This window comes from Homalodisca vitripennis, chromosome 6 (genome assembly GCF_021130785.1).
Source record: "Homalodisca vitripennis isolate AUS2020 chromosome 6, UT_GWSS_2.1, whole genome shotgun sequence".
Taxonomy (NCBI): domain Eukaryota; kingdom Metazoa; phylum Arthropoda; class Insecta; order Hemiptera; family Cicadellidae; genus Homalodisca; species Homalodisca vitripennis.
Window position 1 is genome coordinate 113,335,913 of NC_060212.1, and position 144,179 is coordinate 113,480,091.

A 144,179-nucleotide genomic window follows, 5' to 3' on the forward strand; every position below is an offset into this window, starting at 1 on the left:
GTAAGGTAAAAAAATGGGAATTTTTACTGTAAGTACGGTGAATATTGCGATTGTCAGGTAAATGTATCCTCTAACAGACTTTTATTACATGTTTTTATTTTCAAACTTTTTTGTATTGTATCAAGTTTATTTACTCTTCTATAGTATTATATAGCTTTTATATATGTATTTATTAGACACACACACACACACACACACACAGGCACTGACATATCTCTGGTTTACTACTTATTAGACCTACTTTATATTTATTACTAATATAAAGATTTCTGTAAAATCGGAAATTCACAATTTACATTATATCCATCTATAGGGTTCTAAAAATATACGACTTTTAAAATTACAAAAGATATTTTGTATTAGATATCAGACAAGATAACATTAATAATTAGCAGTTTGGTGTAATAGCTGGTTCAATATTGTGTTAATTTTATTATTATAGTGACTAGGAAATGTAATTTAGCCTTTAATAAAAAGTTATAAAAGTGGTATTTATCCTTAATTAATGATCATCCTACATTTGAAGTATCTAATAATAATGTACTTATTGACTTTGTTTAGAAGTTAGATAACAACGTAACGTGAAATGGCAACGAACAAAACTGGAAACACTTTTCTCTTTCTGTCAATAAAAAAGCCGATTGGAGATAGTTCGGGTTGTGACCGTCCGATAGCGTCAGCGTCGCGGAAACGCAAAAATCGGATGCTGAGTATTGCTGAGCCACAGACAGTTTCTGCTCGCTGACTGGTAGCCGATTACGGGGTTGCGGTGATTTCCCTCCCGCGGCGGCGGCGGACGTGGCTCACCCTTCCGCTCCCCTCTAATTATAATATCTACGGCGTACATTATTTCATTACGACATTAAACGTACGTGCCGCCAAATTAAATTGTCCCGTTTATTAGCCTTTATGTATGGATTTTCCGACCCCGTACTACTGCCAGCTGGGATTGCGTTCCGCCGTATTAATGAATTAAACGGGACACTTTTACATTTTATGGGGTGGGGGAGGGAATGCCGCCCTTCATATTCACTGGTTGTATACATGTGTTCATTTATAGACACATACTGTCCATATTTTCAATTAGAATATATCCTGAATCTAAATTAATATGTTCAAAAAATAATGTTTACTTTTTTTTTAATTCTTACGTTTGTCAACTACAGTCCCCACTTAGAGTGGTCCTATAATCACTTGAGTGTCTATATTATGGATAATTTAATTAATATTAAAAACAATAATAGTCCATCCAATATTATTTTACTTTTTAAAAAGTGTTACGTTTGTCAACTACAGTCCCCACGTAGAGTGGTCCTATAATTGGCTGAGCGTTAGCAAAGCCAATCACTTGAGGGTCTATATTATGGATAATTTAATTAATATTAAAAACAATAATAGTCCATCCAATATTATTTTACTTTTTTAAAAGTTCTTACGTTTGTCAACTACAGTCCCCACTTAGAGTGGTCCTATAATTGGCTGAGCGTTAGCAAAGCCAATCACTTGAGGGTCTATATTATGGATAATTTAATTAATATTTAAAAAAATAATAGTCCATCCAATATTATTTTACTTTTTAAAAAGTTTTACGTTTGTCAACTACAGTCCCCACGTAGAGTGGTCCTATAATTAATTGGCTGAGCGTTAGCGAAGCCAATCACTTGAAGGACTGGAGATATTTTATTTCTGTCTGTCTGTCTGTATGTCTACTCGATATTTTGAAAAGAAACTAACCGGTAGTCTTGAAAGTTTTCACTAAGCTTCATTTCTATACAGGCAACACTGAGTTGGATGATAGTGAATGTCATTCCTTCGGATTTCGGTTAGTCAGTATTTTTAAAGTTTTCTTTTGGGTAAGCGTGATAACAACGGAAAGGTTATTGAATAAATATATCCGTAAACAAACATAGTACAGACATTGTAAAATGTATAATCTAACACGTACTATACTCGTACACATAGACTTTTACTATTCAATTCTATGAATCCCAACTTATTGAACAAAAAAGTACCTTTACTATCATGTGACAAAATACTTCGAAAAAAGTTTCAATCTGTTGACACTTTTGCAAGCAACTTTACTTCTACATATTCAAGAATGGGTTCTATGCTGCATGTTCAATCATGTGATTAGTCTGTACATAATCGAAGCCTTTAACTCAAAATTTGTATGCTATCACAAATATCCTTTAATATATTTCTGTACAACTGTCTGTCCGCAGAACATATCGAGACTGGAATGAGCTACTGCTATTCCGTAAGCAAAGGTCTGAGAAATTATTTTTGTAAACTCCTCTAAAACAAAACCATGGCTGAGGAAACAGGTGGACAGTATAACGGAGTATTTCTAAAATCTTAGCAAATCCTAACAATATTAAGTGCGAAAGTTCTTGTTTACTTTGATTTTACGCATAAACTATTAAACCGATTGTACTGAAATTGTATATGGACATTCTTAGGACTTACGAGATAAATATAGTGATATTCTTATTTCGAAAATCCTCTCTGGCAACGTCCACTGGTCTATAAAGCAGTAAAATTACCATCTTGGTCTCTGAAGTTGAGAAATATTAATTGAAAAAGCCTGTTAAATGTAATTAAGTGTTCTGTGTAAAGATTGTAGTATTATAACAGCACGAAAACATGTTTCAATAATTTTAAATATTTTTATTTGTTTACATTTTATGGAGTGAAAACATAACAAAAGTAACAACACTTATTATTTCAACATCGTAGCTACAAAGCGAACTAATTAATTTATTCTGGGTTTTACTTCATGAACTAATTTGTGAATATGAATATGCACGGTATTGCATTTTGTTTCCTTAGACATTGTTGGACGGCATATTTACAGTAGCTAAAAAAACAAAAACGAGATTGAGTTTATTCAACAAACCATTCGCTCCGTGATTATAATTCGAGGAAAGGAGACTGTGGTCATAGCAAGTGGAATCACAAAGCAATACACGAAGCACTAAAATTATCCTGCTGGATAGTTGATGTGAGCTAGGATATATTTAAGTTCAGTACTCAAACATGACACTAATATTGTTCATATTGTAAAATATTTTCAACATGCGTAGAAAGGCCTTCGAAGAGTGGAAGAAAATAAATTGTAAAACAGTTAAAACTGTATTCAAAGATAAAATATATTTATGACTTTATTACAAAAGTAATAGTCACATCCTTCATGTATGTTTAAAGCACGACATTCGATACGAAGCACTTACTCGGTTACGCATGTAAAGGAAGTGTCGTCTCATAATGTGTCTTGTCTCATAACTCGCATTGTATTGTAATATGAGATGCGATCAGCTCGGAGACAGCTATGACAGACGCATATTATTGAAGCCGTCAGCATCCTGCAGCCATCCTGCGAGATAGGATCAGTTACATTCATCATATCGTACAGCAGACTGAGATCTGATCCTGGTCCTGACTATGTAAGTAGTCGCTCCTGCGGTATCCGCTAAGGACCTGCACTGGCGTCCACGTTGTTTCTGATTCGGGGAAATAAAGATAACAACTTCCTGAAAGTTTTCTATGGACAAAACTAAAATGATTCGTCTCGTTTATTTCATACTCTATGTGAGTGCTGAATCAAACTGTTTTGTGAAAAATGACACTACGATGATCGAAGTTGAATTAGTATTTTTTCTTTACGTAGAGGTAGATTTGCTGCAATTTTAGTAAAAATATTTAAATACCATCCATATGTTACTTACATGTCATGTCACTAAATATAAACAAAATATAAAGTTGCCTTCAATATTCAATGTCCAGTAGTCTCTTACTTTCAAAATGTTGCACATTTTAACTCACTATGCATCATAAACCAGTACTTAAAGTTTATCTCGCTGGGTTCTAATAATAGAGTTCACAAAAACCTTTGGTGCTCTAACTAGAACAGGAACAATTAATCAGACTACTAAAATACTCTGATTGCTAGGGTTGAAAATGAGAAAGGTGATTGAAAATTTGTCTTGTCACACTGCAAAATTCTTATCAGTACCGTACCTTTGTAGAAAATTACGAAAAAATGTTCATATTCAAATCTTAAACCCTAAAATATGAATAAATTAAAAGAAGTAGGCAATATATAGTAATTTGTATTAATATATCCGCTGAACTTACTTCAGTTTCAATTATTGGCTTACAAAATGCATCGTCAAAATTTTGGATACGGAAACTTTTTCATCGAATTGCGAGAGATCAACTCAACAAAAAAAAAAAAAAAAAAAAAAAAAAAAAAAACGAGAGCACAAACAGTAATTTTTTCCTGGCGTTTTGTGTACACGACACACCTAACACCATTTCAAGTTTCTATAAACAATGTTGAACAACTCGATTTCCCTGAGGAAACTCAAAAACTCGATCTGGCTTTAAATTCTTTACCTATGCAAATTAAATTAGTCAAACTTTCACAAGGATTAAGTTAAATAGGACTTAAAGTCAACGCTTAATTCTGACTAGGGTGGCCGACGCCACGTTTCTGCAGGGAGGACAGTGAGTCCACGCCGACACTACCGATGCTACCGGTGGACTATCGACCCTACTGTCCAAAACTGACCTGATTGGGTATTAGTTGTTTTTTTTTAAGATTGTAATTGACGATGGAAAGTTTGAAAGGATAACAGGATTTCGGACATTTGCCATCGGGGGATTTGCCATTCGGGGGAGGTATTAATACATTTGGTGTATGACCAATGAGGTATATGTATTAATAAATCCCCCAACTGACGAAGAGGATGGATTCCAATCCTCGAAACGTTGCGTTATACCTTTTATAACCTGTAACAATAGGTATTAGAGTTCCTACCTGAACAATTTTCACTGTAGTGATGCTAACATTCCATTCGTATAGTGTACTACTAAGGCACTAAATAATATCATCTATTTACTCACAAACAATGTTTTAGATACTAAACATGAAATCCTAGTGTGGTCTTTGAACATGAAATTGTACATATTAAAACACAAATATTTGTCTGTGTCAACGACCTATAAACGAAAATTTTAAAAAGTGGGCTTAGATGCTAGATATATTTAGAAATTCTAAGTGATACCAAATTCATGTTCCATACATACATCGTCCCTAAGAACTTCACAAATTAAAAACTTGATGTAATTGCTTGGGTTTGACTCTAGTAATTTGAAAGGTTGATAGGATTTCGGACATTTTCCATCGTAATATGTTACAAAAATTATAACACGTTTCAAGGATTGGAATCTAACGTATTCTTCAGGTGAGGGCACAATTAATAGCGTACAGCTGTTATTAAAAAATATTGGCACGATAAATCATAAATATCATAATGGGTTTCTTTTTTGACGCAGTTGTAGAATTCGGTTTTTAAAGATTGCTGGTTTTAAACTATGACATGGATTTCATGTAAAGATTATTTTAAACGACAAATATATGAAGTTAGCCGCGTTTCTTACATTAAGCACAAGGGTCGTGCATTCCCGCAGTTACAACGCCTGGACTAGACTCCAAGCATTTTTTCGGTACGTTTGAACCCTTTTCTTTCCCTTTTTTACTTCTTTCTGGCCTTTATTTGTGTATGTACTAATACCTCCCCCTCCTGACGAAGAGGATAGATTCCAATCCTCGAAACGTTGTGTCATACCTTTTGTAACCATAACGATGGCAAATGTCTGAAATCCTGTCAATGTGAATGTTGAGTTTAGCTCCAGTTCACCTTCCTCTTAGAGCAGCGTCCGGAATCTGACGCTGTCACAGACTTGACTTCTGGGATCTAGAGTCATATTCGTCCGACGAGATAAAAAAAAAAAAAAAAAAAAAAAAAAAAAAAAAAAAAAAAAAAAAAACACTGAATCAAATGAACACTCACTGCATTGCAATACATATCGTACTTAATTGTAAGACAGCAATAACATAATTTGATTGAATTTAATTTTATACGCTATCCTCGATCAAATCAACTAGAAGTCACATATCCGCTGCTGATATTCCTCACGCTTTTTAACATCCGGTAAATATCGTAAACCGGATCTGTTATTCCTCTAAATGCCGATGGATGATACTTTCAAAAAGTGCTATTGCGTTTGGCACTCAACAGAGCATTAATAATGGACATGGAGCTATTTGAAAGCTCCAATCATAGATTTTATAACGGTAAATGTTCGATGAACAAACTAAACAGTTTCCTGTGTTTTGTGGAGATGAGCCGAGTGTGGTGAGGGGGGATGGGGGGGGGGGTGTTATCGAGCGCCAACGGTAGGTTTAAAAACCTCACAGTGGCCACAGAGCAGCCACTAAACCAGCGCGATACTTCAACTATCAACTATGCTACACCATTACAAAAGTGCTTTTGCCCCAGTCCTCTACAACACGGTTTCAGCACGTCATTAAACATTTGTTCATGGAATAAGCGGCTCTGGGTATAGCGGCATTCTTGTCGATTCTAATGGCCCATTAACACGTAGCTAATCATTTTTTATACAGTTATAATACACACAGATTCAATGTTACTCGGCAATTTTCCTCTATTGTATAGAAAATCTCCTGTTTAAAGTAAAGTAAACGGTATAATAAAGTAGAGATGTCTTATTTTACTAGGCGAAGTTAAGGTTAAGAAGCCCTCTCTAACACATAACGTGGGGACCAACCGCTTAAAGGTGACTTCCGAACCACAACCAATGACCGGGCAGGCGGGCTGCTTGCAAGGACAGGATCGCTTAGCGGCCACCCATCCAAGCAGCAGCCACGCTCGACGTTGCTTGATCCGGTTATCTTGGTTATAATGTTTATTTACATTATAGTAAATACACCTTTTAATCACCATAATAAAAAATATCGTTCACCATAGTGGAAGAAATATGCCTTTACTTTTCCCCACAACTGAACTGGCCTTTCGTCTTCAGATACCTATAATTAACAGTTTGTTTCTACTTTTCCCTTAGCTAAGAAAGGTAACTGAGTAGTACAGTGACAATAATAAGTTAAGATACCCGGATTTGATTTGATGAGGTACTCTAATTAGTATCAGTTATGAACAAATTATTTATTACAAAGAATCTGTATTTATGTTCTTCGCAGTTCCTGTAACTGAATTGCCAGTAACGAATTGCTACGTTTGTGTTGATTTGTATTAAAAACCATGCGTTTATGCTCCAATCTACTCAGCTTAAACCAAAGGCATTGTGATAAACTAAAGTGATTAATAAATGTACCAGACCAACCCAGTTGAAGATTTCATAGCAGAAAAATGTTAGTGGTAACTTCGACGAGAGCAATAACTACTGATACATTTTATTTCATAATTACCAGTAACACACATGGGGACAAAGAAGGAAAAAGGACACAAACAGGAAAGAAAGGTCATAGGAATGATGTAAGGATTATATCAGCCCGAAGATCCGGTAGTCATTGTATTCTGTGGAGTTTATAATGCAGCCTACGAGTAGCTAAGTTATGATTTCTCCAAAAAGATATTTAACGGTCTTATCAATAAATTTGAACTGTACGAGAGCAAGCCTTTTGTAATGCACTCACAGACGACCCCATCCGACACCAAGATGAATACTTTAAGGCAACCATCTCTATCGCTAAGTTATTGTGCACTCTGAGATAATGAAATCTGTTTTCAAGTTGTCGAGCATAGTGAGACAACCATATAAGCCACCAAGTCGTCGTGCAGTCTGAGACGACCATATTAGTTACCAAATCGTCGTCTGCAGTATGAGGCGACCATATTAGTTACCAAGTCTTGCAGTCTGAGAAGACTTGAACTTAATTTCGCTATTAGGTATATGGTACTAGTTATAGTTACTATATAGTACAGTATGAGATGACCAGATTAGTTACCAAGTCGTCGTGCAGTATGAGACGACCATATTAGTTACTAAGTCGTCGTGCAATATGAGACGACCATATTAGTTACTAAGTGGTCGTGCAGTCTGAGCTGACCATATTAGTTACCAAATCGTCGTGCAATATGAGGCGACCATATTAGTTACCAAGTCTTGCAGTCTGAGAAGACTTGAGCTTAATTTCGCTATTAGGTATATGGTACTACTAGTTATAGATAATATATAGCTAATACTCGAATTAAAACATTACCATTTGCATAAAACATACCTTTCTATAATAGCTATACATACACATGCTATATATAATAAACTGGGAATTTAGTTATGTACTATGTTTAAACAGATAGTCATTATTTACGAGTATATTAAGATGTAGGCTACTCTGATTTAAAATAACGGAAAGATAAAAAAGAAAAAGAAATAATATCGGTTTATAACATGAAAGTTGAATAATGTATAAGTAAAATACTGTAGATTTGTAAATTGATATATAATCGGCTTGCTACGAAGCTGTAACACAATATGGACAAAGCTAGGTATGTGCTCGTATGTTTGTACTCATGTGTGTCCTGCGTGGTGGTGCCGTCCCTCTAATGTCGTCTTGTGGTTCGGCATAACTCCATAAAACCATTCCAAAGTAATACTTCAGCAAGAATATACTCATTTCGAAAGCGAACATTCTGAAAAGCAGGTCTCCCAAAATCAAAAATAGGACTGTGATCACTGCCAAAACTATACCTTCAGTAATCACCAAACAGGATGCGGCAACCTTTACACATGTCCGTCTTCCCATTAGCATCGTGCCCAGGATAACAAATCCCACAGCCCCATCAACAAATCCGTATTTTATCAAAAGGTATTCTACAAGGTCTACTTCTTTGAGGCTGAGGTAGAAGATAGCAATAGAAAACCCGGCGATAGCCAAATATGAACCGATCGCTATGGACCCCGCACGAAGCGAGAAGCAGTAGCAACAGCGATTCACTAAAGGGAACATTTTATACAAAAAATTTGTGTTGTAGAACTTAACCTCACAGTATTCACGGTTACCAATTTTGTATTGTTAGAGGCTGTCACAATCAGCTGTATAAAGCTTTGTAAATCTGGAATATCCTTTCGGCATAGTTGGAAGAAAGGTAGAGGATCCATGGGTGAAGGGTAATTTGTATTAGGCTGTTAGTATAACGATTGGTTAGCGTTTAAGATATTAATTTACTATTAATAATATTTATAAATTTGAAATATGTAAAAACTCCATTACTCAAAACTTTAAATCTATAAGTGTGGATTGGTTTGATTGAAATCATTATAAATTAATGAGGCAAACGTGTTCACTTGTATTGATAAGAATATTTCGTAGGTCTCCAACTATTTTACAGTAGCTATTTTATATCAATGCTTTTGGTACCTGTACAAATAACGTATTCTGTAGTTAGGTTTTAATAATTGACGTTGTGGTTTTTTATTGCGTCCATGTTTTATAGTTACTGAAGTTCACACAACATGGTGGTTGTGATTCCTGTCAAAACGCTCTGGAATGATTTCTTTATTTTAACCTAGTTTGTAATTACATGTTAGATTAGTTATTTACCTGAAGAAGAGATCAGATTGCAGATCTCGAGACGTAGTGTTACTGCTTTTTGCATCACTAAACGATGGCAAATGACCGGAAATTACTGTTTTCTTCACAAATAACTTTGTTATAAATTACATGATAAATCTGTGTGTGTAAAGTTGTGTTCGATTTTTGTATACTATGCCTACCAGCTGAAGTAATAAATGCATTCAAAGTTATTTACGATTTTTAAAATTGTTGCTAAACGCAGTTAACGTATTTACAGTTTTAATGGATGAAAATGTTTAGTGACCTTATCTGAGGCGTGTGTAAGTACTTATCTTGGAACTAAATTCGCTTCAAATCAATTAAAATTTGCAGAATTTATTGAGATAAAAAAATCCGCCTTATATAGCACCACCACATTGATAATTTGAATAGTCTTTCCTCCCTTAGCATTTAATTGCTTCGTCGATCGAGGCTTGATTGATATAGTATGGAATATATAATTAAAATATATCCATCTTTTTTTAAAAAGGGCATTGGGGGAAACCCCAATATTTCTTAAGGAAAACCTTATATTATGGAAAGTGACTTCATATTAAAGGTAGTAGTAAGAATATGAATGGTAATACTAGGAGTCCCTATCATTTTTTAGAAGGAAATACAAATTCTTAAAAAACATGTTAACGTTTAAAATAGGCATTGTTTCCCAGAGAGCTTGCCATCAAAATATTGGGGTTACCCCGAAATTCTCCGTTTTGGAAAAAATTTAATTTGGAAAAGACACAAATAAGTAAATTTTCATACGCTATTAAGATTTCCTGAGTTTAGTTTTAGTGCTCAAAACAGTCAAAAAGCTGTAAGGGCGTTTGCCTAACTATAAGGATAATAAGGTGTTTACTTATATGCGCACCCTACTTTATAGTCTTGGTGTTTGAGAGTCAAAAATTGCATTGTTTAAGCTATTAACCTAGTTTTTCATAATATCGATAATTCTAGTAATTTTCTCTAAGTTTAGAGACAGTGAGTTTATCTTCATTTCACCTACCGCACAGTACAGCGGCTGAAATCTGGCACTGTTACGGATTGCCTCCTGGAATCTGAAGTCCACGTCTGTCTGAAGTGATCCATAAAAAGCCTGTGACGAAGACGTTCAAAACGAACTCCTTGCGTCGTTTCTACATCAGAGATAATTCGGATACGAAGAAGCTCAAACGGACCCAAGTAGTCTTGATGGAGAGGTATTATAATTGTCTCATCAGGTGCATAACTGAGTGCAAACCTATAATCTGCACCGATGATGGACTATCACCATGAAAACCCAGTGAACCCTGAAGACCAACGATGACACAGCACAAAGCACAGAGACGCTTAGGATACGAAGAAGCTCAGTCGGTTACCCAAGTAGTCTTGATGAAGAGGTATTCTAATCGTTGATCAGGTGCAAGGTGAAGTGTGAGCAGTCTGAGGTGACTAGATTAGGCAAAAAGTGCTCGTGCAGTCCGAGGTAACCAGATCAGTTACCAGGTGATCGTGCAGTCTGAGGTAACCAGATTAGTTACCAGGTGCTCGTGCAGTCCGAGGTAACCAGATTAGTTACCAGGTGCTCGTGCAGTCCGAGGTAACCAGATTAGTTACCAGGTGATCGTGCAGTCTGAGGTAACCAGATTAGCCATCAAGTGCTCGTGAAGTTTTGAGATGATCAGATTAGTTTACCAAGTGGTGGAGCAGTCTGATGTGACCAGATTAGTCAACAAGTGCTCGTGTAGTCCTGAGGTAACCAGATTAGTTACCAGGTGATCGTGCAGTCTGAGGTAACCAGATTAGCCATCAAGTACTCGTGAAGTTTGAGATGATCAGATTAGTTACCAAGTGGTGGAGCAGTCCGATGTGACCAGATTATTTACCAAGTGGTAGAGCAGTCTGAGGTGACCAGATTAGCCATCACGTGCTCGTGAAGATGAGATGATCAGATTAGTTACCATGTGGTGGCGCAGGCTGAGATGATCAGATTATTTACCAAGTAGTAGAGCAGTCTGAAGTGACTGGATTAGTTACCAAGTGCTTGTGCAGTCTGAGGTAATCAGATAAGTCAACAAATGCTCGTGCAGTCTGAGGTGGCCAGATTAGGCAGCAAGTGCTCGTACAGTCTGAGGTAACCAGATTAGTTACCAGGTGATCGTGCAGTCTGAGGTGACCAGATTAGCCATCAAGTGCTCGTGAAGTTTGAGATGATCAGATTAGTTACCAAGTGGTGGAGCAGTCCGATGTGACCAGATTAGTCAACAAGTGCTCGAGCAGTCTGAGGTAACCAGACTAGGTACTAAGTGAACGTGCTGCCTGAGGCGACTAGATTAGTTACCAAGAGGTCTTGCAATCTAAGGTGACCAGATTAGTCATCAAGTGCTTGTGAAGTTTATATGATCAGATTAGTTACCAAGTAGTGGAGCAGTCTGAGGCGACCAGATTAGCTACCAAGTAGTCGTGCACAATGAAACGATGACATCAGACACCAAAGTGTAGTCCGCTTTAAGAAGACTAGAACTTAAAACTTTCGCTGTTAGTTGTATGGTACTAGTTATAGTTACTATATAACTAATACTCGGATTAAAACATTACCATTCGTACAAACATTACCATTCCCTTTATTTAGTAGTAGCAAAACGTACACATGCTCTATATAATATACTGGGAATTTAGTTTTATGCTATGTTTAAACAGATAATCAATATTTACGAGTATATTGGAATGTAGCCTGAATTAAACTAACGGAAAAATAGAATAGAGAAAGATAATATTGATTTATAATATCATAGTTAAATAATGTATAATTAAAATACTGTAGACCTGTAAATTAATATATAATCGGCTTGCTACGAAGTTTGTGCTCGTATGTTTGTACTTATATGGGTCCTCCGTGGTGGCGCCGTCCTTCGGATGTCGTCTTGTGGTTCAGCGTAACTCCATAAAACCATTCCAAAGTAATACTTCAGCAAGAATATACTCATTTCGAGAGTGAAAATGCTGAAAAACATGTCTCCTAAATCCAAAAATAGTATCACCGCCAAAACTATACCTTCAGTAATCACCAAACAGGATGCGGCAATTTTTACACATGTCCGTTTATCCACTAGCAGCGTGCCCAGGATAACAAATCCCACAGTCCCATCAACGAATAAGGATTTTAGCAAAATATATTTTACAAGGTTTACTTCATCGCTAAGGTAGGAGATAGCAATAAAAAACCCGGCGATAGCCAGAAAGAAACCAACCGCTATGGACCCCGCACGAAGCGAGAAGCAGTAGCAGCAGCGATTCACTAAAGGGAACATTTTACACAAAATTTTGAGTTTCAAAATTTAACTTTACAGAGTTTACGGTTAATTATTTTGTGTTCTCAGGAAGTGTCACAATCAGCTGTGTAAATCTGGAACATCCCTTCGGCATAGTTGGAAGAAATGTAAAATATACAAGGTCGAAGGATAATTTAAACTACGCTGTCCGTATGACGATTGAGTAGTTTAAAAAAATTTAAAATGTTTTAAAACTCTATTAATCTAAACTTTAAATCTAAAAGTGTGGATTGGTTTGATTAAAATCATTATAAATTATGTTACAAACGTGTTCACTTGTATTGATAGACAGATTTTATAGGTCTCAAACCATTGTAGCGTTGTGTTTTTTTTTATATTTTTTATTAAGTGCAAGTTTTAGAGTTATTGAAATTAACACACAACATAGTGGTTGTGATTCCTAACGTACGCGTGCCACAACGCTCTGGTATGATTTATTTATTTTAACCTAGTTTGTAATTACGCGTTAGATTATAGTTACCTGAAGAAGAGATCAGATTTTAGATCTCGAAACGTAGTGTTACTGATTTTATGCATCACTAAAATGACCGGAAAATACTGTTTTCTTCACAAATAACGTAGTTATAAATATTACCTGATACATCTGTGTATGTAAAGTTGTGTTCGAATTTTGTATCCTATGCCATTCGTTATATCGATAATTCTAGTAAAGTTTAGAGACAGTGATTTCAGCTTCATTTCACCTACCAAATAGTACAGTGCCTCCTGGAATCAAACTCCACGTCTGTCTGAAGTGATCCATAAAATATCTTTGACGAAGACGTTCAAAACGATCTCCTTGCATCGTTTCGTCATCAGAGACGCTTAGGATATGAAGAAGCTCAGTCGATTACCCAAGTAGATGGAGAGGTAATGCAATGTCTCATCAGATGCACAAATTAGTGCAAACCTCTGGTTTGCGCCGATGATGGACTATCTCCCCGTAAACCCAGTGAACCCTGCAGACTAACGATGACACAGCATAAAGCACAGAGACGCTTAGGATACAAAGAAGGTCAGTCGATTACCCAAGTAGATTGAGAGGTATTCTAATTGTCTCATCTAGTGCACAAATGAGTGCAAAACTATAGTCTGCACCGATGATGGACTATCGCCATGAAAGCCCAGTGAACCCTGCAGACCAACGATGACACAGCACAAAGCACAGAGACGCACCCAGTTATACAGTACATACCGCATTGTGTCCTCTTAATTTCACCGTATTGAAGTGTTAAGTTGGTTGCATTGTTCCACTTCCGTGTCCGGCATAGAGGCGCGCCCGACCGTATAACATGAATATCGTTATTACTGTAGCCTTCGTGTGATTGCCTTGTTGAAATTATAATGTGTGGATCGCCCACGGAATTCCGGTTATAGAGGGATATCCGGTGGTCTATGCAATATGCTGGGCGTCGTCATGTCAGTGCCTTTTCAATCTGCAGCCCGTATTGTGGAACATACAGATTGCCTAATCCCGTTGTTGTTGTTGTATACATGCTCACTGCTTCTCTCCACATAAGGGTTCTCACACTCGCGATAGACGCATCGACAGCGTATTGGCTGAGCGTAAGCGAAGCCTATTACTCGAGCTCCTGGAGAATTTATGAATGTTTGACTGTCTGCCCATAAGTTAAGTCGAGAACAAACTGACCTATGAGCTTGAAATTTTGTATTAAGCCTCATTTATATATATATATATATATATATATATATATATATATAATATACTGTATATTATAACTGTTTTGTATATTAATTGTTGTGACAATAATAAATACTGAGACATTCGATTATCATTATTAATAATTTTATTTTTCTCTAATATCAATTTATATTTTCATTCTTCTAAGTGAAATATTAATATCTGAAAGAATCTCCATAGAAAATTCTTTGACGATGGAAGGATTGTGAAGGAAACATAATTTTGCCGAGCATGAGCCATTGTTCAGTGATATAAAAATCAGTACTGAAATGTGATCTCTTCCTCAGGTGAATAACTTATCTAACACATTACTACAATCTAGGTGGGAAAAATCATACCAGAGTCTGTGTCCCGCGTAAGTCTCAACAAACAAGTTGTGTATAGTTTTCAGTGGTTGGTTGTTCGGTTAAGACCTTTTAAGACCTGTATTCTTTAGTTTGGTGGATTTTTATTAAGTTTTAGAAATTTAGTGCAAGGAGTTGACACACAACATTTTACTGATATCTTGTACCACTGAATGATGGCAAATGTCCGGAATATCCTGTAGAAAAGCTGCATTTGTATTATATGAATCTTATCATTAGCCTACAAACAAAATCCCTTTAGGTATGATAATTAATTATGGTTCAATAAATATTTGTAACCAAGAACATAGTTAAGAAAAATATTGGGGGGTCCAAACAACTGGTGTTTTTCCGTAGTGGACAAAGGGTAAAAAGTTCTTGCCCCGTTTCTTTGTTGAGAACGATCTTTCAGCAGTACATGTCAGTCAGTAATACTGAATTATTTAAATAATAATAACCGTTTACTAAGAACATTTGAAAATTTGGAGGGGGTCCGGACTGCTTGTATCCCCTCACTGGCTACGTCCTTCTTTGTAACAAAAGGTTTTGCAGGGAATAATTGTTAGCTATCATTGGCATTCTTTTGTTCTGAAAGAAAGCAGAGGCCCAAAATATATTATAAAAAGGTCTTATATTAATAATAACTGACCCCCATAATATGTTCTCGAGAAGGTCTGTATAGGTTAAGGAATACCATAGTAAACTATGAGGTACGCTATTATGTCTGTACAAGGCAGCTTTCCTTGTGTATCCTAAGTTCCGTATCACGTTCTAGCTAACTAGCTAAGAATATTCAAGAATATTAGCAAAAAACAATTGTTTGATTTCTCCTATATTTATCGTTGCTTCTATTCTTGATTCTGCCCCATGAATCCTTTTAAAACCATTTACTTAATTCACAACCACTACCTAACCGTCACTGTACTCATATTTACAGTGATTGCTGAATTTGAACATCCTAGCTGGTACGAGATGAAGTGTGAGTACATTGCTGAGAGAAAAATAATTTTTTGGACAATACGAATTGTCACGATTGGTTATTACATAATAATATTTTTTTACTCAACAAATAAAAACGTCAGATCTTAAAGTCTTATGTGATTGTATTCTGTTTTATTTATTCTATTATTTTCTCGTTGCCATTATTGTTACACATAACACTAATGTAAAAATGTTCGCTAACGCTCAGTCAAATCAAACTCGATGTTGTGTGTATAGAAATCATGTTTTATGGAAAATTTCAAGCCTATAGTTAAGTTCGTTCTTGTGATCATCCGGACAGACAGGCATAACTTTTTCAGTCCTTCGCCCGAGGACTTCGCTAACGCTCAGTTAACTAATTATTTAATCACCAAAACTGAAATCCTCTAAATAACGAACCCACTTCCCTCAAAAGAAATATTAGTCCCAAAAGAATATTCCTTCTAGTTTACCTCTTTCGGGCATCCATGTGATAGTAGTACACACAATCATTATTCGTTAGTAATATCCTGTACATTGTTTTGTTTACGTCACATTCTAAATCATAAAACTCTATCCAGATAAATACCAGAAAATCTTCGGATACTCCTTAAGGATAAAGGTTGTCTGACTCAGCTAGTCGACATAAATCCGGCATTTATGGCCAACATTCCTGATGTCGTCATAGTGACTTGTTAATTAGCGGTTTCCTGTTAAACAGTCTCACTGATGGTTCCATGGTGGCTCCTGCAACATTCTTGCAGCAAACCAGATTGACGCTTGACGCCTGTTATTCAGTCAGACTCTATTATGTATCCCATCACTGTGTAGGCAGATGTTATTGCATTGAGTGAACATTCCAACTGTTCCAACCGAGGAAGAAAGTAAAAGTGCTGGTAGTAGAAAAGTCTAACCATGTCTGGGTTGTTCATGGAAGTTGAAAGCTTGAATGGTACCGTATTTTTTATCTATCGTAAAATGGAAATTTTTTTATTTTTTTACGCTACCTGTTACATTTCATTCAGAAAACATGATTTAAATTCTACACATATTGTAGCTATGGTGGGAAGTGTTGATTCAATGTGAATGTTGTTTCGATCTTTCCAAGAGAAAACCCTCCTTCCTTACTCAGAAATGATCCTTCGTCCTTGTAAGAAGCCCAGCTTAAAATTTCAGATCAACTGGAGCTAAACTCAACATTTACATTGAATCAACTCTTCCCACCATAGATACGTTACGTGTGAAAACCTCGGTTGCTCCACCGTGCTCAGAGATCGTGTCTAAAACTCAATTGTGCACCTGATGAAACAATGAGAATACCTCTTTACCTATATGACACTATATTTTGTAGTCTAAGTGTCTCTGATATCGAAACCATGTTAAAAGTTAATTTTCAACTTCCTTAATTTTTGAACCTCTTCAGACGAACATGACTCCAAATTCCAGGAGCCTGTGACATCGTCGGATTTCAGACGCTGCACTAAGAGGAAGGTGAACTGGAGATAAGCTCAACCATCACATAATTTTAATTGCTCTTTATTTTAACTGTTAAAAGAATTGTTGAAATTCTGGATTGTTTCATTTACACTGAGTATCAGTAGTTCATAAAATAAGGCAATGTCCCTTCTTTAGGATTACTTTACCTTTTTGGAACTGTGGAAATTTTCGTAAAACGCTACACTAACTTTATCTAGTGCAACCTAATTATTTCTAAGTTTAGTTTGTGCTTGGGAAATTATAAAAAACATGATTAGTATGAATACAAAACTCGAAAATCAATGCAGTGCTGAGTCGGTTGCTGCACGAACTAAGGAACAGGACTTGAGGTAAGTTAGAGATATTGCAGGTTCAATTCCTGTCAGTAAGACAGCACATTTTGCTCATTTTTGGTCAATAACGCAGTGTACCTGGTACAACGGTTATTGCAAGATAGCCAGATCGAGCAACGTCGAGCGTGGCTGCTGCTTGGATGGGTGACCGCTGAGCGATCCTGTCCTTGCAAGCAGCCCGGCCGATGGTGGTGGTTCGGAAGTCACCGTTTAGCCGTTGGTCCCCAGGTTATGTTTCAGAGAGGGCTTCTTAGCCCTAACTTCGCCTGGTTAAATAAGACACCTTAAATATTGGTTTTATGTTTTTCATGTGAGTTAACAGTGACCAATATAAGCTCCATCTACAGCATTTGAACATGACCCTCAAGTCTGCAGAGCTTAACAAACTTCACACTATATCACAAAAAAACCTAAAACTATTAAAACAACGCTCCAAGATATTTAAACGCATGGGAGTCATATTACATTAACCAAACAAATACAGAAGATCTATTAAATCAAGATGATGGACCAATACAAAATTCAATATTACTTAAACGAAGATTACAAAAATAACATTCAAAATTTATATAGTATAATACCAGTAATAATTTAATTGTATTTACACACTACGCCACACAGGACAAATTAATATTAAATCACATATGTTAACTATTATTAATAATCAAATTTACTTTTTGTATTTACTTTTGTGATGTGTCTGAAGAAGATAGCCTCGCTATGGAAAGGCCTCACAAAACAATAAAAGTCTTAAATATTGGTTTTATATGATTTCATGTAAGTTAAGACACCTTTACTTTAATTTTTTACTTTTACATTTTAACAATATTACCATCCTTGTACTGCACCGACTCTCCACCCTTTTTTGCCTACAAGTCAGTGTCGATCAAAGGGGACGCACAAAATAAGTCAGGAGTACCTTAAAAATTGAGTAAAAATGAGTAAATGTAATACAATCCGAGAAAGTTAAAACTTGGTACAGTAGCAATAAATTTGTACGCTGTATATATTTTAAATATTTACCCCTTCTACAATAATTATGATTAATTTAAGCAGGCTTTTGTGCTTTTAATGTATAAATTTTGATTACAACCGGCAAAAATTTTAAAATCTGTAGAATAGATCAGAGATATGTGGACTTCCTGATGTGAAGCTGAAACTCAAAATGTGCTGCAGGGAATATGAGCAGATGCCGCGTGACCTCAGGAACAGCTCTTGAGGTTAACCAGGACACAATGTGCTCATCAGCTGATCACACTCCAGGACTCATGAAGGACCCCCAGCCTCGGGGGGTCTGCCACTTCGCGCCCTCTGCGGTCAATCCATCATCGTTTAATAGAGCTCCCGTGACTTACTTCACGTCTAAAGCAATCATTGGGGCTTTGATAATTCCAATGGTCAACAACTGATTGTGCAGTTCAATCTAGTTTAATACATATTACCGAACAGTATAAAAATTAATAGTCCCTTACAATATTTTATTACATTTGCTCCATTAGTGACATTGAAGTATTTTATTAAACAATTTTTTTCTTGCATTCCCTATTAAATTCTATTGAGTATTCACGAATTAACTTATATAGTACATGATTTGTACAGGATATTTATATTTTAGTTTCGTAAAAAAATGTAAAGCTACTAACACTTTAATTAGATCAAACTACATTTACTACTGTTTATATAATGCAAAACTTAAAATATAATATCCAAAATTATAGATCCAGAGTGAAAATATTACTATTAATTTATCTTGTTAATAATCATGCGTAATATAAAATATTGCAAATTGTTACAACGGACTATCGAAGGACATTTGAAACGTATCAACCAGTCTTAACACAATAAAATCATCACATTTAGGCCTATGTTATTATTTTATTAAAAATCTTATCATCCATTAGCCTTATTTTCACTACACTATACACTATATTCCGTTGACTAATTACGTTATATTGTTTTTTTCGTTGTCACTATGGTTACCAATAAGGTTCATGTCATTTTAGAATTCAATATGATCTGTATTTCTATTTGCCCAATTGACCCCAAAATCATTAGAGCTTTTTCCTGGACCAAGTAAAGTTCAAGTCTATGAATTTTCTATCAAGGCTTATCACAGAAACAGAGAGACATACAACGACATTATGGACCTTTCGGATCCTTAATAAATTTATGCATGTCTATAAAGATTCAGGAATAACATGGAATAGCTCCATCATATCTAAATATGGGTTAGAGAAACAATAGTAATCTTTACACCACAGATAACTTTGTCCATTAATGACTCATTTTCACGTACATTACGGTTGACCAGACGGTCAATTTCCTTTCAAACTATTTAGTAATCCTTAAACTGGTCTATGAGTCAATATCCTAATTTGATGTACGAAACGTAATCGCCCCGTCAATTTTTGAACGGCCTCTCTTGCCTGACAAGAATGCTAATCTTTACACCACAGCGCTCTTACATTTTGTCCATCAATTATTTGTTTTCTCAAACGTATTTAAAGAGATAGTATGGGATCGGAAGGTCAAGTAATTATTTAATGACTAGTTTTAACGTAAAAAAGTGTCAAGGTTTAGGGCAGTCTATCTGATTTTTATTTCTGTCTATCTGAATATGTGACTCCTCAGAAGATGTCTCAAGTACGAAAAGATATATGAACTTGAAATTTTACATGGAGCTACATTTCTATATAAGCACATCGAGTTCGATGATGGTGCATGTCACTCCATAGAATGTAGGATTAATTTAATTTAGTTTAAAGACAATTAGGCATAGCCCGGAGAAATTTTTGAAATAATAATAAGCCTATATTCATCTCGGAAACCGTAAAAATTTCCATGTAAAATTGCAATACAATCGGTTGAAAAGTTAACGCGTGGAAAAAGAAACAAAGGCACTTTTCGCATTTATAATATTATTAGTATGCAGTTATTTCATCATCACACTGACTCAAATGTTTGAATCGTATTGTCCAAATAAATTAAGTACCCTGTTGCCGAGTGGCCGGCCCCTCCCAGAACGGTGAGGGCCCTCTAGCCCCGGGCACCCCCCAACATCACACCCCTGACGATGTCAAAGCCACTCAACACTCTCCACCCCTGCACACTGCACGCCTGCACGCGTCGCATTATTATTTTGACAAATTGAAATCACTTTAGTCAATTATTTTATTGATGGTTCCACATCTGCACTGATCCGCACACCGATTATCACCACTTCGTGCTTTAGCAGGCTGTTCTGTGCTCGAATTCCACTTTGTATGTAAGCAGGAATATGCTCACATTTTGGAAGTTGGTTAGACCACATATTGACAATTCTGAATGTGACCAGTTGCGTTATAAAGTAAAGTAAAGATGTTTTATTTTACCAGACTAAGAAGCCCTCTCTAATACTTAACCTGGGGACCAACGGCTTAAAGGTGACTTCCGAACCACCAAAAATGGCCGGGCTGGCGGGCTGCTTGCAAGGACAGGATCTCTCAGTGGTCACCCATCCAAGCAGCAGCCACGCTCGACGTCGCTTGACCCAGTTATCTTGCGATAACCGTTGTACCCGCTACACTGCGCCATTTGCCAGATGTTGTGACATGTTGTGAAAGCTTTAGGTAATTAGTTAAAGTGCTTGTACAGTAGTAACTGTTGCTGGTATTTTTTACATTGTGATTGGGACCCATGAAACAAGCATTATGAACGAATCTAACAATATGATTGAAAAAGAGTTTGTCTGTGTATTTGTGTGTGTGTGTGTGTTTTTTGGCAGTCCAATAGGAATAAACGAATATGGTCTCAAAATCCCAAAGTGGTCCTTAACCACTAATGCTGTGACAGCCTACCCTGAGGTTGTATATCAGATTTAGTCTATAGCTCATTTGATTAGGCTATCGTTTTGCAATATAATACATAATACAATAAAATATAAATATATAATCTTATAAATAAAAATGAATCGCAAAATGTATTGGTAAGCGCAAATATCGAGAACGGCTGGAACAATTCGGTTAATTATTTTGTAAATGTCCACTGAAATTCGAGGAAGGCTTTTATGAAGAAAGAGGAAAAGTTACCTGGAATATTTTGGAATTCAGAAAAAATGTAGTTTTTACGTTTCATAATTCAAATTAAACTGGCACTAAACAGCTGTTGACAGCTATATAGTTCGACAAACTTTCTGAAACATCTGTTTATATTTAAATTTTATCAATAATAAGTAAACAGTGCTTGATCGGTAGTGTAATGCAGATAGTAAATAAAACTTTATATATAAATTTTACTCCAGATTGCGCCAGTGACTAATTAAAATTATCTAATGCATTAAATTCTGTTATAAAACTAACCTTCATGAACAAAGTTATGAATGTTTTCATATAAGTTACTTTAAACTGGTGGGCTTCCTTGACATTATGATATTACATTTTAACAATGGCTTATGGAAAAACATAGAAATGAATACTAACATGCCTCGACGATTCATTCTTTCCCTGGCTACAGTCCAAAACACAAGTGTAACGCAAAAATTTATTAACGGTTATTTTGGAATGTTGCATAACCTTAATAAGGATGTTCCTCTTATACAGAAAGTACATAAGAAGTAGGTAGGACTCCCCCGTAGGTCGTAATAGGCTTTTCAGTCCTACTTATATGTGTATTTTCTTCATCAGGACAAGGCAAACTAAACTATGCCAACACGATTTTGACCAAAATAGATTTCCGAGAACTAGATAATCGAACGTATATAGAATTTTGATCGAGGCAATATGGCAAGCTAAACTGTGACATAGTAGGTAAGTGAATTTAAACGGTCTTAAGTAGGCACTTTTTAACCGAAGTAGGCATCTCGGTCCTACGTAAGTATATACATGTTTTCTTCGTCAGAACAACAAGGCAAACTCTACTATGGTACTGGAAATGTCTTAGACCTGTAATATATGATAAGGACTGGAAATATATGCTTTTTGACCGAAGTAAGTTTCCGAGACCTGTGTGATCCGAGATTTGTGTTTTCTTGATCGGGATGACAAGGCAGATTCAGCTGTGACGTTATGTATATAATTAATTAGAACCAGGAATGCTCCTACACATGCCAAACATGGTATAATAATTACGTTAAACTCTGATACTATTTACCATGACCTTAAATAATATCTACCTGATGTATGCCTACTTACGTTTTAACATTTTTATAGGACTCCCATTATATTAATTGCTTTTACTAAGTAATAGAAGGACTTCGGTTCTAAAGATTCCGTGCGAAGCTGCGGGTAACAGCTAGTACAATATAATATCATGCTAGGCTCATGTTTTACAATATCAGATTTTTAAATGTCATATGTTTGTGATCTAATTTACAAATTCATTTGTTATGCGGTTCTCTCGTTTCCTTTACGGTTAACCATAAGACCAATGTAAAACATGGTCGCTATTGCTCATACAATTCATATGAAGTGACAATCACCATCATCGAACTCGATATAGGTTATTGAGAAATGAAGCTTCATGCAAAGATTCAAGTCTAGAAATAAATAAGGTATTTATTCTTGAGCGTATTTCAGTTTACAATTAACTGTTTTAAAAACCAGATTTATAGCCCAGTTCATTCTCTAGATATTATGCGGACAGACAGACAGACAGACAGACAGAAAAACAGGAAGAAATGAATTTGTTCAGCCCGTTGAGTGAGAGGCTGTGTTTAGCACAGTATGAGTTATTCAAATTTATGATTCAAGTTCAGATAAACATCAATCCTATGCAAATGGGCTTCTGTTAAAATACGATATCAATAAAAGTATATTTTAATATTATCTGGTATAAAGTTCAAGTACGTAAAATAACAATGTTTTACTTTGTATGTAACCAGTAGGTTTTGTTTGTGCTTAGTGGTTTTAAAAACTGTGTCAAGTAACAATATTTGTCATTTGGAAATTAGTTCAACCATTTATTTAATTTTAGTTCCAACTCAATTGTTGACAAATAAGTACAGAAAATAAAACATACAGACAGGCAGAAAACCAAGCAATTAAAAACAGTCCTTTTTCCGGTAAATTTTAATAATTTAGACGTAAGTAATCACGTCTTGAAGTTTGGTGGATCGTCCTGAAAACACGATGTCCCTACTAACAATAAAGAGGCTTCATTAACAGTCAGTATATTTTAAGAAGGAGTAGAAATCATAAACAAAAATACAGTCCATACATATAAGGATAGGGTAACTTAAGGAAGTGTACTGAACAGCACCTAAGCCTGATGGTTTAGAGGGTGTTTTAGAAGAAGTAATTTTGGCAGAATCTGTTTCCCATGGTTAAGGTCGGAGTTGTATTTCCTAATCCTTGTTACTAGTTTGTTGGGTCATAAATCTGGAATTGTTTGAAACATTATAGTTCAAACTTTCCATATTCAATCTCTCTACATCTGTAGGTCATATCATGATAATCAGGATGTAAATCTGAGGGTCTCAATCGGCGAATAATTAAATGTGTGTTCCGGAAATGATGACACGTGAGAGAAAGAAATAAGATTCCCATATTCTACCTCTCCCAATCTGTGAGTTTCGAATTGAATACATGTTCCGGAAGTGATGACAGTTGAGAGATAATAATAACTTACATATTCCCATATTCTACCTCTCCCAATCTGAGAGCTTCGAATTGAATACATGTTCCGGAAGTGATGACAGTTGAGAGGGTAACAATAACTTACATATTCCCATATTCTACATCTCTAATCTGAGAGTTTCGAATTGAATACATGTTCCGGAAGTGATGATACGCAAAAAGATAGCAATAAGATAACTTCCACATTTTTATATTCTACCTCTCCCAATCTGAGAGTCTCGAATTGAATACGTGTTCCGGAAGTGACGACATTTGAGATATAACAATAAGATAACTTCCATATTCCCATATTCTACCTCTCCAATCTGAGAGTCTCGAATTGAATGCGTGTTCTGGAAGTGATGGAATTCGAGAGATAGCAATAAGATAACTTCCATATTCCCATATTCTATTTCTGCCAATAAACAGTTATTAGGGATGGTCAGATTTGAGTAACAGAAGCAAGGCGAGTGAAAAGTGGTGGGGGGTAGGTGGTGACCTCCTGGGGCAAGTGAATAATTTGACACGTCCGCTAGTTAAGATGGGCGTCTTGCTGGCTGTAACCGAATCTGACGGCTCTAATGAGCCAGCGACGACAGCAAGTGGTAAGTGATGGCCGGGCCTCACACAGGGATATGTTAGTGTTGCCCCCGTATGATCGCCGATCCCGTGATAACAGTTATGGATGTCGCCACAACACCTGGTCCCACAATATAATATCTCGGGTGCCGCATTTTTCACGGGTATGCGGGCTCGTTTTATCTCAAAGTGGTCTGAGCCGGCCGTGCGGTGGGAAGGTGTGCTGATGAATGTCGGCCGCTGAATACTAAACGGTAAGCTTCCGAACTGGCAGGCCAGATGTCCGCCTGGGTCTGCTGACGCATTAGAATCTGCACAGTGACGATATGTCTCAGTCCAGGGTGGTGATTATTCATCTACGACACCATCTAATGTCAGCTCAACGAATGGTAGAGATGATACTGTTGATAGCTCTCCCGCGTCTGTGACCTTATTCAATAGTGGAATGATAACCTATAGAGGAATGTCGAATTTTCGTACATTGTACCAAAACTCCCTTAGTGGGAGGATTTGCCAAATTTAACAATGGTCCTATGAAATGCTCTAATCGCAGAACTTTTTGCAGTGATAGTTAGGATCTATGCATATTTTACACTCAATTCGACGAGGTTTTACATCAAATCTGTATTGAACAAAACCAACCAATTAGTGAAATCGTAGTGAAAAATAAATAAAATATTTTTTCTGTTGGAATATCAATGACTTAAACACTTACTTCTACGGGGTATCAAAAAGTAAACATGTAAGCTTGTACTTTTTGAATTTTGGATACGGCATATTAATATAACTCTTGATATTGAATGTCAAGAAGTTCATTACTTGAATAAATTTAATTTAGCACAGTTACGTTAGACAAATTTAGAACATTGCTGAATATTTTATACCATACTTTCCAGGGATACTTTATCAAGATAACATTTATCAACTTTCGCTTTAAACGGTACTTTTAGTCTTGAATTTGCAAGGAACACGCGTATTTTATACACTGGGAGAGGAAAGTGGAACGCCATTAACTAAAAGAAATCTTTATGGACGATCAAGGAGTTCTGGGAACTAGGTAATCGAAAGCAATCCAAATCTCAAATCAACAAATATCTCGTAAATCCAGTTCAAGAACACTAACACCAACAATACCAGTGTTGCAACTGCGCAGTCTACTGTATTGCGTCATCGACGCTTGCTCTATGTTCTGTGGAGTATTTAGTTATACCTTTGTCCGGTGTATTTGTGGGCTAAATATTTGAGCGTAGCGGGTTGGTCAGCCTCGGTGTCGGCACGGAGCTATCAACTTGTCAAGAGAGACAACAAACACACTGGAGTTACCGCTCATGCATCACCAACCCTCCGAGCTGTGTCTGCGATCTTCACGATCTTCACGCGGTTTACCGAATCTGGGTAATTTAAATGATTATCTTTTATTGGGTGTTGGTTCTCAACTACTTCATTGCATTTGAAGCTCTAGTCGTCGATGTTTCAAATTTGGTAAGATATTTTTTTTACTTTAGGACTGCACTGCAAGCAAAGGCAGTATGGGGGTATAATAAAAAAAACTGTAATGTTTTGTGTATTTTTTTTGAATCGATAGTACTACTACAATCCTGCGCTTGCCCTGTCCCACTCCGATTATTCTAATCATGTACGTAGATGTTTCAGGAATGATTTACCATATTTTATATTATATTATTTTTTATTTTAACTGAAATTATGAACATAATTGAATTAAAATATAATTAAAATGATAAACTATAGAGAAACTGTGTAGGCCACAGCAAAATTTTATTTACTAAAAAATAATTACTGTTTAAAATATATTATAAATTGTTAACGAAATGTGTTATAGTTTTCGGTAAATGGGATGGTTTTAGTTCTGTACCTATTACTGATCCACACTGTTTTTTTTTCTTGAAAGTTTTCTGCAGGATTTCATTCGTAGAATTTGAAATTAAACCGTGCACTCTTTTTTAATATTAAAAAAATACTATGATTTTGGTCATGATGAAGAAGACTTTCCTCCTACTATTCATGGTAAAATAAAAATCTAATAGTTATTAGACAATTGATATTCAAGAAGTTTCCAACCAAAAGAAACGTCAATTTATTTAATTGTTATAAATATCAAATCTTGTTACTAAGGCCAGAAAAGACCTTCCTGCATTTTGTACACTTACATATAATCGCTTTTGGGGGAAATGCCCATTGCTGTAACCATCCAGTCTGGAAGTGAAACCTGGATATCATTTAATCTAAAGACCCACTTTCAGAATGACAAGGCCTTACTATACACTCTTGATTTCTACTGAAATATTTAACGACAGTCCATACCGTCAAAGGTAAATAGGTCTTTTTCTTATCTTATCTTATCTCTTATCTTCGTTCTTTATTAAAAATTGTTGCATTCGTTCCGGATTTCCAGTAGGACATTCATAAAGCATTTAAGGTTGGATTGAGTTATGAGGTGTAATGGGGAAATCTCGATGAATCCGCGTATTCTTAGCTAAGGACTTAAGATGGAAATCCAATTATTGCAATTCACTTCGAATCATTGCACCAAGGTCATTCAAGATTGTAGAATTCAATAATGGTAATACCAAACACCATTACCAGTAAGTTTCCTTTATAGAGATTTATTATTTAAGTAAACATTATTGGGAGTACAATTCGAAGCCATATACATCGCATCAGATCTACATGTACGATTGTATCTTTATCTAGCATTCCTGAGCTAATTAAGGATTTTGAGAGGAATCTTCCTTTCTTATGTGACCCTGTAACGCTGCACGATGATTGAAATCCCTAACCTTGGTAACATGTTCACACGTTTTTGCGGAGCATCGTGCTAACTTAAATGACAGTCCAAGTTTCATATTTTTAAATAGGCGACAGTACAGACTTACATACGTACTCAGCAATGACAAGCTAAATACCTAGTTCAGGCGAAAATGGTGAAAAAGGTAGGTCTACTGCAAAGTTCGAGAAATTACAGATTTGTTTTTCATTAGATTATAGACAAGGGAAAAGACGAAAACCACGTTTTTTCATTCGGGACGCGGACAAATTTAGCTACAAATTAGACACAGGATCAACAGATAACAGATGGACTGACAGAGACTTGCCATTATGATTTCCAGGGAAATGAAAATAATCTTTCGGGCTCGTTCGGAAGAAGTAGGTAAATTTTATGAAAGCTGAAATGTTATAAATTTAAATGTCTTGACATTAGCATGTACTTATTAGCTCGCAATCCATTTCGGTCCAAAAAGGCCTGTTTATAAAAGTTGTTCAATGTTTTCAAGCATTCCAGTATATTTTAGTTTTTTTCTCTAGGTCCATAAATAACGGAGTTCTTAGTTTTTAAGTTTGAACTACCGCTATATTGAAGCGAAATGCAGTACCACTCTGACAAAAAAACTTAATTCAGATATATCACTTACTTTCAAAATATCAGTACTTGATCCAAGTAGCAACTCTTTTGTGCTTTTTGGGACATTAATCATCTCCATACAAACTTGGGGGAGGGGGTTATTTTAGGCAGAGGGGGGCATGCTCGTTAATTTTATGCTACATTTTTGGTAGGTGCTACCATGAGGACGACTGTAATAGGCTGTTTTTGTACATAAAAAGTCTACCTAATAATCATAACAATTATTTCAATGTTTGGCTCTCTGTTGCAAAAATTGGAAATTATGTTTCAACGAATATAGCCTATTTCCAATAAATTTTTTTATTATTCCGTAATAGTTATAACCCTATTCAATACAATGTTCTGTTGTTTTCTCTGAACATCTCAAGTAGAACACCCTCATGGTGGGAAATGATAGCAATGGTACTTAAGAACCGTTCACGTTAACTGCGGCAAATTATCCCCGGCACTCGGTATATAAAAGCAAGCTAAGGTACCGTTCCCTGGGGCCTGTGATTGGCAGACGCAGGGTCTCCCAGTCCGGTAATGGCTTGTCCTACCTTTGTACATATCAAAACGTAATTACTCTAATTACAGCTGTCTTAGAGACGGCAACAACACGGCTCCGCACTTTCTTCAGTCAATTATCCCATCAGTTCGGAGAAGCCGGTTGTCCATCACCTCCTTGCCCCATGCCCCTCCACGCCGAGAAGGGAATGGGGGAGTTATCAGTCCGAAAAAGATTATTTAAAAAAGTGTTATCCATAAATTATATTTTTACCCTCTACGGGAACTACGGTGATGCTCAGAATGGATATCCTTATCTGAAAATCAAATAACTCTTATAAAGAATGTAATACATAGTAATCCACAAAATTTAATCACCAAAAATGTTGATTATTATGACTGTTTAAGGATTAGAAATCACCTTATCTTACCTCGCCACAAATAAAATTATTGGAAAATCAGAGCTTTTATGCCTGCATTCGTCTTTTTAACTCTGCCTCTTTACTTGAAAAGTGTTGCTGATATCAGGGAATTCTTGAATAAAATTTAAAAGTTTTAAAATAGTACAACAGTGTTCGAGAATACCTAGTAGAGAGAAAATGTAGACCTCCATAATTAGTTTAACTTATTTTAGGTTTCATGGGTAACTCTGTGTTGATTTGTTACTTTTATATACCACATCGTATATACAAGTATTTTTACGATTGCTTATGCATTTTATGTTTGTTGACAATAAATGAATTGAGTTGAATAAACGTTTCTAGTGTCGTTTCTGATTTCGAATACAACAAAGTCAACTGCAGTTAAATTACCTTAAATACAGTTTGTCCACAAAGACATTTCACACTTTTATATAATTTTATTATAAAAATATATACAACACAAGGCTGACATTAACATAGGATTAAAGAGTACTTTACACAGTTTTACTTCAGTTTATCCGAGCTCAACATGAGCACCATGAATCGCCCTAGACGTCCAAGCGAACTTTGATCTCTTCCCATATTTTGATCAGGACTTTTGGGGTAACTGGTTCAATCGCAGTTCTGATTCGTCGATTTAAGTGTTCAACATACGAACGTTATGACGATGCACATTTCGAGACAAGTGAAATATAACCTCAACACTAAAAACAATTCGATTAATATAAAGATATAAATATAATATCTAAATTAATTAAATTGTCTTTATCATAAAATTCCAGAAAGATAATAATGTTTAGATAGTGAAGTCTTAAATTTCATCTGCTCCCATTTCTTTCCAGTCCTCACTACCTTTTCGGCTGGATAAATTTAGGAAATTACATGTTAACATTTATACTATAACATTATTAGCTAACTTTTAATTGAATTCCAGAAGTCAAGTCTGTGACAGTGTCGTCAGAGTTCAGACGCTACAATGAACGGATGTCGAAATGGAGCTAAATTCAACAATATTCACAACGTTTAATTTTGATAAATGCAGAATGCATATTTTTATATTATATTCGTAACCAGAAAACAAGTTAACGTTTTGGTGTTGTAAATACTGTTGTTTAAACAACAATTACAACCTAGCAGCAAATGTTGTGTGAAAGATATTCCAGAAATCCATATTACAAAATTATAATTGTTTGAAGAATATTTTACGACATTTACCAAAAAAGGTTTTGTATACCTAATCTCGTTATTTTTTAAAAACAATTTAATTTACACTAGCCTACAGCTTTGTTATAGCTGATTTAATATAAAACAGCAACTACTTTTGTTGTTTGATGAAAATCTTACAGATTAAATAAATTGTGTATCGTTATCGTTTTAATAACGACGGATACTAGGGATAAGAGCTACCGACTGGCCGTTCCCATACGTCGTTCTCTTCCTCGTTGAGTTAACGACCGTCATCATCATCATCGTCATAACCGTGTCTTCTCTCAATATGATTTTGTTTTATCCGAAATAAGGAGGATGGATGTTGTCTTCAAACAAATGTAAATCTTCGTCTAGATTGTTAGCAAGTGGATTAGAACAACTAAATCATATACTGTAAAAACTACAACCAGATATCCTGAAATGGTTTTTAAAAATATATGTCTTTAAAAATGTAAACGTGAAGAATGATGTAAAAAGAGGTTTTTATTTTAATACAATAATTGTATTTTTTAACATGATTAAAATGATATTTTTCTCTGCTTAACATAAATTTTTACTGATGCAAATTAAGTAGCATTCCATATTGAATTTAATTGTGTATGGGTTTTAGTCATCATAGTCAGAATAAAGTATTCTTTCTTAGACCTGCATTCAGCTTGTTCAGAAACATGTAAGGTCACAAAACGTCAGGGGTTTTAAATTGAATTAAAAATTAAAATATTGACTAATTTTAATAAATTGAGTAGGTTTTTCAAGCCTGAGCTTTAATTTGGTACATGCCATAATGCTGGTACAAGTTAGATGCAGATGAATATGTAAGCCTAAAATTTGATAAATTTAAATTGTTTATCTTGTCTGGGTTGAATAGTCACGTTTGGCCAAAAAAAATGTTTACAGGTTTCTGGCAATTTTAAATTGGGAGTGCAAATGGCCGAGCGGTCTAAAATGTTTGGACTTTGAGTCTGAGTTAGAGATAGCGCAGGTTCGAATCCAATCTGTGGCCCTTGCACTTTTTATCAGAACCATCGACATTGTACTGTATCGACTCTTCCCCTTATTCTGTTTGATAAGATCCTACACAGGCCAGTAACCCATGAGGACGTCCAGAATATGGTATAAAAGGGGATCGGCTTCTCCTTTTATACAAAAATTAGAAAAAAGAAATTTTTAAAAAATGTTACCACTACTAATTTGATTAATTTAAAAAAAAAACGCGCAACTGAACTGGGGATTTATATACCCAAACGAAATGTCGTAGATCATAAAGAATCAGGGTGTAAGAGATCTCTGTTGGTATTGACCATGACGAGCAAGCGGTTCAGGCTATTGACCATTGAAGCAGTCAGTTATTGACTCAGCACGCTCCGCGGCGAATGATTGACTGCGGGGATTCCAAGAATATGTTTGCAGCGTGTTATGAGAGCGGAGCTGTAGACCGTCACAAGAGCAGAAGCTTACAAGACAGCTGGACATATTTATCATAACCAGATGTGATTCCTGGGAACGTAACGGGCACAGAAGAACATTGTCTAGCTGTCGTTACTGCATTTGGAGCACATTCCTCACGGATATCGTCGGCTACTTGTCATCTGTGACATTCCCTTGTGCAACATTCTGACTGGAATGTACATGTACATCCAAGTGTTGCTAGTTGCTGACTAACTCGATCTTATCTTGGCACATATATTGTTATAAACATTCTGTGAAGATGAAACATAATCTGCACATGTACAAGAAGTGCTTCTATAAGATAGTGGCTTTGGATTTTCAGAAAAAGAGCCTAGTAGTTATTTGTATATTAAAAAAAAAAAAACAATGCAGATCTTTCTACTAGCTGGATTTCTATTGTGTAATTATAAAGTCGCGAAGATTTGTGTCACTTATTTACTGAATATACTTCAGTAATTTTATTACAAATACACAAATATTAAATTCATATATGACCATGCCTCAGTAAATAACACAGTTCGTTTTAACAACTATGCTCAACGTATTACCAAATAATACTGTACCATTAGTCTACGTTTATATTAACTAAATCAACGGAGTATAATGGTGGAAGGTTACTGAAGCCGATCTTTCGAAGGGCTGAAATTTTAATTTCTTTTTGTCTGTCTGCCAACTAATGTTTAAACTAAGAATGAACTGACCGATAACTTTGGAATTTTGTATGAAGCTTACTTTTTTAGAGATATTTTTCTTTTTTTAAGGAGAAGCCGATCTCCTTTTAAGCCTTATTCTGCCTGTCCTCATGGGCCACTGGCCTGTGCGAGGATCTTATCAAACAGAATATGGGGAAGAGTCGATACTGTACAAGGTCGATGGTACTGATAAAAAGTGCAACGGTCACAGACAGAATTTGAACCTGCGCTAACTCATATGCGCATAACTCAACCTGCGCTTCTAATATCTTAACGAAGCATTAGACTTGAAGTGTTGTTAACAGTGGAATTTTAAAATGTAACCATTCTTGGCCTGTTGGTTTTGGTTTTATTCAATATCACGTGACGCATTCCATACAATATATAAAAAAATATGATAGTCACTAAAGAGATACTTACTGATACAGAAAACGTGTTTTCACGCAACGTGTTATGGCAGATTCAAATATCTTAACGAAGGATTAGGACTTTGATGTGTTGTTAACAGTGAAATTTAAAAATGTAACCATTCTTGGCCTGTTGGTTTTGGTTTTATTCAATATCAAGTGACGTACTCCACAAAAATTAAAAAAAAAAAATGAAATTCACTAAAGACATATTTATTTACTGATATAAGATACAAGATATTTTTTACAAAGTGCCACATTTATGTGAGTAAATTGTTTTTACAAATGACCAAACGTCCATTAAAAGTATTTAACTAATTGGTGCCCGTTTTCAAATGAAAATACTTTATCAGCTCCCCTGACGACTTGTAAAGAGGCCGTATTTAACAGTAACCGGCCATAAAGTCATACTCAGAGCCGCCAGTCCAGATGACAGATGGAACGTCCGGCGAGCGGAAGCAGCGATCGCGGCGATTGATCGCCCTGGAATATTGATCGCGCCATAAAGTCACGTCGCTACTTTGCCCCCGATATTTTCAATTCCCGTCCTGGGTGAATTATGATTCCAATGAGGCGCGTCGCCGGTGATGGATGCCGGACGAGAGGCCGGAGAGCGCTAAATAATTGATGTGAGTCTCGGACAGCGGGGTCGCACCCTTGGAGAAAAAACTAACACGAAAATCACAGGAGGTGCATGCTTATAGGGAGAGTTCCCCGGGGACCGGGATTGTTAACTATCCCTGGACCTCTCGGACATTAGTTTCCCGGACTGTCCGTAGACCCTCTCACGGGGTAGATTTACACGCTCGCTCCTCGGCTTATAGCTTTCTGCAGATCAAGTTTATCGATGTGTTTGCAATAGTAACGGCATTGCTTTATTCATTGATTGCAGATTGACCGTCCCCACCCCTCCTATTGACCTCCCCCGTCCCTAAATCGCCCGAGGGTCATTGAATGTTTCCTCTCTTGACGGTGCTTAAAGAATATTTGATGTGAGTGGATGTTCGTCCTATTTATACATCCAGGCGCTCGGCGAAAACGGGTAAGGATTGTGTTGGAGAAAAACGGCAATCTTGGAATTCACCGATTTTATCTTTTCAGTACAAAATTATATTTTTATAGAAGCTACTGTAAGCCTGCACGATGAACGTTTGATTGTGACCACTGTTACTTAAGCTTGGTCCTAATTTAGTCTACAGCGATCAGGTGATGTTTATTCAAGGTCACATGTGCAGGTATGGACGCACATTCTTGTAAAATCACTGTTTTTAATGTTTTTCCTGCATGGTTCATAATGTTTATTTAAAACAATATTTATACTTTTTTGACACCACTAAGACTTCTCCTATACCGTACTGTATAAATAGTAGAATATAAACATTAAGTTAAACACAAGATTGACATTGGGTAAGAAAACCCAATAGTGATGTCTGAATTGGTAACACATGTTACTGGATATTATTTTCTATTTAATACTAGCTGTTTCTCGCGGCTTCGCACGCAGTTTTTTAAATCAAAGTAATTAGTCTACTTGGATAAAGGAGGCATGATGTAATGTGATGGTGTCGTTTGAAATTTTACCTCGGATACAGTTGGAAAAAATATATAGCTTTTTATATAGATTTATATTTTTATACATAAACATTGAAGTAATGTGAAAAAATTCTAGAAATATTATGAAGTATTAATTAGTGAATTTTTTAACATTGCTTTTGATTTGAATAGTAAAAACTGCTTATGATACTAAGTGCAAAAACGTATACCTTTCTCATCACTTATTTATTTTATAAATAATTTCTATTATACTCTACTATAGTTGTTGTACTTCAACTATAAATTTAGAAGGTAATTTACATACACTCAAATAAGATTCCACTCAATCTCTAAACGTTACTAAAATTACGTTGTATGGTCCTTTAAAATTTAAAATTGTATAGATGCTTTTAGATATTTTAATTTACAGTATATCAATTACCACAATAATAATGCGGAACTCGAAATTATCAGAACTAACATTCACTTGACAGAATATTCAGCTGATTTTAGTTATTGTTTGCTCTATTTATGTATAGCGAAGGGGATTTTTGTATACCAGAAGAATATTTTAATTAGTCACACTTGCCTTTTGTGAGGTATAGAAGTCAAAATCTAACGCCAAATTTTAATTGACCTCCCCAGGAATCGAACTCGGGACCTCTCGATTAAAGAGCGGCAACTCTACCTCTATGCTACGGAGAAGGTCAAACCCGACCTCAATCTGGCAGCAATAGTATCTCCGGGTGGCGGGTGGCGGTCTCAGCTCTCGCATATGGTGTCATGTCACCGTCTGATATTATACAGTCCATTACAGCTGATCAATTGTTAATCAAGTGCAATGGATGCTGATGCTAATACAGTTAAACAATGCTCAGTGCTGGCGATCCGTCATCCGTGCATTAGGGCGAATTTGCATCATCACTTGGCACTTACCCTCCCCCCCTCCACCACGGCCACCCCGGCACACGCCGACATATGGCCGCAATATTTGTCAATATCGACTATTTGTCACGGGCTGAGTGTCTCACTTGTCAAGGTTGTTGTGGATCCATCCACTCACTCGTCTTTATTTGTCAATATTTCGCTGACAGCTACTTCACTTCGACTGTGTAGCGAGGGAAGGAAACTTCCCAGAAATATCTCAGCCAGCGAAAACTATTTATGGAAATTGATACACTAGTGGATGAACTTTGTAAATGAGAGTTGCCTTTCACTTAAGTGTCGTGTAAGACTATTTTGTTACATATGATACAACGTATGTGGATCCAAGTGATTTCACTTTTTTGTTTAAGGCAAGGATTGAAGTTTTACATTTATTGTCGAACATTAGCGTGCAGTTCAATAAGTAAACCTTAAAAATACAACACCTCTTATACATTTTTGGCCATATATAAGGAATAAAAATAATAAATTATTTACGTTGTTACTATGCAATAACACTGAGGAAGCTATAAGAAAGTACTGATGTTTTCTCAATTTACCGCTCTACAAAGAATCAACAATATAAAAATGTATCATAAAAAGTGACACTCATTAAATCAGTGTTTGTGTGTCAACTTAAATCCTTGTTTATATTTCGTAAATATTTGCATGTTTATAATTACTTTAAGCTTATTTATTACCTTCAAAATTACTCTTAAGATTAAATAACTATTTCACTTTTTTATTCATTTTAATATATATATATATATATATATATATATATATATATATATATATATATTAGAATTATTATTTGTTTACTTAAATGTATTTACTTAATCATCTCAATAGTCCAAAGCAGATATGTAATTTCACACTGACAAATATTTACTTATATATGAGAACATTATGTGACGTAGTAAAAGTTAAGGTCATATCGAAATAGCATTTTCAAACATTTTAAGTTGAAAACTGTTATTTTTCTTAATCAACCACAATTAGACATAAAATATTAGAAGATTTTATCAAATGTTGGGAACGATTTGAAACTTACAATAAATTCACTTCCCAACCTTTGCAGAAGTGACATGTTTGTGTTAAAGCTTCCGTTTAATTATTCAGTGATTAAAGTTACTTTAATCTGATGTGTTATTATCGCTACGATTTGCATCTACATCTTGTTAAAATGTTTAAAGTAACAAGCTAATTTACTACAGTTAGGTATAGAAATTTACGTTCAAATAAGAGAAAAAAGTAAGTTTCGGACTCAAATAAAGATGTTAGCCCGAAACTTAAATTTATTTAGGAAGTAACGGTAACGTGGGTTTAGTATTCGTGATCAGATTTCCTGGAAATTCGATCGGTTACGTGATAAATAAACTAACTCGAGGGAGGGTTTTCAGAACGGAGTGGAGGTAGTAGTATCAGTCCTATATAAACTGTTTGTTTATTAAAGTGTATTTTTTATATTATTCAGGGTATACCGTAATTAATGACAAAATCCTTACCAAAGTCTAATACAGGTGAAAACAAACACATCGTTATAATATAATGTATCGTCTGGCTGTATGTGTTTCTTAGAAAACAATTTGTACCTATAAAATAGTTTGTTGATCTTATTAGTTTACATCTTGGATAAAAGTGTTGAAATAATATCATTTACAAAAACAAAATGACAGCCATTTAACAATTTTTAAAGCGTAATAGTTTTAAGACGAGTAGTTCTTTAAAGTAATGAGAGTAATAAAAATTGCCCTTTTCAATACAAACTTGTTGGTACTATGTTGAATGTTCTACGATAAGTAGGTAAGAAATAATTGAGATTTATCAAGTAAAGATTTTTTTAATACATATTATTACAATGTAATTTATAACAATAAAGATATTATACCTTGTTAAAGTTTTGGTCATTAATTACGGGCAGGTATGTAACGTATAACTTGCCATACACTTCATTAAAGACATAACAAACATTAGGTTTTCTCACCAGTTAATTGAATTTAGTAAGGAAAATGGTCTAATCTGTTTAAGACACAATTAAATCATAATCATAAGTTAAATAATGTCGTGATGATCACTACTACGATACTGAAACAAGTGGTAAATTTGTGGTACATAGTGAATATCGTCCACTCAAGTTAGAAATTCTTGAAACCAACGTTGAAGGAGCTAAAAGTGTGTAATGACGCAAATTCCTGTGTTTTGTACCGTACATGTTCAAAATATGATTTATCCGATGATTCATTAATGATGTATGTTCAAATACTAACATTGAGTTACTATACACAACACATACACAATTGTTACTATTGAGACGCTTAGTATAGTGTATCAGCAGTTACGGTTAGACGTCGTTATAATATGTTGTATTCACAGTTAAGTGGGCATGACAGATGGAGAAGATTGTGTCGCTACACACACGCGCGCACACATACACCCGCGCAGACGAGCTCTTGTAGACAAGACAGTAAGTCATAACACTGAGTTGTGACAGTTTGGACGCCCCAGCATACGACATGACATTAAACCACCCACTCCCCGTCAACATTACTTAATGTTCTCCATACTAGCTTTGTACACCTTTCTCCATTTTACATTTATCACGTTAAACACGTCCTAAAAGCAATAATTTGTTAAAAAACAATTCACTAATAACTAATTATATGTTGTATTAAAGTTACCAACAAATTTGTGAAGAGCGCTGTTTACGAAACTAAACAATGGTCTCATATTTTTTCGTGGGACTGTTAAATGAAATCGTTTTAGAGCTGTGGATGTAGAATCCTTATCACCAATTGTTCTCTTTTACTAGAATAGAATATTCAGAACAATAGCAGGAAAAAATACATTTTAAAACCTTTACTCTGATAACCGACAAGAATAAGCTTGTTGAGTATTCTTTAATTACCTGAGCGTTAGAGTAGCCTACCATTTGAGTGGTTGGATAAATCTATTAGTACAACATTTCGTAAATAGCATAATTTTTTAAACAAAGCCTAAAGTAAAAATGAATTTAATTTCTTTTATAGTCAACCAAAATATGTAATATGTGGTGGTAATTGTTTTTCTCTTCCTTTTATCTTTTTATGCAAAGTTAAATAATTTATAATTAATTGTTGATGGCTTTCCAAGGTTGTATATTGCATGTTCATAATTGTTTATTTATTTATGAAAATATTGTTAATTTTGGATCATGTGGCATTGTTTGCTTGTTTTGTTTGTTTGTTACGTTTGCTTGTTATTTTCCGGACATTTACCTTCGTTCAGTGATACAAGAAATCAGTAACACTTTTATCACTGAACGATGTCAAATGTCCGGAAAATCCTGTTTCCTTCACAATCCATCCACCGTCAAAAAAACATCAAATAAATAATTGTTTGTTATATTTTTATCTTAATATTCTCTATTAACATTATCTAGTAATATTGACTTCTACCTATATAAAAATAATGTATTTAATGTTGTAATTTCTGAATTTTCTTGATTGTTATTTAACAAAAATTGGATATTTTGCCTGTTGAACTTTAAAAATACAATATGCAAGGGCGATAAGTGTGGACTGCCTGCAATTGACTGCCATAATGAATTTAAATAATTGTTACTTATTAGTAGAACTATTCCCAAGTAAAATGTTTCAAATGTTCTGAATAAAAAAATTGAACTTGAAAAATGTCATTCTGTCTGTCTGTTTGGCAGCACGATTTACCGATAACGAACTGACCTTTGGCTTCAATTTTTGCATAAAGCTTAATTCCTATTAAGGCAACATCCGAGTTCGATGATGATGCACATTAACCCATAGTATTTCGCTGAGCGTCAGCAGACATTTGTACGTTAGTTTTATTGGCAACCATGATGGCAAAGAGAACATTGCAGAATATGAAAATGTATAAAAAACTAAGTATGATCATGTATCTTTTAACATATGTCAAAGTAATACATGTAGCCTAATTGAGTGTGAATGAAATGACCTAATAAACGTGAAATATTGCATTCAACCTCAGCGAAAGCTGTTATGCGACATTTGGATATATATACAGTATGTAATAAAGATAGTACGAAATAAGGTAGGACATGATCATATTAACGTCGTCTTTTATACTTTATGGAAATAGTTTACAGCTATTTCAGTACGTACTTATATAGGTAAGTTTATAAATTTATTACAGATACGAATTCCCTGCCCCGTATTATTTTGCTAATCAATGCCCTGCAACTAGAGTTTATAAACAAAATATTTCCCGTTCATGACATATGAAAGGAGGTTACAATAATTACTCTAAGGAAGAGCCCCAAAATGAAAAAAATATATACGGCTCTTAGCTACTCCCAACAGCTGACTAATACTCGGCGTTGACCAGTGGTCAGTATGACTCACGCAGTGAGGGGTGCAGTGACACATCTGTGATTATTGTTATCGCATCAGCTGACTGACCTACGGCTAATCTAGCACGCGGAACAGAAGGGGTCCGAATACTGAACCTTGGGGAACGCCGAAGTGGGCAATGCTCATAGCAATAATCAAATCTCTACATTTTTAATCCTACCAGGGTATATGAACCATGGTCATTCTGTGCTCACAGAAGACAAATTGTTTAAATATCAAACAAATTCTCTGAACCGATTCAGCTGACTTATAGTGTCCCTCAGGGATCAGTTCTCAGTCCGATTCTTTTCTTTGTTTATATCAATGATATAGGGCAATCAAAAGTTGTGCAGTACGCTGATGACACGACACTTTTGTTTCACCAACATTTCAAAATCTATTCTGGAAGAACAGATCTTTGTCGACAGCAACAATTGTGTCCAGCACTTCAATAGCCTCAATCTCGAGGCGAATTCACCAAAATCAAATTTCTTGTCTTTTGCGTTGTGATCAGGAAACTCCAATGACGGGGGCTAGCCGCTCTATTTGATGACTCTTGTTTAGAGGAAGTCGACTGTTCAAAATTCCTCGGAATATTCCTAAATCTAGGATTGACGTGGAAATGTCACATTGATCACGTTTGTTCAAAACTGTCCTCGGGCATTTATGTTTTGAGGTTTTTAACCTAATACTGCCCCAATCAGGTAGTCTACTGATGTTGGAGTATTATGGCTTGATATACCCCCACCTCACCTACGAGTTGGTGCTGTGGGGAGCCAGCACAACCTACTAGTTCTGTAGAGCATTCAAATTGCAGAAGCAAGCGATTCGTATAATCGCACAGTTAAGGTTCAGAGAAAAATGCAAGGAAGCTTTTAAAAACTGCGACTCTGCCGTGTCTCTACATTTTGGAGCAATCTTGTTTTGTATGTCTACACGTGCTATGACACGTGGCCGAGACATACATTCGTATGAGAGATATCTACCGAACTGAAAATCTCAGGACGGAGGTTTACGAACAGTCAGGGGTTCGTTTCACCAACAAATTGCCAAATTACATCAAAAATGCCCCAACGCTTAAGGGGTTAAAAGCCTGTTTAAAGCGCTTTCGAGCGTTTCAAGTATTTTATAGTGCTGACGGGTTTATGGCATTCGGGTGACCGCACAATTGGAAGACTGACAACCGGCGTTGGAAAATGGGAAAATTTGTATGAATGAATGTGGTGGGACTGAAAACACTGAATGTTTGATTTTGGTCTTGATGTGTAGTGCTTGCTCAAAATTGTAGAATATATTAAAGATTTTAATTTTAATTATAAAATTCGCTGAAATTCCGAGGAAGCATGCTCGTCTTAATTGTATACTGCACAAAATGTAAATGCGCAAACTAAAAATGGAAGAGGGTCTCTTAAGATTCTGCACCACATCGAGCGGCATATGCATCCTCTACTTCCACAAAGAGTGGACAATGCAGATGATCTTCAGACCTGCACAGACGGTCTCACGGGCTTCATTAATACAGGAGTCGGTGCGCGCATTGCCCGTGCCTGTACTGCGCGCCGCTCAGCCCGGCGCTCATAAACCTCCCGGCTCCGAGACCCGCTCACTACGCCTTATATTTAAAACGACAATTAAATAATTAATTACAGCCTGCGCCTCTCACTGATTTAGCCCTATATCGCATTGTGCTTAGGACAGAAAACGGGTTCCCGGCTTCTGCGAGCATGTTGCAAAATGCCGATTGACAATTAAAAACCTTGGCTGCCCAACTGCCATAAGTTAGCCAGTCCCAGTCTTTGTGTGGTGGTCGGTTAATAAAGAATCCCCTGCCTCCCTTGGTCGGATGCATCTGGAGAATACAGGATCGGCACGCTACTCGCAAACGATGCACGCTGCATGGAAGTTGGAAGTTTAATAGGAAGAAAAATACTGTAGCAGTTTTACAACATTTTCTGATGAGTATTTGTTAGTGACATTCTCATTATCTGGAGAATAACAGTGCATCAGTATCTGACTTTTGTTTAAGGTACGAAGTTGTCAGGTGCCAACACAAAATTTGGCATTGCATAAGGGCGAAATGGGGTTGCAACCCCTAGAAAACTACGTTTATTTATATAAATTTTCGTTTGTCCCGCAAAGTATGAAATTTAAAATGCGTTTGCCTAATGGTCACAACGGACAAAATAAGAATTTTTCTGATCGACCATTCATGGGAGTTTAAAAACGACTTCAACCCCTAGAAGACCTACAAGTTTTTTTCCCGTTTACTGATGTCGTAGAACGATGAAATTTTAACCCAAAATTGGAATAATTCCTCTACAAAGTGGTACTAAATGAACAGTAATCACCATATCGCAGTGATATTTGTTGTACTTGATTATCAAACCGCTCTCGAACTTCTTGTGAAGTCAGGACAAAATGAAACTTTATGAATACGGTACCAGTGGAGACCGAACCATACACTATGTAGAACCAATGATACACGGAGCTTGGGTTAAATGGATCAGTCCCACAAGTCATTTCATTTGTCATCCACTAATGCCACACAGACAAATGGAAAGTGTAATTAATAACCCTAATGCTTGATATAAAATAACAACCCTCACCGCCCGACTACGCTCCGCACTCCCCCCCCCCCACAGTACTACGCGAGAGTGACATTTAATGGTGCTTTACATATCCGGACTATTAATTAACTGGCACCCAATTATTACGCTGGCAAAGCAAAGCCTGAAAACAACGCTCATAAATATAAAAGGGATTCCATTGAGGATACAGCAGTTACGATATATCTTCCATCATTTATGTCCTAGTAAAATTCTTGACGGGCATCTGCTTGAATTTCTTGAAAACTACTACAATGTTACTCTTATGAGTGCCAAATTCCTACCTGTAGATTATAAATTCAATAATTTGAGCTTTCAAAGGTTTTCCAACTGGACTTAACCTTATTACCTATAACCTATAAACTTATTTCAGCGAAATGAAGGAAGCGGAAGCCTAGAGTTCTAGAGGCTGAACGAACTCAACATTTAGAATTTCCCATAGGATGAGAAATACTATGGTGAAGGTATTAACGGAACAGGTCGTATATTATAATTTCTAATAGTGGAGTAAGCGGAGGCCTAGAACACAGAGATGCTGAAGGAACTCAATATCTGGGATGTCCCATACATGCGTACACTCAACTTATGTGTTATCTAAGAGCGTGTATTCATACGGTGAGGTAATCACGTACAGGAATGTTATATATGAGCAATAAAGCATTATCCAGGATTCTGGATAATTTCACAAAGCAGGATTACGATGATGCTGGCAACATCAAGAGGTGGTAGTTTCTTGAAGAACATATTTCTAGCTAATTATTAGCTCAGTCTGCTCACTTTAAATTATCCTCTGGCTGTATTTTCATTACCTGAAGAACTGTAGAGCAATTAAAAACATCTGTATATAAATTTCTAAGTTTTCTAGTAATGAAATTACTTAATTTTTCAAAGAAACTATTGCTACGTTACTAATAGAATAGAAAATATGCATATACAAAGAGGCCAAATTTGTTTGTAATGTATAATGTTTTATCTAACTTTGATTTATCGGCTAAAAACTGTACTAATTTGAAAAAAACCAAATCTTATTTTAAAAATATATTGTTTTTGAAGAGAAAAACAAATTTGCATATATGTAACGGAACGAACTTATTACATTGCGTCCTTATATCTCCTTTTTATAATGTAGTGTTAAAATATTCCTGAGTAGGCTATATACTTATTTTGGTAGGTTGGCGTTTAGATCCATCGTTTTATCTAACTTTAGATTTATTCACTAAAAAACTTTACTAGTTTGAAAAAATCAAATTATTCTTAAAAAATATACTGTTTTTAAAGAGAGAATAAACTTTGCATCTCCATGATGGAATATATTCACGAAATTGCGTTCATATGTCTCATTATTAAAATGTAATGTTAAAATATTTTTTTCGTTTGTTAAATTGGCTTTTTTATACACTTAAAGTTGTTTTAATTTATTTTAAAATTAAATCTAAATGTACAGTACTGCACATATTATATGTTATCTCAAACAATTACTTAGTGAAGACTACAGACTGGTTGAGTATTGAACAGGCAATGGCAAAGGTAAACGTCCACTTGTATAAGTATAAATCATGATTGAGAACACATTAAGAAGAAAGATGTTGATAAAAATTAATGGACTTACATTAACGTGTGTAATTAACTGGCGCCCCCAATTATTAAGCAAAACAAAACAAGGCCGGATAACAAGGGCTGGGCCATAAATCTAGGGACAAGATCCATTAGAGAGTTTGGGACAGTTGTCGAGCAACTCAAAATCTTTTGTCCTCGCCCAGTTATTGTCGCCCGGTCCTCCCTTGTTACAATTACTGTTGGCTGTTACAACAGTCGCAACTTGGCTGTTATTGTGTTACAACTTCTACAACCCGCAGTGTAACATAATATTACATCACGACCGATACCTACAGAATAACACTTCTTGCTAGATACGATATCAAAACATTACAATTTTAATTAGTAGGTAAGGTTTATAATTGATTGTTCCTAACATTCTTTCAGTAATAAATAAATATTTTGCATATATCAATGTTACTGTTATTTTTCTTTACTTATACATTCCTAGTTCACAAAATTAATTACGAAATCGTGATTTTTATACCTTTATAAGTCAGCCAAAACTAGAAACATTACGCTCTGAGAACTGTATCTTACACCTATACTTAAGGGTAAAAAAATCCAAACTTCAACATAAAATAAAAAATCAACAAAAACATGATGAATTACGAAATAACCAAAATCATTAATATGACCTTGTTTTTAGGTTTTTGAGCCTTGAAGAAGAGGGCAAATACATTTTCGAAACGTTTATTTACACATAACTGTAGCAAATGGCCAAATCCATGTTATCCTCTCAAATCGTTAGTAGTCAATATTGAGATGGCTGTTAACAATAAAATGTATTACTAAATCTGAAAGTAGACTAATCCTCATGTACTGTACACACATAAAACACATTTTAGTCAAATCGTATATCCATGAAAACTGTTAATAACAGGACAATAACAATTACAATCATAATTTTAAAATAGTAAGTATATCAGTGTTGCTCGATCCTTTTCCTGAATGTAACGATTTATTATTTATACTTCAGACTTACTTTTTACACGATAAATTACAAATTCACTACCACACATAATTATACATTTATTATCAATAAGTTTTAGCAACGAACTGAGCATTAGCGAAGATTTTAACTATTGGAGATAGAAAATCTCTGTGAGCTGTTCCCTTTTGACATGAGATGCACAAATGAGTCAAGATCTTGTAGTTTAGGTGTCTCTAATGTCGAAACGATGTAAAGAGTTCGTTTTGAGCTTCCTCATCGTCGACTTTTATGGATCTCTTCATAATGACGTTGACTCCAGATTCCAGGAGTCAAGTCTGTGACAGCGTCAGATTTCAGACTTGCACTAAGTGGAATGTGAAATGGAGCTGAACTCAACATTCGTGGTGTGAATTTTTACATATTGTGTCCAGTGCTATTTAGTTGAGTAGTATTGATTTATCTGTACTCCCTGCATCTTGTGAAGGGTTTTTTTTATTAAAAATATACTGTCAAAACAATATCAAGCCGAATGATTTCTAATAAGTAGGGTGCGCCGTTTTCTTTTCCCAAAGTATCTACCATTCAAGAATATTCTGGCTACTATACCTAAAGTATACACTATACACAGAAAGTAATTAACATTACTGAAATGAAAGGACCTAATTTTAAAAGTTGTAAATAGTTTTTTAATATAGGCAATTAGCTACTAAACCTAGTTTTTAAAATTCAACTCAGTTCAAAAATAAAAACCTAAATAATCCCTAACATTTGTACTATTTACACAAGCTTTTACGCAATATAATTTGGTGAAATTCAAGTCCTTTCATTTATTACTTTCTTAGAATTTGTTCATGCTTTTCGTGCTATATTATTTCCCGTATTTCAGTTGCATCATCGACAATTTTTTTCGTTTAATACCATTACTTCTGTTTTTTATAGGATTTCTATAGAAACTCGGCCTATTGTACTTGTTCTCATGGTTGAACTTGAGGATTTTTTTCATAACTTCACCAAAATTGACCTTTAGAATCCAAAACCAACCCCCTCCTTCCCAAATTGAGACTGTGAAAAATCTTTGATCTTGTAAATATCTCGGCCACATTCATTTCCCAGTTTGGTCGCCATTTTTTTTCAATATGGCGAACGTTAAATTAAAAAATTCACAACTAAGTTATTTATCTAAATAGATAACAGTCCAAAGTATTGTGGAATGAACATAACACTTTTTAAACATTTTGTAATATGTTTTGTTTGATTTCAAACTGATTTCGATGTATCGATTACATATAAATCTCTGAAGAAATACATTAGTAGTATTTTAGCTGTCGAAAAATCTGCTTTACTCTTCTGACTGAGTTGGAATTATTTACAAGGAGGAAAAGCTATTTCGAATTAAAAGATATATCAAATAGTGGAAGGGAGGAAAATAATTTATTACAATCATCCCTGCTGAATTTGTTTAACAAAGTTACATTGTAACCGCAAATTGTGATTCTGGTGAAAAGAATTTACTTGACGCGCAAAATATTTAATCGCTCGTCGCCAAACAAAAACAAAATAACACAAACAAACCGCTTTCCGCAAACACTTTCGCGCACATATCAAAAACCGAAAACAAAACAGTCAAACTAGTGGTGGACCCATGTGTTTGCCTCGTTCGAAAACAAACCAAAACTGACAGAAAAGCGAGCAAACAAACGTATAAACATCCGCAGCAGTGATAATGAATTGCGACAATAAAATAATGAACGTTACATAAATACGCGCGGGACGCTAAGTAAATTAAATGGTAACATTGTTTGATGCAATTAATGGTTCTGTATAGCCATTGTCACATACAGCGTGTGTTATTTGTGGCGTAATCAGATTATCCAGATGGAGCCATACACATCTATAGTGGCGGGGGACAGGGGGGGGTTACTGTGTTATCGACCCATTGATAACGTGCAGATTTGATGGATTGTTAGCCGCCATTCTGACGTGACAATCACGATGGATTCAATAGCAACACAAAAGCCCGCTTTTGATCAGGAGATGCTTTTGTGGAAATTAAAGTAATGCAATGCGAAATCCGTTATTGAAAATATTGTCGCACGTTATCGAATACTGGTTGTTCTTCTAACCTTGAGTAGATTGGTGGTATTTCACTCAAACCCTCCGTTTGACTCGAAACAAGTTCAGATGGAATCTAATTCATTAGTTGAAAATCGTAATAATATTTTAAGACAGTTATGAATTGCAATTGAAATACTGAAAGTTGGTAAGTTTGAAAATAATTTTTAAATTCGTATTAAAACTTAATGGATCAAATTTAATTTATACTATGTTAGGTACTGTTATATAATACAAGTATATTTTTTTCAAAATGAAATTATTACGATATCGACATTGAATTTAAGTTTTTTACGATTTCCAACGAAACCCAAATAGTACCCAAATATAGCGAAGGCTTTTATTTTAATAATACGATTTATTGTTAAAATTATCAAAGAAATGGCGTAGAAAGGATTAAGAACGGAACTAAAGTAGAAGAGGAAAAACTTATTTGAGAGTTATACTTATTTTTATAAGTAATAAGTACCACGTACTATATACGTGTATATCGTAAGACAATTTTTATCCGATATTTGTAACCATTAGAGCATTTATACGTGATATGAGTAGCAATATTTTACGTATACAAATAAAAGTACATCTGAAGAGAAAATATTGTAATATCTTCAACAAAATTACTTATTAATGTTAGTTTAAAAAATCTAACTTTAGATCGGGAAGAAACTGAAAATAGTGTTTTTTATTCTGTGTTTTTAATTTTATTTTTTAGTTTACTCGGAACATATAGTTCCTGACATTTTCCACTTTACAAAGTCGAAGACCATGACATATTTAAACTGCTCTTGTAACCTTATGATGGTATCTACTTGGTCTGCGGTTTCAAAATCCATGTCCTTATGTGTTTACTGCAGTTGGAGGGAAGACTGAAAATATACAATAAGGTAGGTATTTGTAGTAAATGTGTAATAAGAAACACTTATTTTCTCAAATTATATAGCTGCACCTGAAATTCTTGTTACTGCTGAAATTCTAGGTGCTGTTGAAACCCTAAGTCCTGCTGCAGTTGTTGGTAGTTCTGAAATGTTATATAGGCTGTTATCGAAATAAATGCAATGGAGTTTGACATAGGTATTTAATAAACACTTTTTAACTTAAATAACAGTTCCACTGTTGATTTTTAGGGCTACCCATTCAGCACTTAAACACTCAGTGATCAGGAGGTAATTACGGAGGTGTAGACGCCTTTCACTTACTATTACGTATCTGAAATGCATGGATTTTAATTGAAAGCAATGACGCTCTTCTTATATCAAGAAGAAATATGTCCAAAGCTGCGGTGAATTTGTTTGCTTTTATAAGGGTTACCTTGCTTCACGTATAGTAAACAATTTGGGAGTTACGTTGAGAGTTTGAGTGTCGAAAGAGCAATAAATATACAAACACAATAACAGTTTATTATAATAGGCTACTTAACACTTTCATATTCATTTCCCAAAATAAATATTGTGATTGGGGTTTGAGCATTTTGAAAAGTTTCAGGATGTTTGGTGTGGAATCAAGAATTAGGCCAACCACATTAATTGAATTATAAAATTTTGCATCTCTTTGATAAGTCCTAAGACAAAAAATCAATAAATATCCAAACATTAATTTAGAAGTTATTGTAAAATAAAAGAGATTCCTTTTCATCCTGAACAATTTCATCTAGTGTTTCTGTACATTCAAATGTACACTGTCAATAATGTAATCCCCAGGTTTATTTGAATATGTTTGGAAATATTTTGTATGTTTGTTCTACAATAAGTTATAGGTCATGTATGAATACTTCAGATACATGTACTACAATATTGAATGATTCAGCTAGTCCTTGATGGCACATGTAGTCGGTTGACGAGACGAACGAATGAATATGAGGTCGGCGATGAATCAAAACAGTGGGAGGGAAGGGTGAGCAGATCGACATATCCGACATATTACTCCGACAATGACATGGGCCTGGCAAAACGGTCCCATTAAATAGGGATATTGTGAGCGCACGTTGGATTGGAAAGTTGATTGTAGGGGAGGGGGGGGCGGCAGGGCGGGGATGTACGTCTGTATGGATGTGCTTTTTTACCGACTCATCGTCGTGTTTTGCATTAGTGATTGGAAAGCTTTAATATTTCCGCCGATTTCGTTTTATTGAATAACTGGTTGGAATTGCTCCCTGGGTACAATGGACAGTTTGTTTTTAATTTGGGAAAAATCCCAAACGCATTCCCCTCTCCCCCCTCCCCGCTCGCACAGCCGAGAGCTTGTTCGGATTTAAAACTGAAATGACAGATTCGATCAGACCGACTGTGGGGATTCGCTGCTATATTCTCCCTATGAGATTCCTGATGAATGTAGCGTATGGTTTCATTTAATTTTGTGCTCCGACATTATTTTTCCAGTCCTACACAGCCCAATAAATGACTGTGGAAGTAACAACTCTGCTCTTCCATCTACCATTACAGGAAGGTGGGTCAAACACAGCCGGATACAGTGTAACTACGACCTCTAATCGTCTACCAGGATGTAAGGTTGGGCCAGACACAGCCGGATACAGTACAACTGTGTGCTCTAGTCGTCTAGCAGGATGCGAGGTTGAGCTAGACACGCTGGATACAGTGCAACTGTGTGTTCTAGTCTTCTATCAGGTTGTGAGGTTGGGCCAGACATAGCCGGACAACAGTTCAACGGTGTGCTCTAGTCGTCTAGCAGGATGTGAGGTTGAGACCAGACACAGCTGGATACAGTGCAACTGTGTGTTTTAGTCTTCTATCAGGTATGTGGAGGTTTGGGCCAGACAGCGGATACAAATACAACGGTGTGCTCGATCGTCTAGCAGATGCGAGGTTGAGCTAGACACAGCTTGGATACAGTGACTACTGTGTGTTCTAGTCTTCTAGCAGGATGTAAGGTTGGGCCAGACCACAGCCGGATACAGTACAACTGTGTGCTCTAGTCGTCAAGTAGGATGTGAGGTTGGGCCAGACACGCCGGATACAGTGCAACTGTGTGTTCTAGTCTTCTAGCAGGATGCGAGGTTGGGGCCAGACCATCAGAGGGATACAGTACAACTGTGTGCTCTAGTCGCTAGCAGGACGTTAGGTTGTACCAGACACAGCCGGGGATACAGTGCCCAACTGTGCTCTTTCGTCTACCATTACAGGAAGGTGGATCAAACACGGGCCAATACAGTTCAACTTGTGTGCTCTAGTCGTCTAGCAGGATGCGAGGTTGAGCTAGACACGCTGGATACAGTACTAGTGTGCTCTTTCGTCTACCATTACAAGAAGGTGGATCAAACACAGCCGGATACAGTTCAACTGTGTGCTCTAGTCGTCTAGCAGGATGCGAGGTTTGAGCTAGACACGCTGGATACAGTACAACTAGTGTGCTCTTTCGTCTACCATTACAAGAAGGTGGATCAAACACAGCCGGATACAGTCAACTGTGTGCTCTAGTCGTCTAGCAGGATGCGAGGTTGAGCTAGACACGCTGGATACAGTACTAGTGTGCTCTTTCGTCTACCATTACAAGAAGGTGGATCAAAACACAGCCTGGACACAGTTCAACTGTGTGCTCTAGTCGTCTAGCAGGATGCGAGGTTGAGCTAGACACGCTGGATACAGTACTAGTGTGCTCTAGTCGTCTACCATTACAAGAAGGTTGATCTAAACACAGCCGGATACAGTTTCAACTGTGTGCTCTAGTCTTTCTAGCAGGTTTTGTGAGGTTGGGCTAGACACGCTGGATACAGTACAACTGTGTGGCTCTATTACAACGGTGTATGCTAGACAACGTGACACAGTTCAACAGTGTGCTCTAGTCGTCCGAGGATGCGAGGTTGACCAGACACAGCTGGATACAGTGCTACTGTGTGTTCTAGTCTTACTAGCAGGATGTAAGGAATGGGCCAGACCACAGCCGGATACAGTACAACTGTGTGCTCTAGTCGTCAAGTAGGATGTGAGGTTGGGCCAGACTCAGCCGGATACAGTGCAACTGTGTGTGTTCTTGTCTTCTAGCAGGACACGCTGAGGTAACAACTGTGGCCAGACATATCAGGTTGAGGTAACAGTACAGTACAACTGTGTGCTCTAGTCGGCTAGCAGGACGTTAGGTTGTACCAGACACAGCCGGATACAGTGCAACTGTGCTCTTTCGTCTACCATTACAGGAAGGTGGATCAAACACAGCCGGATACAGTTCAACTGTGTGCTCTAGTCGTCTAGCAGATCTAGGACGTTAGGTTGGTACCAGTACAACAGTGTGCTCAGCTAGCAGGATACGTTAGTGCAACTGTGCTCTTTCTGTGCCTAGCTACCATTAGCAGGATGCGAGGTGGATCAACACACTGGATAGCCACAGTTCAACTGTGTGCTCTAGTCGGCTAGCAGGACGTTAGGTTGTACCAGACACAGCCGGATACAGTGCAACTGTGTGCTCTTTCGTCTACCATGAGCTCACTGGACACAGAGGTGGATCAACAAACACAGCCGGATACAGTTCAACTGTGTGCTCTAGTCGTCTAGCAGGATGCGAGGTTGAGCTAGACACGCTGGATACAGTACTAGTGTGCTCTTTCGTCTACCATTACAAGCTCTAAGGTGGATCAAACACAGCCGGATACAGTTCAACTGTGTGCTCTAGTCGTCTATTCAGGATGCGAGGTTGAGCAAGACACGCTGGATACAGTACAACTGTGTGCTCTAGTACTTTAGTTGTAGTCTGCTGTGCTCTTTCGTCTACCATTACAAGAAGGTGGATCAAACACAGCCGGATACAGTTCAACTGTGTGCTCTAGTCGTCTAGCAGGATGCGAGTTGAGCTAGACACGCTGGATACAGCACTAGTGTGCTCTTCGTTCTAGGTTAGCTAGACATGGATACAGAAGGTGGATCAAGGATGGCACTAGGCGGATACAGTTCAACTGTGTGCTCTAGTCGTCTAGCAGGATGCGATGGTTGAGACCAGACACGCCGGATACAGTACTAGTGTGCTCTTTCGTCTACCATTACAAGAAGTGTGGATCAAACACAGCCGGATACAGTTCAACTGTGTGCTCTAGTCTTCTAGCAGGATGCGTGGTTGCAGACACGGACGCGATACAGTTGTGCTGCTCAAGTCGGCTACGACTGGATACAGTACTAGTGCAACTGTGCTCTTTCGTCTATCATTACAAGAAGGTGGATCAAACACAGCCGGATACAGTTCAACTGTGTGCTTTCTAGTCGTCTATCAGGATGCGAGGTTGAGCTAGACACGCTGGATACAGTACTAGTGTGCTCTTTCGGTTACCATTACAAAGAAAGGTTAGGATCAAAACACACAGCCGGATACAGTTCAACTGTGTGTGCTCTAGTCGTCTAGCAGGATGCGAGGTTGAGCTAGACACGCTGGATACAGTACTAGTGTGCTCTTTCGTCTACAGGATGCATTGAGAAGACAGGTGGATCAAACACAGCCGGATACAGGTTGAGCTATACAGGCTGATTCAACTGTGTTTCTCTAGTCGTCTAGCAGGATGCGAGGTTGAGCTAGACACGCTGGATACAGTACTAGTGTGCTCTTTCGGCTACCATTAAACAGAGGTGGATCAAACACAGCGGATACAGTTCAACTGTGTGCTCTAGTCGTCTAGCAGGATGCGAGGTTGAGCTAGACACGCTGGACACAGTACTAGTGTGCTCTTTCGTCTAGCAGGATGCGAGGTTACAAGAAGGTGGATACAGTACAGAACTGTGTGCTCAAGCCGGATACAGTTCAACTGTGTGCTCTAGTCGTCTAGCAGGATGCGAGGTGAGCTAGCCAGGCTAGACACGCTAGCAGGACGTTAGGATACAGTACTAGTGTGTGCTCTTTCGTCTACCATTACAGGAAGGTGGGTCAAACACAGCCGGATACAGTTCAACTGTGTGCTCTAGTCGTCTAGCAGGATGCGAGGTTGAGCTAGACACACTGGATACAGTACAAGTGTGCTCTTCCGCCAACCATTACAGGAGGGTGAATCGCTGGATACAGTACATCGGTACGCTCCGGTCTTCTACTAGAATGAGAGGTTGGACCAGACACAGCCAGGTACAGTACAAGTATCTTTGGTTATCTATCTAAATGTGAGGATTTGCCAAACATAAAAGAACATAATAGACATACTGATCTGGTTAGTATGGAACAATAGAGGAAGAATGCTTGAAACCTGAAGTTAACCATACCATGCTGCATATGTCAACTAAACCTCGATCACTGCTGCATCTCTGGCCGGTCGTAATCTCCCCAGTAGCTGTGGAGGCGAGACCAGCACATTCCGCCATCCCAGCACCGACTCCTCGATTTGAATGAACATGCGAATAAGGTGAACATTTCCGAAGTCTTTATTAGAAGTGGGCATTCCACAGCGTGGCGAGGGCGTTCGTCAAGTTAAACGCCTTCTGCCAACTTCTCGTTAAAATTCCCACTTCTGTAGCCAGATTTACGACTCCGACGGTTCGCCAGGGAATATACATTCAAATTTATACTCTGAGCCACACCTGCACCCGCCTTATCGTAGATCTGAGCTCTGCGTATCGCGCATCGTCAAGGTCGCCGGAGACACCTGGGACGTCCATTACCACTCTTCGGTCGTGAGTCCTCTTTCATAACAATCTGAGGGTGGTGACGTAACAGAGTCTATGCTGACAGATTGGGAATCATCGTTCTCAGTGTGGTTCAGTAGACAATACTCCAAACTTCTCTACTTTTTGGAATAGGAGGTGTGTTACCTAGAGAACGCTGTGTAGGAATGACGGGACATCATATGATAAGTCTTTAAACTGAGAATTTATAAATATTTTTACTTTTGTGGATAAGGACATACCGTGTCCTATTGAAAATTACTTCCTTACACAACCATCTTCCAGGAAATTGGGACCTAATGCCTCACAAGTACTGCTGTCTGAAAATAAGACTAATTTGTAAATAAGTCGTGCGCAGTCCTGTAAAAATGTCTTTCTCTAAAATAATATTCTGACTTTACCATCTATTTATATTTTTCAATGTCTTTCCTTTTACAAAAAGTATCCACAAAATTTCACTGTCGCCAACAATGTTAATTATAATTAACATTTAAGGATTATAAATTACCTTATCTTACCTCGCCACAAAACAAAATTATTTGGAAATCAGTGCTTTTATGCCTGTATTTGTTTTTGTAACTCTTTGCCTCTTTCTTTGAAAAGTGTTGCTGATGACAGGGAATAACTGCATAAACTTAAAAAGTTCCTCGTATTAAAAGAATACTACAGTGTTTGAGAATACCTACAAGAGAAAACTTGTAGACCTCCATAATTAGTTTACCTTATTTTAGGTTAAATGGGTAACTCTGTATTGATTTATTACTTTTATATACTGTACTGTATATACTTTTATATTTGACGATTGTCCACGTATTTTATGTTTTCTAGTCAATAAATGAATTGAGTTGAGTTGAGCTGGCTGGATTTGCTTTTGGATTGACTGTGCCCACGAACTTTCTTAAGATGGTTGGATCACTAGTTGTAATCTTGGTTGAAGTTAACACACAACTACTGTTACTAATCAAATAATAAATGTTGCTAATTGTGGAGTAACACTAACGTTGACACTAGTAGTCCTAATGGGTGCGTCCAGTACCTATGTCACGAACAATCTCAGGTACAAACGTTAATCTTTGAGAATACATCCTTTCAACGCAGTCTTCTCAGTATCGTAAAATAAGTATGAAATACAATCAAATACGTTGGTTTATAACTAAATTGATCAAATTTAGGGACATGAAGAATACAAGATCTCTTCTTCATGTGAATTACTAATCTTACACATACATAAAATCATGTTAAAATAAAAAAAAATCATACGAAAGAGATTTGATACGCAAAGTATCTCTGTAAAATGCACTAAAAACAAAAACAAATTATACCTATAAATTAAACAATACAGATACAATAGGTTGCACTGAATGACCAACCGCAGGGAACTGACCAGAGACCAATGGCGATTGTCACGGCGGAAACAAAAGATGGTGGCAAAACAGGTACTTTAGAGGGCCTTTTTTGTTGTTGTTTCGTTCTAGATGAACTTCTCAAAATCATACCTGTATAGTGGTTTATTTGAAATGTCTAATCCGTTTGTTACTTTAGGTTACATTGTAGTGACATACATTTTTACATTACGTATATGAATTATCTTATTACGCAGATTATGAGCGTGCATATATTTATTTCTATACAGCCATTAAATCAAATTTGTTAAATATACTGATTTACAAGATCACATATTATTTTATAAGTAATAGTTTTGGCGTGACCCTGTAATTGAAGCTTTTAAGGAAAAGATGGACTGGAATAGGTTACCTGTGCTACAGTAACTCTTTACACAACGTGGAACACCATTGGTACATTTAAGTTACCTTTTTTTCTATGAAGAGATGGAAACTGTATATCAATACGCTACCATCTCTTCTCCAGACCTGGAAATCATTGGCTAAAATTTTTCTTCATTGCAATTACTCACAGCAAGACCTTAGGAGTTATTATTAAGACCTCATGGCCAGAAACAAAAAGCACAAATATATAATAAAAAAAAGTATTGACATTTTATAAATTTTGGTAACATATAACGATGCCAAATATCCATAAACCTGCTATCCTTCCAAATCATTCATCGTCAATAACAAAGTTTAAACATAGAAGTAAGAAATACATGTACATGATATCATATCATGCCTATTTTACCGCCTTTCTTTAACTAAAAGAGTTTATATTTTTGAATTTTTTTAAAGAGAATAAAAATTCAAAATTACCCTAATCGATAGTCACAATACCACTAATCTTTTAATGTGTTAAACAAATGTCATGCAAGGTTTCATAATGGTGGCCATAAGAATTACAAACAACTAAGACTTTAACATTCATATAAATAGTATAAGATGGTGCTTTGTTTAACGTTTGTTATTGGCAATGGAACGTTTGAAAGGGTAACAGGATTTCGGACATTTACCATCGTTATAGGTTACAAAAGGTATAAAACAAAGTTTCGAGGGTTGGAATCTATCCTCTTCGTCAGGTGAAGGAATACACATAAAAATAAAGAACACAATGAAGTAAAGAAGGGAAAGGAAAGGGTTCAAACATACCCGAAGCTGCTTGGAGTCCAGTCCAGGCGTTGAGTTCTTTATTTCTTTATGTATTAACCCCCCCCCCAACCTGACGAAGAGGATAGATTCTAATCCTCGAAACGTTGTGTTATTCTTTCTTTAACCTATAATGACAGAATAAAATGGGTTATATTTAAGATGAAGATTTTAATAAAAAGTATTTTTCACTATGAGGGATACAAACGGAGTGATAAAGGTTTGACCGAGTACCATCCCTTGTTAGCGAGATAAGACTATACTGTATGACATTATCTACGTATTTTTACCCAACAAATCATTAGTAAAACTTCATAGAGTAATTCATGGACACCCTGTTTAGTAATAAGGTCTCTTCGCTCCCACCTTCTACTCTGATTCACCTAGAAAGTTTAGTAGTAAATTTGTGGATTGTAATCAGATTAAAACTAAAAACAAATTACTCATTTGCGTTGATTCCAATTTTAATTTTGTTACATTGTCGTCACTGAAAATAGACTAGACCAATGTTGTTCACTTCTATTGCAATTAAATCAGACGACTTATGTGCACGTTTATTACAACTCAACTAAACGGTTTTATGTAAGTTTATTATAACGCAATCACACGCCTTCCGTGTGATTTAATAACAACGTAAAAATACGACTTCTATGTACTTTTATTACAACGCAATCAGACGGCCTCCAAGCAATTTTATAACAACGCAAAAAGACGACTTCCACTTTCTTTTTTACAACGCAATTAGATGACTTTTATGTTAGTTTAATTCAATGCAATCGGACGACCTCCGAGTAATTTAATAACACAAAAAGACGACTTCTATGTACTTTTATTACAATGCATTAGATGAATTTTATGATAATTTATTACAACGCAACCAGACGGCCACAGAGTCATTTTATAATAACGCCAAAAGACAACTTCCGTTTACTTTTATTATAACTCAATTAGACGACTTTTATGTAAGTTTATTACAACGCAATCAGACGACCACCGTCTAACTTTATAACAACGGAAAAAGACGACTTCTTTGCATGTTTATTACACCTCAATTAGACGATTTTTATGTAAGTGTATTATAACGCAATCAGACGACTTCCTGTTATTTTATTAGTGCGCATTTTCTCGCTGGTTAACCAAGTTTTAATAACTCTGTCGGGGAAGCGCGCGCGGGTGGAGGCGCACCGGGATTGAAATGTATGGCGGGCCGGCCCCCCGGGCCCCATCCATCCTCTCCTATATCTGTGGTCACCACCGGGTCGCCACGGACCTCAGATGTGTCTTCCTCTTGTTTGTGATCAGATGATACAATACCAACTGTTGTGGGAAAACTTTCCCTCGCAAAATTGTATTCAGTACGGTTTTCCCAAACTTTATGTAGTCTAGCTGTGTTTTATGAACAAACTTTATGTTTTTCGACGCGAAAGTGAAAGACGAAACTATTTAATTCTTCGCTGAAATTAATCAGCTCATGACTAATAAAGGGACTGTGTATCAAGTAGTGTATATTTTCAAAATTTAAATAACAGAATATTCTCACATCAAAAGAAAGCCAGGTTAGATTAGTCACTACAAATTGTAATATTTATTTCCGTAATAATCTATGCGAAGGATGTGCTTACAGCACTAGTAGGAAAGTCAGGATAGAAGGAACGTATCCGTAATCATGAGAATACTACGTACAGAGGCTTCATACATAATCGGTTAATTATGTTTTTTACTATACCAACTAGCAAGGGTTTAAAAAAGTCTTCTGCTATAGTGAAATAATAAGCTTCGGTACATTTTCTAATTTAATTAATAAATGGTAATTTTATGGTAATTGGTAATTTTTTAAATGTTGTTAGCGTTGTAAAGAAATAATAAAGTTGAAAAGAGGTTAACGGTATAGCAGTATTCAGCCAGGACAAGCCACGTGTGCCAGCTCGATGTGTGGGTGGAGGGGGGTAGTCGGGGGCTGCAAGTTTGAGGCTGAACAGTGACAGCTAAATCTGGCGGAAGTCAGAGGAAAGGGTTGGGTTAATATGAAAATCACTCGCAATTGAAGAGTTAAAGCGGGGCGGAGATGAATCAAGTCGTAATTGCGAGCTTGAAATCATTAGTGTGCATATTGAATGTGAATAATCCCGTGTTATGAGCCCGAGTTTTCAGTCTCATTTCCAAGATAAATGTAAGCCCCGCTAACGCAATTAAAGCTCTTGTTTGACTTGGGGAACTCGCTTTCATGCTGTTGATTTTATTGATAAACCCATCATTTCTCCAGAAGGGTTGTACGGAAAGATTCTGAGATGAGTTTTTGGTGCTTTCTACGAGTACTTCCAAAATTTATTTTTTTTAAATTTGAATGCCAAAGTAAAGATTTTTTTTAGCTGCATAGTTTTGATCCTATTAATATTATAACTTTATATGTTAAACCTTAAATTGAGCACGATTGATTTAATATGCCCCAAGGAAATAATTAATTTTTAGATTCTTTATTTGAAGTTTGTTCTTGGTGATGGAAGGATTGTGAAGGAAACAGGATTCTTCTAGACATTTGCCATCGTTCAGTGATACAAAAAATCAGTAACACTACTTTTCGAGATCTGCAATCTGATATCTTCTTCAGGTTAATAACTAACCTAACGTATAATTACAAACTAGGTTAAAATAAACAAATCATAAAAGAGCGTTGTGACACGCGTAAGTCAGGAATCACAACCACCATGTTGTGTGTCAACTTTATTAACTCTAAAACATGCATTTAATAAAAAACTAAACACAACACTAATTATTAAAACCGAACTACAGAATGTAGACCACAACAGGTCTGCATTCGCCGACCAATCATCTACGACTGATTTGTCTACTAATAGACTGTCGTATACATGCATAAATAAAATGTTATGTTCAACCTTACTTATCCCTACTATAGTATTTGTATGACTTCTGGATATGTATCCGTTGTATTTAGTATTCTCAATAATTGTATTGATATTACATATTGCCTTTGTTCTAAAAATATTGCACAGTTTAAAAATCTTTTAATCATACAATAGTAGCCTACATTTATTGAAGCGCAGGTTTATGTCTTATCATACCATAAATTATGAATAATTATTCTTATTACTGATTCTAACTGTAATGCCCTCTTGTTATTGTTTGTTAACTAGTTAAAATTGGAAGCCGTTGGAATTTAAAACATAGAGATAATAAACGATGATCTCATTGAAAAACCTAGGTGTTCTACAGAAAAAGTCTATATATTAAATTACCTACTCAGTTTTGAAGACTTAGGATCAAATTATATTACAACCCATACTTTTCCTGTAAACTATTTAGATAAAAGAGTTTTGTACTTTTTCTGTAAGGTTAACTGATTATTAAAAAGCATAAGTATTTAACCGTACACCTAGTCGATTAGAAAAAAATAATGAACCTTAAACCAGATCCTTGGTGTAATCAATGTAAACGAATGAGTTTCGATAGACTTAGATATTGGTTTAAGTGTATTGTTTGGTCTATTAATAGTAAATAAAACACTCTTCTGTATTGTAGAAGTACTAAAACCTGTATTAACACTGTAGTCTGCTTTAACTCATTATCCCTAACGTTATCGCTATGCCTATGTGTTGCTCGAACAACTAAATAAAATAAACAAGCCTTGAAAGTAATAATTGAGCTAATATTGGTGGGAAGGGTGGATTCATAGCGGATAGTGAGTTTAGCTCTATTTCAACTTCCGATAATTGTGGACTTGATGAGATAATCAAAACACATCTTCGTCTGGATTACACTGGATGGATGGATGTTGGGCAACCTAACTGAACTCTTGTTGTCTCTGATGTCGAAACGATGCGAAGTGTTCGATTTGAACATCTTCATCGTCGACATTTTTGGATCTCTTCAGAAGGACTCCATATTCCAGGAGTAAAGTCCGTGACAGTGTCGGAATTCAGACACAGCACTGCACGGAAGATGAACTGTAGTCTAGATGTCTCTGATGTCGAAACGATGTAAAGAGTTTGATTTGAACATCTTCGTCGTTGACTTTTTTGTATCTCTTCAGACGGACATGGACTCCATATTCCAGGAGTAAAGGTTATGACAGTGTCAGATTTCAGACATTGAATTGCGCGCAAGATGAAATGGAATTAAATTCAACATTTGAATCGATACATCGGTTACTCAAGTATTCCTGATATCCCATACCACTGGTCCAAACGTTACCATTAAGAGGGTTGCCAATGAGGGTTAACTTGTAGATCCTTATTTGCGGATCTGGCGCAGGTTTGCAGAAATAAGGGCTATGCCCAGTTTCTAAAACTAACTGAGGGATGCTTGTGGACATTTTGATGGTTGGTAACCCTGGCTAGGTGAGTACCCCCAATGCTCCTCCCCTTTAAGTTCCCACACCTTCAGGTCTATTGCAATAAGGTGGAAGCCAGAGATCTTTCTGAAGACGTCCGCCCTATGCCTATTTTCACCTCATGTACAGGTGGCGCGACAATGATGTCGACGCCGCCGCTTCCACTGGTCCGTAGCGTCCCGGCGCCGCCACATCGCGTGGGATAAATAACCGATTCGGCTAGACTCGCATTTAAATATAGAAAATTAATTATGTTTAATTAGATCGTCGGTTTTCGGTCCAGATAATATATGGTTATTTTTAACAATATTTCTGGTCACATGCCATTAAAATATCCTTTTTGAAACAGAAAAACAGTTCAAATGTGTTTGGATATTCTACGCGAATATTATATTATCCTTTGGAAAGCTATGGAAGATAGGATGTGAATTAGTAAAACTTATATTGAAGATGATTATATAGAGTAACGCGTTTTATTATTTATAAAAATACAATTTTATAAATTAATATTTTATTTTAAAAGCAGTACATTTTCCTAATTTATAATTTAATGGAGAAATTCAACTACTTTAATTGCCAATAAGCCCTTTTTAATTTGTCTAATTTACTAAGATGAATGCTTGTAATTATTCTTGGATTGGTGAAAACATTTACGTTTTCAGTCAAGTCAATATAAAAGCCTATTACCAAATGTTCTAAGAAAATCCCTACTACACTCCCTTGAAAACGTGACACCGGTAGGCAAAAAATAAGAGCATTTAGAGCAGATATAATAAAATTAGCTGGAATAAAGAAATAAGTAATAATAATTTAATAATTTTGATTGCTAGAGAAAGAATTATGTGAATAATAATTTGGAATCAAAACATGAGGAGGAGTCACGTCTCTTCTACAGCTGATCGTTTTCTAAACAACATCCATGAATAAAAGAGACAGAAGCTCATAACATCGTTTTGACCTTACTTACGATTTAGTTTTACTATATGTCATCATCATTTTTAATACAAAGATACGCCAGACTATGTGTCGTGTAACAGGCTTGTTGAAGTTCCGTGTAAATTTCAAACTACTATCGAGATACTGGTTCGAGATATATCATGCACACATACATGCACAAACGGCGAATTCTATACTTTGTATCAAGAAATAAAATTATATGCAATTTTTGAAGTCTACAGAATTAATTTACCTTGTGTAAAGTTAAGCTACGTTTTTTACAACATCACATATTAGTGTATTCAGTTTGTTTGCAAATTTATTTCTCTCACATTTTCTCTTTGTTATCATTATTACTCATAAGGCCAATGTAAATAGAATCTTTAACGCTCAGCCAAATCCCGTGGAGTGACATGCATCATGATGAAACTCGATGTTACTGATATAGAAATGGAATTTCTGTACAGGGGTAGTCAAACAGATAGGCAGACAGAAATGAAAATATTCCAACTCTTGAATCTATACTACGCTAACGCTAAGCCCTTTATGGAGCAGTATCCATAAGGAATAGATCCTTAAAGCAAAACTTAATTCTACCGAGTTTGAGGCAAATTAAATTTTACCCAATATTTTTAGTTGATGACTATTTATAGATATCATCTGTACAAATTACGTATCTACTAATTAAAAATTTGTTGTAGTTCAGTTGAGTTTAAGGGCTGCAGACACCTCTGTATACGTTCCTGACAAGCTGATGACCGTTGCCAGCGACCATGCAGAACGTCCCCTAGCAGGTGTTATCGTACCCTTAGATAGCCGGGGTAGAAGACCGATTCACCGCTCCAAGTCACAGATGAGCCGCGCGCAATATTTACTACGAAAGAAGCGCGCGAAATGCAGTCGGTTGAGCATTTTAAGCAGCTCGGTGCATTTTAAACAATAGGATTCTTCTGGAAGAATGTCATTGTCCCGCTATGTTCTCTTTAGCGGCAATTTTCATGCAAATGACAAATTCAGTTTACTCAGTTTGGTTCGCTTTTGCGGCAGCTGGCATATTCATCTTTAGAGCTTTGTTCTTGAAGTCTCGGTTGGCTGTTTCGTTAATAAAATGTGTAATATTCACACTTATAAGACCAAAATCACTTCTCCTTTGCCAATGGCGCTGTGTATCGGGTACAACAGTTATCGCGAGATAACTAGAACAAGTAACGTCGAGCTTAGCTGTTCCTTAGATGGGTGATCCTGTCCTTGCAAACAGGCCGCCTGCCCGGCTGTTGGGAGTGATTCGGAAGTCACCTTTAAGCCGTTAGTCCCAGGGTTAAGTGTTAGAGAGTGCTTCTTAGCCCTAACTTTGTCTGGTATAATAAGATTTACTTTACTTTTCAATGGAACAATTGTTATAAGGCCCTGACCAAATGTGGTTACTATTTAACTATATACATCACAGCTAGACAGTTATTGTTAAATAGTTAAACTGGAGCCATGGTGGGAAGGGTTGATTTAATATACTTATGCGTTTAGCTCCTGTACATTCGTCGTCGAGTTTTCTATCTCTTCAGACGAACATGGTCCCAGATTCCGTCTGTAACAGCATCAGATCCAGAATCTGCATCAAGAGGAACGTGACCGGAGTTTCAACACTCATATAGTTAAAACGTGATAACCACGTGTAACATATATAGAGCCGACTTTACAAAGTAAAATATAACTAAGAACGTCATTGTAGTCGTCTGTGGCTCATTTCAATCTTGAGATCCTGTAGTCCGACAAACAGGACAATCGTACAGGAAACCAATTCCTGCATTACCTTGGCAGACAAAGAAACATTATGCCAGTCTTCCGAGAGATAAATTTCAATGACGCTCAGCCAAATCTCATGGATGGACATTCACCGTCATCATAACACTCATTCTTGCCTAGCTACATGAAAGTTTTAAATCAGTGGATAAAAACTTTCCCAAATTTATTTACTCTACGACTTTTTCACTTGCATCTCTCAGCCAAATCCTATGTGTGAAATGGACCATCGTTGATCTCGAATATAAATAAACCTTTATGTCAATTTTCAAGTCTGTAGCTCAGGTCGTTCGCGGATATCATGCGCAGATAGACAGATAGAAATTAATGTTTTCCCAGTGCATCCACTGATAGGGGCTTCACATAGTCGTTTAATAGAAGTGGTGCAGTAAACTAACGCATAGACTCGGATTGTCGAATTTCATCATGGAAAGTGTACAAAAATCCTTCACGTTTCAAAAACATCCATACATACATAAATACATCCAATGCACATCCAGTAGAAACCATTTTTATCTGGACTACGAATAGTTCTACATCGTTAACTAAAACACCAATTAATCCCTCTTAATTGTGTTTAACTTATATTTCACGTTGTATAGGAATACTCTGAGATACGCTCGGATAGGGAGCAACGCCAAAGTCAGTTCGGCAGCTCGTGGGCGAGCGAGCGCGAGGGTTCAATCTTGCAGAAGTTTGGCAACCGAGGGGAATGGGTTGCTTTTAATATGAAAATTGCTCCCAATTGAAGACTTGAGAGGGGTAACAGTTGGAGGGGGAGGGAGTCATTTGTAAATGCGAACTTCCTTGCCAAATCATTAGCCCGCATATTCAATACTAATGTGGAAATATTCCGTGCGACGCGACGCGATGGGGGAGCCCTCGATGGATGGGATTAAATCGTGTCAGCGGAGACAGCGTGATCACAGTAATGTCTGTAACGGCAGAGTTCACTATTGTTATTATTTCTCGAGCGATATTACACAATAATTTTGTTTATTCGACAGATTGTAAACTGAGATATTGAAATATCTCATAAAATATATACATTTAGAAAACAAATTGTGTGCAAATTCAAACTGTTCATTAAGTTACGATCAACTGCATCAAAATGAACAACACATTTTAACTAAAATTGTGCCCAGCTCACTGGAAACTTCACATAGATGTCCAAGTAATCAGATATAACAGGAAATAAATTACTACTAAAGGTAATATATGTTGTACTAGCTGAGCGTTAACGAAGTATATCACTCATTAAGTTGAAAATCTCATTTCTGTCAATCTGCCTGTTGTTCGCATATTTTGAGAACGTCGTTAATTCAAGAGAAACTCCGTGTGAGAACAACCAGTGAACTCTAAGAGAACAGCCAGTGAATTCTAAGAGAACAGCCAGTGAACTCTAAGAGAACAGCCAGTGAACCCTAAGAGAACAACCAGTGAACTCTAAGAGAACAGCCAGTGAACTCTAAGAGATGAACCCAACATAATGTCAGGCACTGATAGGCATTAGGAAAATCAGATAAGAATGACAATTTTATTGCGGTATGCACTGTCAGTCGGCCAGTGAACCCTAAGAGAACGGCCAGTGAATTCTAAGAGAACAGCCAGTGAACTCTAAGAGAACAGCCAGTGAACCCTAAGAGAACAGCCAGTGAACTCTAAGAGAACAACAGCCAGTGAAGCCTAAGAGAACAGCCAGTGAACTAAGTAAATAAGATAGTCATATGATAAATATTTCATTTTACATTTTTAACACTGAAAGTTAAACAACATTATAATGTATATTGTGGTCTGTATACTAGAATACATGATCAAGTAATGTAAAAAATGTCATATCTTTCATAAGGAGGTTATGGGGGATAACTTTATATTTTCAAATGTTGTAACATGTCATTCTAAAGGTCTATTCAATGGAAACAAATTGACATGAACAATACATCTCTACTGTATAAACAAATATTTAAATAATTAAACCGTACTCCAACGTCTTAGTACCGTACCGTACTTTTATATCAATAGTGTTTGGAGAAAAAAAACAAAATAAGTCAATAAAAGTAGTTTTGTTAAATTATATTAGTGTTGTTCAGGATTTATACAGATTCATGTAAGTAGAAATAATAATAATTTATTTTGTAATTGTAGATTATACTTAAATTGTGGTAGATTAAACGTTTATTTAACAGAGTGAAAACCATCACAGGGAAAACATGTTGGTTAGTGAATGTTATAACTGTTGTTAAGTATATTAGTGGATTAAGTATAACTGTCTTAGCCACATGTGTATACTCTTAGGATTAACGTTGAACATTTTGAAAGCAGTCTTGCAGATTCCTATGGTTGGATGTATTTCAAATCCATCGAGTTTAAGAGCTTTGACTGATACGAAATATTATATAAAATAATAACTGTACATACATAAAACCTGCGTGCAAAAATAAAAAATATATTGTTATAATATCCATTACTACTTGTATGTAACCTACTATTCGTTTCGTTGAGTTTATTTTTCTACAGTTAACCTGATCCAAGTTGCCTTTCACTTGATAAACACATATTTATAAACTGTTTCATACAGTTTCCGCCTGATTTGGAAAACCTGATTAGGAGAAAAAAGGGGAAATTGAGTTGGGAACTAGTTGACGCCTGTTGAAACCCTAATCCCAGTTGTTGCAGGCTTCTGTAACACAGTGCGGTGGTGGAGCGGGGGGAGGGACAATCTCCTGTAGATGGATTGAGTCCATTCCTAGTTTGGAGGACTTGGACTCTCTGAGCCCACATCGATAATGCCGCCTCTCTACATCTTCGGCTCGCCCAGATTATCAAGTTTCCGCCCTGAGTTATGTGTAATGAAGGATTAGAGGTTTGCGATCAGATGCAGAATGATCCATCACCTACAATTAATTAGACACGATTGAGGAAATCTAAAGACTATAAAACAACTTCATATACTTATTTGTTTGAAGTTTGTTTTGACGATGGAAGGATTGTGAAGGAAACAGGATTTTTTCGGACATTTGCCATCATTCCTGATGCAAACAATAGATAACTCTACGTTTCGAGATCTGCAATCTGATTTTTTCTTCAGGTCAATAACTAACCTAACACCTAATTACAAACTAGTTTAGAATACATAGAATACATAAATAAATCATACCAGAGCGTTGTGACTATAACCACATAAAATGGTTAAAACTAAAAGAAAAATGTTTTCGAAACATAATTAAAGCCAATCTTTAAAATTCCCCTCCCCCCGCTAAACTTCCTTTAAACTTTTTAAACTGTGTTTTCATGTGTTCCTCACATACACCAAGGGAAAACAAATTGATCAATTTTGCTCCGAACTCACGCGGTAGAGCTTCAAACCCTATTTAAATGTAAAGTTTATAAGTTGAAATAAGTGTAATATAATTTAGTTTGTAATACGATTCAATTGTTTTTTTAATTCCACAAAGATGCGATAAGGATTTTACTAATAAAATAAAACAAGATTTTTTACCCTCAAACAATCTAAAAAAAGTAATTTAATAAGTTTGGAGAAGGTTGAACATTGATATCTCAATCCGTTTAAAATATATCCAGGCGTATGAGGACTTAATTTACACCCTTAGATGTAAGGGGTTGTTTGCCCATAACTTTGTTGCTAGGATCGCCGTAGAGACGTTTTGTTCATGTCATTGTGTTTTTTTTTAATTTACCTTTCAAATGACATGTCACAAGATAGGGGTTGCAATTTGAAAATTTAAATGGACCCTCCCCAACCCCCCTTTGAAAAAGTGGGGTGAAATATTTTTACAATCTGAAAATTCCAAAGCAGTATTTTAATAGACATGGTGAGGACTGTACATCGATATATCAATCCGTTTGGAATATACCCAGGCGTACCAGGACTTAATTTACTTTGAATTAATTAAATAAATATTCAAAAATAACTACAGATTGTTTAGACTTACATCAAGATTTTTATTTAAATTTTGTCTGAATAGTCATAACATTTTTCAATAAGATCGAGTACATGAAATATATACAAAAGATGTTTTACGGTTACGTGAGCAATTCGGTGGTGATCCAAAAGTACAGCTTGTTCGGTATGGACATTAAAAACGTAGAATCACGCCCTTGAGGACAGCCCAGAAGGGCCAGAGTTTATGCGGCAATACGCGGCATAAGTCCGGCTCAGATATGAGCAGCGGACACATATAAACAAACGCATAACCCGGTCCCTTAGGGTTCCCGTGCAACTCCAGATTTTTATGCTCCGGTTTTCTCCTCCTTATACGACTTGTACTTTTTTCATTTTTGCCGCCACTCCCCAGGGAGGGGGTTGGTCCCCACGCTTTCAATACAACACCATATAAATAGCCTATACATCACTTGCTGCGGCGAGCCCCGCTCCGGTCACAACCCACTTTGCCAGTTTTACATTTCCTCGCCACTTTCCCGGCAAACTTTCCGCGGGCGGGAGTTTTCACACTGTTGTCACCTTGGAGAACCAAACATTTACTTTGTCGTGAACTTACACCACTCCCGCAATACTGTAGTAAACACGTATTAAACCAGTATATTACTGTTTTTTATCATTTTCATTTTTATTTCCATTATAATTTTCCTTATCATTAACATTATTCATTGTCATTATCTTTCCAGTCAAATCGTATACTCACATTTGTTCTGGTTGTGGTTTTCAACATTCCAATCGGATACTATTATGACTGAAATCACAAAAACTTGAGTGCTTAGGTTAATATCAGAAAGTTATTATTAGATGAAACAACAGTTAAAATATTGCGTCAACTTCTTAAAACAGTAGATTCGTTACTCTAATTCGTAAAAATACAAAGATTTTTACTTTAAATTCAATTTAACTTACGGCATTTAAATAATATAAAATATTTTCTCGTACTGCGCAGTTCTCTAACCACTCTATCTCGCCAAAAATAACAGAACAAATAGCGAGATATTTTCCTTGGCTTGGCTTTAGGGAACACCTCAACGGTTTGGAAAAATTCCATTTATGTATAAATGTCTGCCGATATTTTTAAACCAAACTGAGCTATATACTTGAAATAATTGCGTGAGTAGCTTAATTTCTTTATAGGCGACACTGAGTTCAATGATGGTGCATGTCACTTTATTGGATTTGGTTGAGCGTTAGTGAATATTGTTATATTGGCCTTATGGTTACCATGGTGACAACGAGAAACTCTCAGAATAAATAAATTGGTAAACAACCATAGTGCATTCATATGACATTTTAACATGTAACACACGTTGATATGTGGGTACGTTGTACTAATAGATATGCCATGGAGTTAACTGGAAAACTAACATTATCTTACTGTTAATATATGCATTAGTACTAAAGTATTATAAATTGTAAGGCACAATTAGCCTAAGATTCCCTGTTAACGTAGTTATGGTGGGAAGGGTTTATTGAATGCGAATGTTGAGTTTAGCTCCAGTTCACCTTGCTCTTAGAGCATTGTTTGAAATCTGACACTGTCACAGATTTATCTCCTGGAATCTGGAGTCTACGTCTGTCTGAAGAGATCCAAAAAAAGACGACGTTCAAAACGGAACTTTGTATCTTAACGAAAATCAGAGACGTAGAGACTATCAAAGAACTCTGGCTTTTCCAGAACCCACCCAGTGTAATATAGGTGAAGAACATCTCTCAATTTGGTGCATGATTCGGGTGGATCTCTTGACATGGACGCTTCAGATTTGAAATGCTGCACTAGTCGGAAGGTGAAATAGAGCTAAACTCAACATTTACATTTTTAAAGAATAACAGGATTTCGGACATTTGCCTCGTCATAGGTTATAAAGAGTATAACAACGTTTCGAGAATTGGAACCTATCCTCTTCGTCTATAAAATATCCTGATGGTTTTTTTGTATGTATTAATACCTCCCCCACCTGACGAAGAGGGTAAATTCAAATCCTCGAAACGTTGTGTTATAACGATGGCAAATGTCCTGTTACCCTTTTAAACCTTTCATCGTCAATAAAAAACTTTAAACAATAAAATGAGATTATTGTGAAGATTATTGATTAAGTACACTACCCTTACACTTTCCATTAGATATGAAATATATGTTGTCTAGTATAGAACTGTACTATAGCAGATCGTTAAAGCCAGGTCCTGAGCGAGCATAACGCTCGAAGCGAGAGCGAATGTTTTAGAATTTCTCCTTAAAAATACTGGAAAAAATCAGAAAAATTCAATTTTTTGCATATTATTAACGTTAAAATAATTTGGGTTTCGCTATATAATGAGAACCAAACACAACACCAACAGTGTGGAAGTAACATTTTATGTAAGTTATAGCCTATAAAATAGATAAAAAATAAAAACCAAAAAGTTTTTCTTTTAATTCTATGTCACCGATGATGATGATTGCCCGAAATGATTCCTAATTTATTTTCTCTTGGAATTCTTTAACATTTGCTTAAACACAGTTTATTACGCAATTAGATTTGTATAACTCAACTGCTGTTCACATTTCGCTGATATATCGCTAAACCGTATGTATCTTGACAGTAATGCAGGTAATAAAAAATTCACATTTTGCTTATAATGTTCCTATTAACAACTTCCAATCAAACTAGAATATAACTGATCGCCATTCTCTAGCCACAAGTCCCGCCCGTCGCCGCGCTGCTCCGAGCCGATACGGGCCCCAGTCCGCCCATAACGGGCCAAGTATACAACACTGCGGCATAGCGACAAAAGCGCATTTGTCACGAATTCCGGTTACGGATTCTTACGTCGAGACGCGGTTCAAAAGGGCACATCTCCTAAATAAAGGGTCTGGTGAGGTTAGAGCCACAATGGCTTCGATTTATTTCCGGGCTAAGCCCGAGCGGCGAGGGCAGGAATAGCCGATAATTGGTCGCATCGCGCGTAATGACGCCCCCAGATTTGTCTAGACAAAAGGCCCGCTTTCTTTGTCATTTCTGCCTTAAATCGGGCGCTCCGGGCTTATTGGCTTTGTAACTGGCGCGTGGAGGCGAAATATGCCCTTTTTCTGGATCCCTCTACCTTGTTTAGGTCGGAATGCCCTCCTTGTCTTTGCATTAGTCGTGGTAGATATTTCAGCCGGCCCGGGCCCTTTGATCGTGCCCTTTCGCTTTGTGTAAATCGGCTTGGAAATTATTCCAAACAAGGGATGTAAATGTGAGTAAACGGTTTTGAAAATACAGTACATGTCAATACATTACTTGATTATGTATTCTAGTATACAGGCCACGATATTGACTTTATTGTTTATACAATATTAGTGATACATAAATAATTTTGGAAAACTGTTAATTTGTTTAGTACAAATTTTCAAAGAAACGTGAAGGCATAACGTATATACAGCAGGCAAATTTAAAAAATATGCAGTATATATTACTAATTATTTTGAAAAGTTGATAAGATCCTAAAGGCTTAAAAAGTTTCATTTTTTTAAATTTTGGGTGTCCCGAAATAAAGCATTGATACAAAGAAGAAGCTGACGTTTTAAATTATATTAGGTTAAACACGTTAACATTGAAAATGAAAATGTAATGTTTAATTTTACTATAATATTCATAAAACTCTTTAAACTTCTAAGAGAAACGTAGCTGGGTGCAAAATGTATTAAAAACATTCTAATATGAATTATAGAGCCTAGTTAAGGTAATTTAATTTATATTTATTGGTTATGAGACGTAAGATGCATGATTTGGTTTTCATGTTAAGTTCCAATGGGAGTTATTACATCATCAGGTTAATAGAGTTATTCAGTAAATTGTAAATATTTATTTTTATTGAACTGTTAGTTATTCTTTACTAGACTTATTGTTGTACTGATATTACTACTTAAATTAGTTGCCTCATTTTTCTTATAACACACTCCTTATTTTTATCATTACATTGCAAAAGTGTTAATTATTTTATTAGGTCTCACACTTTAGTGTTAGTTAGTGATAGTATACAAGTTTTAAAGTTAGTGTCAATTATGTTGGAATAAATCAATTATCTAGATAAATTTACTATCTTCGAAAAACAACACGAACAGAATGATTTATTTTTATTCTGTAGTTTATTTTATGGGTATAGAAATACAAACCTATATTAATAAGTTGATGTAAAAATATGGAAGAAATAAACCGATGGCCTTAGAAATCCTCATTCAACTTATATTATACTATTCTACTTTAACGGTAGTTTATGTGGCAGCAGTGCAGATAACAAATGCGGGTGGATTGATTTTTTTCTTGTTTGCTTAATATAATAATAAATTATACAATGGAGTATTGAGAGATCCTATAGAATAATTATTTCACCTCAAAATCGCCAGAATTGTTCCTTGGACCAAGAGGAACCCTTGCACCAAATTTCAAGTCTGTAGGACCATCTTATCAAGAGATATCACATATACGGACAGACGGACGGACAGAAAAATGTGTGTAGCTCATTCCATTAGACTGCATAATAATGTTAAAATGTGATTTAATATTCCTCGATGTTCTTGTCTCCATCATTGTTCTTGTCTCCATCATTGTTTTTCATACTCTCAATGTAAAATGATGGAGCCTTCATGCAAAAATTTCGAGTCAATTAGTCAGTTCGTTCCCAAGATATCGTGCGGACAGACAGACAGAAATAATATTTTCCAGTTCTAAATTGACAGGCTTCGCTAATACTCAGCCAATAAGTATAATACGTATAGGCTTATACAACAGAAACTGCTTCAATTTTTTCAAGTTATGTGGTTTTTTTTATTTAACGAAATAGATTGTTCGTAAAGAAGCACACCCCCCTGGTTTCAACAGGGTGGGTAATCGCTGAACCGGAAACGATGACACTCATGCGATGTAGCGGTCAGATTTTGCGATATTGATGCGAGCACAACCTTAAGTTATGAGTTTTCAAAGTCAGTGTAACAGATAAGTGACATTCATCATTTTGTACTTTAGAAGATTCTTCGCAAAAGTTTGCACCTACTCTACAGACCAAGTAGAAAGGAAGAAAGAAAGTGATCTCGCTAAAGAGCGAGTTACACGGGTGGGAGATCCTCTGAGATGAAGCAGTACTAAGGAGACAGGAGAGTCACCTGCTTGAGCGCCCTGAGCTTCACTTATCGCCTTCATATTTCATCTGACACCCTCCCCCACTGCCGTCATCAGCTGACAAATCTGTTTACTCCAGCTCGGCGTTGCCCTGTTTGCTTCTCACTGTGCTGACATATTTAATATCGCCTCCCTAGGGTTACCCCAGGCCACCAACTCTCCTGTTGCTTCTGCATCGACTTACCGCTTAACTCACAATTGTTTTGATTTCTTTCAAGTAGATTTATTAAACGCTTATTAAACTTGTTGTTTGAATCGCCAAATAAGCATTTTCGACTTTGTTAGGCTTTAAAAAAATAGATTGTTTTCAAAATTGACAAGGTTTGAGGGGCGCCGCAACACGTAATAGGCTTCTTTGAGGTTGCATGTAACATTTCAAGTCTTTAGTTCCTTCCATTCTGGAGAAGTTCTCTGGACAGATCTCTGATCATACAGAGAGAATTTTAGCATCCTCCGGCAGACAGTAGAAAACTGTGTCAATGACGCTCAGCCAAATTCCATAGCATAGGAAGCCACTCATCTTAGATAGGAAGAAAAGAAGTTTACAACAAAATTTAAATACTACAGATGATATCTTTCTCCAAGTTTCTTGCCCACATGATGCATTAAAGTTTACGTTGATTAGGTTAGGTTCGATAGTAGTGTTCCTATGAGGTAGAGAAAGAGCAAGAGTGCGCAGATATAAAATTTTGTCACCGTCTTTCAAAATTGACTTCTCACTCTTATATTTTTCTTTTTGCTGTATTATTAAACACGTATAATTATTAACGTGTTGGAATCTCATACGATAGTGCTTAGTTTGTTTACAAATTAATTACTTTTGCTACTTTTTTTAATGTTTACCCATAGGACTAATATAAAGTTATTAACCAATGCTCAGCCAAATTAAATAAAGAGACATGCACCTTCATCAAACTCAGTGTTGTATACGTAGTAATGAATCTATGTGCAAACAAACAGGAATTAACTTTTCGGCCTAAAGAGTGATAGGCTTCGCTTACGCTCAGCCAACATTTGGTGCACATTGCGAAAATTATAAAACAATATTTTACCTTTATCAATTATATCCAATTAATAATATTTGTAAAACATGGTACTAAAGCATATGCATCCTGTGGTCTTAAAAAAGATTATCATTTGTCTAAAAAACTTCATATACGAGAGATGTAGTTTTCTACTTTCAATGTGGTTCACATAATATTTATCATACTTATGCTTACAGACGGGAAATAAACATGAACGCTTATAGGAATCATGAGTAATTAGCTCTTTAATTACACTACCACATGATTATGTATATTTATTTGAAAAGCAATGTTTTAGAAGAAATAAACAGTATGTATATAAGTGTTTTACAGCAAAAAAATATTGTTTACGTCAGAACGATCAATGTTCACCACATGAGTCTTTCTTAACCACCAAATAAAACATGATGTTAAACGTTACAAATTGTCTAGGTCAATAACAATTTAGGTAAGTTTTAAAAATATATTTGTCTATCTCAAATGAGCGTCTTTTTAAAGTTTTGCAATCGTATTAGCTAAAACAATATTGAGGGTATAAATTAAAGGTACGTGATTTAATTTTAAGCCTTTTCGTATATCAATATTTTGGATGATGCTTAATATTTCTAAATATTAATTGTGCTAAAACTATATTGCTTCTAAAAGCAAGCCATGCTCTTGTGACCGCTTGTTTTTACGATTGCAGTAAAAAAACATTACTGTGACGATGTTTTAGATTTTGTTAATTATTATAATGTTTTACAACAAAACAAGTTAACCTATGCACTTTTACTGCCAAAATTTAATGATTTCTAAGGTACAATCATCAATTTGTAAATGGACAATTCATACTACCAAATTAGTTGTTTAATAAATGCATGCGAATTGAATTCTTAATACTGTGTGTATGTATAGTGCTCAAAATTTTCGCACGAATCCAAGAATTTCCTCTAATACACATCACACAGCATACCTCTCCAAATGCTTATTACAACTAATATTATATTCAAAACCATTGTTTCAATTAAAAAACTAAAATAATTTAATGCGTCACACTTTTTAATGTACACAGGTTAATGTACAACATGAGAGAACTTTCAAATCAACAGAAGACTTTTCCATGTCTTTAAAAAATTATAAAAACTACAAAACACGAAAGGGTTTTATAAAGCAATCGTAAATTTACTTGTAAATGTTTTTTTTTCTTTCATTTGTTTATATAATATAAAATTTTTCATGAAAAATAAGGTATAGTTAAGAATTATTCACAAAGGCTATTTTGTAAATCTAGGATGTTCATAGTTATCTGGCGTATTATATTTGTTGAATGGTCCATACTAATACTTGTACACAACTTATCATTAAAGTCCACGTCGTAGTTAATAGTTGTTAGACATTTTAATCTATCGAATCATAATAACAGTGATAAATATAATTTATTACAAAAATACGATATTTTGTGGCTTGGATACTAACTGAAACTTTATGTTTCGCTTAAAAGCTTACAAATCTAGGCTACACCGTTTAGTCATTGATCAAAATATACTATTTTATTGAATATTAGTAAGAAACACACTGAAATTTTTTCATCAACCCACAAAATGACTATTTTGAATATTTTATCCTAAACAATATTTGAATGAGGATGACAATTCCTACACAGCCAAAAAGTACTTGGCTGAAACAAAAAAACTTGTATGATGAGGCTTTTAAAGCTGAATTATTAATTTTGCTGGTAGGGTCCGCAACAGTGAGTCAACATTCTGTAAGATATGAGCAGATGGACTCCAGGTCTCGGGCAGTTCCGCTTGTGTTATTATTCTCAAAGGAAGGGGATTATGATGTGGAAGTCGATGGATCGGATTTGCCCGGTCCCAGTCCGCTAGTCCGCGCTCAAAGACACTGCCACTCTCCGCAAATTGTTGTCGGAATCCGCGATGAGCCTTGGTTACCTTTGTGGGCCCCTGGGACTATCCTGGAGTGTGTAGTTGTCACTCACTTATAGCGGCTGTGGACTGTTTCTCTCCTCAGCTGGACTAAAGGAACGTGAAGTAAAGTCTAAATATCCTTTATATTGTAGTTATCAAATTCAATAATAAAAGCCTAAATAATGTAATCACAGCTTTAAGCTTTATGTTAATCACATAATTAGTCCTAATGACGTGTGTAAAACAATTAACTGTGTATTGCTTATTTAGTTTTCATTGAGGAAATATCGCCAGGATTCAAAAATTAGTAAAATGGTAAATAATCTTTGCTAATGACAGTATTTTTGTATATAACATACAGTATGTATTTATGTTCTGAGATACTTTTCACGTTTTACTTCCAGGTGTTCTCTATAGTATATCAAGAATTGCTCGGAACAATGCCGGGGCTTAGTATAAAATAATTTTTACATAAAATATATTCTTCAAAAAAGGTATTTTAAGATCGGCTAGAGGTCGGATTTGTCGTGTTTCTATGTACAAAGTTGCATTTAGCCAGTATTTTCATATATTTTAGCACAATTTTTAGACAAGTAGTGCTAATTTGACCTGGAAATTTTAACGTGCACCGATTTTGTTCTAAATTATCTTCATGTATTTATGTTTTTAGGAAACTGTCAAAATATTGCCCAACTCAGGTTTTAATGACGGCATACTATAGAGTAGTCTATCCACACCTTAATTTATAAAAAATATTGATTGTCATTGTGGGAAGGTTGATAAACTCAAATGTTACAAAAATATTTATTCTTAAAATTAAAGCATTTCTAATAATCGCAAAACTGCAGCAAAGAGATTCGTGAAGGGCATCATTAAAAAATTTGAATTTTTGACACCACCCTCTCTCTTTATTCGAAAGACTTTTTTAAATTTGAAATGCAATATCATAGGATTTAGTCTAAGGAGCATCATACATACACTTTTATGTGACTAGAGGCAGGATCCAACGTATCTGGAAGGCACAGGAGGTATCACATGAAACTTTACAAGCATAAATTTGGTTCAATTTGTCTATAAATTCTATTAAAAGTACCCCCATGCTTAAGCCATTTAAAACTCAACTGAAAATGACTTTACTTGCGAAATTATTCTGCCGTACAGTCGAATGAAATCATACCGGTCGTAATGGAACTACTCCTTTGTAAGACAGGGAAGACCGACAGGTTGTATAAGGAGGAATTTGAATTATTGCAGAGATTAGTGAGTGCGTAGATTTTACTTTGGAAAGGGATTTAGATGTAAGAATGGAACATTTAGACTCATAAATACAGTATACCAATTGCTATGCAATGTAATAAATTGTTGATGCAATGAAAAACTAATTATTACTATCGTTACCAGATGAAGAAAATTCGCAGAGGTGCGGTACATCGATTTTGCCTATCTATAGAAATTAAGTTTCATCCAAACTTTAAGCCCAAAGCGTAAGACATTAAGACTTCCCCGACGCCAAGCTAATTCCCATGCCTCCATGGGAATTAGCTTCTCGGTCTGCAACATACGTAATATCAATTTTTCTTAAATAGAAATGACGGTTCATGGAAGGTCTACGTACACCAGAATTAGATTTAGAGATACCATGTAGAGACAGACACGCTGGAATATTTTCGAACCACTTCCCTCCTGAGTCACTCAAATTCCGTGCCATTTCGATAACGCTCAGCCAATTTTGTTGTTTTATTAATCTGAATGTTCTCTGATAACGATTCAAAAACTTAAATCTCTTCTGTGATTTTATTGTCATGAGCCCAACTCAATACATCTTCCGCCAACAAAAAAGAGCTAAAAGGATCATTTTCAAATTAAGTCGTGCGCAATCCTACAAAAATATCTTTCACCAAAACAATATTCTGACCTTCCCGACTATTTAAATTTTTCAATGTCTTTTCGTTTACAAAAATTATCCACAAAATTTCACTGTCACCAACAATGTTAATCATAATTACCATTTAAGGATCAGAAATGACCTTATCTTACCTCACCATAAAACAAAATTATTTGAAAATCAGAGCTTTTATGCCTGCATTCGTCTTTTTAACTATCTGACTCTTTACTTGAAAAGTGTTGCTGTTGACAGGCAATACCTGAATAAACTTAAAAAGTTCATTATTTTAAAAGAATACTACAGTGTTCATGAATAACTAGAAGAGAAAAAATTTAGATCTCATAATTAGTTTACCTTATTTTAGGTTACATGGGTAATTCTGTTTTGATTTATTATTTTTATATATCTCATCGTATATCTATTTTGACGACTTTCCATGGCATTTTATGTTTTTTGACAATAAATGAATTGAATTGAGTGTTATTCGTACGCAATAAATATTAATATTTATTTAATCCGAGTTCAGATTATTCCGATATTTCTTAGTCAAAACTTGTATTTTTTCACAACGAGGAATTCTATATTCAGGAAATCACCGACTTTGAATAAAACAGAGGGAAATCAGTAGCGAATGCTGAGACAAATATTGTCAAGGGGTGACTGAGGGATATGGAGAGGGCGGTTTGAGTGATGTGTGGTGTTATATTGGGTAATGTGTGGGAGTGGGAGGGGGAGGGGAGGTGGAGCAGTCAATATCATAGCGATGTGTGTTTTGTATCCCAGCTCTATAAATATACTGTCAAACCGAGGCTATACCGCCCGATATATGTTCCGCAGTGATGTGGCACGACCGCAAATATGGGACACCGGTCATATGGCTGCGATGTATGGCACAATATACCGAGCATTTGCAGCATTACTGTGATGCTGCAAGCATTCCATCTATCCCTGCACTGGTACACTGCGTGCGTTCTTTGTGGAGTGATATTTGTGAAATTAAATGTGAACTGTGGTAAACTTTTAAAATCCCCTAATTATCTGATAACAAATTATTATAATCACTTTAATGAAGCACGAATGGAGATTATTCTTTTCATCCTGTAAGTTTATCATATTTATACTAAAAAAATTAAAATAAGATCTAGATACACTTTGTGTCTGATATCCATATACGAAATGTAATGTTTAAAATAAATTAATTAATTCAAACTTTCCGAGATAAGGTTGTTTCATTGGTGGTTTAGTGTGCACTCAGGCTTTTAGGGACCAAAAAGGGCCTTGAAAGAGCCTCTAAGTTCCAAAATAAGAAGTTTTATTATCTACAACGGAAGTTTACCGGAATTTAAAGAGACCAAACATCTTGTTTTTCTCTAAAGATTCTATAAAACTTGGAACCAACGTACTATAATTAAAGAGAAGTTTTATATACTACTTTTAAAAATATTTACAGAAAACCCTCAATTATAATGAAAGCTTTATAATCTAAAACAATTTTAAACAGAACACGACCCCTATATTTACAGACCAAATCATTTGATGGCTAATTCAGAGAAATTATTTTAAAATTTATTACAGTACTTTTTTGCTTTCAATGTTTTGCTTACAATTACAAACAATGCATTAATGCTTTAAAGTTGAAAAGAACAGCACACTTTTACCACTTTGGACAGATCTAAAACACGCTTATTATTTCGGCTTAAGAAAATGTAATATTTTGCAAACTTTTCTGGTTCAGTACTTAAATGTAAGGTATATGTAAAAGGATATGTGGTATACAGATATTATATCTGTCATCCATTTATTCATTCTTTATCAGAATAACATTTCCCAACAGCCATTCGATTATTAAGACACAAAACTATGTCAATCAATGAGTCAATCAATAAAAAATGGCCGTTGATGGAAGATTTCTCAACTGTTTCGACCAACTTTGAATTTTATTAACCCGTAACAGCCCATTGTAGCCCGAATGGACACATGGGTATGTTGGGGGGTTGGGGGAAGGCATTAATACATACGGAAATAGCAAATAAAAAGAAGTAAAGAAGGGAAAGAAAAGGCTCCCCCACCTGACGAAGAAAATAGATACCAAACCTCGAAACGTTGTGTTATACCTTATATAACCTATACCGATGGCAAATGTCCGAAATCCTCCTACCCTTTCAACTCTTCCATCGTCAATAACAAACTTTAAATAAAGGGTTAAACTTAGTACTGTATCAATAATTGTAACGAGTTAATCTATTACTTAAAAATGAAGGTAAAGTATATATGCCTTATTTTACCAGGCGAAGTTAGGGTTAGAAGCCCTCTCTCTAACATTTAACCTGGGGACCATAGGCTTTAACGTGACTTTGGAAATATTGTTAAGTGTGATTAAAGTAGATTTTTTTACCCACATTATCCTACTAGCACCTCCATTAAGGACAACTCAATATTGCATGTTAACTGTACTTAGTAATCATGGTGGCAGTAGTTTATAAGCAGATCAGAGTTAATTTTCAGACACATCGACAACAAACTATTTTCACCGATTGACTCTTAATAAACTCTCCATTAATATATTACAGAAAACATCACTGATTCATTGTGTACCGTAATGGTCAACTGTGAAATAATCAAGAACGTCTTCGCTCGAAAACCACTAGCAAAAAATAACAAAAAGCATGACTTGTATAGAAGCAAAGTTTGTACTGAATAACATGAATGAGTTGAGCTGATCTTGCCGGTTCTATAATTAATACAGAAACTGGTCGTCCATCATATGGTGGCCTACATTTCAATCAAGTCCATATAAGATATAAGAAGTAATCTACATCGCAAAACCTGCAACGCATTTTAACTTTAGTGACAGTTATTGACGTTATAATAATCTGATTATAATTAAGTTGGGTTTTTCCAAGCCAATTACGTGAAGTACCTTGAAATGTTAATTATCATGGATTAATTATTTTATTTGATCTCATTCAATACGAAAATGTGCCATAACATACCGAGAAATTAATGGCAAAAGTTATATTATTTTGAACAACTTTTCAATTGTTACCTTACATGGCGAGTCGGAAACACCTGTTAGGAAAATGGAAGGAAAAATCTTTTCTGGGTGATAATTTTCAATATTTGCTCGTTTTTCCTGTTATAATTAACATGTCAATGTATACAGGGTTAGTTTTATATTACCCCCACCTACTTATTTTCCACATTTCTTTAGATGTTGATTCCGGACATCGCTGGTCACTGTTGAATAGCAGGTACTCCGGAAAAAATCAAAGAGAAATTGAGTATGAAACCAGACTTAAACTGTTAGGCTTTTTTGAAACAATCTACTATATAAGATTAACAAATAATAAAATTGAATATATTATATTTTTTATTCATTTTATGAATGGACAGCTAAATTTTACTGCTAAATATATCATAATTATAATTAATAATTAATATATATATATGTATATATATATATATATATATATATATATATATATATAATTATTTAGGATTATTTATCAATCAATTCATCACTATGTACAAATTGCTTTACTTAAAGGGCACAAAACATACTTGTAGGAGTAAGACAAACGTATACATCTAAATTATTAGAACTGGATTTTTATGCGGCGAGTTTAGGTATATAAAACTATTATTTTATATACCAATTTGGTATCAATCAAAAGATCTTACACTCGAGATGTGCCTTTTACGGATTTGAATGGGATCTGAATGTAGAGCTCTACCAACACGGCCGTCCAAATTTCAAATGTACTCTCATCATTCTTTAGACAGCTGATTAATTGCACACATGTTTACTAAGTCAGTTATTCTTAATTCACTAACCAGCCTAATATCAGCCGTTTGGTTATAGTCCTGAACCTGAGATCCCCATAACCTTGTGTTGTATAAGCACACTATCTACTTTTTCTTGAAATAAAAAGTAAAGTTTCTTTTAAGAAAGAAACCGATTGTCAGCCATGTTAGTCGTAAATTGGAGGGTATGGTTTTTAATAGGTATTTAACATTTTTTTAAACGTACTATCTACAAACCTACAAACATTTAGGATTCTTAAGTGAAAAAGGCGACAATAGACGCAATCGTATGTTCAGTAGATATGATACTAGAAGGTACTGAAAGCCGAAGAGACACTTCAAGTGCATTTCTCGAATTATTAAAATCCTTTTATTGTATTAATCGTATCATTATTAACAAATTGGAACGTTATGGGATACGAGGAGTGGCACTCAAAATCATACCTCAGTGATAGACACAATTCCTAAGCATTTCAGACGTTCAATCGGTGAAGATGGGGCTGAATTATGGGGTTCCCCAGGGCTTCATGCTTAGTCCTCTACTATTCCTGATATGCGTAAATGGCGTTGGTTCATCAGCACATCAAGGGCAACACGTCCAGTACGATTTTTAAATGTGAATTCAACAAAAGAACTTGTAAAGGTTACATTGATTGAGTTTAACAGTTTAATTCAGCATTTTCATGAGCTAAACCTCGAAATAAATCCATCTTAGTCAACATTCATTTAATTTTGGTTTACGCATACAAATTCAGACTGTAATGCTGGATAAAACTGAGATTGAAGAAGTCTACTTAACAAAGTACCTTGAATGCACCTTGATCAGAGGGTTAACCTGAAATTATTTAATCAGAGGAGAAGTGGCTGAATTATGGGGTTCCTCAGGGCTTCATACTTAGTGCTCTACTCTTCCTGATGAATGTCAAAGACGTTGGGTCATCAGTGAACCAAGGGCAATTCGGCCAGTACGTTTATGAAAAAATCCCCAAAATAAATCCACCTGAGTCAACATTCATTCAATTTTGGTTTACGACACACATTAAGAGTGTAATCCGACTATAATTCCTTGGAATGCACTTCGACTAGGGGCTAACCTGAGATTGTAACATAAACAGTGATTTTTGTGGTTTGTCCTCAGCTATACATGTTTTGAGGAAACTGTCAGAATATTGCCCAACTCAAGTGGTGACGATGTGCTATTGTGTGGGATAGTATACCCATATCTCTCCTACGGATCGGTACTGTAGGGAGGTTACCCAAACTCAAACTTTACAATAGTATTTATTCTTAAAATTGTCTGTTCCAATAATTGAAAAATTGCAGTAGAGAGAGTCGTGTAGGCCAGTATTAAAACGAAATTTTTAAATTGTCGATACTACTCTGTCTCTATATTTTAGAGATATGTCTCTATTGTAAGTCGACATGCAATATTATAACGGGTAGTCATACTTACACTGTTATCCCACTAGAGGCAGAGGGAAATACTGAACTGGAAGACACAGGAAGGAAGCCTTCACAAGCCGGAGTTTAATTTGTGAATAATTTACCACATTCTTCTAAAAGTACCTAATGTTTTAGAATCTTATCTGGGAAGAAACATTTCGTTTTGTTTGTACCCTTTTGGTAACCTCCTATTTGGACTTCCAGCAATATTAGTGTGACTGACGACCGATTTTTTTCTTTGGAAAATAATATTTGATCAATTTCACGAATAGTCCGGTTGTGCGCTTGTACAGTTCAAAGTAGCTCCTAGATTTGTTACTTGTTATCTTATATATAAAATATGAAAGTAACAATAAAGTTTTTTATGATGATTTAAAACAATATCATAATTTAATCTTCAAAATAAATGATTTTAAGAACGACATATCATTGTAAACTATTTTATAGCTTCCACTCAAACAAACATTGTAGAGCACAGTAGGGTGTTGATGAAGTTTTATGCTGCGTCGACCAATCGATGACGGCATCTCCGGAGCTCTGAAAACAATCGATGCTAGCATCTCCGGAACTTTGTAAGCAACAATCGATGACAACATCTCCGGAGCTCTGAAAACAATCGATGCTAGCATCTCTGGAACTTTGTAAGCAACAATCGATGGCCCAGATCGCCTAATGGTCTTTTAATAGCGCCGGACAAGACTCGAAGGGTCGGGCCAAGGATGGAGGGAGGGTCGGTGTTATTATTTCCCCTCATAAATAAATCCGTGTACGCCCGAATACTGGACGAGCCGTCGGCAAACACTCCGCGTACCCTACTTTACAGCGTGTTTGCATTTGGAAATAAACAGCTTCGTTTGCAATAAGAGCCGTGAATTATTGAGCAGGGGATAGCGGATTGAATGTCGAGCGGAGAAGTAGGTCCGACTTGTTGAGGCCGACCCGTCATAGAGGCTATCGCCGTGTATAACCGGGAGAACATAACTCGGCCCATCGCTCCCACGGGACTCGGGGAGGGAAGCGACCCATTTGTTTCTCGGGATGAAAAATCCATTTCTGCCCAGAATCGACGACCCGGCCCGGTCATGAGGAGTCATTATTTTACGGCACCTCCGCTACACCAAATATTATTTGAGGGCTGTTCAGAATTTTATTTATGACCACCTCGCACTGCACGGGATTACTCGGGTTTGTGATTTGTTACTGGCGGCGGAACGTTCGTCTTCGTGGTTCTCGATTTATGTCGCGGATCGGCAATAACGGGGAATATAACTTCCGGTTATTAATGTACGTATTACGTCATATTTTATTTCTTGAATATGACGAATACTTGTATGTAGAAAAGTTATGCTAAAGGTGAAAAAATAAACTAGTAGCATACTAAGAATATTTTCATTACCCACTAATTTAATTTCAAACGGGATTAGATAAACTGTATAATTTTCTTTTGAAACCATTACGTTATTTTTTTTAACTATTTACAAAAAAAATTTAATTACAGTTTTGACCTTTGGATATATGTTTTTTCCGCTTTTCTTCAAATCAAATGAAGTCCAAATACAAAATATTACAACAAAAATTCAAAAGGTTTATATAAAAGGTAAACGTATGTCTCTTTTATTCTTTACTTTTTACGGAATAAATTTAATGTACACTAATTTTAGGAAAGCATATATTTCTTCTTGTAATTATGTTATACTTTGAAATACAATAATATATAGACAGTTTTTAATTTAAACCGTAAAATACACTACAGCATAGGTCTACATCAATATAAAACAGCAATCAATTTATAGGTCCTTATAACTAAATATTGGGTTGGAATATCAGAACAAACAATTTTCTATAAACACATAGAACCAGCGTTATATTCAAAACACTTTATCGGTTTTCAGCATTGACGTATCTATTGCTAATATAATGACTTCAAAGCTGTATAAATAATGTAAAGGAATGTATTTATCGAGTCAATCGTATCATAATTTAGTCTAAAATATGATCAATATACTAGAGTTCAGAGTTACATATGTTTTTTTTTTTTTTTTTTTTTTTTTTCAAAATACTCTTAGTGTGTTAGGAAAAGTTTCTGATAGGGGAAGTGCTCGTAATGTTCTATAACTTTTTTTAAGCTTACCGCTATTAAAAATCTCTCTACGTATAAGATTTCATTTCAACCTTCGTCTAGAATACCTACCAAGGTTTTCAATGACAACCATATAACAGAGACAAAATGTTCATTATTTTCTTTTAGATTTCCTTTCAGAAGCTAGTGGACAGGTCATTTACTTACTCGCGATTTAAATTGGAAAATTAGTTCTGCTTTCAAGTGGGATCGTGTTTTTTTGTACATAGGCCATTTTCTTTAAGATTGGAATTTTTGTCAAATATTTTAAGTTTAAGATTACAGATTTTCCATATAGACAGAGTATAAGGAAGAGATTTAACCATCACATCATAATTTAATAAATATGAAAATGTAATAATTCAGAAAGCTTCAGATGATTTAAATTTGGATCGTTTTGAAATATGTGCAGAAATTATTACATAAGATGTCACAACAATTTAGTGAATTAGGTTAAATTAGCAAATAATGAACATCTAGAAGGTATTTTTTTTTTTTTTTTTCAATATATAAAGTAGCATTTTAATTAACAAAACAGTGGAAATTGTTTGAAAATATTCGAAACGTGAAAGTTTTTTATACAAAGATTATACCAACAATTGATTACTGCTTCCTTCTTACGCAAATCCCAATTTCTTCATTGCTGTAAGAAAAATTACTTGTGGATTTGTAATTTATGTTATTTTGCCATCATATTTAAAACACTGGAGGACATATGTTTTATAATAACCTGCATTACTGTCGAGATAGGCTACATAACGGTTTGGCGATATATCAGCGATACTCTACGTTTTGTGTTGAGGTATACAAATCTAATTACGTAAGAACCGTGTTTAGGCAGCTTTTAAATGATTCCACAAAAAAGTAGATTAGGAATCACTTCGGGCAATGCATCTGTGACGTATAATTAAAAGAAAATAAACGTTTTGTTTTGTTAACTTTCATCCATTTCATAGGCTATCTCTGAAATAAAATTCTATTTCCAAACTACTGGTTTTGTGATTGCTACTCATCAGATAACAAAACCCAAATCATTGTAACGCTAATAATATACCAAAAGTTTTTATAATCCTTAATTTTCCAGCATTTTTAAGGCAAAATTCTAAAACTTTCGCTCTTTTTTCGAGTGCCATGCTCGCTCAGAATTTGGCTTTAATGATCTGCTATAGTACAGTTCTATAGTTGAGAACGTCGATTTCACAACTAATTTAAAATGTCAGGATAGTGTACTTAATCAATATGTATTAATAATCTAATTTATTGTTTAAAGTTTGTTATTGACGATGAAAGGTTTGAAAGGATATCAGGATTTCGGACGTTTACCATCGTTATAGCTTATAAAATGTATAACAGAACGTTTCGAGGATTGGAATCCATCCTCTTCGTCAGGTGGATGAGTTATAAAACAAACATACAAAAATAAAGAACTGAGAGAAGTAAAAGAGGGTTAAAACATACCCAAAAGCTGCCTGCAGTCCAGTCCAGGCGTTGTCGCTGCACAGGATGCAAGTCCCGAGCACAGATCACACCTTGTAGTACGAGGATCACAATCGCACATCACACTAGCACAGACTACAGTGAGATACTACACCTTTTGGGTATGTTTTAAACTTTTTTCTTTCCCACCCTTACTTCTTTTTGTTCATTATTTTGTATGTATCTCCTCCACCTGACGAAGAGGATAGATTGCAATCATCGAAACGTTGTGTTATACCTGTTATAACCTAAAACGATGGCAAATGTCCGAAATCCTGTTACCATTTCAGTGTAATTTAGTTTTTAAATAAAAAGAAAAATTTTTCAATAAGGCTTAATCAACAGATACACTGCGTCAAGAAAAAGACATTCACAATAAAAGTGATACAGTATTTATAAACTGAGTCACATTTAGATTTGTATCAGCCAACAATTGAAATAAGAAATCGATAATTTTTATGTTTTTATTTTAACATAACCTCAACAATTTTTAGTGGAGAAATACAAAAGAAGCCTACCGTTTATGTTATAAAACATAACTCCTTTAACGTTGAGTTTGATAAAATAGTAAATCTACAAGGTTATGTCAGATTTCTATTTTATATTACTCGGTTAATAGTGATTATTACATAGTTTGGTAAATAAAGACGAAGTGATAAGTTTTACATAGATAGTACCCTTGTGTTACATAGCATAATGAGATCATGCGTTATCACCATATGTTATGTTATGTAACAAAATAACACAATTACTAGACATTTTTGTCTTACATCGATGGGAACTATCCCATAAAATTATTTAGAATGTTTAGTATTTTTTAGGCGTGTATTTTTAAAACTTTGAGGCATTTCACGGTTGGTGACGGTTTTACCACAAGCATTAACTAAATACTGAAACAGTCCAACTTTGATTGCCGCTGGAGAGAATTGATGCTGGAGATAAACTGGAGGCATTATCAAGACTGGAAACCCTACATCTGGAGAGACAAGTTAATCAAAACAATAGCGGGAAGGAGAGAGAGAGCGATGGGATATCGGATGAGAGTGAGAGAGAGAGAGGGAGTGGGGGCAGACGGACAGCTTAGTGTTTATCGTAGCTAGCAGAGTCCCTCAGGATTAGGCCCCTCCAACTAACACAAGATATAAAGCAAAGCTAATCCGTATATAACAACATTAAATACGGCACCAATTTGCCGCCTGGAGGATCCCAGCCTACCTCCAACTTGCCTCATGATAACTTTAATTGGTTTGGTCTGGCCCAACTACTGCCTCGATTGTAGGTGTCGAAACTTCCTTGGATTGCTTTCATGTGCTAAATTAAGACTAATAAGAGCCAAGTAGGGGAAGTTTATATAACCTAGAACATTCTATAACGATCGATATTGTATCAAAATGTTTTTTTTTATTCACTCCATCTTAGTGAATACTTTCCATATTATTAGAAACGGTGTTCCAGAGAACTTTTCTGTATGCCATTGTGATTTAGTGCATGGTGTAGTTGGCCTTGGAATTTTGTTCAAGCATTAGATGAGAACCTTTAACGGAATTAAGAAAATATTGTTTTTTCATAATGAGAAGGCTTACAAAGTATTGTACTAATGTAAGTTAGTGTAGCTGTTGGAATAGTTGTGATTTGATCCATATGTAGATTAATCGTTGAGAAAAATAAAGATTCTCTGCATTTATCTGTATTCTATGCAGTGACAACGCCTGGACTAGACTCCAAGCAGCTTTTGGGTTTGTTCTTTTTTGTATTCCTAATTTTTGTATGAACTAATACCTCCCCACCTGACGAAGAGGATAGATTTCCAATTCTCGAAACGTTGTGTTATACCTTTTGTAACCGTAACGATGGCAAATGTCCGAAATCCTGTCTAAAATAAATAGTCATGCAAAGTAATTGATAAATTTATTTAGATTGGATTACAGGGTAACTGTTAGTGTAATATAATCATTAAAATACAAGTAAATAAAATAAGTTAGCTCCTTATCCCAGATGTTCTAGACCTTGGAATGAATATTCGTCTTTTGCAGACAAGCTCCATAACGCCTAAGGAATTTTTTATAATTGTCAACATTTAATTTACTGCAGAATTGCTTGAAATATCAAAATAACGGAAGGAAAGTAAACATTTAGAAATGACTATGGCCTCTATATTGAATAAAAGTAACAATATTGTATGTTCTAATGTAATATTATCAAAATAGACATTTTCAAAAATTAGTTTTAATTAACCGACTGTCAATTCAAACACATTTACAACGATTATTTCTCAACGATAACATTTAAGTTATACAAACACACAACAATAGAAATGTTTTACATAATTTTTTAACAACATGTGTTGGTGTTGCATGTATATTTGATAGGTACTCAACCCCCATTTTAGACAGTATGTTAGATTTTTTAAAATTTAATATCTTCTCTTTTACCTAAATTAAATTTTGAATGATATATTTTATTTCCTCGATTATTAAGACGGTAATGATTTTTTAACTGTCACAATAATAAATACGTAACAAAGAACATATGTAATAGCGCTTGATTATGGGAGATTTTAAGCATATGTTTTGTCATATTTTTATCATAAAGCAGCATATACGTACATTGTTTGAATTAAATCTAAATGCAAGTCTAAAATGTGATACATCGATAATAAATATCCTGAGTTTAAGAAATATTTATAATTATAACAGTTAAACTGTTGCATGGAGTTAATAATACATTATAGTACATCAATAAAAATAAAGCCAATACATACCTTATCAATTTTACCCATCAATAGTTAGAATTCAGTCCTGTGTAGCCTTTGAACGATCGTGTTTTATAAACGTTTGCAGTTTATCTGATTTTTAGTTTAAAGCATCTAAATTGCCTGCAGAAATTAAAAAAGTAAAAATACTTTTTATTACAATTTAAAATGCAAATTGTCATCAAAAAGTTCTACTTTGAGAAAAACTTTCCGACTGTTTGTTTCGGTGATATTAATTCCTTGTGCTTACAAACCATACGCTGGTTGATTTACGCTGATAACAAATTTGAAATTTGATAATATATCAGTTCGTTTCTCTTGGTTCAAGGCAGAAACATTCACCCATGTGCCCATGCACACACATGCACACGCGTATTTATAGAAATATGAATTATCGATAAACTATCCGTATCACAAGGAATATTCCTCTGACTGTTCTAAGTAAACCCCCACAGTAACTGGACTGAATGTGTCTCACATACTAACAGGTAACTAATAAGAGATGACATGGCAAAACCAGCTATTGGTATTCCCAGGACTTCCTGATGGGCTTCGGTCAGACAAAGCAAAACCTAATAAATCCTAAGTTAATCACGGCTGTTGATGTTTGTTGATTCTTGTAATAGCTTGCTTCTTGATTTGGTGTAGTAAGTTCTCAAAATAACTAGTGAGTGCATGTTTTATTTATAATTTAAATAACTTAAACTGAAGGAATTTAATAAAACAATTCACACTTTAATTGGCCACCAAATTTGATAGAGTAACATTAAAGACCTCTAGTTTGTGCCATTCTTCTTCTTTTTATAATACCTTTAAATGTGACTTGCTACGGATTACTATTTAAACATTTTGAGTTACCCCCAAATACCCAATTTGGGGTGGGGGGAGTCAAAAATGTTCATACATAAAAGAACTCCTCAGTTACTCATGTCATATAAACTTCTCCAAAGTAAATAACTCCATCTCTATTCATAAGAAGGTTGAAGGAGAGGGGGACTTTAAGATACCCGTTATATACAGGGTGTAAATTAAGTCCTGATAAGCCTGGATGTAATCCAAACGGATATAAATAACCATGTACAACCTTAACCATATTTATTAAAATACTGGATTTTTTATAGAATAAAAAATGTTTAAGTATTGTGAAGGTTTTACATCGGTATCTCAATTCGTTTGAAGTACATCCAGATGCATCCAGGACTTAATTTACACCCTAAAAAGTAAAGGGTTAATCGCACATAACTTTTGCTAGAAACGTCGCAGAGATGCGGCATTCACGTCATTGCGTTTCTATTGAATATACCTTTAAAATTACGCGTCACAAGATAGGGGTAACAATTTAAAAATTTAAGGTTACCCCTTCTACTTCCCTTTTAAAGAGGAGAGGTAAATGTTTTTATTCTCCAAAAATACACAACATTATTTTAATAAGTATGGTAAAGATTTTACATCGATACTCAACCCGTTTGGAATACATCCATGCGTATCAGGATTTAACTTACACCCTTTATATGTGTATGGGGAAATTGTATTATTTTTACTTGCCTTAAAATAACCCTGGACACGACCCTCTAAGTAAAGGAATGTCAGCAGGTTACTCCTAGGGGTGCGCCAGGTTGAGATATTGTGTTGCCGTCCACTCTAGGCCGGTCATTAATAAGATCGACCATTAGTTGTTGACGTGTGCGCCCTTAGAATAATAATTCTCAGCCTGACAATCTTGAATTTGTGGTCGAACAGAGGAGTATACAGATACATAGCTTCAAAGTTTCTCGCATAGATGAAGAAACAGTATTCACGTTGCAGTGTTATACTACTGACTCACCTTCGGCTCGCTGGGGGCTACGCCCACAGGTCCCAATAGTAAGTGCTTAAATATTTGGGGATAAGAGAGATTTTGGTTGAATTCAGATATAAAGTTTCCGAATTTCATGTTCCCTGCTTTATCCGTTCTCGAGAATCGTACGGGTCGTAATGGTTCGCTAACGCTCAGCCTAATGATGTGTGATATATAAAAATAATTAATGGATTTCGACTAAAATTAAGTAAAGTGTTAGCAAAATCAGGAGACAAGAAGGTTTTAGTGGTAACTAAAGTCCGAGATTAGGTTTGCCAGGATGTGAAAAGTAGACCGTGGTTTTTTGTGTCTTAACCGTTAGAGATACACGAAAAATTGACTGGACCTTTCTTGTCGGAAATTTAAAATTGAAGATGATTCTGAAGATGATGACTTGAGTTACAACCTCTGGTTCAGCCGGTATAGAGTTTAGGAGAAAAGTCAGTAATCTTTAAAAGATTATTTGTTGACGTGTTCGCCCTTAGAATAATAATTCTCAGCTTGACAATATTGACAATCTTGTGGTTGATCGGTGGAGTATACAGATACATAGCTTCCACCTAATAAAAAGTTCCTCGCATAGAGGAAGACACAATATTCACGCTGCAGTGTTATACTACTGATACGAGTGGTAAGCTTACTCAATCGTTTCTTTTAAATGATCATCGACTGTGGACTACTAACATTTTAAAGTACATTTTTTGTAAAATCGGCTTATTGCAAATGTCCTCATTGTAGCACTTTTGAATAAAGCCGAAAAAAGTTAAAACTTGATACACAAAATTATCTTGTAGACATCTCGGCTAAATTCGATGGCCAGTATCTCGTTTCATTATACCAATTGCAATTAAAAAGAATAACGCTATTACGTATGGACCTAGGGAACACAAACATATGTTTCGGTATATACATTCTTTTATCTACAGCTGTTTTCGAGATGTCGATCATATTTTATAAAGGAATGCTGAAACAAGTTTTAACTTAGAACTAAAACTAGCTGTTACCAGCTTTCGCATTTAATTTTAAAAATCAAAGCCCTGTAGCCTACTTACGCAAAACACTTATGATGTAAGAAGTGTCCTCTATGATATATTTCTAACGTAGGTAGGCATACGATCAGGTACATATTATTTAAGGTTCATGGTTAGAGGATAAGAAGTTAAGGAGGTTTATGCGAATTTCAGTTATAATTTATGACAGTTTTTGAGTTGAAGAAGTCTTGTTTTTCTGACTGTCTGAGAAAGAATACTTTGTTGAAGCATGATAGTGTAAAAATGCCACATCACAACGTCAAGGAAGCCAACCAGTTTCGAGAATCTAGACATTCCTAAAAGTAAACATTCACAGTTTTCCTCTTTTATGTGGGTCTTATAACAGTATTAGTGTTTCCAAAAACAAACTTTAAATCACATATTTCCAATCCTTTAGATGTTTTTAAAATTCATCACTCGCTCAATCTGAAATAACATTTTATAAGGTATCTTTGTCTTTGTTATCTGAACTACACTACTAATATTATTAAATCAAATTTTAATTCAATGTTTCAGTCTCTTTGATAAACTTCAGCTGAAATATCAAAGAAAATTTAAAAAAATTTCACCAGCTGTTTAGTTTCAGTTACATTTGGATTAAGAAACAAAAATATTAAAGTTGTAGTTAAATTAATTAAACGTATGGTTGTGCTGTTTACACAAACATTTTACTATATTAACAGGATCTTTGAATTAATATTCCACAACTTTAGAGACCATGATGGGATTTCTTGCACCTTTAGAGACATGTGAGCGTAGAGCGGAGGTTTTTCGGAATAAGAATAGGCCTATCTATACTCATACCATGGAGCTCTAATAAGGTCCATGTAAAATTTCAGTACAACCGGTTGAATAGTTAACGTGTGAAAACAAAACAAACAAAGGCACTTTTACATTTATAATATTATTATTAGGAGATGTATGTCATAAATATCTCCGTTAAATTCTTTGGTCAGCTTGGTTCCCCATTTCGTTCCAGGTGGCCGCTCAAACTGAAAAATCCCAACTCAGTTATTTATACGACTATAAAAGAATTACTTTGGTAGAAATTTATTTCACATACTTTATTTTTATACAAAACATATTAACATGTATGCTGCCTCTAAATCTATCTACTCTTCCGACGGAAGAAGGACTATTAAAACAAACGTTGTTATTAAGAATGTTTTAATTGGAGAAGACAGATGTTATTTTCTAGGCATTTAATTTGTTTTCTTGATTTGCAAATATTTCTACATATTGTACGTATTTTTAAACTTAATGTGAAAGTAGATACCAATTTGTAAAACGTCGTGTTTTTGAATTTTAAAATTAAACTCTAATATACAAAGTACCTCTATAATTCCTGTTTCTCTTTTATTAGTTTCGTATTCCAAAATTAATTTTAATAATTCAGGAATGCCTTATAATTTTAATCTCATCTAACTGCAAGCCTTTTTTAGTTTTTTAAATCCTAAATCTTCTTTAATAATACAATGTTATTTTCCGTGCCTTCATTCATAAATAGTAACATCGAACACAATTCAGAGTTATCCAACTCTAATATTAAGTTCAATATTAATTCTAATATTTGAGTGGATTATAAATAAACTGTTTGTATACTACAAAACTGACTGATAAGATTTAAATTACCAAAAATTCCTCAACAAAAATTCCAATCTGTGGTAAAATGTATTCATTCACGATGGATGATCTTGAAGGATATAACAACATTTTTGAACATTTTCAACACCATCTTTGTTAGTTGCAATAAAGTTTTTTGAATTGTTAACCTTCACCTATGTATAATCTTATTTTTTAATATTTATAATTAAAAAGGGCAGCAATGATGTCAGCTATCAGAACGAGAGGCGTGTTTTGTGGATGATTTATTTTCCGAGACGTCGGAGATTGTTAATAATATTCCTGTCTCTTGTTTGATATTTTCTAATTCCGATATGGCAATGTTTCATTAATTTATAAATACTGACCTATCATCTCAATTCGGAATTCTTTGCAAGAGACTTGCTGTTAAAAGTCTTACAATTTCTTCAGCGGTAGGTTTTTGTGTCTCCGCATCTGAGCAATTAAGGACCATTAAAATCAATTGGCGGGTTGAACCTCGAGTTAAAATTCCAAACCGTACAGAATCCGCGGGAAATTTCTGTAAAATATCGTCATAACGGCATAACTCGACTTCTTCTACCGGCTGTGTCGGGAGGGACGACTCTCCGAAATATCAGATACCTCCTTCACATTTCGATGAAAGAGTGACCCGACTTATCGGAAATCTCCGGCGGGAATATTTTTGCCGCGAATTCTGAAAATTCAATTAGATGGATCGCCGGATTAAGTTCCGATCCGGGATTTATTTATCGGCCTCGGGGACAAAAAGGCCCGCCAAAGCCGCGATGAGGTGTGGCGATACTTGTATGATATGTCGACCGGGTAAAAACACGACTGTCCCGACGTACAAGCCGCGCTTCGCCGACTGACGTATCCCTGACGTCGGGCCCAAATTATGATGAGCACCGCAACAGCGTGCCTACAGCTTCGCTAACACTGCTTTTTGCCCCCCCTCGCCAGTTTCAAATAAAAATTACTTCTGTAACACCTTTTTGCGCGCCATTTCTGAGATAATGACGGGACAGGAGGACATGTGTTCGGCCTTGTTCCGCCATATATCGTGGCTGGCATGCACGCGGCCGAGCGGCCAGCTGGCGGCACTCACCTCCTCATAGAACACTCACATTCTTCTACTCTGATTTTCTTCAGATTTCCATCCTAATCGTGTTTAAAACACCCAAGTAATAACGCAAAATAAAACACACAACACAGAATGTTGAGAGTCAGAATCATCAAGATTACTAGTAGTGTCAAGACGTAATGGGTTTTGGGGACTCAGGTAAGTTCTGGGTTCTGGAAAGTCCTCAGAGAAAAATATTCAGGAGAACAAAAGATGGTCCATGAGCCATCCTTTCAGGGCCTTTAGTGAGTGCACTCTCTAGTGTTACAGTTCTTGTGGTAGTGTGTTGTGAGGTTCCCTACCCATATAGGATGGTTTAGATTCATACAGCTTCAGATTGTGTACTAGAATGTTGTATAATTCACCATTTTGGGAATTTTAGTGGTAGGCTAAATATTTCTATTTCTTAGTAGGGTTTCTAGTAATTTTCATTGCAGTATTGGTATGGCATGTATAGGGCAACATAGGATGGCACTGCTAAGTTTTCTTAAACAGTGCTGGTCCTAGCACTGATCCTTGGGACACTCCTAATCAACTAAGAGGGGGGTTGATTGTATTTCTTACGTGATATCATTGTGTATGTGTTTTTTTCAGTTCCACTAGTTATCAACTCTCCACATAGATTTCAACCATTTCTTTGCAGTGCTATGTACTCCAATACATGATTTTTTTTAAGGCCTTACTTAAGTCAAGCAGAATTTTCAATGATAAATTACCGGCTTCCACGTTATCAATAATGGTTTCGGATAGCTTGATCATTGCTGTAGTTGTTGATTTTACCAGTAGCCAAGCCATGTTGGTCACCATTATGCAGGTTATTTTTGGTACAATGATCCAGTCATATCTTTAGAATAAACCTTTCACAGACTTTAGAAAGATTTTAAATGTGTGATATAGGCCTGTAATTATTCACATGGGAATTTTCACCACTTTTTAACTTTACTGATATGGAGGACAATAAATTATTAAATAGTTGCACTGTAAAAAAATTAAAATCAATTACGGAACTCGCTGGAGGCTTTTTTATTTTTGTTGTATAAAACCAATACGTTTTTAAATAAAAATATAGCTTTATTGTGTTTTATGAATTAAAAAAATAAAATCTTTAAAAAGAAATTGGTGCTATACATTTCGTAACACAAGCGATGGAAATGAGCAAAACACTACTATCCCATCTATTATTACGTGTTATTGGTGATTAATAATTTGAAAGGATAGAAGATTTTGTTACATTTACCATCGTTTATGTTATAAAAATAGAACACAATAGGAATTGAACTATCCCTCTTTTCATCAGATGTCGGCAAAGAACTGTCACTCCAAAACACAAGCAATACCTGATTGGTACACTGAAAAGCATGAAGTCCAGACTGGTGAGAATGAAGCGAAGTGACGTCACTGCACATAACCAACAGCACCAAACAACACGTCACACGCACAAGTGAAATTGGAAGACTGACGAGAAAATCAATGTAGTCATTTCCTGTCGCCATCATCATCATCACATTAGTACAACACAATGCCGCAGATTGTTAAATCCATACAAAATGGCGGTTTACGAGATGCCAAAAAAGCTATTTTCAACAATCTCCAGTTTGACTCTTTGAACCTCGCCATTTTGTGTTTGCTCATAAAAATAAGATACATTAAAACAATATTACGTCCTATGTGATTTAGTTTAATCTCCAAGCCTGTTCCTGAAACCTGAAATTCTCTTTAATATTGTCTTATACGATTATTACTATTATTATTTTTACAGCGTATTGAAATAAAAAAAAACTATAAATATTGATGTGACGACCAAGAACATGACAATCGCCTCTAACGCCTATCTTGAGCTGCGATCTCTTCTTGAACGGGGAAAGATGTTTTGCGGTCAAGATACCTTTGCTCCTTCTCATTTCTAGAGAATTCGACGGTCGTTAATTCACCCTGCTTGGCAGGAGAAGTAATGCTTTTCCTGCGAGGGAATATTTTCCGTTAGGAAAGTGTCAACTCTCCCACCTTTACTGTCCTGACCATTAACTTCAATGACGTAGGTATCGGACCTGCAACTGCTCTGCACGCGTATAGATAAATACTTAAATACGCCTCTTTCACTGTTTGTTAAATATATAATATAATATAGTATCATTTGTTAAATCTAAATGTACTTTAAATATTTATTTACTTGGATTTTAAAGATAATTTTTCTGCACTGTGTTCTTTAATTTTTGTTTTTACTGTTAGTGTTTTTCGTACTATCACTGGTTTAATAAATATGTTTATTTCTAAAGTCTAAGAACTCAGTAAAATATCAACTCTTTCAATTATTTATTTCCTTAGTTGTTCAGTTTAATTTGTCTATATTTTGAGTTATAGTTTATTTTCCATAATTTTTGATAATTTTGATGATTTCTATTGCTTGTTTAAAAAATTTAAGAAATCAACAATAGCTAGTTTAATAATTCTTTGAAATAATTAATCAATTAGAAGTTTTGTTTTTTCCTTAATTTGTACTTGATATTTGTACGTTGATATTTTTAATAATCACAATGATGCAATCTATATTTATGTTTTAACAATCTAAGAACCCAATATGTTATTATACAATTTTTATAAATAGTTATTCACTGTAAAAATGTCCTTCAACGTTTTCAGATAGAAATTAAATATATTATTAATTACCAACAATTATAAATTATTTTTATATACAAAGAAATATTTTTAAAGTCAACTAAATTATTGCAATCTCAAGAAGATAACTTTAAAAGTGTACAATATTCTTTATTACAATAACTTTGAATATCTAGTTGCATCATAAAGAGTATATGGAATATTTCATTTTTTTCTAAATGAACTTCAAAATAGTTTGAGTGCAAATTGGTAAGTATGATTTAATTCTTTAACCAAATAAAACCGAAATACCGCTGCTCTAGACGGCATTGTAGCGACGATCAACAATAGCTTTATAGAATGATCAATAGGGCATTCCATCCTGCAGATCCTTATAGAAGAAAATCCTGTCTCAATGCCGCGAACAATGTGACAATATCGATAAAGACGATGTCATTTTTCACAAATAAAAGAGAGCCGTTATTGTTATAGGTTGGGACGTGCATTACTTTTATTTTGCCCTCCGGAGAGATGTTTATTGAAAACAGAAGATTGGGTTATCTGGGTCATGAGAGAGAAAGGGATGGCTTCTGTTGGGAGGGGGGGGTGATTTTATAGAGCCATATTTTTGACCCCGCTCGATATAAGTAAGGGTCAGGCTCCGGGTAAAGCCCGGTGTCACATAAAATCAAATAATAAGACGTTCGGAGTCGGTCGAGCGTTATAATAACTTTATGATTCGAGGCCCAGAAGACTATTACTGCCGGTCAAGCGAGGACAAATAAAAAATCGGATGTTGACCGTTGAGAAATGGGCTAGCTTGAAGAGAATGGGGGTCATAACTCAAAGACACAATGTCCTAATATTGCCGCTCATATCGGCTCTGATCTTCTCTCTGTGCTCACAGTCAATATTACCCCAGTTTCTGTATTCGGTCCGAATCGCTTTTGTTTATTTCCGCTGCTGAACTTTAATTTCGCGATCGGTAAATACAACGCTTTTGGCACGTTAAGATTCGACTCATCCGATTATGTTATTTAGGAATCGTGGGTGGAGCTTAATTAATTAAAGTTACGAATAAATAGCAAAGTTTACAGTTTCTTACTACTGCCATTTTTCACTTTAATGTAAAAACCGGAATCACGGAAATATACATTTTTCTTATATGTTAATTGTCCATTAAGTATCAATATAGTTCACTAATTTAGTAAAACATAAACTTGTGTAGGCGTTGTGGAGGGGAGATATTAACACATTTGGAAAGCACGGAAATATAAAAACACACAGCTACACAAAATTACTTAATAAATAAATATCCTAACAATATTATAAATGTGAAAGTGCCTTTTTTTATGTTTTGTTTTCACGCGTAAACTAATCAACCGATTGAACTTAAGTTTTACATGGATATTCTTAGGGTATTCTACACATAACGCAGCTACGGTAGGAAGAGTTGATTCAATTTATTTTGAGTTTAGCTCCAGTTCACCTTACTTTTATTGCAGCGTCTGGTATATGACACTGTCTCAGACTTGACTCCTGGAAGAGATCCGAATGTTCATCTGAAGAGATCCGAAGAAATTCAACGACGAAGAAGCTCAAAACGAAACATAGGTGACGTTCATACCTAACTCGATTTTACTCATATAGAAATGAAGCTTAATGCAAAATTTTCATTCTACAGGTCTGTTTGTTTTCAAGATATCTTGTGTGCAGGCTGACCAATAGACAGACATTCAAAAATTAAAATTACACCAGACCCTCGTGAGGTAGACTTCGATAACGCTCAGCAAATAAAAATAGTTTAGTACAATTTGTTTAATTTTAGTTGTGTTGATTACCACAAATAAAGTACACGTGCTACTTAGAATCAAAGTGAAAGACTGGCTTTTCTCAAAATCATGCTCAACCCAGATGTTATACACTATCCAAATTCATAACAGTCATGAATGACACAGCGCTGTCTTTGGTTTTCAAAATCTTGTTGTTACGTCACTGTGGGAGTCAGCTGCCCGATTTCCGTCCTTTGTTGGCTGTAAATGGACACCAGATATGAATCTCCTCTTATATTTTTCCTTTACTTCACGAATAACTAGGGATATCTCACCATCCACCATCCAGCTAATATTTTTGACCATGCCCTGAAAGGAAAATGCCTGTGACCATTGAACCTTTAATCAGTACTATATGACTCTCCTCCCTGTTTGATAAGATCCTTGAACAGGCCAGTGGCCCAAAAGAACGGACAGAAGGAGATCGGTCTATAATTTTACAGTACATTTTATTCCTTCCATCATTCACATTTTATAATCCATGAATTTTCCTGTTTGTTACCATTTATGTTGTTTGTAATGTGATTTCTACACCACTACATGACAGTCTAGAATTTTGGAAAACTACCGTAACCAGATTTGTACATATTTACTTTTCACTTTCTAACAGAAAGACTTTTCGATACGGAAAACCATTTATCAGCACTATTTCAACTAACATAAGACCTAACAAGTAAGTATGTAGATTAGGAGGGAAAATACATAACGATCGAATTTCAACCACATATACAAAGGTGATCAGCTTTACTGTTTTTCGAATTATCCAAATAGACTTTGAAGTGGCTGCCCCAACCCCAAAGCGTGTAACACAAGACCTGCCAATTATATCCACGTTTTGACAGCAGAAACTGGGCTAAGTGTTGAGAATCAATCGATAGTTCCCCTTCAGTTGCCCTTCCCCTCGGATCTCCGACAACCTTAGGGACCAAACGTGGAGCCAAACTGATCGTTTTAAAGGCTTCTATTCATTCACGGTATTATTAGAGGGACATGGGTTTTTTTATCTCTGAATTCAATTTTGTCACTTCACGTGGTTATAATCTGCTACCCAATCTGGCTTTTTTATAACATAAAGATAAAATGGGCAATTAACTACAACGTGATTTTATTTATTTCACAGGAAAAGTGTTTTAATATAAAAACAATGAGGACAAAAAGCAACTTTTACACTTCTGTAAATGCAAATTTTAAAATAACTTCTGTTCTAGCTTGAACAATAGGAAACACGTTATGCATTCGTGTTTTCCTGAAGACGATTCATGTATATGGACGGGAACAACAAATGATTGATCAATTTTTATAACGATTCTAATGCATTTATTTATTTTCAAAAAATATAAAAGTTATTCCACTATAAAGTCATAATCTATATTTTGAAAAAAGATTTACTTATATACTAAATTTAGCTCAAATTTTTATGATAACAAGGCTAGTTACAGAAAAAATCATGAAATTATGTTTAGTATTTTCAAAATGGCGGCTGTTAAAACTTTTAAATTTTGAATATCTTAAAAACTAGCAGGTTTCCTCAAGGACTACAAGAATCACGGTTTTTAGAGGATATCATTACAAATCCAATGACACTAAAGTTATTTAAATCGAATGATAAATAACTGATTTAGAGCAAATTCACTGTGATAAGACATGGCCCACATTGAGGTTCTCAGCGAGTAACCAACAGTTCAAAAACTGAATAACGGCAGCTCTCATACAGACACATACAGACAGACACATGGGACACTAAGCATCAGAGACCCATGTTCATGTGATGAAATATGTTTGATTTGACCTGAGCAATAACGTGGTATACGTTTATCCAGAGAGTTACTGGACACTCTGTATAATATGTAAAAATAATGAAAATTATACAATTAGTTTTGTTCATTGTCACTTTTGTTTGTAAAAAGGAGAGCTCGTCCTCATGTGCCACTGACCTGTGCGAGATCTTATCTTATCTTATCTTCAACCAGGGAAAGAGTTGAAACAGTACAACTCAGGTCCAAGTCCGACGTCTTAGACCACTGGCGATCGGCACTCCTAACAAGTCAAGTTTTTGAATGGCTTAATCAGTTAGTCATACTTCACCTAATTTTTACTGTTTTAATAACATTTTATTTTAAAAATTTACTCGATTAATCTTACGAATTATTCTATTTTACCATTAATTGATTTTTTTTCTGAAGGCATTTTTTTAATTAACATAAAAAGAGAATTAACCTCAAAAACAACAAGAAATATAAAAAAGTAAGTAGTGTAACAAAAACTATACTATTTTAACTTTCAACAAAATGACTTTAACTAATGTGTCCTGATAATATTTTAATTAAATACAGTGACACTCAACGCGGTTTATAACAAAACATGAATGGCTCAGGAAGGTTCCTAACAGAAATACTGATTCTTTCCGATATTCTCTAATTGGCCTGATTCTTCTTGAAATTCTTTTCATGGCCCTGTAGATAAAAAGAATAGAATAAGTACTTACGTTAAAAGCTGTTATCTACCTAGCTAGTTATTCTGTCGTTCTACGTAGACCACAAGAAGAATCTTCACTTGAAAGACTCCAAAGTAGGACTTTCCCTATCTCTGCTCGCTTCGGGGCAGTAAGTATGGGGGGTAGCGATGGGCAGCCTTGGGGTGTGAAAAGTGGGACAGTGAAAATCAATCCGAATGAAAGCAAGTGTATGATGAAAAGAGTGGAAATAAGTGTGTATTTATATGGATTATGAATGACTTTTTTGTTCTAAGCTAAGTTTTTTGGATACCTTTTTTTATTTTTTAAATAGTTTAAATTAAAAATTAATAAAAATTGTTTTCAATATTTAATGTGAATGTTTTAGTTACATTTTTAAGTCAATTGGTACCTCTGATGGTATTAGTTGTAACTCTTCCTTTTCGATACACAGGAGATGGACGAGATATGATGAGGTCCAGGAGATTATTTCGGTTAGTTCAGAGGTCCGGCGCTAGGGCAGCGCCACGTAACTTCAAATGTTATCCACAGAGGGCAGTTCGAGCGCCCTCAATTTATAGAGCAGAATGAGTTATTCTTTAAGACAATCAAAGGTAGTACAGAGGACTGTATAGTCCTATCTTCTCCTCTTAATAAAGCCAGTTTTAATTTATTTCCTCAGTAAGAGATCATCGATATATCGGTGAAAGCCCGAGGAAGACTACTGATCCAGTTTCTGCTGTCAAACTATCGACAGATTTCTTTCCTACCACTTTGTGAACATGAATAGGAATCTGCTAGATCCCGCGGCAAAGAGGCTTTCACCCCTCATGTAATTTTTAGAGGTGGCTGGATGAGCGAGGGGAGAACCGAGATGCGAAGGGAAGTATCGATATCGATTGATTCCTGCCCTAGATACCCGTCAGGACCTTGATGTGTTTGGCAGAGCAGGTGGCAGCCTGGAGTCTGTTGGACTCTTCAAGCTCGTGCAGCCGTTCAAATTAGAAAACTTAACTTTTCATCTATAAGTGATTTCTCAGTATACGAGTATTGAACCTAGAGAATTTAATACTAAGAAGTGGTCAGTTCTAGTTATGGAATGAATGAATTTTGATTGAACATGTTCAAGAGTACATTTTACCAAGGCATTTTGATACATTTTGTACAAAGGAGGTTTAATTTCCACATTAGCATATATTGCACTCTTATCTGTTATATCAACTTTCCGCAGTACACCATTCTTACTTTATGGTTAATATTTAAAAATTAATTTGGATAACTTGCGCTACGATTACACACAATGCAACATCTCTTAATAGAAAAAAGTAGTTTGTGGTACCGGAAACCAACATTATAATTCGCTTGTAGGGAACAGATTTGACTAAATCTTACGTAGGGTTGAAAGGGCTAAATCACATCTTAGTGCCCTATCAATGAATCTTACTAGGAGGATGTTGATTTTTCTAAATATATTTCATACAGATGTAGGTAGACTCAATAGGGGCGTACTTTTAAGAGAGTTCTTTCGCCAGCATTTTAATTGATTGCGCTAAACAATGTTAAATAAAAACTTCAGAAATTCATATTGACATCCTGAGAATCGAACTCGTGACCTATCGCAGCCGTGCCTCAATGCTAAGGTGAAGGTCCTTCGAACAATCCTGCAGCGCCAAGGCGAAATACCGACACTGGCTCACATAACAAATCAAAGTCCTCTCCGCGCTTACGTAGGAGGTTTTGCAGGTTAGAATGAGTCAGTGTGGTCGTCCTGCGCAGCATGGGTGTAGCCAGCAAGGGGTACCAAGGGGTCCGGACTCCCCCCAAATTTTCATTTATTTCTTTTCATTTTTCGATTACTTTTTTAGGAAACTATTATTATTATTATTATTAAAATAATTCAGTATCACTGACATGTACTGCTGAAAGGTCGTTCACTACAATAAAGCGGACCAAGAACTTTTTAAGGAACAAAATGGGGCCTTACTCTTTGTCTACTACGGGAAAATATCAGTTGTCTGGACCCTCCCCCCCCCCCCAGGGTCAGACAAGAATGTAGCCAATTTTTTCCAGGCTACATTTTTGCATAAAAGGGTAGGCCTTCAGTTTTAACGCATTATTTATTTTTCTTGATTCTTGTCAATGCTCAAAGTTGTCAATTTGGTGCAATCCATTTTGGGTTTGAAAAATCTGTACCTGGGAGGTAAAGGGCACTATGTCCATTTTTTTTCAAAAATCGGGATATCAGCACCAAGTTTTTCTACTTGTATGTTTCTTTTTGGGGTAGAAAGCACTAAGTCCAATGTTTATTAATAAGGGAGATAGCCAGTGGAAAAGGGCATTATGTCACTGAGTAGTTGAGAGGTAAAAAAGCACCAACTAGTTATAGTGCTTTATACCTCTTATTAAAATGTAAATCCGTAGAGGAAAAAGGCACCATTTGGACATAGTGCTGTTTACTTTTAAACTTTTATAAAAGACCTGGTATTAGGTACATGTGTTTTTGACATGGTGCCACTGAGATGTTTACTGAACATAACCTCAAATTCCATGATTTGCATTATGTTAATTAAAAAATGTATGAGATATACCTTGAGTTCTGTAAATCGAATAACATCCCTGAAGAAAAATATTGGTAAAAACTGGGTTTATCGTGACGTGTTTAACAAAAGGTTCAATCTTTCCTTCAAAACCACCTGAAGTTGACCCATGCGATACATGCGATTCCTACCAAGCTAAACTTAAAGGTAATTTGAGTCAGTTAGAAAGAGAGGCAATACAAAGCCGAGTACAAGAATCACATATATGATCAAAGCGTTACGATTTGAAAAGCTCGCAGACTCAAAAATTGCCAAGGAGGATCCTTCTTATAAAGTTTTGACTGGTGATTTACAGAAGTGTTTACCGACACCTTTAATTACAAGTGGGCTGAGCCTCTACAAAAGGAAAGAAAACTGTGGACTCTTGACTTTACTATACATGATGGCCTGTGACTCAACAGTTCACTGCTTGATGTGGACGAAACAAAAGGAGGGAATGAAATTGCTTCAGCTATCATGAAGTGGGCTGACAATGTGATTTCAGGTTTCAGCTGTTCAAGATATCACTTTATGGACTGACAACTGTTATGGTCAACACAAAAACAAATCTATGATAAAAACCATTAATCAAAAGTTTTTGCTCAAAGGTCATACGCATATGGAGGCTGATGCTGTTCACGCTCTCATAGAGAGAAAAATAAAATAAAGAAAGCTAACAGTATGAGCATATTGACACCTTGGGACTGGCAACAATTGGTGCGGCAAACTTCTTCAAAATACTCTGTATTTAACATGGAAATTAGAGGATTTTAAAAACTTTGAGTCCTTGCTAAAAGGCAAAGATTCTCCGTTTGTGTCCAGGAAGTTGACAAAAACACTGTTCTCATGTCACATTTTGTACACATACAAGCCAGACAAGAAAACATGGGTCATCTCTTCTTCAAAACTTCATTTGAACGGAGATTTTTCAGAAATGAGTTATGTTCGATCCCGTAGAGGACAAGAACTACCGTTCCCGGAAACTCTTCTATTAGTATCACACCAGAGACTACCAATAAATGTAGCAAAATACAATGATCTGATAGGCCTAGCACTACTGCCAATACTCCCAACTCTCCCAACTGGTGTGCCATGACTACTTCAAAAAATCTACCGAGAAGCAACAACACCTCCATGTACTCAGAAGAAGACCCCGAAGAAGACTCTGATTAGTTGGCACTATTTTGGAAATACAGTGTTTATTTAATTTTGAGTTGCTATGGTAACCAGTTAAGTACTATGAAGTATTAAAACTGTAAAAAATTCACAGAATTAAAAACTCTATGTCCTTTTTTCATTTCTAACAACCCGCTGCTTTCTCAGAGGCAAAAAGCACCAAGTCCAACAAGTTTTTTAATAAAATATTTTAAAATAGGTAAATGACCGTTTTTTTTTTTTGTTTTAAAAACAGTTAGTTTAAATAGACAATAAGTTAAAATATCAAATATAAAAAAAATCAATTTTAGTATTGAATATAAATGATAAGATATAACATTTTATATTGAAACATTTTTTTTCAAACTGTTCTCCTGAAAAGTAAACAGTTTTGTGACATAGTGCCCTTTGCCTCCCAGGTACAGAAATATATTTTAGCTAGTACACATGACTAAGATAACCCTGAATACGGCAAAAGAATACAAACCATTTTTATCGTTCCACGTGAAATTATAGACGTATAAAGTGGGAAATCTCGGCCATTTTTTAATCAGGCTTAAATACAAAATATTTAGAAACATCTCACTTTCATAAATTAGATTTGATTGAACATAAGTTTTACATGAATAAAATACAAAGTACATGCTGTAAAAGTTTCACATTTTCATTTTAAGCCGTTTTTATTTTCGCCTGTTAACAAAGGCCGTATGTTGGCTGCTTTTCTACCCAGCAGGGATCACTTCTGGCTGGTTTATACCTGCCAGTTGAACCTACCACTGGGCGCAGCAAAAACTGATGTTTCACTTAGATATGGATAACCTTATGGATGTCCAGGAGCGGCATATCACAAACCGCAAATGTCGAGATTCTGGAGTGCAAGGACAATTCGATACGTCTAGTCTACTGCGGGAGATGACTGTGGTGGTGGGGTTCTTTCCCTAAGTATCAAAAGTTCTTGCTAGCCTCAACAAGGGTGTGCCAACCCCTCCCTACTTTCAGTGGAGAGGCTGGTGCAGAGCTGGCCTCAACTTCTTCCGGAGGGACATGACTCTGAGATTAGTGCCCTGATTCTTCCTCATGGATCTGGATAGGAGGCGGCCCCTACCCCCTAACCTTACCCATCCTGAATCTCCTGTCACTCCGGAAGCGGCGCTAAGGTTGTTATATGACTAAGTGCAATTTATAAGCTTCCTGCCAATGGCGCAGTGTAGCGGGTACAACGGTTATCGCGAGATAATCAGATCAAACAACGTCGAACGTGGCTGCTGCCTGTATGGGTGACCGTTAAGCGTCCCTGTCCTTGCAAGCAGCCCGCCTGCACGGCCATTGGTGGTGGTTCGGAAGTCACCTTTAAGCCGTTGGTCCCCGGCTTAAGTGTTAGAGAGGGTTTCTTAGCAATAACTTTGCCTTGTAAAATAAGACATCTTTACTTTACATTACTTAACAAACAAACAAATGTTGGCTGCTTCAAATGCAAGTAATTTCAAGATTAGTGATAAAAACGTTTGTTTTTTTTCTTTTTATGTATTCACGGAAGTTATTTTACAGAGCTATGAATAAATAAATGTTTTACGAATCCATAATCGATTGTTGCAACGAAACATTTTCGACCACCATAATTGAATCTGTCATTCATATCTACTACAGCTGTAACACCAGAGCAGCCAGGACAACCGAACAACAGGTGCCGTACCGGAAGTAACCTCCGACACCGTTCCGTACTCATGAATCCATCATTGCCGTTACGGGGCGCAATTTCCGGCCTGGAGCAGCGCGCATACATTACAAAAATTAACCGCTTATTGGCGACTTAACCATTGTGTCGCAATAACACCCACTTCCTCGCCATAATAGCGCAATATGTGTCCGCTAATGCACTTGTGTTGTACCGGCCACTAATTGGTCACAAGAACAAGAAAAAATACTCGACCATTACACGTCCCAACGATCATTCCCTCCGGTTTCCTGGAGAAAAGAAAGCGGCCGTAGGCCATTGTCCCGCGATAGCCAAAAGTGACCCGACACTATGCGCCTGGATGTTCTGATTAGTAATGTTGTGGAAAGTGGGGAAATCGTATTTTATAACATCGTTAACCTCAAAAAGTGATAGATTGAGAAGGCTCGTGACTGAAACTTAAAGTTTCGATTTTATCACTCATGGTTTTAAAAGTATGTTTTATTTATTTGCCAATAACACATTTTGAAGTGATATGGCTCGAATGTGCAGAATGTTCTTTGGAGTTCAGTATGGGCGTTGTACGATTTGATATTACAAAATGTATGCATCAGATGAGCTGCAAAAGATTTTGAACACGTGATTTTGGGAATTAAATTCTCCTTCTCTTTCAGTCAGGAATCGTAATACATAATAAGAAAAATACGTGTATTTTGAGTTTAGCTCCAGATCATCTTCCTGGAATCTGACGCTGTCACAGATTTGACTCCTGTAATCTGAAGTCATGTTCGTGTGAGGGGATCTAAACAGGTCGATGACGAAGAAGCTAAAAATGAACTCATTGGGTAGATATAGTAGAAAAATTCGGTTGGTTAAACTATATTTTGTTGTAGGTGTGTTTGATATCGAACCGATACAAAGATTTCCAATGAGACATCTTCGTTGTCGACTTTTTTATCTCTTCAGACGAACATGCCTCCAGACTCCAGGAGTCGAGTCTGTGACTGCGTCGGATTCTAGACGCTGCACCAAGAGGAAGGTGAACTGGAGCTGAACTCAATATTCACATTGATCAATCCTTTCCACCATAGCTACGTTGTGTGAAGACAAATATGTCCAGAAATTAAGGCGACAACACTGAACAAGTCTAAACTGGGACAAGGAGTGAATATAATGAACACACCACAGAACCTAACCATCACATTTACCATGTACAGTCAGGGCATTCTGTTTGGCAGAATATGATAGACTTTCACGTACATAGGATTGTATGATTTTTCCTTGTTAAGAACACCTTAAACACGACATTTTACAGTTGATAACGACTTTCTTTTCGAGATATAAATCTTAAAAGTTAGATTATACATGTTTAATCTTTATTTAAAACTAGTCTAGTGTGGATTGCGTTAAATGGTCGTTCACCTGGAGCCGAGAATCAACTTGGACTGTATAAGTGCACAACTTGGATTATTTTTAAAGATAGAAAAGACGATCGTCACGCCACTTTAGGTTTAGGTCGAAAAGTACGGTATCGAAAGAGTTTAAAGTATGAGACTAGAATTTCTTCTTAGATTGTATTTTTTTACCAACCTAGATACCTATACATAAAACCAACCGGTATACACATAATTAACGATAGTTACATCACTGACAGACAACCACATAAAGAGACCGAATGTCGTTTTGGACAGTTAGTTTATAGTAAGTCAAATAAAATAAATATTTTTTCAGAAAAATTATAATTTTAACTCTTTTGTTACACTGCCGTTTCGATCTCCATCGATTTCAGGAAAACCCAGGTTGTGTGTTATTATAAGAATGGCACTTTGACTTTCAATTTCCAAATTTTAAATCGAAATCAAGTGTTACATTAAAGATTCTGGGAAATAAAATATTATGGTGATATTAAAAGAGTTGCCCAATTTAAAGACCTTGTGTTACGCCTGAATATACAGAGTTATGGTCGGTCACATACCTAAATTCCTTCGAATTCTCTAACATGAGGAGTACTAATAGTTTATCAAAATTGTTCGTAGAAGTCAACATGCATTCTATACATTTATAGTGTTTAATAAATTGTGTATGCTTTGATGAAACTGACTCCATACATATAGTTTTGAATTTCATATTATATACCTATCACTCGACGAGGGAACTAGAAAATTTGTTGTAAATTCAGACTAGAAATTTAGTCGCCACGTGCTGTGGCGTACTCTTAATGTAAATAAATGGTAAATTGAGTTTAAACATGCACTAAAGAAGGTGTTATACAATCAATACGTATCCAATTCTTCTAAGAACATTACAATTCCGTTTTGCAAAAGTGACTAGGATTCACAGTCAGTCAGAACGGAGAGAGGAGACCCTCACAAAAAGCTGTGACGCCGTTGTCAGGAAACACACTCAGGACAGAGATAGCTGGATGACATTCCTGGAGTGGATAATAAAAAGCACGTGACAAGACAACCCCAAGTCCCGCAAGTCTCAGTTCAGGACTGACAGAGCCAATATCAGTCGCGGTGCAGTTTGAGCGATGTCTCTTACCGCGAGAGGCCTACCCTAGTGGTTCATAAATGTCGCGAATCCTTACACAGCATTACTCCCTCCATGTGTGCGTCAGTCAAACAAAACCAAGAGTATTCTGAGGTGTTACTATGCCTAATATCTGTTTTTCAGTTAACAATGGTTAAATCAGTATATTCCTATAAAATTTCAATTTTTAAAATATGATTTATTATTAAAGGTGAAATCTTTTAAGGAATAGTGTGAAACGTCATTGTAAATTTACTTTGCAGTTTATCACACAACGAGGGGGTTATTAAGGAACCGACGAATTAAGGTTAGGTATGTTAAGTTAGATTAGGTTAGGTTAGGTTATTAAGGACCTGATGGATTAGCTTGTGTTATTAAGGACATCACGGATTCAAGTTAGGTTAGGTTACTAAGTACCCGATGGATTAAGGCTAGATTATGTTAGGTTAGGTTATTAAGGACCCGAGTATTAAGGTTAGGTTTTGTTACGTTATTAAGGACATGCCGGATTAATGTTAGGTTATTAAGGACCCGGGAGATTAAGGATAGCTTAGGTTATTAAAGATTTGATGTATTAAGATTACGTTAGGTCATTAAGGACCCAAGGGATTAAGGTTAGAGTAGGTATTAAGCACCCGATTGATTAAGGTTAGGTTATTAAAGATCCTAGGTATTAAGGTTAGGTTATTAAGCACCCGAGAGATTAATGTTAGGTTTTTAAGCACCCGATAGATTAAGGTTAGGTTATTAAGCACCCGATTGATTAAGGTTAGGTTATTAAAGATCCTAGGTATTAAGGTTAGGTTATTAAGCACCCGAGAGATTAATGTTAGGTTATTAAGCACCCGATTGATTAAGGTTAGGTTATTAAAGATCCTAGGTATTAAGGTTAGGTTATTAAGCACCCGAGAGATTAATGTTAGGTTATTAAGCACCCGAGTTAAGGTTAGGTTATTAAGATCCTAGGTATTAAGGTTAGGTTATTAAGATCCCGAGAGATTAAGGTTAGGTTATTAAGATCTCGAGAGATTAATGTTAGGTTATTAAACACCCGAGTGAATAATGTTAGGTTATTAAGGACCTGATAGATTAAGGTTAGGTTAGGTTATTAAGATCCCGAGGGGTTAAGGTTAGGTTAGGTTATTAAGATCTCGAGGGGTTAAGGTTAGGTTAGGTTATTAAGATCTCGAGGGGTTTAGGTTAGGTTATTAAGATCTCGAGGGATTAATGTTAGGTTTGGTTATTAAGGACCCGATGAGACGGGTCGTTTAAAAAAAGCACTGAACGCTAATGAATGGTTTAATAAGTACATTTTTATTGATCTTCTGTGTAGTAAACCTTTAATGGCAAAAGAGAAAAACGCAGAATAAAGGAATTTGTATAGAAACTGATTATACCGTGAAAGTTAATCATGCAATATTGTTCAATCATTACTAACATGTTATGAACTTCTTTGATGGATTGCTTGGGTTTATGAAAGATGTACTTCGTTAGGTCCTGTTCGTATTTTCGTATAATTACAGTTGTAAAAGTAAAATTTTATAAACGAACTTGTCTCAATAATTAGTTAGTTGTCTATAGAAAGGACCATTACTAAAATGTCCTGATAATGTATTTATGTAAGTATGGTTTTAATATAAGTAAAGTACATAGTGACCATATAAGTTATTACCCTACCACCAGTTATTCCCACGTTAAAGGTTTTAACCTCTACACAAACTGTACCGTTAGGATTGTCAATACTAAAGACAAAGTTTTGTGATTTTATAGTACATGTTACTCGTTCAACTCATACATTATATACATTCCCAGATGTAACCTTCAACATTTTTGTTTCAATGGATAATGGACTCAAATTGTAGGTAAAAACTGAAATTGTTGTCTTGCTTTCGGCGGTCTGAAGTGTTTCAATATAAGTTTAGAATTAAGTCCTATCCGCTGGGAGTGCCGGCAGGGTCTACTAGGCCCTGGAGTGCCGGTGGCCGAGCGGTCCAAGACGTCGGACTTTCGCATGAGTTAGAGCGCAGGTTCAAATCCTGTCTGTGATCATAGCACTTTTCATCAGTACCATTGACCTTGAACTGTATCCACTCTCCCCCTTATTCTGTTTGATAAGATCCTCGCACAGACCAATGGTGCATGAGGACGTACAGAATAAGGCTTTTAAATGGGATTGGCTATTCCTTTAAAAAATCTAAAAGTCCAATATATTTTAATCTCCTCACATACCGGGAATGAATCAATATTTAAGGCCAAAAGAAAAAAAATGAAATTATTCTGAGGAATTTACTGATATATATGCGAAAAATTTCTTTTAAGACTACGTTAATTTCAATCCCGAAAATCATATTGGCCCTGAACCATGGTTCCTGATCCTGACCCTAATCTGACGCGGAAGTGATGAATGAGTCTAGTGACACGGGAGTTCAAGGTCGTCAATAATAATAATCGGTTTATGCCCTGCCGAAGAGGGTTATGATCAGGGCTGTTGTGGGGAGGGGGTGAAGAGCACCTGTCCTCGCTAGTTGCCCGAGGCAGTGAGCCAGCTGTCGGAATAGCCGCCTGTCAGTGGATATTACTACATCATGGTAATCGTATTAGTAGGGAGTTCTGTTTACTTTATTGGAGATTTGCAAGTGCATTGGATTCGTTTTTGCAGAACCTAAGTACTCGAGTTTCTAAAACAAGGGTTCTTAAATTCTTGGAAAGATTAATTGAATGGCAACCCAGAGTCTTTTCGTAAAACCTACGAAAGTACATTAATTATTATGTTTACAATTATTCCCACTATTATGTAAACTACTCAAAAACCGTACGACCGCTATCAAGAAATATTAGGGTACAAAAAATTCATAAGAACAATTATTTTTGTAAATTATCTAAGAATCTAAAAAAAACTTTTTGCGCTATAATACATAATAACTTATCAATATTCCTTTTTGGAACTTTCAATGGCCGCCATCTTGAAACGTTTTATTGGTTGAGCTGGCTCACGGAGTCATCGAAGATACTTGCAAGTCTGCCTTTGTACAAAATGTATGTTGGATATTTAAAATATTATGGAACACATAATGTATATTCGGAATACTTTAGTTTGGGATTCTGGAGGTAATGGTCCGAGAAAATGCAAAAAGCCACCATGGGATTTAGCTGGGCGTAATAGCGAATATTTTTACATTGTTCTTATAATAACAAGAACAAAGTCGCAGCATAAATCAATGTGAAAAATTAAGATTGTCATCTGAGATTTTAACATGTGTTATAATAACGCATGAAGCCTAACTATCCAAAAGATATCTAGAGAAATATTTCATCTGAATAAATTCAATTTTTCATGAAACTTCATTTCTACATAACCAGGAATGGGTTCTATGATGGTGCATATCCATCCATGGTATTTGGCTGAGCGTCAATCAAGTTATCACTCAGTAAGCTGGAACAATTTCTCCTTTGTCTGCCGAGAGATGTAAACTCTTTTGTTTAATTTTACCTCACCCACCTGACGAAGAGGATAGATTCCAATCCTCGAAACGTTGTGTTATACCTTTTGTAACATGTAACGATGAAAAATGTCCAACATTGTGTTACCATTTCTTTTCTGTACGATTGTATATGCCCGAAAAACATCTCAAGAATGAAATGAACTAAAGCCTTGGTTGCATGCAACATCAATAAAGCCTGTTACGTGACACGCAATTTAACTAAGGTATTTAAAATATATACAGTCGTTCTAATTTTGAACTAGAATACAGCAAGGTTTAATATTATTTATCACTTTGTAATAATATTACATTTAACATTTATACACATTCAAAAGCATCTCAATTCTGTAGGAGACCATTTAATGGAGTTCTCAACAACTGTGATTCACTCGCTTGAGACAAACGTGCCGTACAATCCAATTACAAGGTTGAAATTAGCGCAATAAACCCACAACAAATTAGCACCAAGATTACAGCTGTCCGAGCAGGAAGCACACTGCCCCGAGCGTTGAGCGAAGCGAGCCAGATATTATCAGCTGTTTATTCTCATTTTGACAAGCCCGCTTCCGCCCGCGCCTGTGGCGGGCCCGAGCGTAATAAATCCCGCATTATCATATTTTACCGGCGGTAATTAAAACATTAGCGGGTGACGACAGCGTCATCTGCGCTATGGTGTTTGCTCCGGGAAGGGCATCATCATTATTTATGAGAGACAGGCCTTCAGCGCCGCCGTTCCTCGCGTTCATAGAGGAGGGGAGGAATCGTGAAATTAGGACAGGTGTAATTAGGCAAGGTACGGTTCTGGTGGGATCAGCTGAATTGGGATATCTTGTTCTCATTCCTTTTGATACCTATCTTTTAATAATAACTTCATTATTATTTATTATATAATAATTATATAATAATTTATTATTAATTTATTATTATTATCACTGATGTGCGTATACACCTCCTCAACAGGATACTTTGTAAAAGTAACGAAGTTATTATTACAAAATAGGAAGGTGTAAGCACAACAACAGGCTTATCTAAGGTTACGTGCAAAATGTCAAGCCTATTGACCATTTTATTAAGCTTCGTGTATTACTATGCCATTTGTTACAATGCTATAGATTTTTTATAGGAGATTCCAATCTCCTTTTATGCCTTATTCTGTCCGTCCTCATAGGCCACTGGCCTGTGCGATGGTCTTATTGAACAGAATAAGGGGGAAGAGTCGATACAGTAAAAGGTCGATGGTACTGATAAAAAGTGCAACGATCACAGACAGAATTTGAACCTGCGCTATCTCCAACTGAGACTCAACGTCTTAGACCGCTCGGCCATCGGTACATTTTGTTCTCCGTTTCAAATTTTATTTCTTCTGAATTTTTATCGACGTCTTCATGGTGACCAATGCCATTTTATGGAATTCTGCAAATTTAATTTATAATTATATGATTGAAAGAGTGCAAAAGAACCACATTTTGATTTGTTTGTACTGGTATAATGTAATTGGGTGTATTTTCTGTGTTATAGCACGAAAATAAAATAAAATAAATATATAAAATTCACATTTTGGTTTATTGAGTTAAATTTCAGAGTAGTAGGCTATGTAATACCGATCAGGTAGGGAGTGTACTACAATGCAAGAGTGAGCTAAAATTTTGTAACTGACTTAACCTTGGCCTTCGTCTCTATGTGGTTTTCATTGTACTGTATAAACAAGCTATATTTGTTAACATATTAATATATTAAAATATCACAAGGCTGTATACAGCTTGTTTACAAATCACATGGTTACCTATAAGACAAATGTAGAAATATTTGTAGTGTTTTCTATATAGAAATGGAGTTTCGTACAAAATTTGAACTCTATATGTCATTTCGTTTTCGAGATATCGTGCAAACAGACGGTCAGAAATTAAATTTTTCCAGTCACACGAATGATAGGCTTCGCTAACGCTCAACCAGTTAACCATTTACCGGTTACCTTTTTGCACCACATTTTTCGTACTGTGGTATATGTACAAACAAACAAGCAATTCACTTTTTTTAATATCCGCAATTCACTAAAATATGTTTTAAATGTTCTTGTATTAAGTTTCATATTGGCGTCTAGAAATGATAGCAAAATTTTTGTAATCAAGACTCAACCTGATTCCGATTTACTAAGAAAATCCTGAAAAAATACAAGGTGTAAATTTAAATTTGGCATTTTCAACTGTTAAGACGCAGTTAATTAATCTCGTCTCTAACTTACTCCCAATGATCTAAATTAATCTAAAAGCCGTGTGTAAATGGTGTTAATTTAGATGCAGGCGAAGGAGACCTCACTTAAGCACATATCTCGCTCACTAAGTGACAGGCGTTTGACTCACAGATCCTGAGTTAATATTTGAAGACTTGGGCAATGCAGACAGCCGGCGCTGTCGCTATAAATTTCAATATCACCCAAGTTTAGGGGTGGTTCGGTTAAATAAACATATCGACTACGTACGCCTCAACCGTACTCGTCAGATCTGAACGTGATATCTTGTTAAACTCTGTATTGGATATTCCCCCTACAGCATCTCAATGGTTCTGTTGCAAAGTACGAGTACTCTAACTCTTATAAGGCAACATAATAAATTAACTTGTATTTTCATTTACTTTTCATATTCTTTAAACTGGAATTTCCTATAACAACCACTTGCTCATTGGAAACACAGTTAAGTGTTGTTGGCCATTAAGATACTGGTCAGCGACACAATGTGAAAAAGTTCACATATGATAACAGGATTGATTTGAGTTTTTTACTGTGTAAAATCCCCATCTCCTTAGTATAAACTTCATTGCAAAATTTGTTCATTATTTTGTACCGGTGTAACGCCAAATTACCCAATATGCCCAAATTTTAATAATATACAGGGTGTTCTGTAAATATGTGGGAACATGTCCCAGTTGAGAGGTCAGATAAACTCATGTACACTATATAAAAAAATTGACATTTTAAAATTCAGCAGTATTGGTTTGAACTTTATTACAAAATTTCAAAAGTGCTCACTTTAAATGCCTGTGATTTCATCAAAAAAGACATAAAATCATTTCAAATTATAAAAAAAATACTATTTTTTATTCAGTGGACTACCCGAAAAGGGCATGAATTTGACCATACAAATATTTCATAAACCCAAAATTAATAGCACTAACTCAATTTCCCAGGAAGGATCTCAAAGTGTCCGTACTGAGCAAAACTAAACACCCATTACCATTTCGGCGTTCAAAGTTGAGTACGTTTGAGGAAATAAAGATTTGTTACTAAAGTGACAAAGGGAGAACTGGAACATGTACATGTGTTATAGGCAATATAGAGACAGTAACTAGTAGGACGGTGGGACCGGGGCAGTTGTGCATCTCTTGAAATATGAGGCCGGGAGCCGGGCGTGCAGGGCTGGCCAGGGTTGGGCTTAGCTGGCATACACAATAAACACATTAACAGTGATACTGGTGTATTAGTGGGGACATGCCGTAAGCCGCCGCCGGCTACCGGACTGCTCGCCCGTCATAATCCGTCGACAGGACACTCTGGTGCCGGCCACTTCGGTCCACACTACCGCATTTTATAGTCTGCTGCCTGTCATCATCAGTCGACAAAACACTCTGGTGCCGGTCACTTAAGTCCTCACTACCGCATTTTATAGTCTGCTGCCAGTCATGACCAGCCGACAAAACACTCTGGTGCCGGCCAATTTAGTCCACACTACCTCATTTTATAGTCTGCTGCCCTGTCATAATCGTTTACAAAACACTTTGGTGCCGGTCGCTTTAGTCCACACTACCGCATTTTATAGTCTGCTCGCCCGGCAAAATCCGTTGAAAGGACAGTCTGTGCCGGCCACTTCGGTCCTCACTACCGCATTTTATAGTCTGCTGCCAGTCATCATCAGTCGACAAAACACTCTGGTGCCGGTCACTTAAGTCCTCACTACCGCATTTTATAGTCTGCTGCCAGTCATGATCAGTCGACAAAACACTTTGGTGCCGGTCGCTTTAGTCCTCACTACCGCATTTTATAGTCTGCTGCCAGTCATCATCAGTCGACAAAACACTCTGGTGCTGGTCACTTAAGTCCTCACTACCGCATTTTATAGTCTGCTGCCAGTCATCATCAGTCGACAAAACACTCTGGTGCCGGTCACTTAAGTCCTCACTACCGCATTTTATAGTCTGCTGCCAGTCATGATCAGTCGACAAAACACTTTGGTGCCGGTCACTTAAGTCCTCACTACCACATTTTATAGTCTGCTGCCAGTCATGATCAGTCGACAAAACACTTTGGTGCCGGTCACTTAAGTCCTCACTACCACATTTTATAGTCTGCTGCCAGTCATGATCAGTCGACAAAACACTTTGGTGCCGGTCACTTAAGTCCTCACTACCACATTTTATAGTCTGCTGCTTCTTGACATCTAACATCCGTTTCGAAGGAAAAAGTTGAAAATGACAACTTTGTGGCAACCCGAAATAACAAAGCAAGCATGGGTTTTTTAATGCTGAGAAATTTATGAACTTAAACTGATATAGCGAAGTACACGTAAAATCCATTCAAATCCAAAAAAGTATATGATCAAATGTGGTAATATTTCACCTGTGATACTCAGTTTGTTTAAAACTTTCCTCGTTGCCATCGTTTTTGCTCTAAGGAAAATGTAAAAAATAAAAAAATAATGAAGGAAACACGATTGTTCCGGACATTTGCCATCGTTTAGTGAAAAAATCAGTAATACTACGTTTCCGAGATCTGCAATCTGATCTCTTCAGGTAAATAACTAACCTACCACATAATTACAAACTAAGTTAAAATAACTAATCATCCTAGAGCGTTGTGACACGCGTAAGTCAGGAATCACAACCACCATGTTGTGTGTCAACTTCACTAACTCTTAAACATGCACTTAATAGAAAACTAAACACAACACTAATTATCAAAACAAAATAATCAAAACACAAATTATTTACCTGAAGAAGAGATCAGATTACAGATCTCGAAACATAGAGCTACTGATTTTTATATCACTAACCGATGGAAAATGTTAGGAAAAATTCTCTTTCCTTCACACCCCCATTAGAGTATCACGGATTGTAGAGGATTTCCGTGGTTGGGCTGCGAAAGTTTGAAAGCCATTTCTAAGAGATCCGACTGGAATGTAATTCATGTGGTTCATGAAATTTCGGTTTGATAAAAAATGCAAGTAACAGTAAAACAGGTTTCATGAATTTCCGAAATTGGTTACGAAGACATCTTCTTCGTTTTTAGGTATTTATAGTACACAAGTAGGACTCTAATGGCAATATCAATGTTTTAACAACTATTATTATTGTGATAAAAATTTCCATAAAAGTATCTTGGGTTCTCATAGATTACTTACTAATTTATTCATGGACGGTTAACCCCATTTTGACATGAATTAACAAATTTAATAATATTATTATCAAGATGGCGCAACAGAAGACTACTTTAAGCTGCAGTTATTAATAACAGAATATATTGTTTAGGTACCTGAAAAATACATATGGTGAGATTGCAAAGTTTCTAAAGCAAGTTTTAAGTGCACTTAAGACCAGGATGACCGGACGTCCGGCTTTAGGAGGACATGTCCTCTTTTTTAACGTTTGTCCTCCTGTCCTCCCGGCTTTTGAAAATTATGTAAAATGTCCGGGTTTTTGGCGAACGCTTAAATGTTCAAAAATAATAGCATCAGGTTCAAAATTTCCTCTGATTTCCGAAGTCCCGAAGATTGGCCAATGCAAGTTATAGCAACGTACACGTAATGCCATGGCATGTGAACTGCTATTAGATTCAGTTGTATGTTGAGTGTTCTCTATAGTGTCACTGACTCACTGTTGTTTCTATCCGCTCAGCCGCACTGGCGCTTCTGCCCCTTTTTTATATTTATGTATAATGAATGATAGGTTAACTGTAATCGTTAGAGAAAAATTCTAATAATAATCTTTAAATCTTAAGCCACATTCAAAATAATACTCTTATCCTTCAATGTATTCATTAATATTTTATTTTCTTTTTGTATTTGAAAAACAAATCCAATTTGAGTTTTTTTTATTTACACTAATATATGCTCAAATACAGTACGGTACTAATATATATGAGCGTTAAAAAATGTATGAATAAATGTTTCGCACGTTTTCTAAGAATATAAGTAATACTGTCATCCTTTTTTCTTTAATGTCCTCCTTTTTAATCCCAAAAGTCCTCCTTTTAGGAATTTGCGTTTGGTCCCCTGCCTAGGACGTAAGTGCACAAAATATCGTAATAAGTCAATCAGTAGTGTTGACTTTACATTGAATCTATGTGGCAGCGATGATTGTTTTAATGCAATTTATAATGGAGTAGTATTAATAACCCTATGTCCATGTATAAAATGTAGAATCTCCCCAGTTTTAGGATCGCTTATTTATGATAAAAATCCTCCCCCGTGGAGATATGACATGGCACTCTGTAGCTGTCACTATCCGTATCCTGGGGCTGATCCTGCGTGTATCTCGACAGATGCGATGGAGTATCGCTGTTATGAAGGGGTAGGGTAGGGGAGGGGGTGGATCAGCTGTGACGTATGCACTATAAACCCCGAGAGTAGAGGATGGAGGCTCTGTTTATGTACAGATATGTACGTGGAGCTGAGGCTGCATAAATCACATACCCAGTAGCTTTGTCAGTTCCTTTCACAGTTCTAATGTTTTGTTATTCCTTTCGTTCCACTTATATATTGGGGTTTAGTTTTGTCAATCTTTGTAAAATGTCCTACAAAGTGTTTCATACACATCTTGTAAATTTGAGTTTAATTACCTAATTGCATTTATACTGTATTAAGTTCTATATAACTAAAATACACGCAAATTGGTTAGTACAGCTTTGGTTTTTTACGGTATTTAATGGTATGGTAAATGAATAAATTGTTGACAGCAATAAAACACTTTCAGTGGAGTTGTCCTATTTGATATTGTTATACTTAATGGTGTTGGATACTTAATGGTATGTCCTGTATACGTGGCATCTTAATCACGTATAAAAACCAATACTTAATGTTTGCAATTAAAGAAAAAACATGTTACAATAACTTTTACAAGTGCAAAATCGTTTGCCGCAATTTATGAACCCTGTTATTTCGCCCTGAGTGACTACTTGTTTTGGCGGACTAAGGATGTATGTTTTACACGGATGGAAACTTTTTTCGCGTCACGGAATGTCACGCATCACGCTGGTTCGCTCTGTAGCCGCTAGGGGCTGGATTATCGCAGCCATTTTCATGTCAGTGCGTTTCTCCGTTCCGTTCAGGGGCTACCACGTGATTTGTGCTGGTGAGAAGTTACTGTCGCTCCTTGTTGAAGTGAATACTTCTTTTTTCGGGCTCTGGGTGTATGTTTAAAGGATAAAAATTGACTAGATCAGATTTACATTCAAAATCATTAATTGACTTTGTAAAAGATAAATTTAATTTTACAATTTCAAACGATAAACACATTAAAACAACGAGATACAGAACAATAATAGATGGTGTGTTTTCAAGATATTTAGGAAGGTTATATTCCCGAAATTGTTATCATACTTCTAATGCCCTTACATCTAATATCATAAACCAATAATTACATTTTTAGAGTATCATAACAATGAAAAAGAAGTAATTGTTATAGAAACTAGTATAAACTATAGTAATGAAAATTTATAAATATTTATTACTTTCATATTTAGAAGTCAATGATATTTGTAATGTATGAAATGTAAAGCATATTACAAAAATATGTATAAAATTAATAGAAATGTGTCTCATATTGTTCTAAAATTAATAAAATAACAATTTAATAATTAGGGTAGGTGCTTTATCAAGATATAATTTATATTCACAGCCCGTTGTAAGAAGTAGTCACTTCCGTCAGTCAGTCCCGCAACTGCCTTTCCATTTTAAGTATATCTCACCTCTTCAAATTGGCCTTACTGCCTTCATCTCTTTTCTTCGTTCCATAAAACAATTTTCAGATCATTGCTTATCAACTGTTGAAATCATCAATAAGAAACACAACCTAATAGTCTATCATGGGCAAGGCTAGTTTATAGAATTAAGAAGACTATTTTCCCACCACGTGATGACAAATGTGGCTTTTGGTGTATCAGATGATCATTGTGGTCCTCTAATATATATTCAGTCGTTCCTCACCCTCTGACTGCAAACAAAGGCGGGACCTGTGACCTGGGATGATTAACAGGGCTCTCATCATCGCTTGATGACCAGGTCATCATTGTGATACCTGCCGGCCATACGTCATCGCTCATACAAGCCCGTGTTGTTTGGATTTCTGAGATATCCGCTGTTGATCATTATCTTCTTCTTACCCTCATTAATCTTCCTTTTGCAATTGTTGGTTTCTGATTCTCTCAGAGTTTGGAGATCCATCGTATTACTCACATGTAAATCAGGGAAATGAGGGGCAAGTATTTTAATTTTATAGCATCCCAGGATTTATGAAGTCCTCTGTTGCATTTATCCTTGCTTAACTAGGCCAAAAGGGGTATCGATGGATCCCTTTTAACCTTTAGGACAGAAGGGGCTTCGACCCTTTGACCCCAAAATCAAAATAGTTCTTCCTTGTACCAAGAGGAACCTAAGTACGACGTTTCAAGTTTTTAGGATATTTCACTCAAGTGTTATCACACAGACGGGCAAAAGGAAAGTCCTTCGACCCCAAAATTAAAATAGTTTTTCCTTAGTCCAGTAGGAACTTAAGTACGAAGTTCCTTAAGGATCAAATTAAGTACGAAAGTAATCAAATTTTTAGGATCTTTCGCTTAAATGTTAACGCTCAGACGGGCAAAGACAAACAGATAGCCAGACAAACAGAAAGTGCCTGGACCCTTTAACTCCAAAACCAAAATAGTTCTTCCTGAGACCAAAAGGATCCTAAGCACGCAGTTTCAAGTTTTTAATGATATTTCACTTACGTGTTTTTGCAAATATGAGGAAACAGACAGATAGACACACAAACGGAAAGTGATTCGACCTTTTGAGCCCAAAATCAAAATAGTTCTTCTTTGGACCAATTTCTATGTAGCAAATTTCAAATCTCCGTGAACTTTCTATCAAGAGTTATTACGTTTCTAGATGGACAAATAGCAGACGAGTAACGAAACTATTTTTAAAAGGTCCTATTGGGTTCTTGATAAGGTGATAACTAGCAACTCTGGCTAAATCTCTCCTTGTGCCATTGTAAAGTGACGATGACCCCCAAGTGCTAGAATTGCTGGCTGATTACAGCATGCGTGTCTTGTGGCCATTGCTGACTTGATTATGTCGCTGTTTATTCTCCATGAAGCCTCACAAGTCCCTCTCATGAAGCCCCTTCATTACGCTGTTCCTACTAAACATTGCTGGTTTCGTCGAGCTCAAACATGTACCTTGTTAAGCGCGTTTGAAGGTTGAACAAGTAGGGACTAAGCTGTTAAACCGTTGTCCGTGTTGTTGGGCAAGGATTGTTGCTTCGCAGCTCTCGCTTCTTAGTGATTTAATCTTGTTAACACTGAGCAGATGATTGTTGGCTTCCAGCTGGCTCTAATACCTGTTCTTTTAATGCACCGTTATTGTACGATATAAATTTATATATTATAGGATGGAGTAAATAGTTAACAATATTTTTAATTTTTAGTCAATTCTATTTACTTATTGTTAATGTTATTGTTGTATAGTCCTACTCTTAAATGGCTTAATTTTATTCTCACAAGCTCTGGCAGATTTCCCAAACAAAGAACTCGATCGTCAGCTACGCTGATCAAAATGGTCACAAATATGATATTTTTTCTCTGATCATATTTTTCTTAGCTCTAACCGCCACACACGTAAATAAATGTCAAATCACCACCAGACAACTAGATAAGGAGATTGAAGTCACTACTCTATAAAAAGGGACATAAACATGAAATTTTATTTTCTCTGACCATATCTTTTTTAGTTTTACAGACTTAAAACTAATCGCCAGACATGGAAATAAATGTTAAATCAGCCTCACCTAACCATATACAGACCAATGGTGACTTTCAGTCTATTTATTTAGTTTCTTGACTATCACTTTTATATGTATCGTATAAAAATATGCTCAGAGAAAAAAAATATCTATCCATATTTTTTACCCTTTCTATACCCTCCCATTTTGACCTTCACCAAAAACATTTGACTTGCGGCTGACAATTGACTTCTTTCTTAGAAAAAAGTTTTGCTTATCCAGTACGAATCATCTATCGGCTCGCAGACTATTCAGGATGAATATCTAGTACATTTATTTGATACAATAATTGTTTCCATAAATTGATAAACCATTGTCAATTTATGGATAGACTCTGGGCCTTAAGCATGCCATGCTACTGAAATCCCAAAACAATAATTCTCGTTCTTGATGGATGGAAAAAAAACTTATCTAGTCAAATAAAACCTCAGAGGCTGTTTGGATGTTATGCCTGATATCTGTCTGGCATTATTAAATAAAAATGTTCTTCTCTACTTAAATTAAAATCAATACAACACGTAAATTGTTTTTCTGGGGTAGTTTATTTTCTTTATTAGATATTTTCTTATACAGAATTAGTGTAATAATTCAGCAACTCATCTGTATTCTTTATTATTAACAATAAATACTCGATTATGCTAAACATTTATAAATTATTATCAATACAGCTTATGGAAATCGTAATGCACTGGTAACTGCAGCTATCTGAAATAGATTAAACACCTAATATAACATTAATATGATACAATGAAATTGTAATAAAACACAATACTTTCATTATTTTAATATTATACAACAAAAATATGAAAATTATAAAATGGCTATTTCCACATAATAATCGACCTTCATAAATATAAATTACAAATGGTAAAATGTAAAATATTTCACTACGAAGATAAAAAATTTTACAAATTCTTTTTCTAAACTCAACAAGAAATTTATCTGATAACAACTGTTATTCTAATGTTGGGTGTGTGTCTTTTAAAAGTAGCAAACTATGTTTTGTCTTCTTACAATATTCTGTATTTTGACAAAAAAGTGTTATTTATATTTTTTTAATGATATGTGACATAGCGCTTGTTTACTGGTTTGTATTGCATGTGTCAATTTTTTAAACTAGTTTCTGTAATGTAGCTATTTTAAGCTACGTTTTCCTAGCTCCGCGACTGGGCTTTTTGCGCTGCGTGCTCCGTGCTCCGTAACTGACGAAACCACCGGTTCTCTGTAAACCAATGGAGGTGTCTTCCTAGTTACGCGTTGCGTGCTTAAGCCTTAACCGCGCTGCGTGGTCTTTGCTGCGCGACTGGGAGCACTGCCTCGAGAGCAGTCAATCACGCACCGCGCAGCAGGGCTGACGACTGTGTGTGTATTATTATTATATACACTTTCATGTTAACTTGAACAAATTTAGATGAATCAAATTAATACTTATAGTGAACAGATGAGATAATGTACAAGTTCTACTGATGGTAATACAAATCTTTAAATTTGGCGTTTTTAAACCTGAGGTAGTGAACATTAAAATAAATAAACTCTCTTCCCCTTAATTACTAAGCTACAAAGTTTGCTCACATTACACAGTTTTTTTCTGATACAGAGCTTTTATTTTATTTGAGTAGTAAGCTCCATTAAAGTAATCAGTAAAACTGCTTCTTACTTTAAACCCTTCTGCTTTAGCATAGCCTCCGACATAAGCCAAAGGGATCATGTTTTGTGTAGGAAGTTCGTGCTGCGGATGACTCACTAGTCCTTTGGGGTTGCGAGCAATAAAGTCATCCCTGATCCAGTTATGAAGACAGCAACTTACGAATATGACTAAGTCGACTGTTTCTGGTTTCAAGTTTATTGGTGTGAAAAAAAATTCTGAAAATGTGACACAAAATACCAAATGCATTTTCAGTTACTCTTCTAGCACGACAAGCGGCGTAGTTAAAGTGTCGTTTATGAACATCTGCGATTGCTTGTTTGTGCGTGTAGGGTTTCATGACATCATTATCCAGTTTATTGCTTCATCTCCTACTGCAACAAATGGTAGCTTAATTTCAGAAGAAGGTAGGTTTTCAGGAGGTGGGAAAATAGTTCCTTCTTGAATCAATTTCCCCATTTTAGACTTTTTTTAAGATTACAGCATTTCCTTCTTTGCCGTATACTCCGACATTGATCAGTACAAATTTGCAGTTTGCGTCAGCTATAGCAAACAATACAATGGAGAAAAAGTTCTTAAAATTGTGAAAAAGGTATCCTGAATGAGCTGGTGCAACTATCCTCACGTGTTTTCCGTCTATTGCAGATATACAATTTGGGAAATCTCAGTTGACCCAGAATTCTTCGGCTTTCTGTTTCCAATCAATCTCCGATGGTGGTGGCAAATGCACATGTTCTATTTTGTCCTTGACAACACTGTCAAAACGTCTGGGACAAAATTTGATATTGTAGACGCAGAAATTCTGTATTGGAAAGCCAATTATCGGTATAATCCTCCCGTAGCCAGAAACCTGAAAAAAATAAAATTGTATAAAATTTTATAAAAGAGTAACAGCAATGTCGACATCCTCGTCCATTTCCAAGAAGAGCAATAACTTTGCCAAAACATTCCTTTCCGGTCCATATCAATGAAAACTGTACATTTCTTCAAAAGATGAAACTAGACGAGGAGAGAGTTTAAATCGCGCGTTACGCTGCGTAAAATGACAAATCCTAGGAAAACATATTTGCGCTGCGCAGTATTTAAGTGCGCTTCAACTAAACACGCTGCGCACTGGGCCTTAATTACGTAGCACGGAGCAAGCCCAGTCGCGGAGCTAGGAAAACGTAGCTTTAAAAGTAACACTTGTAGCTCCTTTGTTTGAAGTTTATTTTTGACGATACAAGAATTGGGAAGAAAACAGGATTTTCCGGACATTTGCTATTGTTCAGTGATACAAAAAACTCATTAGCACTACGTTTCGAGATCTACAATCTGATCTCTTTTATAAGTTTATTAAGTGCATGTTTTAGAGTTAGTGAAGTTGACACACAACACGGTGGTTGTGAATCCTGACATACGCGTGTCACAACGCTCTGGTATGATTTGTTTATTTTAACCTAGTTTGTAATTATGTGTTAGTTTACCTGAAGAAGAGATCGGATTGTAGATTTCGAAACCTAGTGTTACTGAGTTGTTTGTTTCACTGAACGACGACAAATGTCCGGGTAGCTATTTAAAATATGAGTAAATAAAATAAAGTAATAATAAAAAAGTAAAAAGTAATAATAAATTAAAGTAAGTAGTAAAGTTAAATTGGTAATAACATAGATAGTGTAGGATTTCTTCTAAGTTCATTTTAGGTAAAGATATCAGAGATATTGAGTATATTATATGTTTATAGTGATGTATATAAATATATAACTAACAAAATCGTACCTTGTCCTTCAGTCGAGAGCAAAACTTGCACCGCATGAAACAGTCACACACCATTCCTCTGGCACGATTAGTGCAATAATGGTGAAAGTGGTTCAACGATTACACGTATATTAATGAACTTGACTATACAGTTGCTTGTAGCAGAGAGGCTGAGTAACTAACACACAAGCCGCCTTGGCGAGGCCTTACACTCGTATGCGTCAGTTATAACGGAGATTAGAGAGGTAATCTCTGCCGGAATGGTGACGAACTCAAATCCCGCGGCGGGTCGCAACTAGTCCCGGCATTTAGCAGAGATTCAATTAATTTCATTTTACGGGGCCTTATCCCGGATCAGCGTGTGCTCCACACCTAAGTGCGGCTATCAACGCCTAAGCTGCCGAGCTGACGGTTGCCGCCTACTTCGACACGGGCTCGTCAAGATGTACGAGTGCAGTCACTCGATACACTCCAGTCACTTTCTAGCAGTCTTCACTATGCTATAAACTGTGTAAAGTTCACTTTCGGTCATAGTAATGCACGATTTTCAATCCACACTTCGCTTTGTAATAAACTAAGGAACCAATAGTCAACTTGCACTGTATACGGAACTTGAAACCGATTGAGGAATGTCTCCCAACAAATACTTCCATCGTTTGTCGCACCAGATTTGATGGAGGTCGAAATGGGCAGGCATCGAAAGGATAAAAAATATGAAACAATATTTTTCCCCAGATCATATTTTTATTAGCTTGTCGCCTCACAATCAACCGTCATAACGAGTTGAATCTTAAATGATCACATACAGAAAAACAATTAGGCTGAAAAAGGCAATTTGAAGTCTCTTATCTAAGTTTCTGACAATCATGAACTTTTATTTTAACTATGTATGTACCTGACTGTCTGTTTTAAGTTTGTCAAGGAAGAAAAAATATAATCAGATGATAATTATTAATTCACTTTCAATACTCTTCCCATTTCCACATCGAAAAATGTTTCTTTCAATTTCAAGGAAATCAAGGTTGCGTGCTTTTATAGTGCAAATTGGCCTATACTAATGATTCTGAAAAATGTATTACGTTATAGTAAAAAAACTTTAATACAAGATTGTGTATTTCCCTTTGAATGAAATATCGTTATAATCTTTCGTTTGAAGAACGTTTTTTTTAAGAAATTATTGTTTTATATCTCCAGGTTTAGGGATATTTGATTTAAAACAGAAATTCTTCAAAAGTACCCCCGATTATCATGAAGATAATGATACTGGTATTCACGTCTCGAAGTAATGACGCAATCTATTTTTTTTTTTTTAATAAATAAGTACTGTTTATGTTAAATGCATAAGGTAAATTCACTGAGCACAGGAAAAGGTATTAAAATATTATTATTACTCTACGTAAAATTGAGGGCATATAAAGTAAAAAATTTAAACATGTTGTAATCAGGCCCAAATAATCTGTATAAAATAATCTAAACATAATAATATTTTTAAAGAAAATTACAGGATTTAATATCTTAACGAAATTCATTTCTTGCAGCAGCTTAACGATACTCTAGTACAAAGAAAAATGGGAATATATGTATAAATCTCCACTATTTTGTAAAGGGTTTACTAGAAATTTAAAAAGTTGTTTGTTAGTGAAAGTTGAACCAAAATGTACTTTTAGTAAAGGGATTTTATAACGATCTTTACAATTGCATAGAATGTAGCACAAATCTTAAGTATACAGCCACCTAGAAAACTAATGTAATTCTTATGTTTTAATTTCGTTACGTGCTTTCAATAAGTCAGGAGAGTGTTCGTTGGAACTGTTATGGACATCGATTTTTATAGGAGCCAATTATTCAAAGGACTTGGTGTAAAAGACGATCTGCAGACGCCTCCGGTCGTCAAATAAGGCTGTGCCGCGCCGATGTTTATGCCGCGCTTTTAACACGCTCATTCCATGCCTTTATGTTGTATCGATCTATGCCTTTCCTTCTGACTGAAAAATAGTTTATGCAGACTGTGTGGGTGAAAATTAATCCTGTAGTTTCTTGGTACAGACTGGCAAAGTAGACTTATATATAGTTTAAACCTATTACCCGAATGTCTACAAAAAAATACTACAGGAAATGCATTAAGAAGTCCTTTGTTTGTAGTTTGTTTTTGACGAAGGAAGGGCTGTGAAGGAAAGGATCTTTCCACACATTTTTAATCGATCAGTGATACAATACAATCAGTAACACTACACAAACATGGCGTTGTCCCTTTGTTTGAAGTTTGTTTTTGACGATGGAAAAATTATGAAGGAAACAGGATTTTTCCGGACATTTGCCATCGTTCAGTGATACAAAAAATCAATAACACTACGTTTCGATATCTGTTTCTGTGATTTCTGACTTAGGCGTGTCACAACGCTCTTTTATGATTAGTGTATTTTAACCTAGTTTTAATTATGTGTTAGGTTAGTTATTTACCTGAACAAGAGATCAGATTGCAGATTAGATCAAGTGAACTAATTTTATTCAAATTTATTTATTCAGCGTTTCTATTATTTCCTTCATTGATTAATCATAAGACCAAGGAAAAATGGTATGTAACGCTCAGCCAAATCTCATGGAATGACATACAACATCATAGAATTTGACTTTGTTTATATAGAAATGACGCTTCAAGCAAAATTTAAAGTCTATAGCTCAGTTCTTTTCGAGATATCGTCGTACAGACAAACAGTTTGATAGAATATTCTCCAGCCCATCGAATGAAAGGTTTGCTTGATACTTGTTTATTTAATACTACGTGGTGTAACAGACTTTCCTGAGGTTGCACAGTTTCAAAACTCCTTATACTCTTACGAAGCCCTACGAACAGATAGACAGACAGCCAATCAAACATCAAATACAGAAGTTGACAAGTAATCACTCACCAAAGAAGTCATTCTTTTAGAAATGGAGTTTAATAAAAAATTTTAATTCAACTTATGATGTGTTGGGATAGTAATACTACGTGTGTTAACTTGACACAGGTTTGAATTTCTTATGGTTTTATTGCGTTTGTTTACAAATATATGTATACAACTATTTTCTCGTTGTCATCATGGTAACCCGTAAGACCAATGTAAACATATTCGCTAACGCTCAGCCAAATCCAATGGGGTGACATGTACCACCATCGAACTCAGTGTTCCTCATGTAGAAATTAATCCTCATGCTCAGTTTTAGTCTATAGGTCAGTTCGTTTCCGACATATCGTGCGATAGACAGAAATGAACTTTTTTGAGCTCCGAGTGACAGGCTTCGCTAAGCTCAGCCAACAATGTGCTAATAGGCACGATGCTTTAAAATAATTTTGTTTACTTAGTTTTTACTCATATCCCCTTGTACTTCAGTGGGAGCAAAACTAGAGCGGATTTTGATCAGAGAGACAAGCACAGTTAATACGAGGTGTGTTCAGAAAGTAAGTACCGTTTCATTCTACTACGGCAGTAGCGCTGTAATCGGCGTTTCGCGCATGCGCACTAGTCGTCCTTGTTCACTGGCTATCGAGTGACGTCATTTTAGCTTTCAGTTTTTTGTGAACGTTTAAAATGTTTAAGACAATTAGTGACCCCGCCGATTGTGAGATTCGTTCTTTAATAAGTCAACTCCGAGATGTTTACAGGGAGACTTGATGAGTGAATGATGTTTATGACTAATTATGTTGTAATGACCAGCTGTTAAAACGGACAGCTGGCCCCTGGTCACAAAGAGTAGGGGTGAACGCGTTGCGGCGTGAAACTGCTACATAATCGGCGCACAATCTCCCGTTCTCCCGGGACCGATCTCGGGTCACACCCGTCATACACAACTCATCTGCATAGCGGGAGCGAATCGCGCAAAGGCGGCCCGCGTACTGCCGTATGTTTGGCTTTATTACTCCTCTGTGTCGTTAGTGACGAGTTAATCACGGCTCGCTGCTCCTGCGGGATAATCGCATATAACTAATACGGATCTACATGTGTGATCCTGTGGAAGCTTTTAGCCTTCCTTGATTGAATCGGCCGCTTGACTAGTTTTCCTAGAGACTAAGGCAGGTCACATATAAAAGTCCATTTCAATTTGTTGGACCCTAGGAGCTGAAATTTTCCATTTTTGCCTGCCTACATTCTATATCTAGATCGAACCTATAGACATTGATTTATGGATAACCATTATGGCTACTAGAAAGTCAAGGAAATACAAAGACATTGTTGCAATTATTTCAAATACTAAATTTAATAAATTTAAACTTTTGAACAAAGAATTGGCAAACACGTAATAAAAAATTTAGAACTATCGACTAAAACTCAATCGTTAGGCCCACGATATTTATCACAATGGGAAAATGACATCTAGCTCAGGCATGTGTGATGTGTAACCTGGCACAAAAACCATTGTCCATACACACACGCACAACACGCATAATTCATACACAGCAACTCGACTCTTTCAACCAAGCATACTTTAAACATATTTTGTTAAATTTGATTCAAAGTAGTAATTTCTGACATATGATTGGTTCGGAAAGTCTCTCCATCAACATGGCTTTAAATAAAATAAAACTTGTTTGTGAAAGAAGTGCGTTTGATGTTGCATTTGTCCCATGGGTAACCATGATGGCAACGGGAAAATGGCAGAATAAATAATCTTGTGTAAACAAGCTGAGTTAAAATCTTATGACATTTTAACATATTCGTTGTTTAAAGTTTGTTGTTGACGATGGACGGTTTGAAAGTATAACAGGATTTCGGACATTTTCCATCGTTATAGGTTATAAAAGTTATAACACAACGTTTCGAGGATTTGAATCTAACCTCTTCGTCAGGTGGGGATATAAGGTACGAGGATAGTATTAATACCTCCCCCAAGAGGTTAGATTCCAATCCTCGAAACGTTGTTATAACTGGTATAACCTATAGCGAAGGCAAATGTCCAAAATCCTGCTATTTTAACATATAATACGTATGACACATTAAGTCACACTATCCACAAGATGTCTCGAGAAAGATTTCGTCATAGGCAAGAACAAGTTGTATAATGGTGCATGTCCGTCCATGGAATTTGGCTGATTCTTTGAGGATTTGGCTCCTCTGGCTGATTGTGGGGGTGCAAAAATTTTACTTTTGCCTGACTGTCTGTCTGCAGGACATCTCAAACTAGAAATGAGCTATAGACTTTACATTCTTCACGACTCCTCAGTGAAGCTTGTAGGTGGAATATCCAGAGATTGGAATTTCTCCTCCTTGAGGAATTGGGTTTTGAACATTCTGCAGCCCTTATTGGTCGTTTGTTCCTCGGTTATATCTTGCAGTACACAATATATGTCCAAGTTAAGGCCACCGATCAGGTCCAGAAACAACCGGACTGTTTCCGTCATCCATATTCCCAGCAGGTCCGCTGCTGGAAGTACTGCCTAGCGCGCATGGTGGCAAGACTGTAATCAATGCAGCGATATCATCTCCGACATTCCCTGGGCTGAATGACAAGCGTCACATTCTCCACATGACGGATGGCCCGAGAGCGGAATGTCAATGAGTGGTACGGTTATGGTCACCAACAATATCTCTTTTAAAATCAGTTTTAATCATTGCCCACCACCGTCACGAAAGGCTTCCATAGCTGTAAAAATAATTTATGCGGGCGGGCTCTCCGTATTTTATCATCCAGTGGGCTCTAAGTGTTAACTCACTGCTACTGGGTTTCAACCCGCTTACTACTCCTTTGGTGCTTATGTGTGACTTGATTTGTGGGCAATGGGTACACAAATGTTACATCATTGAAGGGCTTAATGCTCATAATGAGACCTAAAGGGCTTACCTAGGGCACAGTCTAGTAGTGTCATAACTAAAAATGAGAGAGATTTATTCACCAAGTTTATAACTACCATTATTTAAACAGCCATTTTAATAAATATATATTCTGCAACAAGACGATTGATCAATTTAAGAGTTTACTTTGGCAGTAGGTAAATGAGTAATGCCAAAGAGCGCGGTCCAAGAAAGACTTTTTGGATCTGTGTTTGGATCAAACCCTGTCTGTGACCTTAGCACTTCTTATCAGTGACCTTGTACTGTATCGACTCCTGTCCTTAAACCTGTTTCATAACATCCTCGCATAGGGCAGTGGCCTAAGGCAGAATGAGATAGGTCCATCTTTTATAAAAACAATAAATATAAATATATAGCATAAAAAGTGTACATAAAAATGTTGCATCATAAAACTCATTATTATAGAAAGTTTCACGCAAAAGAGTGACCATTAGTGAGGTGAAGGAAAAGGGCATGAATATAGGTGCAGTTATTACTGGGGTAGAGGAAATGAACATGAAAATGCGTGCGATTATTAGTGATGTTGAGGAAATAAGCTTGTATATAAGAACGATCATTAGTGAGGTAGAGGAAATAAACATGAATACGAGTGAGATTATTAGTGCTGTTGAGGAAATAAACATGAATACGAGTGAGATTATTAGTGCTATTGAGTAAATAAACATGAATGCGAGTGAGATTATTAGTGCTGTTGAGGAAATAAGCATGGAAATAAGAACGATCATTGGTGAGGTAGAGGAAATAATATATATATATACATATATGCGTGCGATTATTAGTGATGTGAAGGAAATAAGCATAAATATAAGTACGGGCATTAGTGAGGTAGAGGAAATAAAATATATATGAGTGCGATCATTAATGATGAAGAGGAAATAACATGAGTATAAGAACGATCATTAGTGATGAAGAGGAAATAAGCATGAATATAAGTACGACCATTAGTGATGAAGAGGAAATAAACATGAATAGGCTACAAGTACGATCATTAGTGAGGTAGAGGAAATAAAATATTTATGAGTGCGATCATTAATGATGAAGAGGAAATAACATGAATATAAGAACGATCATTAGTGATGAAGAGGAAATAAGCATGAATATAAAAACGATCATAAGTGAGGTAGAGGAAAGAAGCTTGAACATTTGTGCGATGAGCTAACAAATAATGAATGTGCTTCTTGGGAGTGATAAAGCTATGACGAATGTGTGGTCAAAGTTAGAATATAAATGTTGGTGCGGTGAAGGTAAGATGGAACGTTAGGAGCACATCAACTCGGCCGGCCACATCGATATAATGGCGTGGGAGGCGGAGGGTGGTAACGTATATAACAGTTATAATACCATTACACTGGATGGGGAGTCCGGCAGCTGCCCAGTAATGTACAAACATTGTTGCCAACATTATCCTCAAGTCTGGCAATTACTAAGGTTATGGTACAACTTTAGAGGCAACTTCTTACTGAGTCAGATTATCATTCTGACAAAACTATCACTCTTAGATTTAACATTCTAGCTAAACAATTTAATAATATAAATGTACTAGATATACACAAAAGCGTTTGTAGCAAATATAATAATTTTACCCATTTTTCCTTCATCATTCCACATTCAGGCATTGCCCACACCATGAGAAAAATATACACAGTAGAACATTTAAATTGCATAAAACCACTACTAAATTGCATAACGGAGAACTTTTTTTTATTTTCCAATTCAAACGTACCCATAACTTTAAAGCAAGCATTAAATACGTAGCAAATTAAAAACCCTAATGTAGAATTTTAAGAACAAAAAATTATTTTCTTTTCGTTCCAATAAATTAAGTTTTGATACACATGATTAGACAAAAATAACAAGAATTTGTCTTTTACATCTCTTGTTCTTTCACTACCTTCTGCCTCCAAATTCGTTTGCGTATGCTTGATTATTTGTGCTATTTCCTTAATTAAAAATGAATTATAAGTAAATTCATTATTTAATTGTGGAATTGAAAACCGAGTACGTTATAGGGGACTGGCTTCCTTTTATAAATCGTTACCGCCGTAAATGCTCTGCTCTAAACCACAAACGTCGCTGACTTCAAAATTAGATACTGTAATTGAACTAAAATTGATATCATATTTCATTAAATATTATCCTTCATTCGATTAATTTATGAATTAGGCTACAAACAAAAATATAGAAAGTTATAATATGTCTGACACATTCACTGGAGGACGTGACATATTGTCGGGAATTGTTCTTGAGATGTTTCTCAACAAAAAGATAATAATAATTATTTATTCATTCATATAAATATATGGACAGACAAGTTTTAAAAATAGCTTAATCACATTTGTAATAGTTTAATAAGTAATTAAGTCGTACTACATTTTAAAACTACTTACACTGGTCTTGTAAGTTTCAGTTATTATTAAAAACGTGTGGGCCACTCTCCGAGGTCCTTGAAACTTCAAACAAACTAAGAATTTATCAATTTATCTTACTTCACTCTATCAGAGTTTGATTCCAATCGAAGCGTATTTGAGAATATTATATCACTTTCGTCATGAGACATTCCTAAACATTTGTAAAATGATTAGAGATAATTATTATAATTAATCACCATTTGACTATATTCCAACAAATATATCATGGATAATTGTAATTGATTTATCCGCACCCCAACAATCTTAGGCACCAGCTGTTAATCGGAAGGTGTGCCTAAATTTCTAGTTTTGGCAATACTCTCAGTCTTAACTTTTAACACGTTTTGTAATCAGCCCAAAAGACCATCGCAAACCTCCACCAGGCCCAAAAGATTCAGTAGCCAATAGAATTGTACATATACAAGCCTATACAGAACGGTTAGATATTCCGAATCATCCTTCGAAATTGCAATACTTCAAGGAAGAAGTCCTTATCTTATCGGTGAATCTTCAACCATAGTTAGATATTCCGAATCATCCTCCGAAATTGCAATACTTCAAGGAAGAAGTCCTTATCTTATCGGTGAATCTTCAACCATCTTCGTTTCGATGAGTCTCTGTAAAGCAGTTATTTACTTATATCATTGATGCAGACCTGCAGTTCAAGACTTCAAATTTAGTTGTAAAAGCAAACTCTTTTTTGATCAGCAAGCGTTCTTCATCACATCTGAAGTCACGAGGAGAAATTCTACCTTCACACAAAAATCCTCATTGTACCTAACTTGGAAGTTTAGATGCTCCTTTATGGCACTACTGGTAAACCGTGTAACCCCAGACTGGAATTTCGTAACAATCCCTCAGTATAAATATGGCATAGTTGTTAAAAGCCCTCATCACAATAAATCTACCCTATAATATCTAGCATCTACTTTAGATCCAAACAATAACCACGATAATTGTAAGATATACCCAAGAATCATCGGCGTCAGTAATATTAGTTGGATAAAACTTATCACCCCACTGATTAAATCACAGATATACAAGACTCCAACAGAGACACCAAAAGTAAAGCAACTGTTACTTGGACATAATTTATATCCAAGTCCATGTACTAATATTCCAAACTTAAGTAAGATTAGTTGTGGTAATAAGAAGAAGAACATTCCTTTCGGCTCCTTCACGCTGCACCAGAACGTATTACCTAGTAATCTGCAATTATAGTGCCAAGGGAAATATATTTATATGGTGGCTTGTCCATAACTAGTCATGTGGTTAACGATGTATTAATTGTTATTAGAAATGTTTCTCTTGTCAATCCCCCTGGGTCATGCCTTGAATGAATGCCAAAGTTTGCAAAAGGAGCGATAGAAGATAAATTACCAAATATTTTGAACGACCCCTGAGGTAAAATATTTCTAGATTTGCTTTTATATAATAAATTATTTTCTCACCTATCTTAGTCTTAGTCATATATAATATGTTTTCTAAAACTTATAATACTGGCTGAGCGTTAGCGAAGCACTTGCTTTTTAGGTGATTTTGAAGTCTAGAACTCTCTAATGTCGAAACGGTACGAAAATTATTTTTTGAACTTATTTGTCACAGAATTTAAACATCTCTTCAGACGTAGAATTCCATTGTACTCAGTTTGTTTACAAATGTATTTATTCTGCTACTTTCATCATGGTTACCAATGGACCAATGTAAAAAGTATTTGCTTACGTTTAACCAAATCCCATGAAGTGGGATGGACCATCTGAGATATCGTGCCGACAAACGGTGTCCAGTGAGTGATAGACTTCGCAAACGCTCAGCCAATAAAGACTGTCATTGTTCTCGGCTGTAAAATGTTCATATCCATATTTATGACTTTACATTTATATTTATGGTGACGTTTCTTGTATTTATATGGATTCCTTATGGACATCTTCCTGAGGCTCAAAAGGAAATTCGATTAGTAGCTAGTAGCTTAGGATGAATAAATCCATTCATACTCAATGTGAATGCTGTCAATAATTTTTCAAGATACCGTGTACAGAAGTAAACATTTTTGATCCGTAGGGCAGACAACTTGGCCACAATGGACTTTCCTAGGTTCTCCAGAATGATAAATCTATACCAACTGTCGCACGAGGTCTTCCAGAGAATCCAACTGGAGGTCAGCAGAAATGGTCTCACAGACAGACAATTGCTACTAATGACCCCACTTTATGACTGCATGCAAGGGAATGTCGTCAGCCATTGAATATCGCCATCCGCTCTTCAGAGCTTCGTACAGCTTCCAGGTCACCGGTAAATCGTGCACCCTTTCATTTCATTTTGTGCAGCCTTTCAATCCCTGCATTAAACGGAATTGGTTTTATATTTCTAAGTAGCATCCACGTTCGTGATAGTATTGTCCACTGTCATAACCAAGTACTTGGCTAGAAGAATGAAATGCACTCTGTATATAAATGAAGTGGAAATTTGTATATTATTCTACATGTTTTGGAATATTTAAACAAAACTTAAAACAATCCTGAGCAATTTTCATCATTTCTTTTGACTCCCATCGGATGTTTAAACAGGATATCTTCTGTTTTTGTTTTTTTTTTGTTTTTTTTTTACGGAAGAATTCCAAATTTAAATTTTATCAGAGTGACATTAACAGCGTTTTTTTTTTTCCAAAACTTTCGATGATTCTTCAGAGACACACTTTTTTACTTCTAGTTAAAGTGTTCCAATACTTCGGGATTTTGTTCTACACATAAATATGAGCAACCTTTGGTAGACTTTTTTTAAAATAGCAAAATCCTTTTACCCCTTTCAAATGGCGTCTGTTTAAAACATTTTAAGTCAATAACAAAAAAGCCGGTGTAATTAAAAGAAATTAAAATTTTTCCAACGAAATCCGTCAACGCATAAGCGAACACAGCCACTTTAATGGCGATATACCTGTCCACAAATTAAAATAGTTTTGCTAACCTTTCCTTTCCTGAAAATCATTAAATAGCTATTGATTAAAACTAATTTCATTCACACATAAAGTAGCTATGGTAAGAAGGGCTGATTCGATGTGAATGTTGAATTTAGCTCAAGTTCACCTTTTTCTTATGTGCAGCATCTGAAATTTGATGCTCTTGCAGACTTGACTCTTGAAATCTGAAGCCATGTTCGTCTGAAGGGATCCAAAAATAGTCGGGGACGAAGAACGAAGACGTTGAAAACGACTATTTTTCGATCCCTTCAGACGAACATGGCTCCAGATTTCAAGAGTCAAGTCTGCAAGAGCATCAGATTTCAGACGCTACACATAAGAGGAAGGTGAACTGGAGCTAAATTCATCATTCACATAATTTAATTCAGATATTAAGAAGATTGCCTGGATTAGGGTACATTACATGTTTACTCGAGATAATCCTACAACCATTAAAGGGTGACTAAGAGGATTGCCAATAGTTTATTAGCCACTACGAACATGAAGTCACATGTGTACAACGCATCCCTATAAACAGCCTCACAGCCCCCACCAATAAAACACGAGGGTGTAGAGAACTACTGGCCACTTCACATAAAACTGCCAGTAGTCGCCTCGTTTGAATTACTCGTTTGTGCAAACGAGCTGCGTCTGATAGCTGCAGTAATATCCAGGAGTGCCATCGAAAGTATTAACTAATTACCTGGCGAAACGCATCGTTCTCAACAACTAACGCGTGGTTTAGGTTTGGAAGGAACGATGAAACCAATCATAATGCTGATCGCTAGTTTTAATAAGAAAGTAATTTATCAGCTGTGTGCGAGTTCCCGGAATCGACAAATTACAGTCCGCAACTTTGAACTCCTTTCATTGGGTTTCAAACTCCATGTCACAATAGCTAGAGAATTTCCGCTAAAATAAAGAAGACGAAGAAAAAGAAGTCCGTTACGTAACTGTTTCTATTATTTCAACACTTCATGAGCCACAAACCAATTTGCATTGTCTAAACACACGAACTGAGTTTTTTGTTATATTACAGTTTATCCACACTGTTCGTAGATTTTTTATTATTTTTTTTAAGGAGAGGTCGATCCCCTCTTAAGCCTTATTCTGTCCGTCCTCATGGGTCATTAGCCTGTGCGAGGATCTTATCAAACCGAACAAGGAGAATCGATACAGTACAATGTTGATGGTACTGATAAAAAGTGCAACGGTCACACAGGATTTGAACCCGCGTTTCTATAAGGCACGGCGACGACTGCGTGGGCGGGTGTCCATTTGATTGCGTGTATTTCGACTTCACAAAAAGGCCGGGTCGGGCCGGTCGCAGTCGGCGCCGTGCCTAACTCAGACCCAAAGGCCAACAACGACTTGGACCGCTCGGCCATCAGCACTCTAAAATTATATCGTAGATCGTAGGTATACAAACAGATATGAATTAAAACAGTTGCTTATAAAGGTTTGTTTTAATCTGCCGAGTTGCCTACAAAAAAAAGTTAAGAATATTTTGTGGCTAGAGCAAAGTTTTATACTGTGAGTTCAGTGTTGGGTATCGTCGAATGTTTCTTGAAAATCCCTCTAACAGACGCAGCATTTATTGATGAGATGAGACGTTTGAGGAAAAGACAGATTATTGGGGAAAACGCGGACAGGTAGACTATAAACAGGAGATCACTCCGTCTAAATCATGTTTTCACCGTTTTGTAAGAAGTCCAAAAACTGTTGGAGCGGCAACGTGATCGTGAGTTGAATGTCTCAGTATATAAGTATACAGTTCATAAAATTATAAAGAAAAGGCTTAAATTTAATGGTTAAAAACCTAAACTATTGCATTCTTTGAAGCCAGCTGACAAATGAGGTATGATTTAGCTGTTCTGAATGAAAATAATCTTATTGACCACTTGTCTCGAAATGTGCATCGTCAAAACGTCCGTATGTTGAACACTTAAAGCGATTGCGATTGAATCAGTTGCCCCAGAAGTCCTGATCAAAATATGGGAGGAGATCAAAGATCGCTTGGACGTGTACAAGGTGCTCATGTTGAGCTCAGAGAAACTGGCGTAAAACTGTTTAGAGGACTCTTTAATCCCATGTTAATCTTATTCTTGTGCTGTATATACTTTTGTAAATAGAGTTATTTTAAAATATGACATGACTTTGTGAACACACTGTATTATAAAATGTCCACTAAGAAAGAAGTCTATTATAGTCAGCTATATTATATTATAGCTATATTGTAAAAAACTATATATTATAGTTTTTTAGCAGATCGAAATGGGAAAGTACCTAAAGAGTTAAAAATATGAAACGATAATTTTTATCAAATAATATCTTTTTAGTCTGATATATTTAAAATCAATCATAAGATGCGTAGATAAATATTAAATTAACGTCCGCTAATCATACAAACAGACTATTAAAATGGCAACTTTCATTCTCTTTATCCAGTTGTCTGATGGCGATAACTAATTGTATCAATCTTGGGTAGTTATAATCTTAGAAAATAATTATTGTTTCATATTTTTCATTATTTCGATACCCTTCAATTTTGACCATCACCAAAACTATCACGACTGTCAATATAATTCTTAGTTATATAAAGTTTCTCTACAGTTTTCTTGGTATCCGAGGTCTGAACTATATATGGTCGAGGTCTGTATATGTCCTAAACTATAACCCTTACAAACATATATTTTTGATTAAGGCACAGCATATAAAATACGCTAATTCGGACACATTACGACACAACTTAGAACGGGTCACATAGAAGATTTCTGTTTTCCCCACTATAGTGAATTTAATTTGAAACAAAACCGAAGTTTTAAATAATTTTCAGCTGGTAATGCCATTTTTCGCTAACCCACTTTATCAACAGTATGAAATAGCAATATAAAAGTAACACTATTGTCTTTAGTAGTAAAGATGTATAGACAGCAATGAAAATAAAAAGGTTTAAGGCGAATTTCTCAATATTATCAATCTTTGAGCAGTGTTTTAGGAAGATTTTGTATACAAAACTATCCAATTGCAAACCTTGGTACAAAAGTAATCTTATAAATATCTCAGATGAGTTCGTTGGTCAACTTGATACTATATTTTGCTTCAATATTGCGGTCATTCAAGCTTTTAAAATATTCACAACTCCGTTATTTATGAATCTAGAGAAAATTATAAGTGCTCTGGAATGCTCATAACATTTACAATACATTTAGTCATTTGGAATAAATCCTTCTACGCCATTCTGACGCTATCAAATGCAGTAGACTTTGTAACTCTAAAACATCTACCATATTTTGCCTATATTCAGTTTGACATCTCATGTGGAATCAATTTTTGGGGTAATTCCACCGAATCAATCAAGATTTTCTGGGTACAAAAGAGGATCATCAGACTGCCGACAGAGGCCTCCTATAATGATTCTTGTAAACGTCATTTTCAATCCCTTAACATCGTACCTCTGCCTTCATTGTATATCTTCCAGTACCAATCACAACGCCAAGCAAAACCGTGATAAGTTCATGTACAGAGACCACTTTAAAAGGAATCTCGTATCACATTTGCAATATCATATCCATCGAACTACATTTTATCAAAAATTCCTCATACTACTCCTGTATTACTCTGTATAATCACCTGGCACTGACTTGAAGGAAGAACAATCGTTCAAGAAACATCTCATGCATTGTCTTGTCAATGAATGTTTCTATAGTTTCAGAATACACAGCCGTCAGATCGCAGTTAGTTCTTAATACTCTATAACTGTTAAGGGCTATGTATGTTCTTCCTACTTAATAACTTGGTAATTCTGACTTGATCAGATTTAATTACATGTAATTTTATCAATATGATGCATAACTTTGTAATAATAGTAACTAGTTGGTAAAAATAGTACAGTTGCTTGCTTAATGTGTTTCAAACTTGTTTTTATGTTAACGACTTTTCTGCCTTTTGCACTTGCGCATTTACAAAGCGTGCCTGATGATGTAAATAAATAATTTGAAAATGTTTGTATTTTGATATACTGAGTACATGTAAACGCCATGAGAGTAAATTATTAATATTTTATTCGTAACAAGGCCAGAGCCGGAAAGATTATTTATTTAATCCTTCAACTACACACCCAGCTATAAATATATCCATTATTTTTGCCTCATTATAATTTGCAGTGAAATTTGCTATTTATGCATAGTACTGCAGGTAAGTATAGATTATATGCTTTAAAAGCCCGCCTTTGAAAGCCGGCCTCGATAAGTATGTCGTCTCGGCAAGAAAAACAACCAAAGTCGCAATTTTCATTAAAACCGTTCGGAGAAAACAAAATGAAAAGATGCTACAAATCAGCTGAAACAAATTGGTCTTCGGTAATTAATTACAGCAATTAGCGATCGACTCTTGGACTTTGTATTAATGGGTGGGAGCTCCGCGAACTATTTTGATTAAGGGACGCTACAGACAAACTTTCTTTTACATTCTTCTCTTTTATGAAAATCACTGCTTTTAAACTCATCTCTCAATTTAAATACCCGATGCCGGAGTGATTAAGCCTTCATTGAATGGCTCAACGTTTAGACTTCAACAGAGCCCTGATTGCAAATGGCCAAGTCAAACTTTCTTGTTATAATGGGCCAAGTTTTAGTCGGAGTCGGGCCTGATTGGTAATATTTCCTCATTATTGAGCTCTCTTCACCTTAACTTCAACAACCTGCCGCTATTTGTTCGTGACTACCCAAATCTGGAAGAGATAAATACAGCCATCTCTTTATAATTATAATTGTTCAAGATGTAAGTATACTTCAAAATACTTAAAATTATAAGTCAAAAATGTATAATTGCTTGAGGAAAATAATATTTTAATGCAGTAAAAGAAAATAATTGCCAAATAAATCATCATCTGCAATCTGATCTCTTCTTCAGGTAAATAACTAACCTAATACATAATTAATTACAAACTAGGTCAAAATAAACAAATCATACCAGAGCGTTGTGTGACACACGTAAGTCAGGAATCACAACCACCATGTTGTGTGTCAACTTCACTAACTATAAAACATCTCTTAATAGAAAAAAAAACACAACACTAATGGTTTTTAATTTTTACTAAGTGCATGTTTTAGAGTTAGTACAGTTGACACACAACGCGGTGGTTGTGATTCCTGAATTCCGCGAGTCAGAACGCTCTGGTATGATTTTTTATATTTTAACTTAGTTTGTAATTATATGTTAGGTTTGTTATTTACCTGAAGAAGAGATCCGATTGCAGATCTCGAAACGTAGTCTTACTGATTTTTGTAGCACTGAACAATGGCAAATGTCCGGAAAACTCCTATTTCCCTCACAATCATTCCATCGTCAGAAATCATTATATTATTATTGGTATTTTAAACTGTCTCAAATGGAGTTCTTACTATTAGCAACATCTATTTTAATCATGTCCTTATTCTCGGTCTAAAGTGGACGATGGATTATTAAAGGATAATAAGATTTTGGACATTGTTTTAGTGTCCGTCCATTGTCACACGTTTTAAAGTACTGTTATGTGTACATTTGTATATATGAGAAAAGGGTGCATTTCAATCTTCGAACACAGTGGTATACGTTTTGTAACATATAACTATGCCAAATTTTCGAAACCCTATTAACCTTTTTCAGTTCAGTAAATTAGCTGTTTATAAATCGAAAACTTAGATTTGAGGTGGTTATTACATGTTTTTAGTTAAATGACCTTATTTATATCAAGCGAACAAAAAGTAACGTTTGTATGCTACGTTTTAAGTAAAGTTATTTGGAAAAATTTAATATTATAACTTTGGAAATTTAAAATCAGAGTATTTTTCATAATACATTTTTCGTCTAAGTGTGTACAAAATTGTTCTAGTCATTAAATAAAACTTAAGCTCTTTATGAACAAAATCCAGAAGTAACGTCTCAATACAAGTTTTTGGAAAAAAAGTAATATTATAACTTTGGTAATTGAAAATCAGAGTAATTTTCATAATCAATTTAACACCTAAGCGTGAATAAAGTTCTGTTAATCATTAATTAAAACTTAAGCTCATTAGAACAAAATCCAGAAGTATTGTCTCAATACAAGTTTTTGGAAAAAATGAAATATCATAACTTTTGTAATTACAAATCAGAGTAATTTTCATTATCACTTTTACGCCTAAGACTGAACAAAGTTTTATTAGTCATTAATTAAAACTTAAGCTCTTTATGAAAAAAAATAAGTGTTGACTTACACCTTGTATCTTGTACATTGTAGATTGTACCCGAGATCATGCACCACCACATTTTGGTCAACCTGGAGAGTATTACGATGGCCTCTATAATCGACATCGCCTGCTGGTCCGGAATGGCATGTCACTTCTGGTCACTTGAGCGTATATTGACATTCCAGAGGACATTGCCTTCTCGATCTGTGATATACGTGTGCGTGTGTGTGCGTGTGTACCTAGCCAGTCTGTAGATCGATACCTTGCATGGACTATTTCACTTACAGTTAACTATGTGAGGCCGTAATGGCAAACTGAGTTTTTTAGTTCGAAATGTATCATTAGTTTTTTGAAAACTCTTAACCGTCTATCACATTTTACAAGTTTTTTATGTAGTCAGGTATCGAATAGTGGTATCCATTATAATTCCACTGTTTAACTTATTTGTAAATGTTTAAAATATTTTAAATTTCTTTGGGCATCATTACGGACCCTATATAAACTTATCAAAATCGTGTTGTTGTCCGCCTCACACGTCCTAGAAACTTGAAAAAACTTAAGAAACTTAAAATTTGATCCATATAATCCTCTTGGGCCAAGATTTTCGCTAGGGTCAAAAAATTAAAAAGACAGTTGGCCGATGTATCAGCTACCTCTCTGTCTATCTGTGCTACATTTTTCGCTACGTTAGGTCCGATTCTTCGATACCTCGTTGTATCGATTTATTATAATCGTATCGCTTTTTGTGGGGACTTGTATGAATTTCATAAATGACGATAGACCCGATTAGAAAAAAAGTTTGATAAGAATTGGAGTTCATGGTGACAATAAATACAAATTGTTATAGGACAGAA

The 144,179-nt window shown here is 35.7% G+C and overlaps 1 long non-coding RNA gene across 1 annotated transcript; it reads left to right on the forward strand.

The window, feature by feature from the left end:
• The first annotated feature begins 46,925 nt into the window (after positions 1-46,925).
• On the forward strand, positions 46,926-95,878 carry LOC124365254. Its single transcript, XR_006922721.1, has 3 exons — positions 46,926-47,057; positions 47,622-47,793; positions 95,509-95,878. It is a non-coding gene; the product is annotated as an uncharacterized LOC124365254 (long non-coding RNA).
• The last annotated feature ends 48,301 nt before the right edge of the window (positions 95,879-144,179 follow it).